This window comes from Heloderma suspectum, chromosome 4, assembly GCF_057233095.1.
Source record: "Heloderma suspectum isolate Gila_16-S chromosome 4, 16-S_ref, whole genome shotgun sequence".
Taxonomy (NCBI): Eukaryota; Metazoa; Chordata; class Lepidosauria; order Squamata; family Helodermatidae; genus Heloderma; species Heloderma suspectum.
Genome location: NC_139461.1, coordinates 38614893 through 38743472, shown reverse-complemented (window position 1 = coordinate 38743472; position 128580 = coordinate 38614893). Strand labels below are relative to the sequence as shown.

Sequence of the window (128580 nt, the reverse complement as noted above, 5' to 3'; positions counted from 1 at the left end):
TTGTGTGCTGTTTGGTTTTAATTTTTGTAAACCACCCAGAGAGCTTCAGCTATTGGGTGGTATAGAAATGAGATACATACATACATACATACATACATACGTACATACATTTGTATAATAATAATAATATGAAAACTCCAAAATGCCCCAGTGAGCTTCCAAGACTTTTGAAATGCTGAGAGTATAGAAATAAGAACATAATACATCTCATTGTCTTTAGAGAGAATTTCCAGATTCACACTGAACATCACATATGGGAACTTGCAATCCCCTGGCATTTATGATTTGGTCATCAGTACCAGCTGTGATTTTCCAGATGCATTCGGACACATGCTTAACAAAAAGTTGTGTTATTGACAAATGGATCAGTATCTGAATTTGAGAGTGTATCCCAGAGTGGAAGGCAAAATGAAGACTGTATTTACAAGTTGCATTTATGTGCACTTAGGCACCAAATGAAATAATTCAGCACAGACTTCAAGGTTTACTTCAGGATACCTGTTAGCAGTTACACAGATGTTTACCCTTAGTTCAGAATTTTGACTCTGACAAGAACGTAAGAGGTGTGACATTATTATAATTTGATAACTTCTGTGACTTGTGGGAAATTAACCTATGACTTCATCAGTGCTTAATGAGAAAGTTTGATTACCTGTCTTTTCAGAACCATCTCTTGTCAACCAAGAGATTATCTACTATTAACACCTCCTCTTGATAATGAGGTGGATCAGTCCCACCTCTCTGCCCCCACAGCCATGTCACTGGATTAGATTCCAACTAACTCGTTGCACAGCACCAGAAATATAAATGCAAGACAATCCAGCTTGCTACGAACAGGAAGGCAGCAGTGGAACAGTTTATGAAGAATTTCAGCACAATCCTATCTCTCCTGGGCAGGGAAGGATGCTCCTAAACTGCCTTACCCCGGTGAAGCCCGCTGCTGCAACCGTTGGAAAAATTGTCAGCATAGTTAAACCCTTCCACCAGTGGGATGCCACCACTTTTGGAACCACAACTGCACCAGCAAAAGAGGGGAAGCTGAATAGAGCTGGAGGTGTGATGCAGAAGGAGGAGCTCATAGTATTATGAGAAACCATGTCCAGAATAAGATGAAAGCACCTCCTTTTTTAGCCTTCATATAGATTCTATATCAGGGGTAGGCAACCTTTTTGGGCTGTGGGCACATTTGGCAAATTGAGAAACTATCCTGGGCACCATCACAAAGTCGCTGCCATGGGAGGCATGGCAAAGACAAGTAACATGCCCCAAAGACTGAGTACAAGGCAGAGGTGGGGTCTGAGCCCCAATACACTAAACGACACCTTTAAACCCACAGTTTTCAGCACCAACAGATACCTATTTCACAGCAATCCCAGCTGCTGGCAAGAAAGTGTGTTAATAAAAAAAAATTAAACAGTGGGAGGGGTACTCCACGGGCACCATGTTGCCTACCCCTGCACTATGTTATAGAGGAACAAAGGAAACAAAAAACATGGAGCTCTTCCAGAACACGAATCCTAGAAGTACAAAGTTTTGTCTCATAGGTTCCCTTGGAGTAACACTTTCAATAACTGGTGTTGATGTTGTTTGTACTCAGAAGGCAGTAAAGGCCTTTGTTACATTACAAGTAATTTTAGAAATACCCAAGCATATGTGGAACCACATTATTCGTTCTACTATTTATTTGGATGACATGCTAATTTATTTACTACAAAGGCATCATTCATTCTAAGAAGTTAACTCATTTTCCTGCCTTTCCCAAATCTAATATGCTATAAATCAAGACAAATTGATAATTGTGTTGAGTTGAGTTGAAACATTTTTCCCCAGTATAACTGAAAACATACAATTTGAGGAAGTTTGATCCTTTACACCTAGAAGTTTTAAAACATTGCCACTGAAGTCCTATCCACACTTAACTGAGAGTGTGCCCCATTGAACATAGTGGGGTATACTTCTAAATTATATTGATTCTATCAAATTGCTATACACAAAACCGGAGAGGCTTAAAACAGTTTTTTTTTTTATTTGTCCTTTCCTGGTGGGTTGTGATGCTGCTATGCTTTCCATGTCACTACTGTTCTTCCTTATTATTATTATTCATGATTACTTTTCATTCTGACTTCGTGCAGTGGTAACTGATGTCTCAGTTGCTTGCCTGTGTTGCTGGGTTGTTTAAAGTGGTGAGTTTACATGCTGTTATTTTTTGATGTAAATGTACATTTAAGAGGACTTTATTTTTTATTTTTTTAAGAACACAGTGAGTCTTACTTCTGCATAAACACACTTATGATTGTGCTGTAACATTTTGAGTCAGTGGCATGACAACTGACTTGACATTTTTATCACCATACCATTATCTTGATTTGCATTGAATTAATATATAATCTCAGAGATGAAGGGATGCATGCAGCTGAGGCAATGACTGCCTGAGTCAAGCACTCTGACTCTCACTATGATAGTAGCAGGATGCCTGTATTTTTACAATAAAATAGCAAGTGCAAGGTGGGGATATCCCAGGGAGCCCTGCAAGCCCGAGAACGAGATCTAGACACTGTCCCAATCAGTGGGGCTGAAGTATCAAACCATGCTTCTGTAATCATTACTCTTAAAATCTATGGCCGACAGCACACTACAGCCACCTGGAGATTCAGTCCCCTCATACTGCTGAGACCGGAGATAGCAGACAAAATCAGCTGGAGTTTTATTTTAAAACAAAAATCTCAAGGGCAGTATCCTAGGCCACAACATCGGGATGCTATGAAGGCAGTCATTCAGGGGACATGTATTAGTGAGCTGGCCCCCTTCAAGGAAAAGAATAATGAAAAGCAGAAATAGCTACAAACAGCAATAACAGATCTAGAATAAGACATAAAGGAGGAAGCACCAAGAAAATATGGAAGAAACTATTCGAAAAATGAATGTAATTGGAAGCCTTAGAAACCCACAAGCCCACATGGGACATGTGGGTGGCTGCAGGGGGGAGGAGAGGTCCTGGAAGTTGCATTGAATTTATTTGTCTGTGGCACAAAGGCCATTACAAAATATGATACTATATAAAATACAGCAATACAAAAAACCAGTAAAAGGAAACCAAACTGTAACACACATTTACAAAAGGTTCTATAACAGATCATCTCACGTACAATCCACTCTAGACATCTTTTAAAAATTGTGACGGATTTTCTGTGTTGCTACTGCAAAAGTAGCAACCTTATTTGTGATAAAAATTACTATAGTCTGCCAACAAGTCACAGATAATGTCAGCTGGAGGCCATTCAGCTCTTATTTTCAAAAGATCCCCCAGAAAGTGAGCTCTAGGTACCTTATTCAGGGGGAAATATAACAGGTAATGCACTACATCTTCTACTTCCCCAGTGCCACAGATACACAACCGCTGTGCAGCCGGGATCCCTTTATACTTTCCCTCCAAATACGCTGAGGGCACTGTTTGTAAACAGAGGACAGTAAACACCTTTCTAAGGACAACAAAAGTCAACTCCTCAAGGTACTGTTGAAAGAGTACTGAGGACTGGGAATTCCTGTCGCATCAGCAGAAAACCGCTCGCACAATGTTGGATCCAACCCTTTGCCTACATTTGCACTGAATGTGCTTCCACTTAGCATCCTTGCTAGGGGGTCCATTTATTCCCCTAAGTATCGTATGACCTCACCATGTGTGTTACTGTGCTGGCTAAATGAATGCTTGCAGTCCCTGCTCTAATTTGGGAGCAAAGTACCACGCTGATCAGATGCATATCAATGTAAATCCATTTCCCTACTGACTTGTGGAATCAAACTGTGATACTTTCCAGTCTGGAATCAGGTTGTGCAATCAGGTTTGTACTTTCAGATGGCAGGAAGAGGAAGGAATGAACATGGTGGTGACAAAGCTGGGTGGAAGGGGGACTAGCACCATAATGAATGAGGGCATTAGTTTTCTTCCTCAACTGTAACTTGGGATTAATAGTGACCTACATCCTCACAGAATTGTAATGGCAACAAGAACAAAACAGAAACAAAACAAAGAACAGTCTTGTGATACCATAAAAACGACTACATTTATTATGGCGAAAGCTTTCATGGACTACAGTCCTCTTTATCAGTTACATTGGATGAATTGGACTCTAGTCAACGAAAGCCTAAGTCTTTAAGGTGCCACATGACTCTTGTTTTTGCAGCAACAGACTAATGAACTGCTAACCCTTTGAGAACAGGATTGCTGTGACAGTCAAACACAATATAAATTGTAAATATTATGGGGTTTTTTTGGTAGATTTAAAGTTTCTGTATACTATATAGTATATAACTTGAAGTAGTTTACTAGTAAATATGTATCCAGCTTTCAGGTATGCCATCTCTTGTTGTTTTCTGCCCACTTTGCAAGCTGGTAGTGTAAGCTTTCATGTAAAGCTATGCTGAAGGGCACCACCACTACAGTTGCCAGCTGACAACTCAGATCAAGTCTCCCCATTTAGAAGCTCCAAAGTGCAGTGAATGAGCCACACTGCACTTCTTAACCCATTGGTCCACCAATCTCCATATCCAACTGCAGTAGTAAGCAGGCCTTTAGTTTTGCTTGACAACAGTGAAGAGAATATGGGCAAAATAACTGGTAGAGTAGTGGGCCAGGTGGAGCAATGGCCCCATCTTCTCTTGCTGCTCCATTTTTTAAAGGTACAGGCACAGTCTCTGGGTTGGCCACAGTCAACCCTACCCATCATATCATTCTTCTGCACATTTTGTCCGTGCTGCCACAAGACTAAGGCCAACTGCGCTCAGGAATTCCACATCGCTTTCCTCATGAGTTCAGGGTGGAAACCCTCTCTTTTTAATGTTACTTGTTTTCAATTATTTACTGATGGCTTACTGTGAAGTTGTACAAGCATAAGACAATTGCATAATTTGATCCGCAGAAGGCAAGAACTCAACGTGCAATTAGTTTCCTGCTGGCACATAGACAAACATCTTTTAAAACTGAATAGTTGCATGCGGTGTGATTTATTAAGTAACAACATGAAACCCCCTCTGCTTGCAGTAAATTTTCCTGAATTTTTTCATGTTGTTATACATTAAAGCTGGGTACACACTCTGCTAGCTATCTTTGGGCTATGCTCATGTGGCTGATCCCCCCACCCCCCAACTTGAGATATTTCCACACCAGCAATTTCCTCAAGAATTGACAGCATTTGTTTATTTATTAACTATATTTATACAGCTACCCCATAACAAGTTCTCTGGGCGACTCTCAAAAGAAATATAGCATTAAAATACAATATAAAATGATAGACACTATTAAAACTAAAACATAATTAAAAGAGCAATCCTATGGTCCCTGGGAGAGTGTCCCAGGGACCATAGGATATACCATATTTCACCTCCCAAGGCCATAGACACAGCTATGACCTCGGGAGGGGAAATCCAAGTGAGGATTCCTCACTCCCATTCCCCCAGTCACTGTAACAGGCACTGCAGCAGCAGCTTCTCTTCCACAGATTCAACAGCAGCCTCAGAAGAGGGAGGGTGAAAAGGGAGTATTCCAGCGGGCAGGGGGACAAGGGAGGAGGAGACATGGATCCGCAAGATCCACAAGTCCGTAGTTCAGCTCCAGGTGACCAACTTGCTGCTCCCCTTATTGGAGCAAGTTGGTTGCTTGGAGCTATCTGTCCTTCCTTACCTCCACAGGCACCAATGTGTCCCCAGACACTTTTCTTGGCGCCTGCCAAAGTGCCCAACTCCTCCTACTTTTTAAAAAATTAACACGTTTTCTTACCAGCAGCTGGATTGCTGTGAAATAGGTTTCTGTTAGTGCTGAAAACTGTGGGTTCATAACATCGCCATTTCACAGGACACAGATTAGTGTGTTCATTTTAGTAGCTGCTCAGACGTGTATAAGAGTAGATTTCTGGGTTAATAAATTGAATGGAATTTTCTTAGAGTTATTTGTGAGTATGAATGTGTGGAAATATCCCCTCCACAAAATCCTTTCACTTACACCTGAGTCCTTAATATATTTACTAAAAGTAAAGCCCACTTTATTCAAGGGAACTTGCATCCAAGCAAATGTATTAAAGGGAATGTTACTTGCAGCACAATCCTATATTTGTCTACTCAGATGTAGCTCTATCGAGTTCAATGGGGCTTACTCGCAGGTAATTGGCTTAGGATTGCAGCCCTAATCTTATTGCCCAAGAATGTCTGTATTAACAAAGGTTCAACTCAAACACACGGCATATTTGAGACTCCATTCGACTAGCCATTCACTGCAGATCATATTTGAGGAATTAGGTAGGTAGAATAGAATGTCCTTCCAGGCATGTGCTGCTTTGAAAATTTAGTCTGCTATGTCATTTGAAACCCTGTTTGGCCACACTTGAAAAGGAAGCTAAATCCCACAGCTGTTGTGTCTGCCTTAATATTCTTTAAGAATGGACTTCACCAGGATTGAAAATGGAATTTCAGAAGCTGTATCCTTTGCATGAATTCATTCATCACAACTTTTTTAACAAATAAAAATAAAGCTGAATGATTCGTCGCCTATCAAAACTAGGATCACGGGCTACCAACCTCAGGCTGTTCCAATATCTAAACTTAGGGGGTGTTGATGAAATGGAGATCCAAACTATTTGTCTCTGCTGCAATTTAAACTATCCACATACTTCCCGTTATTGCCTTGAGCATAGATGGAAAGCAGCAGCAGTGTTTACGCAACCACCACCCAGCTTTGGACTACAGAGGTTTCACACTTTCGCTGAGATGTTTAATTTCTATGGGTGGGGTGGGGGGAGATAGGCTGGCATCAAATCTGCGTGGAAATATACTGACGTTCGGATCTGGAAGTCCTTTCCCCTAAAGCAGGGGTGCACAACCTTTTTGGACCTGAAGTTATCTGCCAGGGATCACACACGTGCACACACAGAGATGCATGTACACATATATACACATACACGGACACACAGTCACATGCTCTCACTTATTCATGCTCAGACACATATACACTCACACTCATTCACACACTCAAGACACTCTCTCAGACACATGCACACACTCCTTCCCCCCACACATACACACAGGGCCTAACGTGTGGGTATTCTTGCTAGTTATTCAGCAGTGAGGGAAGTGTACTCCACACCTTTTCAGAGGCCCTTCATCTATCCTTAGTTGATATGCAATATGATTGAACTCTGGCATTTGTTAAGTTCAGCGTCCATTTCTCTATGTGTTCCCCCACCACAGGCATGTTTCCTCTTCTTTGGGGAGGCACCATCTATATGGTACTCAGAAGAAGAGAAGATAGAACTGTGCAATGTCAAGAAAACCACAAAATAAATAGAGCAACTATGGGTGAATAGGTTCCAAGGTGCATTGATAATATGAGAACATTCACATTGTCTAGGGTAAAAAGTCCAGGTTTACAGTGATACAATACATTTAAACTAATAGATTATATAGAAATGTACACTAATAGTTCTTCTTGAGTATGGAGATAGGAGTTTTTCCACCTGAGGTGAGAGCACAGGCTAATTAATATTATCTACTATCGGTTCAAGGACTGTAGTAACAGTCCCTTAAACTATGCCTCAAGAGCAAATCTCTGATAATATCTGTCAAATAAAAAAGACTCTTGGCAATCTTTTACATTTTTGAGCTACATTTTTGAAGAAAAATCTTGACAGCTGCTAAAACAGAAATGAGAAAGGCCCAGGTATATTTATGTTCAATGAGACCCAATTATAGTTAATCTTAAATCTGCCGTTTGGTTATATAAGGAAGTCTAATCATAGCTATGAAAATTACCTCTCAGAAATTGAAAGATTCCCTTTTAGAAGAATGTTTACATTATATACCTACCAATTAATGCCATCATGCGTATTAGATGGTAGATTCAGGAATACTCTTTGTGAGAAGTCATTGCATTTGTGGGAGCTAAATAGACAAAGATCTCCCTCATTATCTGTTTGACTACCATACTGTAAAAAAAAAAAAAGTATTACACAAGCATGATAGTACCTGTATTGTTAAGATGGACAGGTCAAACAACATTTTACAGTGTTAAAACCTAAGGGTCAAGGGTGGGAATGCTGGGAGTTGTAGGACTTTTGTCTGTCTAAACATGGATAGGATTGTGCCCTAAATGTTCCAAAGGTTATTACACAAATAATAAAAATTCATTTCTAAATTGTGGGTTGACTGATTTCCTCAACTAGATGCACTGGCCCAGTTTTCTCTTGTGGGAACACTGGTTAGTATCCAATGTTAGTGCTACATAGAGTAGACCGATTTAAATGAATGGGACCTAACTTAGTCATGACTTATGTAACTGACTAAGGCAGCACTGTTTAAGACCCTTCTGCTCAATTGCCCTCCACTCCCTGGAATGCTGATGCGACACAGAAATGGGTTGAAGAGTCACAGCTTTATTAAGCTTTACAACAGGAAGAGCTGCAACAAGCAACAACATGTAACTGGCTAAGAGCAGACACCCAGTTTGCAGCTGATGAAAGCCTCCACCAGCCTTTTGTAGGGCAATCCTATGGCAGCTCAGGGTCCCATGACTGATATTATCCTACACAGGCCTTTCCCTGCCAACCCACCTTGAAGGCGGGCCAAGGGATCCCTAGGTATTCCACCCTCACCTACCCTGCTGGGCAGTGTTCAATGGGGTAAACATTAAGGTGATGGTGTCCCACCCCCAGACTTCTATTCTCTTTTGAGCTAGCCAGCAATGAGAGTTAATGGTTGATGAATACACCTCCCTGCTCCAGGCCCCTCCAGGAGCTCACCAGGGTGTGCTAACTAACCTCACAGGGTGCCCATGCTACTTGCCTGCTGTGACCAAATCAAGCCAAATTAATCTCGCTACCATGAGATCCAGTGGATCCAAAGGTTCACCAATGCACAACTGGGGACACCCAAAAAGTTCCTACTCAGCCCCTGAAGGCAGCTGGCTAATCCCAAACTGTCACCCAGGGTGGGAGGGATGGTGCTGCGCTGGTCCTAAAGGAGGCTGAGCAGAGGGCAGGGCTAGCCTTAAGAGGCAAATAGTCTAGCTGCTTAATTGGATTTTGGCCTACACATGGGACGAACCCTCAGACGGCATGTGAGATGAACCCACCAGGCTGGTGCGGCTCATTCTGCCCTAAACACCAGGAGACACATATGCCCAACTGAAGAGGCAGGTGAGTGTCGTTCTAGAGGCCCAGAACCTAGAAGGAACGTTCTGGGTGCCTCCAAGACAGAGATGAGAGCTTTAAGGGGCAATCCTATCCATGTTTAGGCAGAAAAAAGTTCTACAACTCCAAGCCTTCCCCAGCCAACCACGGCTGAGGAATGCTGGGAGTTTGCAGGACTTTTTTCTGTCTAGGATTTCACCCTAAACTGCAATATGCTGTGTGTGTCTCTGTATTTTTAGAATTCTTGGCCTCACCCTCTTTGCCTTAGGCCCTGCTCACCACTGGAATGCAGCCACCAAGAGCTTCTCCTAACTGGAATTCAGCCCTCAGGCTGAAAGAGGTTCCCCACCCCTGCTCTGAGGCCTGAGGCTGTGGCCCCATCAACTTACCATTTTGAATCTTTGCTTCTGCCTGTATACACCATGATCTTTTCCCTTGCACCTGCTGCATACCCTGAATTCCTTCCCAATCTTGTGTTTGTCCTGGCTTCCCCAGACTGGATTCTGCTGCTTAACTCCCTAGTCCTGATCCAGTAAACATCCTTTACTTGTCATGGAATCAAGTATTCTTTGCTTCCTATGATTTTATGCATTGCCAGATGCTCTCCACCATGTGGCATCTGCTGCATTTATTGGCAGATAAGGGAAATGGTATTAGTGTATCTGAGATACATAGGTAAGTTTGTTACATATGTTGGTTAGATGTGATCGGATTATTTCCTGCATAATATATCATGATATCTAGAAATATTATTGTGAAAAAAACAGCCCTTATTTAAAACACACACACACAAGCACAGGTTACTATGAAGTCATCATAGACTTACCAGCCACCATTCTACCAAACCTTATGACATCACCAGAATTCCCAAGACAAATCAACTTTCTATTCTAACAACTAGAGTTCTAGAAAGTAAGAGACTGCAGCATCTTGTCTGTATAGCTGCTTGCAGAAGGTATGACATTTTTAAAGCTAGCTAGCTATTTTGAAAATTAAGTATAAGCCACCATTTGTAACTGCAATTTTCCCTTTTCTAAGTATATACACAGTGCAAAATATACAGCCTTTCAGGGTGCAATCCTATGCATATTTAGACAGAAAAACGTCCTACAGCTTCCAGCATTCCCCAGTCAGCCATGCTTATTGATGTTGATGCTTGCTTTCCAGAGCTGCAGATGGGACCTGGTTGTACATAATGGCTACCACCATGCACCAAACGTTAAGCATGTTTCAGTTCCATTGACTTCAATGGGAGAAGTAAACATCACTTCTAAGGTGCAATCTTATGCATGTTTAGACAGAAAAAAGTCTTACAACTCCCAGCGTTCCCCAGCCAGTCATGCGGGCTAGGGAATGCTGGGAGTTGTAGACTTTTCTCTGTATAAACATGCATAGGATTGTGCCTTAAGTGTATTATGTGTAGCTTTTAATAAGATAAATATCAATAAAGTGTCTACAACATGGCAGATCAGCTTCCTTCCTATTAGTCAAATGAGGTGTGAATGAGGCTACAAACCTATACACACTTCCCTGGGGTTATTGAACTCAATGGGGTTATTGAACTCAATGGGGCTTACTTCTGAGGAGACATGTATAAGGTTGCACTGTAAACCAGTAAGGAGCCCGGAAAGTAAGTGAATAAGAAGCTGGTAAATACCAGAATATAACTAAGAAAAATTGACTTACAGATCTAATAATGCTGCTTGTGCTTTCTGTAATTTTTGTTTTTCCATCAAACATTCCATTACACGTACAGAATCACTTTGTCTGTATGTAAGTTATCAATCCCCTTCATGGATCATTGCCTTGTTGTGGTGAAGGGGCTTGCGTAACTCAGTGAAGCCATAAGCTATGCCATGCAGGGCCACCCAAGACGGACAGGTCATAGCGGAGAGTTCTGACAAAATGTGGTCCACGGGAGAAGGAAATGGCAACCCACTCCAGTATTCTTGCCAAGAAAACCCCATGGAACGTATCACAAGGCTAAAAGATATGACGCCGGAAGATGAGCCCCTCAGGTCAGAAGGTGTCCAATATACTACTGGGGAAGAGCAGAGGATATTTCCAAGTAGTGCCAGAAAGAGTGAAGCGGCTGGGCCAAAGCCAAAAGGACACTCAGCTGTGGATGTGTCTGGTGGTGAAAAGAAAATCCGATGCTGTAAAGAACAATATTGTTTAGGAACCTGGAATGTAAGATCAATGAATCAAGGTAAGCAGGATGTGGTCAAACATGAGATGGCAAGATTGAACATCGACATCTTGGGAATCAGCAAACTAAAATGGACAAGCATGGGTGAATTTAATTCAGGTGACCATTATATCTACTACTGTGGGCAAGAATCCCTTAGAAGAAATGGAGTAGCACTCATAGTCAATAAAAGGGTGGGAAAAGCAGTACTGGGGTACAATCTCAAAAACGATAGAATGATCTCAGTACGAATCCAAGGCAAACCATTCAACATCACAGTAATTCAAGTCTACGCCCCAACCACTGATGCCGAAGAAGCTGAGGTTGATCAGTTCTATGAAGACCTACAACACCTTCTAGAACTAACACCAAAAAAAGATGTCCTCTTCATCATAGGGGATTGGAATGCTAAAGTAGGAAGTCAAGAAATCACAGGGATAACAGGCAAGCATGGCCTTGGTGTACAAAATGAAGCAGGACAAAGGCTAATAGAGTTTTGCCAAGAGAACACACTGATCATAGCAAACACTCTTTTCCAACAGCACAAGAGGCGACTCTACACATGGACATTACCAGATGGTCAATATCGAAATCGGATTGATTATGTCCTTTGCAGCCAAAGATGGAGAAGCTCTATACAGACAGTAAAAAGAAGACCTGGAGCTGACTGTGGCTCAGATCATGAGCTTCTTATTGCAAAATTTCAGCTTAAATTGAAGAACGTAGGGAAAACCACTAAACCATTCAGATATGACATAAATCATATCCCTTATGAATATGCAGTGGAGGTGAGGAATAGATTTCAGGGATTAGACCTGATAGACAGAGTGCCTGAGGAACTATGGATGGAGGTCCGTAACATTGTTCAGGAGGCAGCAACGAAATCCATCCCAAAGAAAAAGAAATGCAAGAAAGCCAAGTGGCTGTCCGATGAGGCTTTACAAGTAGCTGAGGAAAGAAGGGAAGTGAAAAGCAAGGGAGAAAGGGGAAGATATACCCAACTGAATGCAGAGTTCCAGAGAACAGCAAGGAGAGACAAGAAGGCCTTCTTAAATGAACAATGCAAAGAAATCGAAGAAAACAATAGAATGGGAAAGACTAGAGATCTCTTCAAGAAAATCGGAGATATCAAGGGAACGTTTTGTGCAAAGATGGGCATGATGAGGGAGAAAGAAGGCAGGGACCTAACAGAAGCAGATGAGATTAAGAAGAGGTGGCAAGAATACATAGAAGAACTATACAGGAAAGATCTTAATGTCCCTGATAGCCATGATCGTGCGGTCACTGAACTTGAGCCGGACATCCTCGAGAGTGAAGTCAAGTGGGCCTTAGGAAGCATTACTAACAACAAAGCTAGCAGAGATGACAGTATTCCAGCTGAGCTATTTAAGATCCTAAAAGATGATGCTGTTAAAGTGCTGCACTCAATATGCCAACACATTTGGAACACTCAACAGTGGCCACAAAACTGGAAAAGGTCAGTTTACATTCCAATTCCAAAGAAGGGCAATGCCAAAGAGTGTTTAAACTACCGTACAATTGCGCTCATTTCACATGCCAGCAAGGTTATGCTCAAAATCCTACAAGCTAGGCTTCAGCAGTATGTGAACCAAGAACTACCGGAAGTACAAGCTGGGTTTCAAAGAGGCAGAGGAACTAGAGATCAAATCGCCAACATTTGCTGGATCATGGAGAAAGCAAGAGAATTCCAGAAAAATGTCTATTTCTGCTTCATTGACTATGCTAAAGCCTTTCACTGTGTGGATCACAACAAACTCTGGCAAATTCTTCAAGTGATGGGAGTACCAGACCACCTTACCTGTCTCCTGAGAAACCTGTACGAGGGTCAAGAAGCAACAGTAAGAACCGGACATGGAACAACTGATTGGTTCAAAATTGGGAAAGGAGTACGACAAGGCTGTATATTGTCGCCCTGCTTATTTAATTTATATGCAGAGTATATCATGAGAAACGCCGGGTTGGATGAATCACAGGTCAGAATTAAGATCAACAACCTCAGATATGCAGACGATACCACCCTAATGGCAGAAAGCGACGAGGATCTAAAGAGCCTCTTGTTGAGGGTGAAAGTGGAGAGTGTAAAAGCTGGTTTGAAACTCAACATTAAAAAAACTAAGATCATGGCATCTGGCCCCATCACTTCCTTGCATAGAGAAGGGGAAGAAATGGAAGCAGTGACAGATTTTATTTTCTTGGCCTCCAAGATCACCGCAGACGGTGACTGTAGCCATGAAATTAAAAGACGCTTGCTCCTTTGGAGGAAAGCTACGGCAAACCTAGACAGCATAGTAAGAAGCAGAGACATCACCTTGCCGACAAAGGTCCATATAATCAAAGCTATGGTTTTCCCAGTAGCAACATATGGCTGTGAGAGCTGGACTATAAGGAAGGCTGAGCACCGAAGAACTGATGCTTTCAAACTGTGGTGCTGGAGAAGACTCTTACAAATCCCCTGGACTGCAAGGAGGTCAAATCAGTCCATCTTAAAGGAAATCAACCCTGACTGCTCATTGGAAGGACAGACACTGAAGCTGAAGCTCAAATATTTTGGCCAGCTAATGCGAAGAGAGAACTCCCTGGAAAAGACCCTGATGCTGGGAAAGATTGAAGGCAAAAGGAGAAGGGGACGGCAGAGGATGAGATGGCTAGATATCATCACCGAAGCAATGAATATGAACTTGAGCACGCTCCGGGAGAGAGCGCAGGAAAGGAAGGCCTGGCATGCTATGGTCCATGGGGTCATGAAGAGTCGGACACGACTTAACGACTGAACAACAACAAGCAGCTATCAGTGTCTACACAACAGTTTATATTCTTCCCCTATGCCTTTAACAGAAGTTACACACAGAAATTAAGAAGAGATCCCGCCCTTCCTCTATATACCTAGGAAAGCTTCAGCTGCTAAATTTCTATGCATCAGGCTGCCATTAAAGGCAGAAGAGCAGAGTCAGGGGGAAAAAGGGTGGCAAACCTATCTGTAGGAAGAGAACTTATACAGAATGCACAGAAACCTTCTGAAGTAGATTAGGCACATTTTGTTCCATAGAAGTATCCATAGTCACCAATTACTGTTTAAAACTTCTGAAGTCAGTTGCAATGGGTCTAATCTCCCTTTGATTGCACATGGTCAGTCAGTGTTTAGGATTTTTAGATTAAGATGATGATGCGGGTTATTTGTTATGCCTCAGTCGTGACCCATTGGAGTCAGGAAATGACATTTGCTCTGGAGTCAGAAATGACATACATTCCAAAATCCATATTAGTGTACTACCTGTATTAAGACTGCCTAATAAATATAACATTCAGCTGTTACTCAGACATGTTTCCAAAACGGGGAATCCAATATTTTTCCCTTTCTCATTCCTAGTGACCTGAGGGGCAGCTCCAGGTCCAACCTTGTAATCATTACATCACCTGCAGAGCCTAATTTGAATGTCTGCAGACCCCTCCTCCCACATCAAGTCAGCTTTTCCCCCCATTCCAAACATCCCCTTCCACACACCCCACCCCTACCACCAAACTTGCTTTTTGTAATATCTTGCCTGAATAAGAGGAGATCTCAAAAGCTTGCATATTTTTGGTGATCTTTTGGTTGGCATAATAAATATATTACACTAATATGGATTTTGGCATTTTTCTTACGGTCAACATGGCTAGCTTTGTTTGTTTTTCCTTATATATAAGCTTTGTATTTGTCAAATTCCTTAAAAACTGCTACATCCGGGGATTAGATATAGGGGGTAACCAACCAACATTTTGCTTGGTTAATACCAGGTTTCATTTATGCTTAAGTGTCTGGCAGATTGCCATATTTGGGGGCCAAGAAGAATTTTCCATTCCATCGGATTGGCCAGTGCTTTCCTCAGCAGCATCAAGCATGGTGTGCCTGCAGGAGGTATCTCAAACTACTTGCTCAGTAAGAGATTTCCTGCAGAGCACTTGTTATCTGTGGCACAGTGCGGTCATAGTTTCAGATGAATCTGTGAGATCTTGTGTTTGGAGAGTCCTGCCTTGTTGCAGAGTGTTAGGCTAGAACTGGGGAGACTTGGGTTAAAAACTTCACATAGCTATGACCTTGGGTGACCTTGGGCCAGTTACTCTTAACCTAAGGTACCTCCTAGGATTGTTGTGAGGTTAAAATTGATGGGGGCCACCTGTGCACTTTTGAGGGAGAGTGGGATAAAAATGTAAGGTAAATAAATAGATGGTCTTTGGTATCTTCCAAATCTAAATTCTACAATTAAGGAGCTTTCATCTGCATCATCGTCGTCATCATCCTGAAAATAGGTCCCATGGTAACTATCATGGGAATGACCTTTTGAGTATAAATGTAGTTGAGTAGACAGTATGTAGACTTTTATTCACTCATGACAATTTCTTTGAATTGCTAGCAAAGGTCTAAAAATAAACCAAGTGGTAATTGGCATTAATATGTAACATTTGATGTACAAGTGGACAAACCACAAGATATTACAGCTCTGAAAAATATGCATGTAAGTATTTCAAAGAAGATTAGTCACTGAGGGCAGAATCCAACGGGGTGCTTACGCTCTCACAGATTCCCTTCCACAAGTGGTGGGCCCTGCTGATTCCATGGCACAAGTGTGACCCACCGCTTATGCAAGAGAGATTACCACTTCCTAGAGGAAGCCCTGAAACAAGCAGAAATGCTCGTTTCTGGAAGCAAGCAGGTCGGTGGAGCTCCCTTATGTGAGCTCCACTGACCTGCCTTCTTCCAGCAATGAGCATCTCCGCTCGTTTTGGGTTGCCCCGGAAGCACTAAATCAACACTGCACAAGCAGAGAGGCTGCTTGCGCAGTGAAATTGGTGGGGTGCAAGAGAATCTGCAGGGGCGTAAGCACCCCATTTGATTCTGCCCTGAGTGTCATTAAGTGTCATTACCGCACAGCTCAGTCCTGGGCTCAGTGCTCTTCAACATTTTTATTAATGACTTGGATGAGGAGGTGCAGGGGATGCTGATCATATTTGCAGATGACACAAAATTGGGCAGGATAGCTAATACCTTGGAAGACAGAAACAAAATTCAAAGTGATCTTGATAGACTGGAGCGCTGGGCAGAAAACAACAGAATGACATTTAATGGGGATAAATGCCAAGTTCTGCATTTAGGAAAAAGAAACCAAATGAACAGTTACAAGATGTCGGATACATGGCTCAACAACACTACAAGTGAGAAGGATCTTGGAATTGTTGTTGATCACAAGCTGAATGTGAGCCAACAATGTGATGTGGCTGCAAAAAAGGCAAATGCTATTTGGGGCTGCATTGATAGAAGCATAGCTTCCAAATCCCGGAAAGTACTTGTTCTCCTCTACTCAGCACTGGTTAGGCCTCATCTAGAGTACTGTATCCAGTTCTGGGCACCACACTTTAAGAAGGATGCAGACAAACTGGAGAGGGTTCAGAGGAGGGCAACAAAGATGATCAGGGGACTGGAAGCAAAGCCCTATGAAGAGAGACTGAAAGAACTGTGCATGTTTAGCCATGAGAAGAGAAGACTGAGGGGAGATATGATAGTGCTCTTCAAGTACTTGAAAGGCTGTCACAGAGAGGAAGGCCAGGATCTCTTCTCGATCATCCCAGAGTGCAGGACACAGAATATGGGCTCAAGGGACAGGAAGCCAGATTCTGGCTGAACATCAGGAGAAACTTCCTGACTGTTAGAGCAGTACGACAATGGAGCCAATTACCTAGGGAGGTGGTGGGCTCTCCCACACTTGGAGGCATTCAAGATGAAGCTAGACAGCCATCTGTATGGGATGCTTTGACATGGATTCCTGCATTGAGCAAGGGGTTGGACTTGATAGTCTTGTAGGCCCCTTCCAACCCTACTATGATTCTAAGACATTGCAGTACCAATCAAACAAGGATATTCTTAGACTTGGATATTACTACACCTACATTCAGAATTCCCTCATGGTACTGTGCCCTATTCTAGTGATTCCCAGATTATGGGGGATGAGCAGGGCCAGGATCAAGGGCAGACATGGTCAGGCACCTGCTGAACAGTCACACTTCAGCAGAGGCCCATTCACAACAGCCCTGTAGACTTGCTCCTCCTGTTCACCACTACAACCTGCTTGTTCACCCACCTCTCACTCTGGCCCAGACAATGGTGGTGGTGAGTTGGAGAAGCAGTAGATACCACTGCCTGCTTATTTATTTTATTTTATTTCTTTAAAACATTTCTATCCTGCCCTATATCATTAAGATCTCAGGGCAGCGTACAGATAAAATCAATGTAAACAGTATAAAACAATAAATAATTTAAACACCTAAAAACATATTAAACTATTAAACAAGCTAAAAGCAGTTAAAATCTAAAACAGTTAAAACAATGTGCTAGGAAATGCAATCTAGCCCTCAAAGGCTTTGGTAAAAATCCATGTTTTTACTTGGCGCCAAAACGAGACCAATGTCTGTGCCAATCGGGCCTCCAAGGGGAGGGCATTCCACAACCGGGGTGCCACAGCACAGAAGGCCTTCTCCCACGTCCCACCATAGTGTATGTCTCATACCGGTGGGACACAGAGGAGGGCCCCTCCAACAGATCTCAATTCTCAGGAAGGCATATAAAGGGAGAGGTGTTCCCTCAAATATCAAGGCCCCAAGCCACTTAGGGCTTTAAATGTCATCACCAAAACCTTGAATTCTGACCGGAAGTGTTTTGGCAGCCAGTGCAATTCCTTTAAAACCAGTGTTATTTGGATTTTATGGTGTGTTCCGGTCAGCAGTCTAGCTGCTGCATTTTGCACTAGCTGCAACTTCCGAGTCATCTTCAAGGGCAGCCCCACGTAAAGTGCATTGCAGTAGTCTAATTGGGAAGTTACCAGTGCATGTACTACTGTGGCTAGGTTATCCCTGTCCAGGAAAGGCCGTAGCTGGTGGATCAGCCAAAGCTGGGCCAAAGGACTCCGGGCCACGGCGTCCTCCTGGGGCTCCAGTGACAGGGATGGATCTGGGAGCAGTCCCAAGCTACACACCTGCTCCTTCAGGGGGCATGCAACCCTATCCAGGACAGGTCGCTTACCCAATTCCCGGACTCAGGAACCACCAATCCACAGAGCTTCCATCTTGTCAAGATTTAGCTTCAGTTTATTGGCCCTCATCCAGTCCATTATAGCGTCCAGGCACTGGTCCAGTACCTTCACCGCCTCAGCCGACAAGGAGAAATAGAGCTGAGTATCATCAGCATACTGGTGACACCCCACCCCAAAACTCCTAATGACCTCGCCCAACGGCTTCATATAGATGTTGAACAGCATGGGGGATAGAATAGAACTCTGTGGCACCCCACAGCTTAAAAGCCATGAGGTAGAACAGGAATCCCCCAATACCACTCCTTGGAATCAGCCCTGCAGGTAGGAGCAGAACCACTGTAGCACAGGGCCCCCAACTCCCATCCCGCAGAGCCAGTCCAGTAAGACACCATGATCAATGTTGTCAAAAGCCGCTGAGAGATCCAGGAAGATCAACAGGGTAGCACTCCCCCTATCTTTCACCTGGAGTAGGCTGTCAGTCAGAGCAACCAAGGCCGTTCCAGTGCCGTACCCTGGCCTGAACCAGACTGAAATGGGTCCAGATAATCAGTGTCCTCCAAGAACACCTGAAGCTGCCCAGCCACCACACGCTCAAGCACCTTGCCCAAAAAGGGGATATTGGCAATGGGGCCATAGTTTTCACACACCTCTGGGTCCAGGGAGGGCCTTTTCAGGAGAGGGTGCATTACAGCCTCTTTCAAGGCAGCGGGAACCACCCCCTGACAGAATGAAGCATTTACCGCTCCCTGGACCCACGCAGCAAATCCACCCCTGCTAGACAGTATTAGCCAAGATGGGCAAGGGTCAAGCTTACATGTGGTGGGCTGGCCTGATTCAAGCATCTTGTCCACATCATGAGGCTGCAACAACTGAAACTGATCCCAGGAAACACAACCAGATGGAACAGTGCTTGCTCACTGACTCTCTGCCTATCAAGGAAGCAAGTTGTAGCAATGATGAAAAAGAGAGCAGTCCTCTCAGAAATTTCAGTGGCACAATACGTGCATACAGGAGAACTCAAAATATTCCTGCAAGAGTTTCCAGAATTCTTATGAACCATAAAGATTGATTGACCTGCAATATAATTGTTCTCCTGCCAAATTAGGTTGTAAACAACTAAATGTGCTGCATTGCATTTATACAGCTGCTGTAACAAACTACCGCATTTTACTTGGTTTTATAAAGTGTCGTGCGCATAATTAACAATACATAAGTAACAAATTGTAGGACTTGCTGAACTCAGCGGGACTATTTCTGAGTAATAGGACTGGGCTGTAAAGCACTTGCAGATGAAGTGTTTAGTAGGTGATAGGTGCTCTGAATGAAATGATAATTCATCCACAACCCACATTGGGATTTGGGTATGCTGATCACACCTAGTATCCTTGGAATAGTCTAATTTATTGCAGAGTTAAATTTACTTATCTTTTTCTGTGCTGCCACTATGTATTTGGGGAGCATGTTACCTTTTCCACTACCAGGGCAATTAGCTGCCTGAGGAAGAGTAGGAAATTTCCTGTTCCCCCATCTTCAGGTCAAGGTGTATCATGACCAAGGTAAGATGACCATATGCCCTACTTCAGAGGACAGCCCTCTGAAGGTGTCCTCTGTTTGAAAGGCTGCCCTATACAGGTTTAAAGGTAAAACACCCAAGAAGGAAGAGCAGGGCCCTTGAAGTGGCCCATCAAGAGTGAGCACCTGGACAGCAGACGGAGCAGGCACACAGGTCGCCTGGTCACAGTCTTCCCCACTATACTGAGATTTATTTGTTTAAATTACAATAATACTTTCTAAATTTGCATATATGCATATAAATTAGCATATGCAAGTTTTATATACACATGTGTATTCCCTTTTGTGCTCTTTTTTGACATGGCATAAGTGGCCGCCCTAACCCAAGGCCAGCCAAGTTATTTTTTTTTTAATTGTTTATTTATTTATTTATTTATTTTTATTTATTTCATTTCTATACCGCCCAATAGCCGAAGCTCTCTGGGCGGTTCACAAAAACTAAAACCAAACAACACACAATAAAACAATTTAAAATATATACAACATTAAAACCACAATATAACAATACAACCACAATAAAACCTAGCAGCAGTGCAGGAGTTTAAAATACAGATTTAAAACAGCAAAAATAAAAATTTAGAAAGCTAAAATGCCTGGGAAAATAAAAAGGTCTTCACCTGGCGCCGAAAGGAGTACAATGTAGGCGCCAGGCGAACCTCACTAGGGAGCTCATTCCAGAGCCGGGGTGCCACAACAGAAAAAGCCCTCCTCCTAGTAGCCACCCGCCTCACTTCCTTTGGCAGGGGCTCACGGAGAAGGGCCGCTGATGATGATCTTAAGGTCCGGGCAGGCACATATGGGAGGAGGCGATCCTTCAGGTAACCTGGCCCCAAGCCGTTAAGGGCTTTGAATGTTAACACCAGCACTTTGAATCGGGCCCGGATTTTGGCAGAAGATTAGGCAAGTGCCTCTGCCCTTCCCTGGCAGTGCAATAACAATGATAGTGGATGAAATAACTAACGATCTGCTGCCATTCCACAACACTCTGGCCTGGTTCACACATAACAACAACCCAGAGTAAGGATTATCATGGGTTGTTGTTGAAACACTGGTTGTCGTTACATGTGAATCCCGCACTATGGTTTAACTATGGATTGTTAACCACAAAAAAAAGAGTCCACCACCCAAAACCAAACCATGGGCTCTCTTCCTGGGTTGTTTGTGCTTCATAACCCATAGTTAAACCATAGTGCAGGGTTTGCACATAACAACAAACCAAGATTCCACAACCACCCATACTCAACTCATACTCTGAGTTGTCATTACATGCAACCTAGGTCACAGAATCAGCTTCTTGAAGCAGCTGCCTCAGTCTGCCTAATGGTAGAGTCCCCTCCCCCCATTTTATTACATTTGACTTTAGTTTGAGTATTAGATAATGCCTGCTTTCTGCCCTTTGATCTTGGTGTTTATAATTATGTCTTCTTACAGTTAATTACCACAATTTAGGGAGCAATACTATGGCTGCTAGTCAGTGGCTAGATGGCCATAGGGTACATCAGTTTCCAGGAACCAACCTCAGAGCCCACGCTCCAAGATCAGTTCCCTGAGAACCAACCTTCCTAGCAGGCATCTCGGAACAGCCCTGCGCTCCGCACTCAGAAGAGGAACATGGAGCAGCAAAAACAGGGTGTTCCAGGGGGCGTTCCGGGTAGGGAAGGTGGAAATGCAGGTACGATGCAACCTATGTGTCGTCCGGTGGCTGCTTCTCCCGCTCTGCCTTCCCACAGCTAGACAGCTGAAATCGGCTGTCTAGCCGCAAATGCAGGGTGCCTGAAGCGCGGAGGGGACGATCCCCTCCGTGCTTCTCCTGCCCTGTTTGTGAAGAATATTGCCCAAGTTTGGAGGCAGCTGCCTATCCCAGTGGAATTGCTCCCTTAGAAACGGACCTTGGACCTTTATTGGCAAGTCCCTTGTTATGGCTATTGTTACATAATTCTTTCCTTTTGTTTGTGAAGAATATTGCCCGTAGTTGTTCTCTCTCTGACGCTATATTCACACCTGGCATTGAGAGAGAGTCTTCTTGGTGGCTTACCCCGAGGTTGCTGGCACTGCTAGTCCTTCTCTGCTAAATATGTCAATGTGTGAATGAATTCCACGCAGTATATTGCTTGCACTACTGAATTTGAAGGGTATACCGATTTCCAGGCTCCTAATTACAGAAGAAAGAAATCCACAAATGGACTTGTATACAGTCAATGCACCAAGCCATCCCTAGCGGCCCTCACCCCACATGGTGACCGATTCACAGGGGACACCTTCTTCATCAGACCTGGCTTGCTCCCCCCTCCGCCCGGCACTGTTGTTGCTCTTCCCCCTTATTCTGGCTTCCCAACAACCCTGCAAGGTGGGCTAGGGGAAGAGATAGTGGCTGGCTAGGTGGGAGGGAGTATTATGGAAAACCAGCTCAGCATTACTGCCTTATCTAAGACAACTCCACACCCCAAAAGGAAACTATTTAAAATGACCATTCCAAGCTCTGCATGATGAATTTATTCAGGGCAGGAGAAAAGGCACTTTTAATACCCACTGAAATCCTAACTGTCAAGCCTTTCTCCTGCGTGGCTAAGAAGGGGGACTCCCCCATTCACCCTGGGAAGAAAAAAGCCCATCAATCCGATGAGCAAAAGGAAGAAGCAGACAGTGGAGTCGATGGGAGGGGGAGGTTCAAAGTAAATGCATTGAAGTTGCTGCTACTCTAAGTAGACTTACAATGCACTCCTTTGCATGCCTACTCAGAAGCAAGCCATACAGATTTCAATGGCACTTACTCCCAGGAAAGGAAAGCCTTACAGCCAATGAGTTTACTCAGAAGTAGGCATTGCTGTGTTCAAAGGGATCTCGGAGCCCATAGCGGAAAGGGAGACAGGCAGAAATGGTCACTGGAATTCTGGTCAGTGACCTGCCCCGCCTTCCCACCAATTTGTTGTCGTGACAATGTTATTCAGCACCACCCAGCAACACCCCCTAACACACAAAGTGCTAAAGGGGAATTACACGGGGGGGATGCAAGCACAGAAAATGCCAGGTTTTCCTCGTTCTCAGATAACACAGGGAGAGGGAAGGAAAGTTGTGAGATAACAGCAGGAGAGCAGCAGCGTCATCTAAAGCTCGTGTGAAAACCAAGGATTAAAGAAGAACGATCCTGCTAAAAAAAAAACTCAGGTGTGAAGAGAGCCTGAGTATCGCCCTGGCAATGTAATATGCAAAGCACTGGCTATTAAGGCTGCAATTTTATATCCACTTACCGGGGAGTAAGTCCCATTGAATTCAATGGGACATACCTCTTGAGTAGACGGGCACAGAATTACAATGTAAAGGACTTTTCTTGATCTGCATTCAAAAACTGATGATGAGAAAGCAACAGCTACAGTTCGGTATTTTTCTTTTCTTTTTGTACCATCCCTCTTCACAACCCACCCACTTTTCTGGCTCTGTGGAGCTAGGGACAGCTGTAGCTGCTCCTTAGAGGGGGAGGGGGCAGTGTTCTTTCAGTGACCCCTACCTATCCCTTAATTCTATACGAGTTCGTGTGCACACACAATTGAGCTGTGGGGAAGTGAAAGCACTCCGGGCATGATTAGAGACAGTCTACTCTGCATAGAAAGAACACCAATAAGAACTTTTAAACTAAACACTGGTGCCTGATTTTTGCCCCCTCCCCCACCTCCCAATCCCTTTTTCTTTTGTGTTGTGTCTTTTAGATTGTAAGCCTGGGACAGAGATGGTCTTATTATTAATCTTTGCAAGCCACTCTTGCAGCTGTTTTTTGGCTGAAGAGTGGGGTAAAAATGTTGTAAATAAATAATATAGTTAGGGGTCTTCTACATCCTGGCCCATGTGATCAAAGTTCTGACCACTCGACAGCCCACTGTGAACAATTTGCTCAGCACTTTGCTGATAAAATTGCTCAGATCCGTTCTGACTTGGATGCTGTAGTTGATGCTGATCCTGTGGCTGTCACTTTGGCTCCTGCTTGTTCAGTGTTGATGGATTCTTTTCAATTTGTGCAGCCTGAGGATGTGGACAGGATCCTTGGAGTGGTGAGAGCCACCACATGTATGCCTTGCCCCTCCTGGCTTATTAAAGGGGCCAGAGGAGGACTGGCTGAGTGGACAACGGGAGTGGTTAATGCCTCTTTGGAAAAAGGTATTGTACCGGAAGGTCAGCAGGACAGCAGTTCGAGACCCGAGTGCTGCATGACGGAGTGAGCTCCCGGCTTCAGTCCCAGCTCCTGCCAACCTAGCAGTTCGAAAGCAAGAAATTGCAAGTAGATAAATAGGTACTGCTTCGGCGGGAAAGGTAACAACATTCCGTGCACCTCGGTGTTCAGTCATGCCGGCCACATGACCACGGAAGCGTCTTCGGACAGCGCTGGCTCTTCGGCTTAGAAATGGAGATGAGCACCACACCCTAGAGTCAGACACGACTGGTTGGGGACACCTTTACCTTTTTATTGTTCCATTATGCTTAAAAGAGGCAGTTGTGAGACCTCTGTTGAAGAAGCCTTCCCTGAATCCCACCATACTAGATAACTATCGTCCAGTCTCTAACGTACCATTTTGGGGCAAGGTATTAGAGCGTATGGTGGCCTCCCAGCTCCAGGGGTTCCTGGATGAAATGGATTATCTTGATCCATTTCAATCTGGTTTCAGGCCTGGGTATGGGACGGAGACCGCTTTGGTCGCCTTGGTGGATTACCTACTCCGAGAACTGGACAGGGGGAGTGTGTCCCTGTTAGTTCTGCTGGACCTCTCAGCGGCATTTGATACCATCGACCATGGTATTCTTCTGGGACGCCTCCCTGGGATGGGACTTGGGGGTACTGTTTTACTGTGGCTGCATTCCTTCCTAGGGGGGCGAACTCAGAAGGTGGTGTTGGGGGATGTCTGTTCGACTCCGTGGCTGTTAGCTTGTGGGGTCCCTCAGGGTTCTGTTCTGTCCCCCATGCTATTTAATATCTACATGAAACCGCTGGGAGAGGTTGTCCGGAGTTTTGGAGTTCGGTGCCACCAATATGCTGATGACGCCCAGTTCTACTACTCCTTTCCACCAGATTCCAAGGAAGCTGTTTCTGTCCTTAACCAGTATTTGGCATCAGTAATGGACTGGATGAGGGAGAACAAATTGAAACTTAATCCAGACAAGGCAGAGGTGCTCTTGGTAAGTCAAAAGGCAGATCAGGGAATAGGGATTCAGCCTGTGTTGGATGGGGTTACACTCCCCCTGAAGACTCAGGTTCGCAGTTTGGGGGTATGCCTGGATTCAGCCCTAAGCCTGGATGCTCAGGTTTCAGTGGTGGCCGGGACTGCTTTTGCACAGTTAAAACTAGAGCGCCAACTGCGCCCGTTCCTGGAGATGTCTGATCTGGCCACGGAGACACATGCCTTAGTTACATCCCATTTGGATTACTGCAATGTGCTCTACCTGGGGCTGCCTATGAAGAGTGCTCGGAAACTGTAGTTGGTCCAAAGAGCTGCTGCCAGACTGTTGACTGGGGCTGGTTATAGGGAGATACAACTCCCTTGTTAAAACAGCTTCACTGCCTTCCAGTCTGTTTCTGGGCACAATTCAAAGTGCTGGCTATGACCTATAAAGCCCTAAACAGCTCTGGTCAAGGTTATCTGAAAGACCGTATCCTCCCTTATAATCCTGCCCGTGTCCTGAGATCTTCTGGGGAGGCCCTTCTCTCAGTCCCACCACTCTCACTGGCTCGTTTGGTGGGAACCCAGGAGAAGGCTTTCTCAGTGGCTGCCCCCTTCCCAGGGAGGGTAGAATGGCTCCCTCTTTGATGTGTTTCCGGAGGCAGGCTAAAACATTCTTGTCCAGCAGGCCTTTGGGACATAGTTGGAACCTGAGGGTAATCTGCTAAAATGCTGTTTTAATGTTTCAATATAATTTTAATTGTATTGTGTAATTTATATTTTAACTTTTGTATATTTTCAAATGTTTTCATTGTATATGTTTTAATTTTTGTAAACAGCCTTGTGTCCCAGTACTGGGAAAAAGACGGGGTATAAATAAATATAATAGTAATAGCAACAACAACAACATCACAAAGTTTTTAGCAAGCTTCCAGATTCCCCAGAACTCCTCTTCAGACTGGGTAAACAAACAAAAACAAAAAATTGAGGGGGGGGTAGAATAAATTGGGCTTGATACAAAAGCCCCACAGTCTGCAATTTGTAACGGTCTTAATATGTAGCACAGAAGACATTACACAAATTTACAGCACAATCCTATCCATGTTTAGTCAGAAGTAAGCCAGCCTGTGTTCAATAGAGCTTAAACTAGCGGGGGGGGGGGGGGGAGGGGCGGAGGAGAAAGAATACTGGGAGGGTAGATTCTGGCCGATTCTGGCCTTTATGAAGTATGTGTAGTGAAGGAGATGGTTGATCATGTGTGTGTTTTTATTTAATTTTTTTACAATAAGGTAAATGATAATAATCACACCAATATGCAGTAGGAAAAAGCCTACTTCAGTTACAAAATATCTGATTGATCATGTTTTATGGCATTGTCTGAGATAAAAGGATGAGATGGAATTTCCCCTCCACAAGTGGAATGTTGGTTGTTGTGCTTTTATCTGCAAGGGCTTTCAAGACAGGAATCTTTAGAGTTCAGTGCTAGTGATTCTGTGGAGGTTTTTATGAGTTACCAGAATTTATGACCAACTGTAACGGAGAGGTGGCAACGTTTTAGCCAGTGGGTGGCAGTAATAGGGTCTTTCTTTTCTGTGCTTGCTTCACCATTAAGCCCAGAAGGAGAGAAGAAAGACTGTGGTATGGGGAAGAGGAAGAGCATAGGAAGGCGAGGGAAGGAGCGACTGAGAGGAGGGTGGCCAAACTAGCTGGAGAAGAGGAAGTCAGAGGCTGCAGTTGGCAAGCAGCGAGAGAGCAGTGCTGGCTCCAGGTCTTTGAGGGCCCTTGAGCAACACACCTTCAATGGGCCCCCTCCCTCAGTAAGTCTCCTCTCTCACCAGCATTGTCAGCAGCTACTATTGCGTCTCATCCTCTTTCTCAGCATTGCTACCACTTGCTTGCTTGGCAGGCAGAAAGCCAGGGAGCAAACGGGAAGTGGCATCTACTACTTCTCCTTTTCGCCACCACTGTTTTCTGGGCCAGAGTGAGAACAAGCAGTGATGAAGAGGAGGAGCAAGCCCTGGCAGCTCTTTTCAGTGGGCTTGCTGGGATGTGGGCCCTTGGCAGATGCCCAGCCATATCTCCCCTTGATGCCAGCCCTGTGTGAGAGGGAGCAAAGAGGCAGGTGGAGGGAAGCTCAAAAAGCAAAAACAGAGGGAGGTGAGAGAGAAGAAAAATGCATCAGCAGCAGCAGAGACCAAGAAAAGAGCATGCCTTGAAGGAAAAGCCAGACAGGAGCGCCGACACCAGCTTTACAAGGAGAAAGGGGCTAACAAAGTACTCTACAGGGGACTGTACCCTGCATATGCTTACCCATATCCAAGACTGAAAGGGGAAAATGGGGTCAAGTTGGAGAGGAACCAACTTAGGATCCCCTGTTAAGCCCAGCAAACTCAGAGCCAAGAGCCAATGGGTTCGGCCGAAGATTTCCCTTGCTCAGCTGCTACCTGGGGTTCTTCTCAACTTAAGGGATGCTCTCCTTACCTTGAGGGACAGTCTTATCTGAAGGATTGAGCCTTATTAGATGTACATCCCTAATGTAACTAGTGGTGGCTAACAATAAAAGTGTTGTGTTAACAGAAAATTTGGCTTACAGTCTAATTATTGGGATAGAATCCATGGAGAGTTGGGGGTTTCAGGTGCCCTTTACCTTGAGAGCTTCTAATTTCCATGAAAGATCTGCATCTGACAAAGGGAAAACAATGAACATTAAAGATAACATAGCTGATGTTACCCTGAAAGTTAATCTGGTAAATCTGAGACTGAACACTAAAAAGCTTCTCTCACTTATGAAAATAGTCATAATTTGTGTGCTGTTTTGGCTAGAAGTGAGTCACACTTCTGAATATTCTTGCTTTCATTACTTAAGGAATACAGTCAGAAAAATGGGATTTTGACTTGGGTGCACATTCTCAGTTCAGTCAACTTCTAGTATAATGCAGTTCAAGCATTTTATTAATTGACATCAGCGCAGAATTTTAGTACTGAGTTATTGATGTAAGCTGTTGTGGAAAAGTTGTGCAGCATGTTAGTTGTTCTGGTGAAGCATAAATAGTCTTAAAAGAAAATAAATTAAAAGCAATGTGTGACACTTCAGGCTTCACAATTGATCCAGTCATATGACAGTAGTAACATTAAAAAATTCCACAATATCATATGCTTATTTATGAGAATCAATAGCTGGGATGTTGGATTTCCATACTTTCTAGTCCATTTGTTATAGGAAAGCAGCAAGGTTGCTGAAATCTGATGTTTGGCTTCATGTTATACTTTAGGTTAGCATCCTTAACAAAAACAAAATGAGACTTTCATTGCAAATGACAATACTTTGTTAATTTGTGTGTGTGTGTGGGGGGAACATTATGGCAACATCACAATTTACATGGCTTGAGATTCATCAAAATGATGTGCACAGATGGTGGGGAGATGACATTGAGTTTACTGAGGCTCTGTGATGATGAAGTATCAGGCCTATAGGTGCTTTGTGAAGTATTGCATGTTTTGGGAAATCTATTTTGAAAGGGTTGCTTAAATCCATGTCACATAGAAGAATAAATAATGGAACTTTCATAGGCAGGGATTCAAGAAGGAACAAAAGAGAAAAATGAAGGACTGCCATAAACGCTACTCTTTTTCAGTGCTTCTGAATTTTAAAGTATATTTTTACCAGCTCTCCTTGTCACATTTCTTTTCATTTCAATTTGAAAAATTCCAGTTCTGATCTTCACAGATTTGCTGTACATACATGCTTCTCTCAGAGCTGGTGGGCTGCTGTTTGAGTCAGGGGAAAATGCTAAATGTGAGGGAAGGAAGGACCCTGAGGTATCACAAAATCATTAGCATTGGGAATTTCAGCTCCCCACACATATATTCCAAGAACTGAGACTGCTACTGAGATTGCTGTATGGTTAGATATGCACAAACCCAGCATAAGGGGAAAGTGAGGGGATAGCTAGTGGAGGAGGAAGACGATGGCTAGGATGAGGGATATTTCAGTCTTTATCCAAATCAACAGATGTAAAAAAATATGACTTCTGGGGTGAGTGGAAGGATACTCTGTCTCCCTATATTTAATTAATTTGGAATATTTATATACAGCTTTTCAACTAAAAGCTCTCAAAGCAGTTTACATAGTAGACTGATTTTGGATAGTTGGGGAGATGTGCTTGTGCAGGATGTGTGCTAACTAGGACCTCCAGGAATTTTGGAATCATTTTCCAACAAATCAAGTATGGCCTTGGTCGGTGTTGCAGATCTATAGTGTACTTCCAGGGAACCATGCTTCATTAAAAGCCTGTCCATGTTAGAAAATCCAGATGGGACACAGAAAATGTCCAAATATTCCAGTGATCAATTACATGCAATATGAACTCGATCTTGTGTAAACTACAAACTGTAGTCTTAAAAAATTAAGTGAAAAGTATGACTATGCCCCTCACTGACAGAAGCCAAAAGCTACCTGCACAAAGTGCCCGAGAGCTGTCTGTACCCCCTAGTGAAAAGGGAACCCTGTTCAGGTAGCTTTCAGCCCAATAACTGTCTGTACCGTACCCTTCACTCAGAAGGGTCAAAAGCTGCCTGTGCAGGTTGCCCAAGAACTGTCTGTCTCTCAAAACCATCTGGACAGGAAGTTCAAGAGCTGTGACTATGCCCCTTGCACCAAAAACAACTAGTCTGAATCAACAAGAGTGACTCAACAGGTCTTCCAAAAAAAAAAAAAGGCAAGATAGGGACTTTAATTCTATGGCAGCATGGCACTAATGCTACCTGCTTGTCCCTCACTCTGACCTAAAACAGCTGAGTTTTATTTATTATTAATACTTATATGCCACTTAATATAATAGTCAGAGGCTAGACAGCCATAGGATAAGTTGGTTCCCAGGAACTGACCCCCACCCCCTCCCACGCCACCTCATAGGCAGCGTGGATTGGCCCCGTGCTCCACTCTCGTAAGAGCAGTGTGGAGTGGTGAAAATGGGCGTTCCCAGGGGCGGGGCAGGGCGGAGAGGTTGGAAGTGCTGGTAAGGCACATCCTATGTGTCATCTGGCTGCATCTTCCTGCGCTCTGAGGTCCCACGGCTAGACAGCCGAAATCGGCTATCTAGCCGCGAAAGCAGGGCAGGAGGAGCGAGGAGGAGATCCGCTCCTCACCACTCCTCCCGCTCTGCCCTGGATAGGCGGTCGCCTCCAGGGTCAGAGGCAACGGTCAATCCACATAGGATTGCTCCATAAGTGATTTACATACAATTTTTTAAAAATCACTGTTAAAATACACTGTTAATAAACAATGACAATGACAAGAAAAATAAAAAAACAATGAAAATAAAATAAAATGCATCAGCTTTATGATAATCTGTTACAGAGAAAGCTTTCATAAACAAGTACATTGTCAGGAAGCGCTTAAAACACACATTTTCTGCCTCCCAAACTACATTGGGGGGGGGGGTGTTACAGAAGGTGGGTACTATTTCAGAGAAATTCCACTAAGAACTCATTATTATTTTCAAAGGGGGCTTTTGCAGCAAAAATTACAAAGAGCCTTGTGGCACCTTAAAGATTAACCAGTATATCCTGGGATAAGCTTTGGTGGACACTGTTCACTTCATCAGATGCATCAGAGAGCCGGTGTGGTGTAGGGGTTAGTGTTGGACTGGGGAGACCAATCTTCAAGTCCCCACTCTACCGTGAAGCTCACTGGATGACTTTAGGCCAGTCACTGACTCTTGACCTAACCTACCTCACAGGGTTGTTGTGAAGATAAAATGGAGAGGAAGAGGAGTATCATGTATGTCACCTTGGGCTCCCTGGAGGAAAAAGTGGGATATCAATGTGATGGCCACCAATTTGCATGGCTTTAAAAGGGGACTGGACAAATTCATGGAGATGGCTATCCATGGCTGCTAGTCCTGATGGCTAAATGCTACCCCTAGTATCAGAGGCAGTATGCTTATGTGTGCCAGTTGCTGGGAAACTTGGGCAGGAAGGTTCTGTTGTGCTCATGTCCTGCTTGTGGGTTTCCTCACCTGTGGGCAGCTGGTTGGCCACTGTGTGAACACAATGCTGAATGAGCCGAACCCTTCCAGTGATCCAAGATGGCTCTTAGGTTCTTGGCTTTCTTTAGCCAGGATCCTTTGCTTTTACTCAGGTTCCCCAAGATGCTAAGTGAATGTAATGAATGCAGTCCCCGCTTCTGAGACAGGAAAAGGCCAACAAAAGCTTGCTTCCACCTCACAACTGAACGCAGACTTTGGAGTCTCGTACTACAGCTGGAGGAAACGAACCTGTGGCTCCCGCCGCTTGTTCGCTCTGTGGTTCTTCCGTCCACCCTTTCTGTCACTTCTGAATGGCGCACCTACAGCCCTGCTCTTCGCGACAGAGAGGTACGGGGGGCAGAGCCGCGGAAGGCGGGGCCGGGAGAAGCCGCGGCTGCTAAATCCCCCGTTTCAGCCGCGTCCGAATCGTGAGGCGCTCATGCTGGAGGAGACGGGGCCTTGGTCCGGCCCGCCAGCGCTCTACTTATGGTCTCCTGAATGCAACCAGCAAGGTCCGATTCACGCCCGCCGCGCTCTCGAGCTCGGCTGGGGGAAGCGTCCCGGCTTCCACGCCTCCTCTCCCACCCATCGCCGGGGCAGGGGAGGAGCAGCCGCCGCCCTTCCCCCGCACCAGCCGCCGCCGAGCGAGCGAGCCGGCCCGACTCCGCCCCCGCGTGACTCCTGTCACGTGCGCGCGCTGCCCCGCAGTGCCTGCCGGTCTCCCTCCCCTTCTGCTTCTTCGCCTCCCTCCTCCTCCGCCGCCGGGATTCCGTCCTCCCGACCCCTGGCGAGGGCCGCGTCCATCCTCCGCCGCCAGCTGCGCGTCCGGAGGTAGGTCGGTCGATGGGCAGGGCCGGCTTCAGCGGGGCGGCATCTCGCTCGCTCGGCGGCGGCAGGGGGCTTTCTGTCGCTCAGACAGAGACCGCGCCTCAGCCTTCGGCCACCTCTGGAGTAAGGAAGCGGAAGGGCAACACCCGCCCGCGGCCGGCGGGGAGGGCAGAGGCTGCTTGGCTGGCGCCTGGCCGCTGCCTGGACACGGCCCTGCTGTTGACATTCGTATGGTAGTGCAGCCTTCCCCAGCCTGGTGCCCTCCAGAGGTGTTGGACTGCAGCTCCCGGCACCTCCGCCAATGGAGGGCACCAGGAGGGATCAGCCTTCTCCAGTCTTTCCTCCAGTGGTGTCGTACTTCAGCTCCCATCTGCCCCAGCTAGCATTGCCCAGGGCCTGGAGTGCTGGGAGTCGTCGTCCAAAACATCTGGAGGGCAGCTAGGTTGGGGAAGGCTGTGAGCAGATGACTAGATGACCCAGTGTCCCAATGGTGGACTCAGTTTCGCTATGAAGAAAAAAGTCTCTCATCTAGTGTTAGGAGTTTCTTAATGCCTGTCACTGTAAGGCAGGAGTGGGGAGCATCAGACCCTGGGGCCAAATCTCACCCCCCTAGAGTCCCAATCTGGCCTTTTGAAGTTCCCCAGATGGCAACACCCCCTTCCCTGTCCCCACCCTTTTCCCTGAACCACTGACCATTTGGTGCTTCCCAGCTGTTGTGCAGGGCTTTCTCTGTTTTGAAAGGTTGAAAGGCCTCTCCTGAGCCTTCATTACTGGCAGTAAGAGCTTTAACTTACAGTGTGCTGGGATTTGGGGGGATTTCGGCCCCACCCCTTTTGCCTTCAGCCCCACCCACCGCTGGAATGCAGACCCCAAGAGCTTCTTAGAAATTGAAAGTTTTCCCCCACCCCTGCTGTAAGGACTGCTTCACATGTTGCACAACTTCAGTAAGGACTGGGGTTAGTTTAGGAAGAAATGTGCATGTAAGTATTCATGTCTGATCATGTTTATGGGTTTTTTGCTGCATGTACTGCACTCCAGGACACATTGATTGGACACAGCTTCCTTTCATGTGTATGCTGCATGGATTGCATGCTGTTCTCTAAACAAAATTACTTCTATCTGGGAACTCCCAAGCATGTCAAGGTGGCCTTTTTAGCTACCTGAAGTTGAGCAATGAGCTGTCACAGCATTCATAGGTACAACAAAGACAGAATGGCTTGGTTATACCACAGTTTGGAAGATTGCTGCAGGCTCATATGCTCCATCTGATTTCCTTCTCTATTTCCTGCTTTCCTTTAAGCATAGTTTAAAGTGACATCCAAATCAGGCAAACTATGACTAGTTCTAACTAGACTTTGAAAGCATTGTTTGGTGAATTGGAACATGACGTCTGAACTGTACTGCAGAATTTGCTCTTTCCCCTACACTGTGCCAGATAAATGAATGGAAAGGGGTTAGCAGCAGCTCTACATGAGTCCAAGGCTTGTAGGAAGATCCAGTGCAAGCCCTCAAACCCTCCTGCAAACTTATTCGGGTTGCTCATAACTCCAGTAATTAAGACAACAGGGGAATCAACATGGGTTGTGTTCACACTACAAATGTATTCATTTGCACCAGTTTAAACATTATTATGCCTTCATCTTGCAAAATAATCCTGGTTTTTGGAGTTGAAGTGTTCTGTAACAGAGATCCCTGCCCTACCCCCTATTACAGAATTACAGTTCCTTAGGGCGCAATCCTATCTGGATAGTCGCCAGCCTCGGAAATTGGAGGCTGCCGCTATCCTGTGCAGGGCAGCTGGAGCACGGAGGGGATTTTCTCCTCTGTGTGCTGGCCGCCCTGCATTTTTGCCTAGATGGGTGATTCCATCAGTTTAGGAGTGGCTTTGGGGAGGGGGAAGGGAAGGTGCATAAATCATCTTCCTCAGTCTCCTCCCTCCTCAGTCTCCTCCTTCCTCCTGGGGGTTGGACTCGATGGCCTTGTAGGCTCCTTCCAACCCTACTATTCTATGATTCTGTGATTCTCCCCTCCCCACCCCTGGGACCACTCCCTTTTCCCCATCTCCACGTTCCATTTCTGAGCACAGAGACATAGCTGGCACAGCGAGAACCACGCCAATTACAAGGGGGAGAGGAGTGTGGTTTCTGGGAACTTAGGTTGGAGCCCTGACTCCAAGCTTGGTTCCCAGAAACTGAAAAATCCTATGGCCTTCTAGACAGTGTCTAGTGGCCATAGGAATGCCCCCTTAGGAAAGTGAAATGATAAACTAGTTTAATTCTGTAGTGTAAATATGTCTTCAGCTCTGCATGTTCTTCTGATTGGTATGGAGGCAAAGAAAAGTCACTCCCTGGCTGAATAAAAGCATACAGAAAAACAAAATCTGGTGCCTCTGGTTCAAGTGCTTGCTGGTAGTTATGTTTTTTTGTGGTCTTTACAACTCTGCCGAAAGAGTTGCTAGCAAATGCCAGGAATTGCATAGTTCTTTATTGTCATATAAAGCCACATTAAACAATGTTAGTTATGTATTCTGAATGAGTCTTGCTCTTTTCTTCACCCCCCCCCCCTGCAGTGTTTCACCTCTATCTTCCAAAATCATCAGCATCACAGCAAAGTGACAAAAATGACAGAGTTCTGGCTGATTTCTGCTCCTGGGGAGAAGACGTGTCAGCAGACATGGGAGAAGTTGTGTGCTGCAACTATAAAAAATAACAACCTCTCCATGAATGCTAAATTTAATATTCCGGATTTAAAGGTATATATAAGAGCTTTTATTCCATTCAAAAATGTTTGGCTTTGTTGTTCAAACTTTGTTTTGTACCTTAAATTTAGGGGGGTGGGAGTAATGTTTCAGACATGCCACACTTATTTTGCTAAAGACTATCAGACCAGTGCTATGAATATTAAAGGGAATAATTAGAAGTCCCTTCTCTAACTTGTGAACTTGTGGAGTGCAAGCTCCTGTTTTCCACAGCAGGAACTAGAACTATCTACTATGGGCACAATCCTATGCATGTTTAGACAGAAAAAAGTCCTACAACTCTGTCCAGGAAATGCTACAAGTTGTAGGACTCTTTTCTCCTAAACATGTGTAGGATTGCGCCCTAAAGGGCTGCTTCACTTTTTTTTTTAAAAAATCCATTTTGTAGTAATTTTATTGTTTAGCCATAAGCCATAGCAAAAACATAAGGAATGTTCAGAGTTGAGCAACACATTTAACTCTCAGTTTCTTGGTTGCCAGCACAAAAAATTCCATAGTATTAGATATTATCTTAGTTGGTTCTCTGGATGTAGTATAACAAGCTTATGTAAAGCATACATGTGATACAAAATTGAATGTCCTGAAAAGGCTAGAGATTCAACTTTTATTCCTTTTTTAACTTCATTTGCACTCTGTTTACATCTTACGAAAGCCAAGGTCTCTGCAGCATGGTAAAAGCAAAATGAGTTCTTCACTCCTATGTTGCATAGGGACATGTTACATAGGAAACTGCCTTATAGTGGTTCAGATCATTGTTCCACTAGCTCAGTATTGTCTACACTGACTGGCAGCAGCTCTCTAGGACTTCAGACAGGCATCTTTCCCAGTCCCGCCTGGAAGTACCAGAGATCGAACCTCTGACCTTTTTCACACAAAGCAATCCTTCCCATGTGGCTTACATATGGTAGACTGATTTCTTAATGTGTGATATTAAACCTTTAGAAGTGCAGATAGATTATAAATAAAATTGTCTTTAAATTGCATTGCATGACAATGTTTTGGTGGGTATCTTTTTGAAGAGAAAAACCATTCTTAGGCTGCCATCCTGTGTACACTTATTTGGAAGTAAAGCCCATTGTACTGGGTGTGGAATGGAACTTGCTTGTGTTTAAAAATGCATAGGACTGTGCCATTAGTCTAGTTCCCTCTTGCAGTTTTATGCTTTTTGTATTTTTATCTAAAATAATTCTTATCCTCTTTAGGTTGGCACCCTTGATGTTTTAGTTGGCTTGTCTGATGAGCTGGCTAAACTGGATTCATTTGTGGAAGGGTAACTATTTCTTTGTTTGTTTATTCATTCATTCATTCATTTCATTTCTCTACTGCCCAATAGCCGAAGCTCTCTTCTGCTATTGAGCGGTATATCAACTGCTTCTACTGTTGATATTAATATCCATCCAATATCTGAATAATCATGTCTTCTGTATGGTTGCAATATAAAAGTCTAAGTATTATCTGCTAAATGTCTATAGTTCATTGGTTAACTAATTTAGGGCGCAATCCTATGCATGTTTAGTCGGAGAAAAGGCCTACAACTCCCAGCATTCCCCAACCTTAGAGAACAATCCTATGGTCCCTGGGAGAGTGTCCCAGGGACCATAGGATTGTTTGGAGTACTCCTTCCAAGGCTGTAGACACTGCTGTGACCTCAGGAGCGGGACTCTGAGTTCCGATCCCCTGCCCCCTCACAGTCGCAGCAAAAAGAACTGCGCTGGATGTTTCCCAAAGTTCAGCCTCAAAGGGAAAGAAAAGAGGGTGTTCTAGTGGGCAGAGAGGGGAGTGGAGAGGCAAGGATATGACAAATCCCATGGCCTCTCCATCCCCTGCCCATCCCTCGCCAATGCACCCTCTCTAGATGGGCTCAGAGGCCCATCTAAAGGGGAAAAAATTGAAAGGCTAGACAGCCGAAAATCACCTCTATTGCTCCTCCAACCCTGCTGGCAGCGGTCAGGTCAGATACTATATGTTGTGCACCTCCCCTGATGGGTTCCATTATTCCTGGTTTAGCTATATATTATTTCATTATTTATTTATTCCAGAGTAGTAAATGATGGATTGCACTATCTAAATTTTTGAATGGCTGTGTTTAGATACAGACAGATTTGGAATTTGACCTAATATAGGAAGCAGTGACAAGGTTGCATGAATGGATTAAATGTGGTAAAACCCAAGAGCAATGCCCAACCTTTAGAAAGGACATGCACATTTCCTGGGATAAAGGGCAGATCTTAATAACAAAGCACAATGAATTTTATGCACGGCAATTTGGACAGTATAGCAGCAAACAATTGGTTATCAGTCTGACAAAGTTCAAGTTACTGTGATGCAAACTGTTTAATATAGCTCTTTGAGTTCTGTTTAATATAGCTCTTTGAGCTACCTGTGTTTACTCTAGGGAAAGAATGGTACATAGGGTCTGCTTTCTTCATCTTAACTTTTCTCTTTTCTGGTCTTCAGTGTTGTCAAGAAGGTGGCACAGTATATGGCTGATGTGCTGGAAGACACTAGAGATAAGGTTCAGGAAAACCTTCTGGCCAATGGAGGTAAATGTTAACTTTATGTATGGAGTGTCTGGATGTTAAGGGGTTGAGCATAGATGTAGAAAATCTATAAGTATTTATAGTCTCTAAAGAAAGCTTGTGCCTCCTCTAGGTATAGTAATGCCTTCACCACCTTGTTTATAATTTTTATATGCAATCAATATACTGTATTCTCCCTAGTTTATGTTAAGAGCAAGTTTTTTCATGTACACTATTTAAAACATCCTTGAAATATGTAATTCTCCTTGCATAGAAAAGGAATTCAATTGTTTATAATAAAACTGGTCTAGTCTCCTAAATCTCTGCTCCTGTGGTATTGTAAAGAAGAAGAAAAAACCTATCAGTTCACAAACCTGTGAATTTTTAAAAAACCCTCTATTAGAATATTAATTCAATTTTTTCCTCACACTCCTTTAAAAAGGGGGGGAGTGGGGGGAGTGAAAGTATGCACATAGATGAATTTGTAAGCATAGGAGGGTATTCCTGAACATCAATAAATATAGGTAAAGATGTACAAAACTGATGGAAGTGTAAAAACTTTCACAATTTACCAAAGTAACTTCTAAAAGGTAGGGGCCCCAAAACCATGCATATCATAGCAGGCCAAAAGAAGTGTTAGGTTGTCTCAAAGTAGTTTTTTATTCTTAATTGCCACCTGTAACTTACCCCATCAATTTGAGAATCACCTATTATAGTTAAGTGATCCAAAGCAATAGACAGCAGGGCTCCTGTTTCTTTAAAATTATGCAGAAAGAAAAATTTTGGTGGGGGCAGCTTCTCCCATCCCTTCAGCAATGACATGATAAAAAACAACTTTCAGAATTCCACCTTCTGAACAGTGATAAAGGTTAATAGGAGCCCTGTCCAATCTTGCTTTTAATCTATTCTAATTATGCGTATGTACAAAAGTTCAGTGTGAGGAGAAACATCCAAAATACCATACCCTTTAATGTGGTTGCCTTGCACTTGCTTCCAAACTTTGTTGTTCTAAATATAGCCTTTTTTGGATTTTTAAAGACTAATGCATTTGTAAAATCTCCAAAGTCTTTGCTTGGTGTGCTGCAATAAATGACAAGTAACATAGCAAAGGTTGCTGCTTGCATTACCAAGCCCAATATTTAACTTTTTTGTTTGCAGTTGATTTGGTCACCTACATAACAAGGTTCCAGTGGGATATGGCAAAATATCCAATCAAGCAGTCTCTGAAGAATATTTCAGAAATAATTGCCAAGGTAAGATAATGTTTTTAAAAGAGTCATGAATAGGGATGTCGTGAGTGCCTGACTTAGTTTGGGAGGCCGGCGAAATCACTCATGCCCGGCCCCTGCTTGCCGAACTCCAGGGTACTGACAGGCCTGGCCAACGAGTGCCCTGGAGCTCAGCGAGCGGCTGGGAACAGCTTGGACTTGGCTACCTGGTCAGCTGACCTTGACAGCTGCCCAGGCAGCAGCAGGAAGAGGTGCGGGGCACCTCTTCCGCTGGCTGTCTCCTGCTTGTGAGCAAGAGACAGCTAGTGGCTTGTGTGCCCCACGTCTCCTGCTGCTGCTGCCATTGGGCAGCTGCCTTTGACAGCCGCCCAGGCAGCCACAGGAAGTAGCGGCACCCAGTCACAGGCACCCTCCTGGATGCTCCCCACACTCACCCCAGCCCCTTCCGGCTACAGCCAGCCATTTTGCCACTTTTTAAAAACAAAAATAAGGGAGCTAAAAGAAACTGCACATATTTAAATATGCGCATTTTTAAGCTCCCTTTTTCATAAGGAAAAAAGGCGGCAAAATGGTGGGTGCTCATTGGACAGGCCCAGGGTTGGTGCAGGTGACTCATAGAGCACCTGAGGTCTCGAGCTCAGGTCTGGGGTGGGGGGTGAGCAGGAGCGGTGCTTCAGTGGGGCGTCTGGAGAACCCAGGCAAGAGAGGTTTTGCACATCCCTAGTCATGAAGCTTATGTTCTAATCCTTGATTAAATTGACAGTTTGATTTTGTATTGCACATGCTATGTACTGTGAAGTGGTAAAAGGGTCTCTATGTGTAACTGGGCCCATTAACAACTTGGGTACCACATTAAGGCTGCAATCCTATATACGCTTCCATTGAGCTCAGTGAGACTTACTTCTGAGTTGACATGCGTAGGCTTGCTCTGTAAGGTTCACACTGTACATACAAGTTCCATTCAGGGTTTTTTTTTCTCAAGGAAGATGATGCATACATTTTATCTGATTAAATATGCATACTTTTGCTTTTCTGTGTTCCTTATGAATGTTACCTAGGTGTCGTGTCTTAATTTTTAGAGATCTCTTTCTTCCTTTTTCATCGTTATTTAGTTGTGCAGGATTAAAATACAGTATTGGCCACTGGTGGTAGGAATTGCACTATTAAGATTTCCTACATAGTTTCTACTGAAATGAATCTATTCTTATCCTTTAAATCTGCATCTAGCAAACTTGTTTGCTACTGAATGTATCAATTTTGGAAGGGTGAGAGATATCAATACTGAATGCACATTAAAGGTAAATACCTCCCTTCTATTAGTTTTAGATATATTACACTTGAGGCCAGCAACAGAGGTCAGCATGGTGGGGCACCTGCCAGTGGCCTTAGGGCTTAGAAGGGCCCGCTGCTGCCTGTCAGTTCGCTGCTAACCCTGCTGACCTGCTGCCACCCATTGGTCTCTGTTGGCTTTGTAGCAAAGTCCTGCTCTTAACATTGGGCTCCCAACAGAGCCAGGCTCAAGGTTGCGCCTGCCCAGCACACAACTAGTGCAGACTAGCTGCTCACAGATGCAAGCAACATGGTGGTGGTGGAGGAAGCACTTGAATGCTAGCTGCCCATCTAGCCCAAGCTGCTACTGCACCATGCACATCAGCTGCTGCCACCACCCACACAAGGAAGCAAGGCAGTGGCTCACACCAAAACATTAGCATCCTTCGTGGGCAATACTAATAGCACAATCCTACAGATCCTCAGAAACAAGCCCCATTGAATTCTTTGAGATTTGAGGGGAAGGGATGAAGGGGAAGGTCCAGTGGGCCCACCAATATCTTCATGTCGGGCCCACAAAAAACCTGAAGCCGGTCCTGATTATACTCCAGGGGACGAAGCATTGTCTCCCCACTTAATCTGTTCCTCTCCTCCCACTTACCTTTCTTTGTCCACCTGGAAGATCCCTTAATGGTTACTCTGTATAGGAAACGTCTCACTTGTATTCACACTTAGTTCTCAGTGACAGTTCTCACAGCACTGTTAATGTCTAAATGGAATGTTGATTCTTTGAGGGCGCAATCCTAAGTATGCTTAGACAGAAAAAAGTCCTACAACTCCCAGCATGGCTGGCTGAGGGATGCTGAGAGTGGAAGGACTTTTTTCGGTCTAAACATGCATAGGATTGCGCCTGAAGAAATGCATGTTTGAATTCTATGCTGCCTCCTGTCTTTACAAGAACTATTTATATGGCGAAAAGTAAACAGTTGAAATACGCTTCTGGCTTTATCCTCCATGAGGCATTGGGTCACATCAGTTAGATTGCCAGGCTCTAGGGACAGGGTCTTCTCAGTATTTGGCCCCCTACATTGTAGAATTCTCTCCCAAGGGATGTGTGTTTGGTATTTAATAGGCTTTGAAAATCCACCTGTTTCAAATGGCTTTTAATTGATGTGTTACTGGCCATCCAGATGTTTTATTGCTGTGTCTCTGGAAGTGGTTTTTTTTTTTTCATTCTGGCTAAACTATATTTTACTGTGGTGGTATTCGTTTTGGGCGCTTACATTTTAGAAGTTTTGTTTACAATATTCTTTTACTTTTTTCATTTTTATACTTACATTTTGTTTATATGTAGAGTTGGTCCAGAAAGGTGGCATATAAATATTTAAATAAAACAAAAATAAAAGAAGGTGCTCGCCTAAATTATTCATTTCTACCACCACTGAATAATATAACCCGTTACAGTGGCTTGTAAAACCGTGGTGATCTGTGTACATTAGCAAAAGCCTAACTGATCTTATTAATTGTACTTGAATGGATGACGCTAAGGTCCCACAGGAATCTGTGGGAGAAATTTACAAAGCTGCAGTTGGAAAGACTGAGGTTGAGCAGAGTAAAGTCCTCTTCCCTGACATGCCCTCACCAGAGTCACCAGTGTTTGGGAAAAGGCAGATTTTGTCACCACCTCACTTGTGTCCCTGATTGCAGATTCTAAGTTGGAAACATTTCAGTTATGGAGGAAAGTAAATTAGCTTGTCATACTGACAAAAGTTTTGTTAGTTGCTGACACCACTTACCATAATTCAGGTGATTAAAATGGTCTCATTACCAATAACTCTTTCTGTGGTGTAGTAACTTCATTTTAGTCCCTGTGAGATTTTTCTGAACCAAGTTTATGTGGTCAGTACTTACTTCTTGGACATTGGATGTGATTTTTTCTTTGTCAAAGGATTTTTGAAACACTAAAGAATAGGGTTGATAGTTAATCAGGCTTATTTTTAATGCTTTTGGCTTAAAAAAAAAAAAAGAACAGAACTTAAAGAGCTTTTGTGGGGCACAAAAGCATTCAGTGGTTTCTGTATCGGCATATAATGATTAACCACACAGATCAATGAAAGCATTGAACTGGTATTTTTAGGGATTGAAAAATTGCCTCTTGCCAACACTAAGAAAGAAATAAAACATGGAAAGTTCTGTTAGCAGACTAACCTCTCATCAGTCTTGCATGCTGTAGATAGATAGATAGATAGATAGATAGATATTGAATATTTGAAGCGGCTTATTTAGTATTGACCACAAATATTCAGGGAAATGAATGCAACCTGGCAGAAAGATGGCCTAGAAATCCAGAAGTGTTCGCTATCTGCCTAGTACACCACAGGGCAACAGCAGATGGACAGCACAAATACAGTTTGTAAACCAAGGACTGGATGCAGTCCGTGGGCCACCAGTTTGCCATTGGGCTACTCTGTGCTCTAGAGCAGCCTTCCCAAACCAAGTGCCTTCCAGATGTGTTGGACTACAACCACCATTATGCTGAGTGGGGATGATGAGAGTTATAGTCCAACATATCTGGAGGACACTGCTCTATAGTTTCCCAGCTGCATAGAGATAAATTCAGTGGTGCGCCTGCTGTGGCTTCTCATCAGGGTCAGGGGGGACCCTTTCCCCTATTTTGAGAAGCCAAGTTTGCATAGTGCTAATTAGCTGGCCCTTTTCTCAGTCAGGAAGCCATAATGGAAATCATGGGGAGTGGGAGTGATATGTGTGTGCATGTGGGTGTGTTTTGCTGTTCTTAAATAATCAAGAATTGGATCATAGACTTTTATTGTTAAAATACAGGAAGAGTTATGCTGAGAGGAACCTTTTCAGAAATCCCAGTAGTCTAGGCAAGATGCCAGCTGCACTGAGAAATCCCCAGTGGATGACTTTGAATGGCTATTCTCTAGCAGCAGAGGCTGCCTTGGTGTCTAGCTGCAAAAAATATTGCAATATCTAGCTGCAAGAAGGAGGTCTAAGGAAGGGGTTTCTCTTCCTGAGGCAATGATGTATGAGTATGTTTCTCTGCCAAGTGACTCATCCTCCTTCATCAGAACTCTGTAAAGATTATTACCTGTAACATGAAGAGTTATGGTGAATACTTCCCATGTTACGGAACTGAATTCTTCATCCCTGCTTCAGATTTTCATGCCTGCTGCTGAAATTGCTGTAGCTTCAAAACTTAAAAGAGCCCTTCAGCATTTGATTCATCCTATATAAATAACTTGTTATTTTATACTGTAACTGCTGTGTTGCAGTCTATACACAAAACTGGTGCAGTGTAGTGCTTAAGAGTGGGAACGATGAACCAGGAAGTCACTAGTTAGCCCACCTGGGGTTACAGTCTGGCCCTCCAGGGTTCCCCTGATGGCCAAGGCCCCTTCCTCTCCCTCCCCCTTTCTTTCTCAACCACCAGTCATCTGGTGGGTTCTCAGCTTTTGTGCAGTTTTTTCCCCTTTCTAAAAGGTTGAAATGTCTCTCCTAAAGCTTAGTTAAGGGGCCGCAGTGGCTTAGTGGTTAAGATGCTGAACTGCAGACTGGAAGGTCGGCAGGACAGCAGTTCGAGACCCGAGTGCCACGTGACGGAGTGAGCTCCCGTCTTCAGTCCCAGCTTCTGCCAACCTAGCAGTTCGAAAGCAAGAAATTGCAAGTAGATAAATAGGTACCGCCTCGGCGGGAAAGGTAGCAGCGTTCCGCGCACCTCGGTGTTCAGTCATGCCGGCCACATGACCACGGAAGCGTCTTCGGACAGCGCTGGCTCTTCGGCTTAGAAACGGGGATGAGCACCGCACCCTAGAGTTGGACACGACTGGTTGGGGACACCTTTACCTTTACCTTTTTAAAGCTTAGTTACTGGCAGGAAGAGTTTTATAGCCAAAGCTAAAATCTGCTGGTGATTTGATGCCACCCTTTGCCTTTGACCCCACCCACCACTGGAATGCAGCCCCCGAGAGCTTCTTCAAAATGGACTATGCCCCTTTGGCTGTAACAGGTTCAGCACCCCTGCACTTGGTGGCCCTCAGCAAGCCACAGTTTCCTGAGCTGCTGCTGTACATGTGCAATATGGGAGTAATAATACTGCGCCACCTTACAGGGCTGTTGAAAATAATTGCTGAAATAATGAATGTGAATTCCTTTGAACACAGTACATGAATACTGGAACGCAATATATAAATACTACTGATATTACACAAATACAGGATTGTTATCATAATAGTCTACACATAAAATAACAAATTCTTTTGAGTTCTCCTAGCGGCTGTGAGTATTTTCTGTGTTTCAGTCTGGGAAATTTTGGGGAGTATTTTGGCCTATCAACATTGTTTCTGCTCTGGTAATAGTGACTGGATTGTAGCATTCTTTAGATGGTCATAGTTCTCAAAATGTGCTCTGTGGACCAATAGTTTTCTGAGAGCACTATTCAGGTGGTACGTGGAAAGGTTGTGGAACAGTTCAGAACATCTGTACTTGGCCCCGCACTTGACTGATATTTTTTTCGATGGAGGTCAAAGCCATTTTGACCAGGGCCAGATGATCAAACAAGTTAACAAGACTCTGGTAGAGGGCCCATGATTTTCATCGCTGATGCAGCCTACTATTTCTTCTCCTAACTATTTACAAGTTAAAGGGGCTCTTCTCAGTGGCCTGCCCTAAGGCCCATAATTTTCATAATATGGCACTGATTTTGACAATAACGAGAGTGATGAAGGAAAAAGATTATTTTTCTTTATACTTAAACTAGAAGCAAAACACGCTTCTTTTCTAAATTGATATCTCTCTGCTACATTACATACATAGCTTTTATTGGTTGCATTTTGTCTGCTGTGCATGTGTGGTTTTCATTGGAGGTACTTTGTCAGCTAGCCTGTGTTCATTAAACACAATTCATCTAGCCTACAAGTATTTTCTAAATTGCTCACGATCTGTCAGCTGTGTGTTAGTAAGGGTTTCATTGCATGGAGTTAACCATGAAAGAGGGCAAAGTTTGTTTCCATACGGAACATGATACAAATACATAAGAACATAAGAAGATCCGTGCTGAATCAGACCAAGGGCCCATCTAGTCCAGCATTCTGTTCACACAGTGCCCAACCAGCTGTTGACCAGGAACCCATAAGCAGGGCATAAGCACAACAGCACCCTCCCACCCATGTTCCCCAGCAACTGGTACACATAGGCTCACTGCCTCTGGTACTGGAAGTAGCACATAACCATCAGGACTAGTAGCCATTGATAGCCTTTTCCTCCAGGAATTTGTCCAGCCCCCTTTTAAAGCCATCCAAATTGGTGGCCATCACTACTTCCTGTGGTAGCGAGTTCTATAGTTTAACTATGCGCTGTATGAAAGACTTCCTTTTATCTGTCCTGAATCTCCAACCAATCAGCTTCATGGGATGATCCCGGGTTCTAGTATTTTGAGAGAGGGAGAAAAATGTCTCCCTATCCACATTCTCCACACCATGCATAATTTTGTACACCTCTGTCATGTGTCTCCTTACCCTCCTTTTTCCCCAAGTGAATACAAATTTGTAGTTGTTAATTTGGGGGGGGCAGGGGGAGAGAAATTTTAAGGATCTAAACAATTGTAATTACGTTTATAGCCATGCCTATCCCACCCTGCAGTTGTGCCATTGCTTGTAGCCTCTGAGCTCATATTTCTATCATCATTGGAAAATATTGGCTGTACCAGAATCCAGTGCGCTTTCAAAATGCTAACCTTTGTCAGTGTTAGTAAGTAGGATAGTAGTCAGTCGCCCAAAAAATGAATCTCTGGTTGAAAATAGGAGATTTGAAAAAGAAATCAACACTTAATTGCGCTAAAGCTGACAACCATTACACCCGTCTTCAGATCTTTTCTCACAAAAGCAGCCACACCCTTGGCATTATAAAGGCAAGACTACACTTATTAAAATATGAGTTATGTATTTGCTTTGATTTGTAGAACAAAAATAAGTTTCTTAGGGAGCAATCCTACCGGGATAGGTGGCCGCTTCTGAACTTGGAGGCGACCGCCTATCCAATGCAGAGCAGAAAAAGCGTGGAGGGGATTGTCCCCTCTGCATTTCAACCACCCTGCATTTGCAGCTAAACAGCTGATTTTGGCTGTCTAGCTGTGGGAAGTTGAAGCGTGGGAAGCAGCAGCTGGACGACGCGTTGGCTGTATCGTACCAGTTTTCCGACTTCCCCAGCATGCCCCCAGGAACGCCCCGTTTTCGCCGCTCTGTGTTTCTCTTGCTGACTAGCGGCCATCGGATTGCGCCTTTAAGTAGCCTGTTGAGATTCCTAACAATTTTCAAGTAGTCCATGAAACAGAGTTTGAGAATTGCTGCTCTATAAGCAACAGGAGAAGGAATTATTGGAATGGGCAACATTTTGTTGTTATGGTACAAACAGATAATCTTTTTTGTGCACCTCCTGCTGGAATATTGTGAAATCTAATTTGTGTTTCAATTTAAGTTCCTAGTCCTCATGTTCCTGGAAATTTTAGAATGTGAAAGCAGAAATTCAGAAGATGAAGTGAACTATATGCTAGCTAAATTTCAAGTTCTAGGGGAAATTATTTGTTCTGTGTGACTCTAATGTCATTTGTTTCCTGTACCAAAGAAATATTGAAAATAAAATATATTAAGGGTGTAATCCTATGCATGTTTAGACAGAAAAAGGCCCATGGCTGACTGGGGAATGCTAGGAGTTGTAAGACTTGTTTCTGTCTAAACATACATAGGATCACACCCTTCCTTAATATGAAGGAGTTAGTTTATTTATATAAAAATTTGTATCCAGCCCCTTTGTCCCAGAAATGGGATCTCAAGGGCAGCTAACAATCAAAATAAAACAGTATAAAACCAGCTGGAACAAACCACATGTGGATAAAATCAAAGAAATCCAATAGCAACAAAATCTTACAGAAACAAAACTAAATGGTAACTCAATAAAATCCCAGTGAAAAGAACATTTTTACCTTCTTATGAAAGACAGGGAGAGAGGGGCTCAACTGGATTTCCTGAAGCAGAACGTTTCAGGGCCTGGGTTCTGTCCTGGAGAAGGCCCTCTGCCACATGCCTACCCACCTTGCCCTGTTAGGGGTGGGACTTTGAGAACGACCTCCCCTGATCATCACACAGTGATCATATGGAAAGAAGTGGTCTTTTAGACATCCTGATCCCAAACCATTTAGGGTTTTAAAGGTTCACACAAGCATTCTGAAACATATTGGGAGCCTGTGTAGAGGGTACAAAATTGGTGTTAAATTGTTTCAGGCCCTGGCTTATGTGAGCAACCTAGTTAACTGCATTCTGTATGAAGTTTCTTAGCACTGTCCAAAGCAGCAGCACATAGCAATCCTGTGTCCTGTGCTTATTGAACCTCCTCTTCTCCTCCAGCCTGTCCATCTGTACTAACTGTAGCTACAACTAGCCCTGTGTCCAGCACTTGTATTCCACAGTAACGAAGAGAGAAAAATAAAGCAACCCTTTCCCCGCCCCACCAGCCACCCCAGTGTGTTTTTCACCTAGAGCTGTGCAGATGAGTGGGCATAGCTGCTAATCAGCAGAAGGATGTGAGGCTGTTCCCTTCAGCTGCAGGGTGACTGGCAACTGTGCTTGCTAGGAAGGAACTGATCTAGCTCCTGTGGATTAACTGCCTAAATAAATCATCACCTCTAATCAATGGTACCATTGTGCTGTGGAAAGACACTGAAAAAAATAGATTAGAGGGGAAGATAAAATGCCATTTGTGGATAGTACAGTTACGGCCTTCCCTGGGTGTGGGTAGTACAGTTACGGCCTTCCCTGGGTGTGGGTAGTACAGTTACGGCCTTCCCTGGGTGGTCACGATGGCCTACTGATCGCCTTTCTTATCCTTGGCCACTTCTCAGTTCTTGGCAGTAATTCCCCAGATGATTCACAGCCTCAGAACAATAAGTATATGGACAAGAACATTTCTGTCGCATGAATAAATACTATTTTTTTTCTGGGTTCAGCTATGTTCCCATTTCCTCTGTTTCAGAAAACTCTTGGGAGTTACCTTTCTCTTTCACCATAAGTGCTATTTACTTGTGCAGCATTTCATTAACTACACTAGATCAGGGGTGCACAAGCTTTTGGGTCCCTAGGGCTGCATTGGGCAGTGCCGGGGGCTGCACGTGTGCACCCATAAGCTCACAAATACACTTGCCAGCCTGGGGTTGGAAGATAAAGGAAGGGTTTCTCTTGCTAGCACTAGCGAAGAAACCCCTTCCTTATATCAGATCTCTCAGCAGAGATCAGAGATAAAGAAGGGCTTCCCTTGAAGGCAGTAGCAAGGGAACCCTGAGGCGGTGCTGCTGCAATTTTTTTTGGTGGTGTCAGATTCAGGGATCTGGCAGGCCACATATGGGCTGCACCTTTTGCACCCCTTTACTAGATGTTCAAGGCAGTCAGACATGATTCCTTGAAGTAAGCTATTGCACTTCTTCAAGTTAAAGATCTGAGAATTCATAGTTTTCACAAAGCATCCAAAGCAAGTGATACCAGCACATCTGCTGTATGCTTTTAAGCTTTTCTTGAAAAATGATGAGGAAGCTAGGTCCAACATTGGGTGACATCCAGTTGTGTTCATCCACCCCTCAAATTGCCTCAGCTGGTAGAGTGGATTCCCCTTGCAGCCCCAAATCTGCTTTGACTGGTCAAGGGGGTGGTCAGGAGAAGATTTTGGGCATAGGTGGTGGGCTGCAGGGGAGAAGAGAGGACAGGGAAGTTCTGTTGCACAAGTGGACTTCTGCTTGTGCAACATTGGATGTAGCCTATATTACTTTTCATATCATTCCATTGAAGCAGCACATTGGAAAGATGACTCCAGAAGTGAAAGTCCACCTGGGTTTTCCCAGAAAGGTCCATGGCTAGGCCTTGTTAGAATTTCCAAAAGCTTGTATTTGATGAAAACTATGGTCAGGAGCCAGAAAATGATAGAAGTAATTCTGGGAGCCCAAGGAGGGATGCTAGGTTCCTTTTTGTTCGATAGCAGTCCCCCAAGTTGTTTTGAAACTGAAGAGAGTTTCAAAAACTGTTTGATAGGATGTGGAGGTTAACTGTTCAAAGGCCTCCACACTGGGCATGTGGAGACCTTTGGGTGAGATTGAGATACGTCATGGTTCAATTATCGTACTGCCAAAATGTAACTTACGCTAAACTGGGCTCTATAAGCTACAGGAAGAACTAGTTTATTGCTTCTGAAAGTAATTTTCAGTAGAGACTGATCTTTAAAAAAGTTAATAAAACAAGAAAGCTCTAGGGCAAAGTACTTCCTACTTTAATTACAGCTTTTTCAAACTCAATTTAATAATATGGCCTAGTTCACTTCTAAAAACATGGTTAAGTGATAAAGATCTCATCTATTAGTCTGTGCTTTATCTCATTTTCTTATGTCTATTAATAAAGAACTCTGCAGCTAACTGTAGTCTTTATAGGAAAATCTAATTCAGTTTATCAGTACTTCTAAAACACTTGATACTGCTTTGTTTCTGTATTTTGTTTTTAAAGGGAGTGACTCAGATTGACAATGATCTAAAGGCGAGGGCATCAGCATACAATAGCCTGAAAGGAACCCTTCAGAACCTGGAAAGGAAGAATGCGTGAGTTGCCTCGGGTGGTCCATAATGCAATCTAAGATCAGTCTGATCAGTGGGATATTTTCAGTATGACTTCTGATCTGTGAAATAATACATTTGTCATGCAGGAAGCAGCAGGCTACTTCACCTTTGAATTCAAGCACAAAAACTCATGGTTTGGATGGAGGGGGAATACCAAACAAGACTTTTTCCTCTGGCCAAGATCCAAAGAAATGTACCCAAGGGAGCTTTGGACATGTACATTTTAAAGAATAGCCACATAGCAGCAGACCACATGTGAAACTTGAGAAAGGAGTCCGTGGAAGCAAAAAAATCCTGCTAAGTGTTATCCACGCCTTATGGGCCTGCCTAAGTCCACATCTTAGCCTATACACAAAGGTAGCCTTCTCTTAGGAAAGTAGTAAGACAACACTTCTTTAAATGTTGTCTTTGCTTTATAGATAGAGGCATCTACCCTTTTAAAATAAGATTCCCCCAAACTATTAGTTTGGTAGAATCACAGAGTTGGAAGGCACCTCAAAGGCCATCTAATCCAAACCCCTGCCAATTCTGGAAATCCACCACTACAGCATCCCTGATAGGTAGCCATCCAGCCACTCCAGCTTAAAAACCTGTAATGTAGGAGAGTCCACCACCTTGTGAGGCATTCAGTTCTGCTGCCGAACAGCTTGTACCATCAGGAAGTTCTTCTTAATGTGTAAATCCTTTTTCTTGCCATTTGGATTCATTGGTTTGGGCCCTTCCCTCTGGAGCAACAGGAAACACATTTGCTCCATCATCTACATGACATGTATTTGAAGATGGCTATCATATCACCTTTTAATGATCTCTTCTCCAGGCAAAACATACCCTAGTGTGGTGTAGCGGTTAGAGTGTTGGATTGGGACTTGGGAGATTTGGGTTCTAGTCCACATTCAGCCATGACATTCACTGGATGACTTTGGGCCAGTCAGTGACTCTCAACCTAATCTACCTCACAGGGTTGTTGGGATAAAATTGAGAGAAGGATCATGTAAGCCACCTTGGGTTTCTTGGAGGAAAAAAGGCAGGATATAGATGTAATAATAAATAAAACTCTTTCAACCTTTCCCCATAAGACTTAATCTCCAGCCCTCTCACCATCTTTGTTGCCTTCCTCTGGACACATTCCAATTTGTTCAAAGGCAGTAACTTTTAATTAAAAGATTAAGAAGAAAAAAGAAGCCTGCCTCCCTAAAATCAAAGATTTTATTTATTTTGATTGATTTATTATATATCTATACCGCCCAATAGCAGAAGCTCTCTATATGTGCTCTTTTTGTAACATCTTGCTTGATGAAGAGATCTGGGGATCTCAAAATCTTGCACGTTTCTTGAGAACTTTGAGTTGACTTACTAAAGATACTATACTATACGAGTTTCACAAATTATATGTGTATCTCTCATCTAAAACTGCACAACTGTCTCTTGAAATTTTGGATGGTGGTATACATAAATTGTGTAAATAGCAAATTGTCACCATCATTTGGAAAGGTAACTAAATCTTGATAGATAAAGTAAATGTAACTAAATCTTGATAGATCTACTATAAATTTGTATTGATCAGCTGAGTATTACTTTGCAGTCCCAAAATTTTTGCACAAACCCACATTTGTATCAATGTTACCTTCCCAAAGCAAATCTGAGCTACAGAAGATTGCCTCTTGTATATATCAATTACTTCAGGAAGACTTTAGAAAATTTAGCTATTCACCACCAAAAGTAACATCATTCATACTAAATTTAAGTCTAGAGTTTTACACTTACTTCCTGATTTTCTTGTTCTTTGACAGGGGGAGTTTGCTAACGAGAAGTCTGGCTGAAATTGTAAAGAAAGATGATTTTGTACTTGATTCTGAATACTTGATTACGTTGTTAGTGGTTGTACCAAAGTAAGTCAAGCTCCTGATCTCCAAAATTGGATTCACAGAAATATAAATAAAGGAATGAGAAGGAATCTAACATGAGGGAGAAAGTTCTTACAGCATTATTTGTTCATTGAAACTGATATGTTAGGATTGAATTGTCACATATGCTAATGAAAGGCATAGGTGAGAATGTGCAATCACTGCTAAAAGTTGCAGCTTTGATTTTACCATGGGTGAGTTTGCATGACACGACAACCCACTCTGCGAAATAAGCTACACAGTGTGGGTTGTTGTTGGAACAACCCACAGGGGGTGTTCGGAGGATCGCAGGGGAAAAAGAAGCCATTGTGGCTTCTCCCCCTTCCCCTGTGCATCCCATTGTTTACATAATTACCTGCGCTGCAGCACAGGTTGGCGAGTTACGTTAATGTGGTGGGGTGAGGGTGGCTTCGTACCCACCCTGCAACCCCTACTGCACATCATGGGTTGTAGGGTGGGTACAAAGCCACTCCTGCCGCACTGCGCACCAGGTTAACATGACACGCCAACCCGCACTGCAGCGTGAGTAATTACGTAAACATAGGGGCAGGGGAAGAAGCCATGATGGCATATTTCCCCCCCAGTGATTGTCCAAACCCAGACACAGTGAGTCTGACAGACGATCAGGTTTATCGTGGGTTTCCCCCCATCCTTCTCCCTCAGTCATCCAGCTGGCTCTGACATGTATCCCAGGGGATTTGTCAGGAGAACCCATCTTGTCTGCTGCCAATTCCTCCTCTGGGGAATCCATACTGATTCCTGCAGGGCAGCTTGTTTTAGGGATTGTTGTACCCATGATGGATTGGTGTGTCGTCCAAACCCAGCATTGCCAACCCATCATGGGTTGCAGCCATCAGCAAGCACAACATGATGGGTTGTCATGTCGTGCAGACCCAGATAGTATCTCCGTTTCAGCAAAGTCAGTTTGGAATTAGTCATTCATTGTTCCTCATGTAAGTGGAAGCATTCCTACTAGTGCAGCAAGATCTGCCCACTTAAAATGAAGTCAGCCGAGTGTGATTTTTCCCCCTCAAGCTTTAAGAAATTCTTATTGATTTGCAGTAGCTTATTTAAGTGCTAGCTTGTAAATTAGATTTAGCAAAGTAAGTTGACACTTTGCTTCTTAGGACTTCATTTATCTTCTTTGCCCTAACTCTCCACACCTTACCCTGCAATCTTAGAAGAGTATTAGCAGCCCTAATAAACCAGACTGTTTTCTTTATAATAATGTTGTAATCAAAGGAAATTGTATTGAGGATCCAGAATTGCTGGAAGAATGCCAATGTCCCTTTGAAAGTTGTTAGTTTTTAAAAAAAAAAAAAACTGGAAAGTTCTGCTAAAAGAAACATTCCCTTTGAAAAAGGAGGACATTTTAAGGTTGTAAGAAAGCTGAGCAGAAATGAAATAGCAAGAATTGGTTCACACATAACACTAACCATGGTTTATTTAACCCATATTTGTTGCCCTACCCATGGTTTGTCAGGCAGACTATCAAAGCAACTGTAGTTTGGTTTCTCAGTCCCTGAGATTTTTTGTACTGCTCCTGCCTGCCACCTCTGTAGCCTAACAAACAACCCACAGTTCTGGGTTTGCACATGATGACAACCCATGGTTTAAACAACACAGAGTCCAGAACCCAGGAACAAACCATGGGTTCCCTTTCTGGGTTGTTTGTGATTAACAAACTATGGTTTGTTAGTATGGCTGCATTAACACATTATGACAACTCTGAATTCAACAACCATGGCTTAGAGTTATGTGTGAACCAGTCCAGTGTTCAGTGTTGAGTTTAGCTTCTTACATAATTAGATGTACGGAATGTTCTAGATAAAGTTCTATACCACTCTTCCAAAAGCTAAGGATGATAAGAACTGTTAAACAGAATATAACTTTTTGTTTCTGTATGATTTAAATACTAAATTGCACCCCATGAGTGGTTTACCCTAGTTATTGAATGCCAGTTCAAACAGGAAAGTGCTTTAGGAAGATATTTGGACTTCTAGTGCAAATTTATGCATTTTTACTTAAGAGTAAATGCCATTGAACTCAGGGGGACTTATTTCAAAGTAGGTGTGCATAGAATTGCTGTAAGGAAAGATGGGCATTTCGAGTTTGAGCTTTAATACAGAAGCTATTATGTATCTCATGAAAACCAGCTGTTTTTTCCTCAACAGTAAAACCAAAGTACAAAACCACAATAGGTACAATTCTGTAGGAACAACTTCCGTGAAAGTCCAGGATCAGTAGTATGGTCTAAAAAAGGGGTGGACAACTTGTGGCCCTCTTGATGGACTGTAATTCCCATCATCCTTCACCTTTGGTTATTCTGGCTAGGGCTGATGCAGTCCAATAACATCTGAAGGGCCACAAGTTGTCCACTCCTGATCTAAAAGCTGTAATTGAGAACTTAATCCACCTACTGTAAGTCTTCAGTGGTATGTACATTTCCTTAGGAGTAAGTCCCTTGAATTCAGTGGGAATTATTACTGAATTAAAATGAATAGGATGGTTCTGTAAAACTGTTCTCTAACTACACATTTGACTCACAGCTGTGTGTGTGATAGGCGGTCTGTTTGGAAGCATACGTGCTGAAAGGCATAGAGGTTAAGCACATCTGGAAAACATTTGTATGTCTGAAAAGAGTTCATCTGTGCAAGTTTTCTCTTCCTAATCTTCTGGTTGGAGTGAGTCATTCCTAGAGATGCTGAAGTGTAGCTGATCTCTGAGAAGCCAAAAATAAATGAATAAACATGCAGTATCCTGTGTGTACATAGGGGCTTTTCATGCACTCATTCCTTCATCAGCTCCTTTTACAGGTCCCTGAACAGTAGGGACCTGCCACAGCAACATCTGATGCAGTGTGATGATCTGTAGGTGGAAAGGAAAATGGGCAGCTTCTCTGTGCACACCTGGGAATACTTGGAGCATGCACCAGAGGGCTCTTTGGATGCTGTCCTGGTAGTGAATAGTCATGCAGATACTAGTGTTGTTACAGTGGTGAAAGGAACTTTGTGCCTCTCCCCCAGGTTTAAGGCAGTAAATTATAACTTTTCTCTTTTTAGGATAAGTTATAATGATTGGATGAAGCAGTATGAAACCTTGACGGATATGATTGTCCCACGATCCAGCAAGTAAGTTTTATTTCAGTTTTCATATCCCTTTTAACATGTTAATAAAATTAGAAATAGACTGGGTTACAAACCAAAACAAAATGAAATAGGGAAAACAAGTTTTAAGGACTCAGCTTGTCCAACACTTCAAATATTTTCTTTCTCTCTCTCTCTCTCTCTGAAAACCAGTTCTCTTTTAGAATTTCTCCCTCCTCCCTGCTACATGGCTTTGGGTCTGATCATTCTACCCAAGCTGTATCTCTATACAATGAGTAAAAGTGCTACCCTATATACAAATATACTTGAGTGTAGGGAAATTGTAATGTGTGGCATGGCCCTTAGTTCTCTGTTGGTGTGGAGAGTGGTCTACAAGTTGGGCTTACCTCCTCCCATCAGCTCAAGTAGCAAGAAAGGCATGTGATCAGTTTTTTGTAACTTCTTCATCGCTTCCTATTCCATGATTAGCTTCTTCCCCAATTATTTCCTGCCTAAGCTCAAGAGCACACACGGTTTTCTTCTCTCACTTAGAGAAGCATTCTTCTAGCCTTAAAATGTCCATTCCAACCTGCCTTATCCTAATTCCTTCTCTTGTTTTCCTTTCTTATCCCTCGGAGCCTTGTTTTTTCTCTATCTCTCAACACGCCCCCCCCCACACCTCTTTTTACGGTTCCATTTTCTTCCTTCTGATCCTTCAAGGCTCCCTCAAGGAACAGCTCAGGGGGCAACGCTGTAGGCATGACAACAGTGTATGCAAGGTCTTTTCTGTTCCGGAAAAGACTAAGAAACTGTTTGCTTCTGTATATGGAAAGTGTGGTTTGGTCTCCTCTTGACTCATAAAGTGAGGCTTTGCCGTGATGTTGTCCTGTTTAACATATGAGGCTGATGCATCAGGTAGGGTATAGACGTGAGGGTTAGTCTGACTGCATTGAGCTCCAGCCAGTGGATGTGGTATCTGGATTCCTGAGGGGACCTTGTGCCTTGGGCTACATGACCCATGGAGTGGGGACCTCATCCTCAGAGACTAGCATCTTTAGTGATCAGGACCTTGGGTGGGTCCCTTGAGGTGTGGGATAGGTTGCTGGGACTCAGCCAGCATCTGAATGACTGTCTTGAGTGTTTTCATCAGTGGCACAGTGCAGTGTCATGCTGAAAGGGGTCTAAGTCCCACAGGCGAGGTCTCAGATGAAGTTGTGACCAGAGAACAATGTTCATGCAAGAGGTCATGAAGTCCGGAATGTGAGGTACAGTCATCAGATCTGTCCTGAAGTGGGCTAGGAAAAATCGGAAGACTATGTCATCTTTTGGACTCGCTCTTGGGATAAGAATATATGACCTGTGTGGGTGTCTGTTGTGGCCCCCACATACTGCATCTGGAGAGATGGCTGGAGGTGGCCCCTCTGATGACTGATCACAGTTCTAGAGCCACTCTGGAAGGACAGTATAGTAAGGTGCCCAAAGTGCCCACATCAGATTGAGGATTTGGTGCATTACCTCTTGAAATGTCCCTTGTTTCGTGGCATTAGAGGTACATTTATACCCTCAGATCTCACACTGTAGAAGCAGTGTGTTGCCTGTTGTCAAACTGGGATGTAGTGAGCACCTATAGAGTATCAGTGTTTCCATTATCAGCAAATAAAATCAGAGCCTGGGGCCAAGGGCCACACTGAATCATAAATATTTTCCCCTTTTTCAATTACCTGTTCTTTCCGATGTTATACTCCTTTGTCATGGCCTTTGGCTTGTGCAACAAACGTTGATAATGAATAAATAAATATGTGTTTCACTTCTTATACCCATCTCCTTTCACTTACTAAGCAGATAAAATCAGTGGAACTACTAAAAGCTGTTAACGGTGTTGCAAATTGAAATTAACTTAGTGTCATTGTCATGGACTGGCAGTGCTCTGTTCCATGAGTGGAAGGGAAAATAGGGAAAATAATATGCCCCCGCTCATTTTGCCCTTCCATTCCTGTGGCCTTTCCTGCTGCCATCAGGTGGAAATCTTTATTTCTCTGGCTGCTTCCATCAAACCAGGCTTAAAATTTTCTAGGTCTTGCAAGTACTTTAGGTAGCGTGGGGGTGGGCTGTTAGACAAGGGATGAGTAACCCAACAACAATGACAGAGAGAGAGAGAGAGACTACTAAGTTTCAAATAATAAAGTTTAAATTTTACTGAAGAAAAATATCAATAGGAAAAAGTTTTAAAATCTGAATACACACACCACAAAAAAGCCCACCTGATCAGTAGGGTAATAGAACAACCAGGGGTAAAAGTATCCAGCTAACCTAACTAGACCATGTCCTAATTTTATCCAGGTTCCTTATCCTTACTGTCATTGGTCCAGTTCCAGACTCTGACTTTTTCTTTACTCTAGGACTCTGGGCTTCTTTCCTTTCTCCTCTCTCCGTCTCTGTGTTCCTCCGCCTAGCTTTTATCACTAAAATTAGTTTTTTCTCTCTTCCCCATTCCAACAATCAGGAGGGTAGTTTCTTGTTCATATCCACAATTTCTGTTTCCTGAGTTTAATTTTTTTTCTCTTTTCTCGCTTTTTGTTGAACGTCCAGCTCACTGAGAAAAACATCCTGACTACTATATTCTAACTAAGCTTTTGAGTTCTAACATATTAACCTTTTGGCTGAAACTGACTAGCACACACAAACAAGGTTTAGGACACAATCCTATCTTGATAGTGTAGCAGCCATATCGGGGGTCAGATTAAGTAGCCTCATGCAGTCTCATGCTTCATGTTCTTGCTGAGCTCTTTCTCCTTTGAATATATTGTTGTAAGCTGAGGAGACACAGGAATTCCTTATCTTGTCAAAGGTCATACAATTGTATATCTTGTTCTCTGCTGTTCTCTTCTGTTCTCTCCTTATCATGGCTACCCTATAACCCAGTTCTTGTATTATAAACAATAGTGCTAAGAGAAGAAATGTTGAGGATTGCAACCCCATGCGGGAGGGAGAGGAGGAGCCATTTCATATATGTCACAATGTCTATAAAACCAATGTGCTAATGTAAATCGGGGCTTCTGGCTCTTTGGAAATGATTCCAGCCTTAAGCCCGCGCGTTAAATAAAGAATCTCTTTTTCCTTCACTCCGTGGTCTCTCTGACTCTGGGTTCTGCAACATAAATGGTGCCGTGACTCGGATGTGGCAGGCTCTGAGCCAGACAGGTGGCAGTTGCCTGCTCTTGATCGCCGCACCGGGAAGACGAGCTCGGCGCATGCCTCCCTTTCTTGGCGCCACCGACCTTTTTGTCGAGTGAATGGGAGAAAGCCTGCACCGGGATCGCCCAAACGGCAGCGAGCGGCAAGAGAACCTTGAGAAGCGGAGGAAGGAACTTGAGCCCTGCCTGTATCGCAGCTGCAATTGAGTTGAAACCCACATTGGAAGCCTTCAGGAGAAAGGCAAGTATATGGGAAAAAGAGGGCCCCGCCTTTAGGGAGAAAGGCCACTGGGCAGAAAAAAAGAGGGCCCCGCCTTATGAAGAAGGTCAGTGTTGGTGGTATACGTATACAAAAGAACCTACTCCTTGCGGGTAGAAGGGGGGCCTGATCACACCCCCGAGTGGGCGCCAGTACCCAGCACGCCAGTACTCAGTAGGAAGCTGAGGAAGCTGGGGAAGCCGTTTTCCGCTCTGGTAAAAAGTGGGAAAAGTGGGTGGCAGGGACATATGGATGTAGTGGAGAGATTGATGATTGTGTGAGTGGCTACTGCGGTTTCTGACGCATACCGTTGACCGTCCGGGTGCCCAGGCCAGTAGCAAAGTGCGTGGTGTGAAAAATCCTCTTGTGTCGGCCAGTGAGACCCCTTACTCACTGACCAATTCCCATTCCCTAATTGTGTCTGTCTTCAATTTAGGAGGGAGGCTATGGGTGGTGGGGGAAGCAAACCTTGCACCCCCTTGAGATGTATGTCAAACAAAGAAGGAAAAAGGTTTTTTTAAAAAGATTCAGAATAGAAAGAGAAAACAGCAAAAAGCTCAAGGTCGAGCTGAGAGGAAAAAAAAACAAGATCTGAGGCTGTTAATTAGAAAAATGTTGCAGGACAGTCTGGCTTTTAACAAAGCGTGGGAGCGTGAGAGTGTAAGGCCGAAGAAGTAGCTGTTAGCCTAGCGCGCCGAGAGGGGGGGGGGGGCAGGAAAATTGCCCACAACGTTCTGAGTTGTGCAACATCATCACCTCGCCTAATTGAGATAAAATCCCTAAAAAATGGAAACTGAAAATGAAGACCCAGAAGATGAAGGCAAAATAGAAAATAAAGGTGAAGAATCAGCCCCCAGAGCACAGGCTAGACCCCTCTTCGAGTGAAAAGTGTGCCATAAGACTGTCCCAAAGCAGAATGAAGCGGAAAGACCATGTTGAAGATCTCTGTCAAGGTAACCGTGTTTAGCTTTGAACTGTGTTAGAATTGCATAGAGCCTGTAGCTACTGGCCATCAGCTATATGATTTCTGAAGAGCGTAACCATTAAGCTTTTGCCGTGGGATTCCCTGCAATGAAGAAATCTCACTGATTTGAGTGTCCAGTGTTACACTGCCTAAGTGTGTGTGCTAAAGAGACCGAGAAACCAGACAGCATGTTCCTGGCCAAGCCAAAATCACGCTACTTCCATGCTCCTGAAAGCTGCAATAAACTGTGTAAGCTGGGAGACCCAACCTGATTGAGAAGAAAAGAAGATATTGGAGCAACTGTCTTAAAAAACAATGAGATCTGTGTAGCTGGCTGGCTGACGCTGTCAGTGATGTTACAACTTTAAATTAAGACTGTTTTCCTGTTTGAGACCCCAGCGAAGAAAGCTGACCAGAGTTATTTGTTGCCCCTGCCAAAGCAAAGATTTGGCTGCCCTGTACCTCATCCTGTCCTGTTTTAAGCTTGGGATTTACAAATACAAACAAACTGAGAAGCTTGCCTTTGAAGTCCTGCAAATCACCCCACCGCCTCCACGAAGATTAATGGCTGCCTGAAAAATGCAAGTATAAGGCGATGCCCATCACCCCCCAGCGTCCTGAGTTTCAGCACTCAGTGTTTCAGTGCTTTCGTGTAGCAGGTTAGAAAAAAAAAAAAAAAGACTAAGTTTTTAAAATGTCTGTGAGAGAACCTGACAGAAGTAAAATAAAATTTACAGAGGAGTTGCCCAAGTTAAAGTGTCATGGCTAGAGAGCTGAGCTGTGCCGCTCTGTTTAGACAGAGGCCTTGCTAAAAAGTTAAAGGCCCTTGTCTGTCAGAAGGGGTGTAGGGCCACACTTTCCCTTTTTAAACTAATGCAAAAGTGGAGAGCCTTTGCTGGAAACATCGCATCTTCATTGCCCAGAGCCGTCTCTGTTTGCTTCCATCAATGTCTGGGCTTTTTAGAGACACTCTGCACATGGACTAAAATTTTAAATTGTCAAAGACTTGCCATGGACAGTGCTATGAAGCTTTTGATAAACTTGAACTCTCATCGCTGTGGACCGTGTGTCTGTGTTTGTAGTCAGCTCAGTGTACAGCAGGCTGAGTTTGATCTATAACTTTTAGATTTCCTTCTGCTAAAACTCATGCAGCATAGAGTTGCTGATGCAAAAATGGTGACCTAGAACTCTTTGCATGCGTGGGTATGTCCGTCCCTTAATTTTAATGGGCCCTGAGCTTTCAGCCAGAAGAGCAGTATAATTGCTGGATCTGCTCCATCATGCCTTACCATGCAAAAAGTGTTTTCCATTCATTGTGTTAAATTGCAGAAAAAGTTTGTTGTGTATATTTTATGATTTCTTAAATATCATGAAATATATGTGATATTTGCAAATTAGTGTTAGTTGCAACTCCAAATAATACTAAGTGTGGTTCCCGATGGATAACAAGGAGAAAAGACAGAGGCAAGTAGAAAAGAAGCGTGGCCATAGTTGCCCCCAGGGTAAATTAAAAGCAGCTGATTGTGCCTGGAGCTTATTACCTGGGGTAAAGTAGCCACAATAATGTAATAGTTCTTTAAGATAAAGAAAATGTAACTAGAAGGAGAAGAAGAGCCTATCCCAAATGTGTGTCATTGAGACTAGTGTAAGGCAGAAAGGTTTAAGTAAGTGAGTTTAACTTGAAAAAGACAAATAAAGGGACAAGGCTGGTGCATGGAGCAGAAAGTTTTGTGTAAAAAGTTTGAAACATGATCTGCAATACAGGCAGATCAGCAAAGAAAAAGAAAGCAAAAGAAAGAGAAAAAATTTGTCTTCCCATACTAATAAATAAAAGTGTTATCAAGCACTTTGGGAAGCGAAATTGTTTACAGGAAGCTGTGCCTGAGAACCAAACACTTCTAGCCTATGCTGAAAATGCTTGCTAGTGTTGTGCTGCCTCATGGGTAACATGTATAGTATAAAAACCCATTTAGCCCAATAGCTCGTGGTTTAGAGAAGCTGTCTGATCCAACAATTAAGTACGCCTGTGTGCTGTAAGTTACCCAATAAAGTCTCCTTGTAAATAAATCTCCCCCTCGCTGGAATCCCAAAACACAAGTTGGGCTAGAGCGCCTCACCCAGTATCAAACCCTGCTGTTAAAAGCCATAAAGGCAGGTATAAAGAAGTCAATTAATATGACCAAAGTGTTTAAAGTGCTGCAAGGTGCCACCGAGGCCCCAGAGCGTACTTGGAGCGTCTTTCAGATGCCTATCGCCAGTACACCTCCCTCGACCCAGAGGCCCAAGAAGACGTAAACGAAAAAAGAAAAGAAGAAGACCCGGCAGAGGCAGAAGATTCTTAAAAAAGAACCAGTGTGCCCAGTGTGGACAAGATGGACATTAGTGGCATGAATGCCCAAATAAAATAAATCAAATACACAAAGGAAAAAAACAAAGGGGCCAGAATGGGCGAAGAGGGAGACAGCTTGAGAAGGGCCGTGACATTGACTGTGAGGGGCCGTGACATTGACTTCATAATTGACACTGGAGAAGCATCAAAAGCAATCAAACGTTAGCCTTAAACAAGAAGTCCAAACACTGAGCGAAGTTCTTCAAGCCCAGCGTCGCTTTGTCTTAGAAAATAAGCCCCCAATTCCCATCACAGAAGTTCATCCTTTCCAACCAAGAGTTAAAGTATGAGTTAAAGAGGGAAAAATAACCCTTTGACTCCCAGATGGAGAGGACTGAAAACTGTCATACTTTCCACCCCTGCAGCTATGAAAGCAGCTGGAGTTAAACCCTAGATACATTGGACACGAGTCAAGAGAGCGAGAGGGGGAAAGTAGACTATAAACAGAAATCCTGAAAATCCTTTAAAAATCATTCTGAAAAAGCAGTAAGAAGACTCAGGCTAGACCTTACTGTGGACACACTGGGAGACTGTCCCCCTGCGTATGGTCAGACCTGCAACTGGAGAATTGAAGAAGGGGACTAGACCCTACTGCAGCTTGCCAGGTGAATAGCTGCCCAGCGTACGGTCAGATCCCAAAGAAGATCAAACATGCGTATTGTAGTGTTGTAGTGTTAGTAGTGTTGCATTGTGTTTCCTTAATAAGGTGCAAAAGGGGGGTCTGCCCCTGGAAAAAAAAGTTTGTCCCAGTGATTTGCTGATAATTACTGGCTCCACCTGGCTAACATCACGAAAATAAAACATTTTTGTTTGCCAAGAGGTATACCTGCAAACAGGCTTATTAGCTCTTGCCTAATACCTGTCTGTAGACATCCTGGGAACATTCAAAAAGATACCATGTTAAGAGTTTATGGTGTAAGTTTAACTTATTCCCAAAATGCTAATTGGGGCGTAGTTGCAAAGATCCTACCCCCTACAGAGTTCACTCTATGCACCCCCATCGTTGCTGAAACAAATGCTACGTGTGCACGAATGCTTAATTGTCAAAAATTTTCCAGAAAATATAAAGCTATCCCTGGCCCCCTTCCACTGTAATAAAATTCAAAACATATCTTTTAATAATGCCCACATACTTTTGCCTCATGGATGGTTTTAGACATGTAGTTCCCGCACTTGGTCATTCATTCCTGCCAACTTGTCTAATAACCACCCATGTTGCCTCAGCCGCCAATTGAACTGGTGCCAATTGTTCCCCTGTAGCCCGAGAAAATCCGTCAACGGCAGCCTCGAGCACTCCAACTAACTAAAAATTGTAATAGTCATGTGCAGTTATATTCTGACTCAGAAAAATTGGCCTTAACAATGTCACTAGTTGGGGTTCCAGGTTTAGCCTTGGCTAATAGTCTAGAGATCAACCGGTTAGCTTGCAGCTTAGCCAAAAGCATAAATGCCACCTCACAAGCATTGTCATTGTTAAATAAAGAGTTGCGTGATCTAAGAGGTGCAGTTCTAGAAAATAAAGCTGGTATAGATTACCTCTTCCTTCTTCATCATTTAAGTTGTGAGACACACCAAAAGCTCTGTTGTTTTAACTTAACTGATAATGGCAATGCTGTAGATGAACAGATCAACAAGCTGCACAATATAGTAGCTAACAAAACAATAAGACAAAACAATTAGCTAAATTAGTTAACCCCTTGGCTTCCAGATCTTAGCTAGCTTGAAAGCATTGTTCATCCTAATTCTACCAGTGTTGTTCATAAAGTTCTGTTATGTCTCTGCGTTCCTTGTCTTATGAGCTGTTTAACCAATCTGTTTTATGTCTCAGCTAGTAAAACTGCTGCCCTCTATGCTCTAATAGCCCAACAAAAGGCTAAGTAATATGTATGTCACAAAAAGCTTTGTATGGTTATCAAAAATGCTATAATTGTAATGAAATTATGCATTTAAGGGGGGAATGTAGCAGCCATATCGGGGGTCAGACTAAGTAGCCTCATGCAGTCTCATGCTTCATGTTCTTGCTGAGCTCTTTCTCCTTTGAATATATTGTTGTAAGCTGAGGAGACACAGGAATTCCTTATCTTGTCAAAGGTCATACAATTGTATATCTTGTTCTCTGCTGTTCTCTTCTGTTCTCTCCTTATCATGGCTACCCTATAACCCAGTTCTTGTATTATAAACAATAGTGCTAAGAGAAGAAATGTTGAGGATTGCAACCCCATGCGGGAGGGAGAGGAGGAGCCATTTCATATATGTCACAATGTCTATAAAACCAATGTGCTAATGTAAATCGGGGCTTCTGGCTCTTTGGAAATGATTCCAGCCTTAAGCCCGCGCATTAAATAAAGAATCTCTTTTTCCTTCACTCCGTGGTCTCTCTGACTCTGGGTTCTGCAGCAATAGTAGCCTCCGAAGTCGGAGGCTTCCACATATCCAGTGCAGGGTGGGCGGGGCACAGAGGCGATCCCTGCCTCCATGCTCTGGGCACCCTGCATTTTCCCTAGGTGGATGATTTCTAGACACAGCTTCAGCGAGAGGGAGGGAAGGAGGCCAGGACACACATAGGAAGCTGCATAAAGCAGCTTCCATTGTCTCCTCCCCTCCCTGCCCCTGGGACGGCCTCCTTTTTGCCTTCTCCATGCTCCATTTCCCCACGCAGAGATGTAGTGGTGTGGAGAGAACCACACCGGCTACAAGGGGGCAGGGAGCATGGTTTCTGGGCTCTGAGGTCGGAGCCTAGAAACCAAAATATCCTATCTCCTCTAGACGCTGTCTAGGGGATATAGAATTGTTCCCTTAACTGTATAATATCCTAAACCCAAACTAAATACAAAAATGGAGTATAGTTCTGTTCCTTCACAGTCATTTTCTGAGAGAACATTTAAATTACACGTTTCTGATTTAGTGTAGCTAGCTGTTGCTATGAAGGGCAAAGCTTTGAATGTGAAATGTAACCTGAATACTCCTTCTGCCAAGGATGGTAAAGGTGAGCTGCAATTACTCCTCTGTAATAGAGGTACACTGTCTGTAAGCCTAACATTGTAAACTAGCAGTACATGATGCACAAGCTGCTAAACTGATCTTGCTAGTCTTGAGTTACATCTACAGTTTTTATTGCAGTATGACAGTTCCATTGTTGCTTTTTAGCCTGTGATCTCTGGTATTTTGTCTTTGCAGTGTTCTTTCTGAGGACCAGGATAGTTATCTCTGTAATGTCACCTTGTTCAGGAAGGCAGTGGATGAGTTCAGACACAAAGCCAGAGAAAACAAGTAAGTGGTTCTCCCGTTTGTTTTGCTGCTGCTTAGTAGTTCTACAGCAACCTCAAATTTCCTACTCCTCTTCAATGCAGGTTTATGGTCCGTGACTTTCAGTATAATGAAGAAGAGATGAAGGCAGACAAAGAAGAAATGAACAGGCTGTCTACTGATAAGAAGAAACAGTTTGTAAGTCAAATGAACCTGTATAGTAAATACCATGATAATTCAAACCACGAAATGGTTCTTCCTTCCCTGCCTTTGCTTTTAGGGTTTGTGTGTAAAAAATATATAAAATATTTTGTGATATAAGAACCATTGTACCACCTGCAGAGTGACCAAAACAATTGTAGTTTGAGCTACACTTTCTAGGTGGAATTACTCAGCTCCTATTTTGCTTCAGTTTTCTCTTGCAAGGGGAATTGTGTTCGACTTGTGAAAAGTAGAACAAATGATACAAGGAGGGACTTACAGAGCAGGATAAGAAAGGAGATGGTTAGAGAACACCTACCTGTGCTGAGTGTGTTTAAGTCCCAAAAGCCAGATGAATTTCACCCCAGGGTGCTGAAGGAGCTTGTGGATGTTATTTCGGAGCCACTATCTATAAACTTTGAGAATTCTTGGAGAACAGGTGAGGTGCTGGAAGACTGGAGACAGGCAAATGTCCCTGTCTTCAAAAAGTGGGGAAAGGCAGATTAAAAAACGTGAAGACCAGGCATCCTGACATATCAGGTAGAATTCCAGAACAGCTTATTAAGTGGTTGGTCTGTGAGCATCAGAATGTAATGCATTGATTAGTAGGAGCCAGCATGGGTTTATGAAGAATAAGTAATACCAGGCCAACCTTCCTTTTTGATATAGTCTGATAAATCACAGGAGTGCTAGGGACATAGTATATCGTGATCTCAGCAAGGCATTTGACAAGGTTTCTATATCCTTGTTCACAAGTTGGTAAAATGTGGGCTGGAGATTACTACTACAAGGTAGATCTACAGCTGGTTGAATAACTGTACCTGTACCATTCATTAATGGCTCTGTGTCAAACTGAAGAGAAGTCCTGAGTGGAGTGCCAGAGGGCTTCGTCCTTCTAGGCCTTTTGTTTCTCAACATTTCGATAAATTACTTGAATGAGGATACTGAGGAGGTGCTTACCAAATCTGCAGATGGCACAAAGCTGGGAGGGATAGCCAACACCATGGAAGACAGAATCAGGGTTCAAAATTACCTTGATAGGCCTGACCACTGGGCTGAAACCAAGAAGATAAATTCAGCGAAGATAAATGTAAATGTCAAATCCTGCATTTAGGTACAAAAAATAAAAGACACAAATATTGGATGGGGGAAACCTGGCTTGGCAGCCATAACTGTGAAAAGGATCCAAAGGAGCAATCCTATACATGTTTAGACAGAAAAAAGTTCTATAACTCCCAGGATTCCCCAGGAAGTAGAAAAAAGTAGAACTTTTTTCTGTCTAAACATATATAGGATTGCGCCCTAAGTGTCTTAGTAGATCACAACCTGAACGTGAGCCCAGAGTGCGATGCAGCTGCTAAAAAGCAAATGCAATCTTAGGCTGCATTAACAGAAGCACAGTGTCCAGGTCATGATAAGTAATAGTTACACTCTATTCTGTGCTGGTCAGGAGGCATTTGGAGTACTGTGTCCAATTCTGGGTGCTCCATTTTAAGAGTGAGAACATTGATAAGCTGAAATGTGTCCAGAGGAAGGTGACCGGAATGGTGAGGGCTCTGGAAACCAAGTCCTATGAAGAACAGTTAAAAGATCTGGGTATGCTTAGCCTGGAGAAGGGAAGATTAAGGAGGACATGATAGCAGTCTTCAAATATCTGAAGAGCCATCATGCAGAACATGGAGCAGACTTGTTTTTGGTTACTCCAAGGGGCAGGACCAGTGGGTGGAAATTGCAGGGAAGCAGATTTCAGCTAAACATTAGGTGAAACGTCCTAAGGATAAGAACTGTTCCTCAGTGAAACAGATGCCTCGTGAGATGTTGGGTTCTCCTTAGCTGAAGGTGTTAAGCAGAGGCAGAATGGCCATCTGTCAGGCTTGCTGTAGTTCAGGAATGCACAGCCTACAGTCTGTGGGCCACATGCAGCCCTCGGGCACTCCTGGTACTGCCTGCGGAGCGTGGAGACCCTGGCAGGGTTCGGACGATCAGTGGGGAAAAGAAGCCACTGTAGCTTCTTTTCTCTTCCCCCTGTGTGCTGCTCACGTGCCCGCCATTTCCTTGCTTAGCTTTGCCGCAGCGGAAGTGGTTTCAAACCACCCTGTAACCCCTACAACAAGCCGTGGGTTGCGAGGTGGTTTCAAAACTGCTCCCACCACGCAACTCATTGGGTTCGGACGACACACCAACCCATGCCACAGCGAGGGTAATCGGGGAAATGGTGGATGTGCAAGCGGCACACGCGGAGTGGGGAAAGAAGCCACTGTGGCTTGTTTTCCCCGCTGACCATCCGAACCCAGGCCCTGTCTACGTTTGATCAGCTGGATTGTGCGGGGTAGGGACATGCTGTTCTAGCACTGCTACTAGGACAGCAATCTCCCTGGAGACTGGGAGAAGCTGTCACCTCTCCAACCCCCAGTGACCCTGGCTACAGGCATTGATTTTCTGCCACTCGTAGTGGCACAGGAAGAGCAATCTCGCTGGAGATTGCTGGGGGTTGGGGGAGGCGAAAGCCACTCTGGACCCCCAGCAGTTCTCTCAGCAGGCAGGGAGGTTAGGTTTAAATCTGCACACCCCACTTCTGCACACTGTGGTGTATGTGTGTCTGGGAGGGAGCACCGTGTGGAGAGGAAAGAGTGTGTGTGTGTGTGTGTGTGTATGCGCGCGCCTGCGCACGTGCGCGCACACACACATGCACATATCTGGCCCTGCATCCAACACTAGATGTGGTCCTCTGGGGCAAAAGGGTTGTGCATCCCTGCTGTAGTTGCATCCTGCACTGAAGATCCTGCATTGAGCAGGGGGTAGATGATCTCCAAATTCTCTTCCAACTCTATGGTTCTATAAAATGTTATTTAATCTTCCTGATGATATTGGGTTATGCCACTACCCTAGAAATCTCTGTAGAGACTATGGTCTGCATTGCATTGATAAGGCCCCTGTGCTGCCTCCATGGAAGAGGGATTTGGTCTGCAGTTCCTTCCTACACACAGGCCCTAAATGCTTCTGTGCGTGCACAAGGCATCCATGATGTCCAATGGTTCTGAACACACTGTGTGTTCTTTTCATGCTGGAGTTTGGCCCTATATGTCCAGATAACTTGTGTTAACAAGACAGAGTTTGGTACCAGTAAGAGTTTGCTCTGTTTTCTTCTGTCTGTGTTTGCCAAAAATGTCATGAGCCTTTTAAAGACCTAAAAAGTTGGGCCCTGGGTACCTGCCTTCTCAGAGTCCCCCTGCCTTTAGGTAGCTGTTGGCTTTCTGTTTTCCTTGAGAGACTTAATTTTTTGTTTTACTATTCTATTGTTTACTTTTGATACTTCTGCTATTTTATGGTTTTATGTCAGCTGTTTTAGGTATGATATTGTGGGAAGGTGGGAATAAATGCTAAAAATAATAAGAATGATGCTTAAAAGCTTAGCTTGAGCAGTAAAAAATGGTTCAGTAATAAATCTGATCATGACATACTTTGGCCCATTCTATTTGGCAAATGTGTTAATATTGCCTTACACAAAACAGATTTTAATATACAGGAAGTCTTCTGATGCTTGAGATGAGCTTTTCCTATCCAATTACAGGGGCCTCTAGTCCGGTGGCTGAAAGTGAATTTCAGTGAAGCTTTCATTGCGTGGATTCATGTGAAAGCCCTAAGAGTCTTTGTTGAATCTGTTCTAAGGTATTTTTCTGCATAGATAAGAGTTAATTGCCCCTTCCCTTCAAGAACCACAAGTGTTCTATATACTCAGTTTGATAGCTATATTTTCTTTATAGCCACCAGGATTCTCTGAATTAAATGGATATCTTAATAAAGAACTTCATAAATCTCATGCATGTGAATAGGAATGAGATCAAAATTTACAAAGATAATCGCACAAGCAAAGAACTTTAGTATTATTTGTCTTTTGAGACATATGAAGCCATCAGAGACCTACATTAAAGGCGAAATTGTGTAGTTCTAGTTTTACCAAGGCAATTTCATCACCCAGTGTTACATCTGAACCAGTCCTTAAAGTACCTAAATAGCTGTTAACATTGCTAGGAACACTTTACAGCATTCCTAAAAAAAAAAAGGCAAGTAGAAACACTTCCACAGCTGTCTCAGCTTTTCTCCACCTTGGCAGGAATTGTTTTCCAGAGGAGGTTTAATATAGGCTAGGTATAGTATGTATTTACTTAGTAACTGTCGTGTGGAATACTGTTTATTGCTTGGTGGAAACAGATGACTGGGAATCACACTGTAGCTGCTTGAGAATTTACCATATGGTAGCAATAAACTCGCAGAAATATGTTTGCTATACTGCCATGAAGCAGTAAGTCTAGTATTTCTTTGCCATCCATTCCAGTAGATTTGTGAGCCAGATTTCTTAATGGATTACAGTAGTAGGCAATTACTGATAACTGTCTTTAGGTTATAGTTGCATGTGGTAAAATTTTATGTAGTTATCATGTAGTTCCCAGTTGTCTCTTTCCACTCTACAAAAAGCACTGCAATACAGTGACATGTTTTTAAAAAATGGTCTACTGATTCAAAGTCTACTGATTCAATTGGCTTAGTTGTCAAAGCCCTTCTAACATCATTTATCAAATGGGAATTGCTTGTTGCTGCTCCAAGAGCAAGAGGCAACAGGGCATGTAAAAGGACTTGGAAGGGAAATGCTGTGACAGTTTTACGACAATTATTTCTCAAACAGCAATGCAAGAAACATGATCCCAAAACTTTTAAATAAGTGATCCAAGAAATTACCCTTTCAGATAGAATGGAAAGAAATTACCCTTTCAGATAGAATGGAAAGAAAAACACCCTTAAATCTTTAAGTGGAAAGGGTGAGCAGATACTTATGCAGAAGCTTAAATAAATACTTTATCCCACCTTCAGGTATGGTTTGCCAGTTAACTTCCAGGCTATGCTCCTTCAACCCAACAAGAGAACAATGAAGAAATTGAGAGAGGTTCTCTATGATTTATACAAACACCTTGACAGCAGTGCAGCCGCAATCATCGATGTGAGTAATTCATATCTTTATGATGTCCCACTGGCAATGCAGATTTTTCTGACACCCAAATAGAAGCAGTCTGCCTCCAGCCACATCTTCCAGTATGAAAGGTGGTGTGGATTGGAAGGTTCATAAGATTCCCTAGGTACTGGTGAAGTAGAAACAGGGTTCATAGGTTGTCTTGATGCCTGTTACAAGGAATGCCCCCAAACTCCCTACTACAACATCATAACCTGTTTCAGTGGAAGAGTTAGGATAGTTCATCTCCCCGAGAGCACTATTTAGCCGCAAGATACTCCATTGGTAACGTCAGGGGATGATCCACTCTGCTCTGCAGTAGATTTGCTTTCCACTGCAATCTCAACAGAATGGCAGTTTGTATAAGCCAATGGGGCTGGTTGAGACTCCCATTAAATCCTGAGATTTCCAGCTATCACTTCTTTACGAAGTGAACTTTCTGTATTGCATAGATGTCAAGGAAATCTTGAAAGAGGGGTTGTAGTGTGCAGGTATGTTTCTTTGTTTCTCACTACAGCTTTGAAGGGCTACTTCATGTGTTATGGAATTAGCCACAGATCCCTGCATTGTACACCCTAAGGGATGTACATCGTTTTCACCATGTGCACACTGGGGAGGCATAGGCATGTAATAATGTTACAGGGTAACACAGTGTGCCTACTAAACTATTATGTGTTAAGTATGTTCTAGTGACTTGTCCAGTCTCTTATATCCAAACAGTTATGGTCTATTCACTCAATGTATTCCTTCTCTTGCCCAATGGACTTTTCCCATGCCCTTCCATCACAAAGTAAGTGGAGCAATACATACCCCAGTGGTACATTTCTCTGTGGCTGCAATCCAAAGTAGTAGTATATGTAGAGAGACATACTTGGAGTCACAGTTTTGTTCAGCAAAGATGAGTTTATTACATGCCTGGAACCTTAAGCGGAGATCTGCAGTAAAATACAAAACTGACTCTTCTTAAAATTGACTGCTTTCACTGTAAAGCATGGATTTTAGGAAGTTTGTTTAAAAAGTAGTATTAGAACCACTACAATGGTTAAATTTAGCTTTTGATGCTCTGTAGCTGCTACAGACACTTTTTTTTGTTTAAAAAAACCCCTCTTTTTAAATTTCAGGGTGGTGGCAGGAGGGGATGGGGGGGGTCACATTGATATTATTGTTTATTATACTTCCATACTGCCCCATAGCCAAAGCTCTCTGGGTGGTTTACAAAGAACATTAGAAATACAATATGCAAAATTTATAAACAAAAAACACACAGTATACACAGAGACAACATATCTAAAACCAACTCTGAGCAATCAGCTGAACCATAAAACAAATTCAGGATTAATTAAAACTCATCACATGCTGCCTAATGCCTGGGAAAAGAGAAAAGTCTTGATCTGGCACTGAAAAGATAACTTTGGCACCAGGCAGGCCTCATTGGGGAAATCATTCCATAATTGGTGGGCCCCCACCAAGAAGGCCCTCTCCCTTGTTGTTGTCTTCCAAGCTTCCCTCGGAATAGGCACCCAGAGGAGGACCTTAGATTGTTGAGCATAGTGTTCGAGCCAGGAGAGGCACTCTGTCAGGTATTGTGCTCCCGAGCCATGTAAGGCTTTATAGGTTAAAACCAGTACCTGGAATCAGGCTTGGAAACATACAGGCAGCCAATGCAAGCGGGCCAGAGTTGGTCTTATATGTTCAGACCTTCTTGTCTACATTATTAAACTGGCCGCCGTATTTTGCACAAGCTGCAGCTTCTGAACCGTCTTCAGAGGAAGCCCCACATAGAGCGCATTGCAGTAATCTAATTGGAGGTTACCAGAGCATAGACAACTGAAGCCAGGTTATCACTGTCGAGATAGGGATGTAGCTGGGCCACCAACCAAAGTTGATAGAAGGCACTCTATGCCACTGAGGCCACCTGAGCCTCAATTGACAGGGATGGTTCTAGGAGAACCCTGAAGCTACGAACCTGCTCCTTCAGGGGGAATGCAAACCTGTTGCTCACCCCTGGTTTACAAAATCTGGCAGCAGCTCTCCACAGTTTCATACCCTAGTCTTTCTCAGCCCAATCTGGAGATGCAAGAGATCGAACTTGAGACCTTCTACATGCAAAGCATGGGGTCTACCACCGAAATATGGCCTTTCTCCAATACCACCAGTACCCTTTCCCTTTTGTTTGTGTTAAGGCTGAAATTTACAGTTTACTAGAAAGATAACATTCAGATTGATTTGAACTTGGAAGCTTATGGCCATCCAATGCAGTGCGGGAGGAATGGTGGATGCAGTCTTCACCTCTGCGGTCCTCTTGTTCTGCATTTTGGCTAGATGAGCTTTTTTGCCCTTCTAGCTGGGGCTCTGCTGAATGGGAGGGAAGAAGGCTGGAGATGTTTGGGGATACAGCGTAAGCTGGCCTCCCCAGTCTCCTCCCCTCCCTGGCCACAGGCAAGCCCCTTTTCCCTCCTCTCCAGGGTTTCTGGCATGGTTCTCTCTGCAGCACCTGCGAGGAGGAGGGGGAGGGGTGGTCGGATTCCTGGCTCCAGTCCAGGAATCCAAGCTATCCTATGGCCCCCAGTCTTTGTCTAGGGGCCATAGGATTGCTCTCCTCATTGCACATTTTTAAAAGAATGATGTGACCATCAGTCCTCCTGATAGAGAAATTCTATTGTTAATATTTGTTTTTGTTTTCTTAAATTTTGGCTTTACAGGCAACTATGGATATTCCTGGTTTGAACCTCAGTCAGCAGGAATATTACCCCTATGTGTACTACAAGATAGACTGTAACTTGCTCGAATTCAAGTAGATTATTTCTGACCCTGACCATCCTCTCATTGTGTTGGTGTACAAGCAGAAAAGGTTGAAGAATGATGATGCTCCTCCTAACTCTTGTAAACCTGTGCTTGCTTCTTTCTCCCTTTGCATTGGAGAATGATCCCCACAGTGGCCCCATCTCTTGACATGTTCTTTTTAAAGAGAAATGTAAGTATTGCTTTTAAATGATCAGGTCTGTAAATGTATATTGGGAGAATCAGAGTGTATTTATAAATAGTCCTTTATTTAAAATGCTAAAGAAAGAAAGGTCATTCCGCTTTCATACCATGGTCTGTCTGTATCAATTCCATTGACAATTCTCCAAGAAGAACTTGTTTACAAAGGGAGATCATGGGGAAAAACCTATGCCATTTTGTTCACTGTGTTTAATAGATATATTGTAAACATTGTTATTGAATTGTGATGTTAAATATGTGGAGACTGATATTCAGTCGGTGCTTTCTGAATGTTTTAAATTTAAGCACTGGAAACATTCACAGGAGAAAATAAAAGCACCTGTACAACTGTATTTCCTGCTTGTGTCTCTCTGATATAACGTTGTCAAAAGCTGTAAAGGGGTAAGATTCATATGCCAGGTATTAAGCAATCGGGGTTGTGTTGATCATAAACCTGTGGGTGAATCTCCAACTATTTCTTTGGAAACAACAGCTTGACATGGGGGCAGAAACCAGTCCATATGAGTACCTTCAATTAAAGTGTCCAAAAAAATAGTTAAACTTGTTGTGTCCTTGTAAAAGCCTGTTAAATCCTACCATGTACTCTGAGTGCATTTTGTTTATTACATTTTGTGAAAAATAATTTTACGCTATTTACTGGTCAGATTAGATTCTTTATGTTGTCATATCCATGTAATTGGGGCTACAGTTTTGTTTCTGGAGCACCAGAGGGCGCCCTTGTGCCATTTTCAAATACGTATTATGGTTAGGGATGTACGAAAGTCACTTACCTTTCCGCGGATTATGTTGATGGGGGGAGGAGGCGTTCCGTCCTCGAATCCTCGACGGGGGGGGGGGAGGCGATCTGTTCCTCCCCCCTGGAATCCTCCACGGCCGGCTGTGCTCCGCAGCAGCTCTGCGGAGCAGCCGGCCAGGCCCAGCCAGGCCAGAGCTGTCCGCAGCCGGATTTCCTGCCGCGGAGGGCTCTGGGAAAAAAAACAAAAAACCTGCGTACGCAAATGGCGGCGGCTATGGCCGCCACCATTTGCGTTCCTTATTTTTGGCCTTCTTAATCTACATAAATATTTACGTAGGCTAAAACGGCAAATCAAAAAAGGATGCAAATAGCACCCGCTACGCTATTTCCGTTCCCCTTTATTTTCGCTGGCATAGTCTACGTAAGTATTTACAAAGACTAATACAGCCAAAAATAAGGAACGCAAATGCCGCCATTTGCGTATGCAGGTTTGTTTGTTTTTAAACTCAGCCATGATAGGCTACGTAAATCTTTACGTAGCCTATCACGTCGTTGTTGTTTGTTTTTTTTTAAACCCAGCCATGATAGGCTACGTAAATCTTTACGTAGCCTATCATGTCGTTTTTTGGGTTTTTTTACACAAGACTGCAAATGGCGGCGGCGGCGGCAGCTGGTCGGAAGACCAGCCACCGCAGCTGCCGCCGCTGAAGCCACCGCTGGCCAGAAGATGCGCCCCAGGTAAGTCTCGTCCCGCGGGGGATCCGCAGGGGGGCAGGGGGGTGGCAGGCCGTTCCGCCACGGAGTTCGGGGGGCCGAATGCACTGGCATTCGGCCTCACCAACATCCGTGGCGTAATGCTCTGCCATCCCTAATTATGGTAAATATTGCAGCAGGTATAGTGAAATATTAAAAAGAAAACTTCAGAGGGAACTTCTGTGATTGGTAAGTGGTTTTCTTACAGAAGTGTTAGAAGAATAGCGTGATATTTTATTAAATTAGGCCAGAAACAAGCCTGATTTCAGTTAGTTTGTCCAGTAGCATCTATACCTTGCTTTTATATCATACTACTTCTACCTTGTGCTACAGTAGACGTTGGTGGGTCAAAGGCTAATGTTAACATGATGTTCAGTTGAATTAGTATTTGAGAGAATGATACAACAGTTGATGCTTTTTGAAATGTGTTGCAAAATGTCAGGACCAGACTTCCAGAAATCTCCATTGTTAAAAGACAATCCTATTGCCTAAGCATATTCTGATGGTCGCACAACACAGTCTTGAGTTACTTTAAAGTTACAAATTTATTCTGAACACAAGGCCTTTCTACTTGATGTCTAACACTGTACATGTTGTATAATACTATCTTAAAAGAGGCTTTTGTTCTGAAAGATGTCTTTAAAAAAAAAAAAGGATCAGTGTTAATAGACTTGTTAGTCCCACAGTGCCAGTGAATAGAACCAACTGATGCTTAAAATGCTGGAAGTAAGCTTTGAAGATACACAATATATCTTTAGGAGTGGGTGTCCAGGAAAAAAGTGGATGGTGTTGCTTTTGCAGGCTGATGTTAACCCAATTAAGTAAAGCAAGATGGTTTGAAGCAAGAATTATTATGAACAGTCTGGCCCTGTTGGTGGGTTCAGGTTACGATGGACAAATTGTTCCAAAACCAGAATGAAATAATTCAGCAAGATGTAAAAATACACAGCAAAAACCACCAGTCCAGCTAAACTGAAAAGCATATTTCACTTCCTGTAATATTCAGGCCTCACAGACTTTTAAATAGAGCAAATAGATATAGCAAAAGCCTATTTAATGACATGTTCCCTCTTGGAGAAGACTGGGTAGCAAGAACATTCAAACACCTGTCTGGAATTTCCCCATAAGACTCATCCTTTCCACTCTTCTCATTTTTTCACCCTCTGCCAGTACACAAGAAAACCCAAAGGCCTCTCTGGAAGGCAGGTGATTCTTCTGCCACAAGTTCTTGCCTCCTTCTCCCTGCTCACTGGCCTGCCTCTTAGCCTTGTTCTGCCAGTAGCAGAGCAGAGTTGTAAGGGAAGCAAAACAGTCACTAGAAGAGACAGTTGTTGCATTTTGGTTGTGACAGTGGAAGAGTCTGGAAGCTGCTTCCAACTCAGTATCGCTCTACTTTTATTTTAGACTTGGAACTCCGGTATTACTAAACTGAGAGAAGTGGCAGACTACCACTATTAAGCACCTTTCTGCTTTTGCTGATCTTTATATGATTCCTCATTGTAGTAGATTGGCCAGCTTTTAGCATTCCACCTGGATGTAATAGCCCACATTTGCAAAAGTTGTATTCCGGCTTCTCCCTCACAACAACTTGGTAGTTCTACTTTTGTGGTTACCAAAATATCCAGAATTTTAAGAGGTTACCATTCAATTATATTCTGTGCTGGGGTTTGGGGGGTAGGGGAGTCTTGGTCTGGGAAGCCAGCATGCGACAGCAGCAGTTCCATCCCTAGCAGAGTCAGACGATTTCTCTCATGTATAGTTTTTTCCTCTGGCCCCAATCTTTGTTACTGTAACCCATGAGCTGTCACCTACACAAATACACCTGATTCATGTTGCAACCTTTGCTTGCCTAAACCATCTCTCCATCCTAAAACATTTCTTCTCCTGGTCAGGTTGCCATTGGCTTCTCCATCACTAATTCATGTTAGTTCTGTGGGTAGTTAGAAGCTTCTTGCATGTCTGTATAGCAACTGCAAACGTTCTCATTACTTCACTCAAACAACACTGTTGAGTTGCAAGGCAACCCTGTTTGTTGGACATCCAGAGCACAGATCAGCCTTCCCCAACCTGGTGCCCTCCAGATGTTTTAGATTTCACCTCCCATCAGCCCCAGCCAGCATGACCAGTGGTCAGAAATGCTGAGAGTTGTAGTCCCAAAAATCTGGAGGGCACCAGCTTAGGAGAGGCTGTTGTAGATTGAGACCAGGGCTCCCTATCTATCTGAGGTGCACTCAGTGTTGGGTTGGCAGGCAATCTGTCACTCTTTCCTTTTGCTGCCAGACACAAATAGCACAACATAGTGCAGGAAACTGTTTCTGCATCTTGCGCTTCTGCCATCAAAGTTAATTCAACAATATTCAGCTTCACATGCAGTGCAAAAGTGAATCCAAAATATCACTGATGTCATTCTCTTTACTGTAACCAGATATTTGGGTATGTTAATTGGATTCAGGGTTTGGGAAGTGAGGAGAGTTATTATGTAGGACACTTAAGCCCCCTGAGTAAAGACAGAACCTGCACTGAGATTTAAGATGTGCTATTAAGGAGCTTAGATGTTAAAATTGCTAGAGGGAAATCAGTGTGGGGGACTCCATTTAGAAGACCACAAAAATAATCCTTGAAGTAAACCCCTATTTCCGTCTTTTTATATCTTGTGACTAAATAATATGGAATAATAAGCGTACCAGGGAGCTCTGGTATGCTTTTCCTGGATGAAAGTGCTTCTCAAGGCTTCTTAATTGGGAGGAAGTCATTTTACTCTTCTTTCCCTCTAGAGCTTGATGCCATTCTCTTTTCTCTTCTCTTGGTTTTGTTTTTGTCTGTTCTCTTCCCCTCCCCTCGCCTTGCACCACACACCTCTCAAAAAAACTTCCACTGTAGCAGAGATTGCTGTTTAGAATGATTCCTAGTTACTAAGCAACAACTGCTTCCGCGCAGCCTGGCTTTCATGTGCTGACAGAGGAGAATGCTCTCATCAAGTAATAAAAGTCTCCTCAGAGTCTGCAGTGCCTAATCGAGCTACGTTGTTCCAAACTGAAATGGGTGATTATCTTTATCATCTGTAGTCAATGTCTATTTCTAATATTTTCAGAATTTATATGCTGCCTTCTTGCAAGTGCCTTAGGGCTACCGGAAATGATAAAATATAGAGAACAATAATACAAACTAAATGCAGTACATAAAAATTGGAGGGGGGGGGGGAAGCTGACAATGAAACATTTCTGATTCAAAGGGGGAAACTCGATAACAAAAGCAGAGAGATGCCATTCATATGCTGTTTTCCAAATTTCATCAGTAAAACTAGGCAAATACAGTACACTGGCCTGTACTGGATTAGTTATTTTGTCAAATGTGAATTTTATGAGTATAGCCTTCATCCATGTCACCTATGGCACATGATTACAAACGGTTTTTTATGTTCAGTTGAAGCAATTGTCATAACCATCTTTTCTACAAAATATTGCAGTGCTGGCTTACATGCTGTCAGGATAATTAAGCTTTTGTGTGTTCCTTTTGTCTGTTTACACTGGCTGTATTAACTCTGAAAATTTCCAGTAACCCCCAGAACACAACATAAAGCTTTTTCACTTAAATTTCACTTTTCCATGCTGGAAATTAACATGCAGGATGTAGGACTGAATATTGGGTTAGATCCAACACTGGTCATCTGCTAGCAGAACAGGTTTCTCCTCTCTAGTATCCTGTGACCCTCCAGAACAGATTTGAGGGGCTTCTATAGGGCTGCAAGGGGAAGGAGAGGGCGAGGAAGGAGAGGGTGGGGAACTCCCATTGTGCCACAGAAGTCCACCTGCGTGAAGTTGGATCCAACCCATGTTAGCTGTCCCTATAATAGTAAACTATGTGAACCACAGTATCATGTCTGGTGATGTAGGGTTGTGAATTCCCGGTTAATGTGCTATACATAAAGTATGTTGTACTAAACCAAGGAAAAATGAACGTGTTTCATTATTCTGCTTTTTTTTTTTATTTGTGAGCTCTTCTATTCAGAGAGTATTCCCTGCACTACACTGCATATCTCAAGTGTCCCTCTATGGGAGGAAACCTGCCTGCATTTGTTTCATTTCTGAAACTTTTTTGCCTTACTTAAGTGAATCGCATCACTGGCTTTACAAAGTTCTTCCTGCTCCTACCCCATAGTTTCCTGTCTTTCAAATGCTTGGAAGATCACCTGAGACTTTGCCAAGAGGTGGCATATTCTTCACACACATGGAATGGTTACATAGGTCTGCTCACCTGTCTTTGCATCAGATGCCAAAGACTTTATGGAATGTTTATATAACAGTTATGTCAAATGTTTCCAGAAAAGTTGCAGATTGTAGATAAGAATATAAGATCTGTGCTGGATGAGACCAAAGGCCTATCTAGTCCAGCGTTCTGTTCTGTCAGTGGTCAGCCAGCTAGTTGCCTAGGGGAAGCCCACAAGTAGGACATGAGTGCAGTAGCACTCTCCTACTTGTGTTCCCAAGCGACTGGTATACAAAGGCATACTGCATCCAGTGCAGAATATATAGCTATCATGACTAGTAGCCTCCAATAGACTTATTATCCATGATATTGTATATATAGATAAATTGTAAATGTAGATGTTTATAGTATATGTTATACCATTTAGGTCTTCTGACGGGGGAAAATGCAAGCCTCAGTTCACCTGATGTTGAAGAAAGACTGGATTTTCTTGTGAACAAAGAGGGTTTTTTCCTGTAACACATTTAGAAACAAATGTACAAATTCAAACTTCAGGTTAGAATGTAAATTTATCCAAGAGTTTATGTATGAACCTGGTTTAACTGAGTAAAAGGGAACAATCCTATGGCCCCTGGGCAAACATCCCAGGGACCATAGGATTCCTTGAAAAGCCTTTCTGAGGTCAGAGACAGTGCTCTGACCTCAGAAGGGGGGGTCGGAGATTGGCCGCTTGACCACTCATCCTCACAGGCAGCATGGAAAGAACTGCACTTGCTCAGAAACTCAACTTCAGAGAAGAGGGTATAGGGGGTGCTCCAGTGGGCAGGGAAGGGAGAAGACTGGAGAAGCCAGAATATGAGCTATCCTGAGGCCTCTCCAGCCTCCTTCCCTCCCCCTTTGAAGCAAAAAAGCCCATCTAGCAAAAAATGCAGGACAGATAGGTGAACATCGCTTCCGCTGCTCCTCCCACCCTGCACTGGATTATCAGAAACCTCCAAGTTCAGGGGTATCAGATCATTGAGGGCTAAATCAATAGGATTGTGCCCTAAGATTATTTAGAACAGGAATGGGGAATGTCCTCCAGATGTTATTGGACTGCAACACCCATCATCCTTACCTTTAGCTGTGCAGGCTAGGGCTGATGGGAGTTGCAGTCCAGCAATGTCTAGAGGGCCACACATTCCTCACCCCTAATTTAGAACACAAGAGGAACCCAGGCCAAAGGACCATCTACTTCAACATCCTGCTTCCCACCGAGGCCTGGCAGATGCTGGGCATGGAAGGCAACACCCCTCCCACACTGTTGTTTCCCACCAAATGGCATTCCAAGGCATACTCCTCCTGAATCTGGAGGCCCCATATAGCCAGCATGGCCAATAGTTGCCGCTAAATCTATCCTCCATGGATTTGTCTAATCCAGCCTTCCCCGAACCTGGTGCTGTCCAGATCTGTTGGACTCCAACTCCATTCTCAGCCAGCATGGCCAATGGCACACATGCCTAGTCAGTCTTCTCCAGCCTGGTGCCCCTCAATGTATTGGGCTAGAACCCCAAGGATTCCTGACCAATGGCCATGTTGGCTGGGAATGATGGGAGTTTCAGTCCCACATATCTGGAGAGCACCAGATGCTGGCCTAATCCCTCATTAAAGCCATCCAAATCACAATTATACACTGGGTCTGTTTGTACGTCACACTAAGCTACCATGGATTTATTAACCTGCAGGGCTTAACAGCACGTATTGACCACCATTTTGAATATACAATCCAAAGCACGCAAACTCAGGCAGTGTGGGTTATGCGAAGGTTAAACAGCCCTTGTATAACCCTAGAACAACCCATTGTCTATAGTCTGTGTGTATTTTCTATATGTTGCTTTCCAGGACCTTGGCCAGAGGATCTTCCCAGCCTTGCTACCTGAGATCCTTTGCCTGAAGGTACCACAAATGGACCTCGTTCTTTAATGCATTCAAAGCATCTGCTTCACCACTGAGCAATGGCCCCTCCCGAACGTTTCCTAAGTTATTAGCCCCAGTTCCTCCTCAAGCAGGACTGTCAGATTCAAGACTACATTCCAGGTAGATGGATTGTGTTGCCTTCTGGAGAGGGGTGAGCCTTCCATAATGTGGTATCCTCTGGGTGTTTTGGACAGCAAATCCCATCAGCCCCAGCCAGCATGGCCGGTGGTCAGGATTCTGGGAGATGTGGTGTAAAACATTAAGGGGCACCAGGTTGGAGAAGACTGACTTAGCAAGTGTGCTTAGGATTGCAGCTTCAGGCTATTATGCTATGCATGCTTACTTGGAAATAAATACGATTGAACAAAGTGCATAGCATCAGGCTATACGTTGAAACATGGCTGGAGGAAGCACCAAAACACGTTCACTTGCCTGCAGCCCACAGATGTTTGAAAAGCCTCCCAACCCCTTGACTCGGCTGCTCAGGAGAGTAGAGCTGAGGTGGTATTAAGGATTGTGTAAATGAGTATCATTATCATAACTTTAATTTGTATGCTGCTTTTCCATGCAATGTGCCCAAAGCAGCTCACAACACAAGAACAGCAATACAAAAAGAATGCATTTCAATATATCAATTGCATGGAGGGTAAGGCTATTCATGGCTACTCGTCCTGATGGCTCTATGCTACCTCCAGTACCAGAGGCAGTAAGCCTATGTACGCCAGTTGCTGGGGAACATGGGCGGGAGGGTTCTGTTGCACTCATGTCCTGCTTGTGGGTTTCCTGTGGGCATCTAATGCTGGACTAGCTGGACCCTTGGTCTGATCCAGCAGGTCTCTTCTTATGTTCTTCCAACAAATGGAATTAAAAGGCCTGAGAAAACTAAAAGGTCTTTGCCTGACCCCAAAATGACATCAGTATAGGTGTCAGGCAAGCTCCTCTGGGGAGAGCCTTGCACAGTCTGGATGCCATCACTAAGAAGAAAGATAACAAGGAATACTTTTAAGGCAGATACTATAGATATATCCTCTTATAACCTTAACTCATTCTTCTATGTACAAGTTCATTCTAAATAGTCACCTGTAATAAGTAGCAGTTTCTTCACTGTAACTGATGTAAGTATTTAATGTAATATTATGCACTTTATTTAACAAATCTGGGGCTTCTTCAAAACTCACTATGACACCTATTGCCAACACTTCATAGCAACAACAATGAAAATACTAACGGGAAGTAGTTACTCCAGATTAGAGATCCATGCTTTTAATACCAAGTTATAGCTCTCAGCTTTCAAATATCAAACGGTGGTATCCCATTAACTCTGTAGTGCTCTTCTTTTCTTTCAGTGTCTTACCCAAACAATATTTATTTATTTATTTATTCATTCATTCATTCATTCATTCATTTCATTTCTATACCGCCCAATAGCCGAAGCTCTCTGGGCGGTTCACAAAAATTAAAACCAAACAACACACAATAAAACAATTTAAAATATATACAACATTAAAACCACAATATAACAATACAACCACAATAAAACCTAGCAGCAGTACAGGAATTTAAAATACAGATTTAAAACAGCAAAGATAAAAATTTAGAAAGCTAAAATGCCTGGGAAAATAAAAAGGTCTTCACCTGGCGCCGAAAGGAGTACAATGTAGGCGCCAGGCGAACCTCACTAGGGAGCTCATTCCAGAGCCGGGGTGCCACAACAGAAAAAGCCCTCCTCCTAGTAGCCACCCGCCTCACTTCCTTTGGCAGGGGCTCACGGAGAAGGGCCACTGATGATGATCTTAAGGTCCGGGCAGGCACATATGGGAGGAGGCGATCCTTCGGGTAACCTGGCCCCAAGCCGTTAAGGGCTTTGAATGTTAACACCAGCACTTTGAATCGGGCCCGGAAATGGACTGGCAGCCAGTGCAGCTGGAAAAGTACTGGCGTAATATGAGCTCGCAGGCCAGTCCCTGTTAACAATCTTGCTGCCCTATTTTGGACCAGCTGAAGTTTCCGGACCGTTTTCAAAGGCAGCCCCACGTATAACGCATTGCAGTAATCCAGACGAGAAGTTATCAGAGCATGGATAACTAGCTAGGCTATCTCTGTCCAGATAAGGGCGTAGTTGGTATACCAGCCTAAGCAGATAAAAAGTGCTCCGTGCCACTTGAGTTCACCTGTGCCTCAAGTGACAGTTCTGGATCCAAGAGCACCCCCAAACTACGAACGTGATCCTTTAGGGGGAGGGCAACCCCCTCCAGAACAGGTTGAATATCACCTAGCCGGGCAGACGAACCACCCACTAACAGTACCTCCGTCTTGTCTGGATTGAGTTTCAGTTTATTAGCCCTCATCCAGTCTATTACCGTGCCCAGGCACTGGTTCAGAACAGCCACTGCCTCACCTGGTTTTGATGAGAAAGAGAGGTAGAGCTGGGTGTCATCCGCATATTGATGGCACCTCAGCCCACACCTCCGGATAACCTCCCCCAGCGGTTTCATGTAGATGTTAAACAGCATGGGGGATAAAATAGAGCCCTGTGGAACCCCATGGCACAATTGCCATGGCACAGAGCAATAATCCCCCAGCACCACCTTCTGGAATCGGCCATCCAAGTAGGAGCGGAACCACTGTAGTGCAGTGCCTCCAACTCCCAACCCAGACAACCTATCCAGAAGGATACCATGGTCGATGGTATCGAAAGCCGCTGAGAGGTCCAGGAGAATCAACAGGGTCGCACTCCCCCTGTCCCTCTCCCGGCAGAGGTCATCCCACAGGGCAACCAAGGCAGTTTCCGTTCCAAAACCAGGCCTGAAGCCTGATTGAAATGGATCTAGATCATCCGTTTCATTCAACAGTGCCTGGAGCTGTCCTACAACCACCCGCTCAAGCACCTTGCCCAGGAAGGGGATGTTGGCCACTGGCCTATAATTGTTAACATCCTCTGGGTCCAGGTTAGGCTTTTTCAGGAGTGGTCTAATTACTGCCTCTTTTAAAGTAGCAGGCACCACTCCCTCTCTGAAGGAGGAATTTACAACCTCCTGGACCCAGCCGGACAACCCCTCCTTGTTTGATTTAATAAGCCATGAAGGGCAAGGGTCAAGCACACAAGTGGTCGATCGGACTTGGCCAAGCACCTTGTCCGCATCCTCAGGCCTCAGTAACTGAAACTCATCCAATAAAACTGGACCAGACGGTGCTCTGAACGCCTCTACCAATGGAACTGCATTAATGGTGGTGTCCAATTCATGATGAATCTGAGCGACTTTATCCTCAAAGTGCCGCGCAAACTTGTCACAGCGTGCTACCGAGGGTTCCACCGTCTCTCTCCCTGGCCCAGAATGTAACAGGCCGCGAACCACTCGGAAAAGCTCCACTGGACGACACTGAGAAGATGCAATGCTGGTGGAAAAGAACTGTCTCTTTGCCACCCTCACCGCCACAGAGTAGGCTCGATAGTGGGCTCTTACCTGTGTTCGGTCAGACTCAGCACAAGTTTTCCTTCACCTGCGTTCTAGCCGTCTCCCCTCTTGCTTCATTGTCCTTAGCTCAGGTGTATACCAAGGAGCTGGACGGGCTCTGCTCAGAGGGAGAGGGCGCTTGGGCGCGATCATGTCAACCGCCCGAGTCATCTCTGCATTCCACAGAGCGACCTGGGCTTCGACAGGAGCACCAGCCATACCAGCAGGAAAATCCCCCAGAGCCCTCTGGAATCCATCGGAATCCATTAATCTCCGGGGGCGGACCATTTTAATAGGTCCCCCACCCTTGCAGAGGGGAAAGGCCGCCAGAAGTCTAAACCTCAGCAGGAAGTGATCTGACCATGACAAAGGAACAGATGTTAATTCCTCCACTTTCAGATCACCATCCACCTGCCCAGTCGAGAAAACCAGATCAAGCGTGTGTCCTTTTATATGCGTTGGGCCGATGACATGTTGGGACAGCCCCATGGTTGTCATGGCGGCCATGAAGTCCTGAGCCGCCCCGGATACAGCAGCCTTGGCATGGAAGTTGAGATCCCCCAGGACCATCATCCTGGGGGTCCTCAACACCAAGTTCGAGACCACCTCTGTCAGCTCAGGCAGGGAGTCTGATGGGCAGCAGGGTGGGCGGTACACCAACAGAATCCCTAATCTGTCCCGGGTACCCAACACAAGGTACAAACAATAGAAGCACGATTGTGGGGTAAATGATTCTGCAAGAATCCACCCAGATCAGAATTTATTTTTTGCTGACATAAACCAGAAGTGTTTTTGTATCTGGAGTTGTAGGTCAGTCCCATCTCTGGCCTTCCTGTCAGACATGGAGTTCAAGTTACAGCATTAAATGTTTTAATAGCAGCACATGCTAACTGAAGACTAAGGGCCAAAATAGGTGTGCCAGTAAGCATGTTTGGAAGCACGTCAGGTTTTTCTTAGATTAATAAGTGTGTGTGTGTGTGTGTGTGTGTTTTCATCTGGACTACAGCACATGAAGGGCAACTAAAATGATCAAGGAGCTGGAGCATCTCCCCTATGAGGGAAGGGTACAACAGCTGGGATTGTTTAGCTTGGGAAAAAGGAGGGTAGGGGGAGACATGATAGAGGTGTACAGAATTATGCCTGGTGTGGAGAATGTGGATAGGGAGACATTTTTCTCCCTCTCTCAAAATACTAGAACCCAAGATCATCCCATGAAGCTGATTGGTGGGAGACTCAAGACAGATAAAAGGAAGTACTTCTTCACACAGCACATAGTTAAACTATGGAATTGGCTATCACAAGATGTAGTGATGGCCACCAACTTGGATGGCTTTAAAAGAGGGTTAGACAAATTCCTGGAGGAAAAGTCTATCAGTGGCTACTAGGCTATGTGCTACCTCCAGTACCAGAGGTGGCATGCCTGCGTACACCAGTTGCTGGGGAACATGGGTGGGAGGGTGCTGTTGCACTCGTGTCCTGCTTGTGGTTTCCCGGTTGACAGCTGGTTGGGCACTGTGAACAGAATGCTAGACTAGATGGACCCTTGGTTTGATCCAGCAGTGCTCTTCTTATGTTCTTAGGTTCTTATGAGAAGGGTCATATAACCCTTCTTTCCCCAACTGCAATTCTAACAAAAACTCCCCCACCACCACTGTGCTGCTTTCAGCCATGGAAAGCTCCCACCATGGACACCAGTTGGAGTTTCATTTTCCTGGGGCTACCAGCAGTGTATGTGCATGTGTCTGCGGTATTTTAATTTGGTTTGTGGCAGGGGAGGGATGAGTTAAATCCCCCATCTCTGGCTGTTGTGGTCCCAATGAAATCCCACCCCACTCTCCAGCACCATCATTGCTTTTTTTAACTGATATGTTCTCAAGTAACACATTTACCATGTCACATTTAGTTTAGTCCTAATTATAGAATACTGTCCCTATGAAGATCCACCAGGCTCCCTCTTTCCATTTTTGGATACCTCCCCCCCACCCCAAGCTTTTAAAATCTAGTTGATCTGCTGCTTTAACGAATGCTATGGTCTCTGGCAATTGCTATTTGTATTGATTTTATATGCGCTTCTTAATTGTATTTTATACTTGATCTTTTTTATAGAATAGTGGGACAAAAATAAATAATAAATCATGGGCATTTATACTGTTAAATTCCATAAATAGACAAACAATAGAATTTAATGCACTATGCAGAAAATACAGAATATATTTCATGTTCATGGAGTATATTTCATGTTCATGAAAGCTATGCTTGATAAAGTAAATATTGTATACATCTCAATTTTTCACAGAATGTTTATTTGTTTAAGAATGGTTGATTATTCAACCAGTGGCTTCAACATTTCTCTAAATGTTACATCTGTAATTCCGCCTTCAAACTGGCTTCATTTCTACAAAATAAGTTGCAAAAAGTCTATCCCACTTCCTCCCCCTCCTGACATGCTGACTGTATTTTCTTACAGGAAATAGCATTTTAGTTGTTATCCCTCACTGATGTAAGGAGCAATACTAAATCGTATTCTGGGAAAGGTGAATGAGGATTACAGTGTCATGTTCTGATACTGATGTAAAACCTATTCACTGACGTTCTCATGAGTCAGTTCAGTGAGTGGAAGGTTATTTTATGTAATAACAGTATAGTCCATTTTCTCTGTTTCACACTATCGCCCAAACACACAGCCACTGCTCAGCAACCAGTGAGTCAGGGATGTGTACACGATGGAAATGGGTTATATCTCAAAACACTGCAGATGTAATTCAGATCCGTTGCAGAGCAACTTTTGTTTCCAAGGGTGTGTTTCCAGGCTGTCGGCTTCACTTTGTTTGCAACTTTGTTGTGATGTTTCCCCAATCGCTGTCTCCTTTTCCAGTTTCCACAGTGCTTAAAGTCAGGGCTGATCTTTGCTCTAGCCTGGGGCTCTGTGCTATTTCAACTGAGCTCTAATTGAATTGTTTTCTTGAAGGATGGGTGGAGTCTGGGTTGGGTCTGATTACCTCATCAGTGTTCCCCCCTCCTTGCCGTGTTTCCAGGACAACTGAAGAAGCTAATGGAGGAGTACCAGATTTTTAAAAAGGAATCAGCTTTGCTGTGAACAGAGGCTTTCCCCCTCTCCCCACCTTTCTCCTTTCCCCTGAAAGTCCAGATGCACCTGCATTTCAGGAACAAGCCTCACGGAGCACAATGGGAGTTACTTCCAAGCAGACACACATATGCTTGTGCTGGGAAAGGGGACACACACAAAGAGGGCAACTAGCCCCCATTTTTAACCCAGAGAACCTCATTGACCACAATGGGAATTACCTCTGACAAGACAGTAATGGGTTTGTTGTGGGAAAGAGAGCGAAACCAGCCCCCATTTTAGTGCACAGGATCTCTATATGGAAGCTGTGAATGAATTACGTCCTAAGGCAATGGACCAAAGCCTCGAGATTGTGCTTAATCACATTTAAGGAATTGGGCTTAAAAGTGTGCCATTTCAACTGAGGGGGAATCTCCATAAGTTCTGATGTAGACATTCAAAGGCAAACCTTATTCAGCACAATGGGAGTTACTTCTGAGGAGATGCTACTGGGTTTGTTGTGGGAAAGAGAGTGGTAAATGGAATCCAGCCCCCATTGTAACCCGAAGGAGAGCTATAAGGAGCTGCAAAGTACTTTCTCCCTAAGGCAATTCATCAGGCCTCGCTTGGTTGCTTAAGGTTGCATTTAAGGAATTGGGCTTTAATGTGTGCCATTTCAATTGAGGGGGAATCTCAGCCTCATCCACAGCAATGGGAGTTACTTCTGAGGAGACACTAATGGGTTTGTTGTGGGAAAGAGACCGAAAGCAGCCCCCATTTTAATGCACAGGATCTCTATATGGAAGCTGTGCATGAGTTACATCCTAAGGCAATGGACCAAAGACTCAAGATCTCGCTGAATCACATTTAAGGAACTGGGCTTTGATATGTGCAGCGTCAGTTGAAGGGCTTCTCTGTTATTTCTGTGGTCATTGAGAGGGCAAGCTTCATTCAGCACAATGGGAGACACACACACACCCTGGCTGGGGTCATGGGCTGTGTTCCAGTGCTTACTTTCAATTATGTTTTAAAAGTTGGTCCCTCAGCATCCTGCTCCAAAATGGCAATGAAACTTCCAGAAAACAGGGAGGGAAAGGGTTGGGTCACTGAGGTCAGAGTGACACACCCACAAAGCCTGGGCTACACACCCCATGGGCAGGACTATGATACTGGACCCAGTGCAATTGTGGAAACAGGTCAGTAATGGAGCCATGGTAAGCTGGAAAAGTCGGACTATAAGCAGTCTCAGAAGAAGCGGTTGTTCAGAGATAAAATGTGGGGCTGGTGCTGAATGGCCACGACGTCATGGAAACACAGAGACCTCACTGTGCAGTGAGGTTGGGGTAAATCACTGGTGGAAACTAGGGATGTACGAAAGTCACTTACCTTTTCGCAGGGCTGCTTCGCGGTGGGGGGGAGGTGCTTTGCTTCTCCCCCCAAAGTTCAGGCGAGGGGGGGGAGGCGCCCCGCCTCGCCCAGCCGAAATTCAGGCCGGGGAGAAGCGCCCCGTCTCCCCGGCCGCGAAACAAAAAGAAAAAAAAAACCAAAAACCCGTGATAGGCTACGTAACGATTAACGTAGCCTATCACGGCTAGATTTCCAAAGTCAGCCGTGATAGGCTACGTAAATCGTTACGTAGCCTATCACGGGTGACTTTGAAAAAAAAAAAGTGCGTACGCAAATGGCGCCATTTGCATTCCTTATTTGGTCCCGGTAGTCTACGTAAAGATTTACATAGACTACATTTACGTAGACTACAGCATACGCCATTTGCATATGCGCTTTTTTTTTTTTTTCAAAGTCACCCGTGATAGGCTACGTAACGATTTACGTAGCCTATCACGGCTGACTTTGGAAATCTAGCCGTGATAGGCTACGTTAATCGTTACGTAGCCTATCACGGGTTTGGGGTTTTTTTTTACACTTTACTTTGTAATGGCAGCGGTGGCAGCCGGTCGAAAGACCGGCTGCCGCCCCCGCCCCCAACGAAAGGCCGACGAACCGCCGCCGGGACCCGCCGCCGGGAAGTCCCATCCGGGGGGGGTGGGGGGGCGGAGAATTTCACCGCCGATTTCGGGGGGCCGAATGTGTTGGCGCTTGGCCCCCTGAAGATCTGGGGAGAAATTCTCCACCATCCCCAGTGGAAACACAGCCCCAAATCCCAAGATGTATTCTTTCTTTGCTAACAACTGATCACATCAACATTTTAAACTGGGTTGTTGTTCAGTCGTTCAGTCGTGTCCGACTCTTCGTGACCCCATGGACCATAGCACGTCAGGTCTTCCTGTCCTGCACTCTCTCCCGGAGCGTGCTCAAGTCCATATTCATTGCATCAGTGATGCTGTGCTCTCTAGCCATCTCATCCTCTGCCGTCCCCTTCTCCTTTTGCCTTCAGTCTTTCCCAGCATCAGGGTGTTTTCCAGGGAGTTTTCTCTTCGCATTAGGTGGCCAAAATATTTGAGCTTCAGCTTCAGTATCTGTCCTTCCAATGAGCACTCACTACAAAATGCTGCAGTGTGAAGTAATCTCTGTTCCAGGTTCCAGACACTCCATTCCTTTCTCTTTCCCCCAGTTTTCTGTGCTGTTTCCCCATGCTGCAATAGTCAGGCAGTATTTCATTCCTCAAGCTGCTTTGGGAGGATGGGGTTACCACCTGTGGGTTTTTTCCCCTAAATACTTTTTCTACTTTTGCAAACTTTGGGGATCCCCTACACTTGCTGATACCTCCTTCTTGTGTGTGGATGGTGCTGATTTAGCTATGTAAGGACCAGCACGCAAAGAACTGAAATCTCTATTAGTATATGATATGATGAAGATGATTTAGCAAAAACCAAACACCTTCCTTTGCAATTCCATAACAGAAGCTGTGGACAGTGCTGGAGACTGGAAAAGAGTGGTTCTCAGAGGTTTTTAGGGTTTTTTGAATTATAAAACCAGAGGCTCTTGTTTTCTGAACAGTTGCCAAAACTGTTTAAACTTTTTGTTTTCAAATCCATAACACTGAAATGTGTTACAACTGGGGAAAGAGAAAGAAATGAAATGATAAAACACATTGCCGATTAAAATGTGCTGAAGTTATAAACATTATAATTACAAATTAAGAAATGCTAATTTTAACCTGCACTAATTAGGTGGATGCTTATATTTGTGATATAAATATAATTTATATGGTCTGCGTCCATTTTGGTCCACATGCTACAATCATACTCAACTAGACATAGGACCAACTAGATAGGTGAAGCTGAGGGTCTCAATGTGTGGATGAGATGGTGGTGGAGGACCTTAGCTCTGCAAGGCACTGGGGAGCATTTTGGGACAGGACAGGCCTGTACAAACAGGACGGACTCCATTTGAACGAAAATGGAGCCAGACTGCTGCCACTTAACATCAAAAAGGTGGCAGAGCAGCTTTTAAACTGTATCCTGGGGGAAAGCCAACAAGAGGTGGGAAGCATCTGGTTCAGGTTGCATCTTGCTTAGGGGATGAAGGTGAAAACCTTTCTGATTGCCCAAACAGGGATGCGATAGAAATAGACCATGAGCATACAGTAGCACATGATAGCCAGTCAAACAGGCTAAACATCCCTCAGCAGAGCATTCTACAACTTCGGCCCCACCACCAAGAATGCCCTCTCTCTCATTCCATCCCCTCTCACCACAGATGGTGGGGGCACCTGAAGATAAGATCAGGCTGATGTGGAGGCAAGCAATCCTTGGGGTACGCTGGTCCTAAGCCATGCAGATAGTTAAAAGTCAGTGGCAGCACTTTGAATTGTGCCCCGAAACAGACCAGCAGCCAGTGCTGCTGTTTAAGCACTGTTAATCCCAACACCCAGTCCCAGTTAACAGCCTAGCAGTTTGGACTAACTGCAGTTTCTGAACAATCTTCAAAAACATACTGGACATGCTCAATAGCGAATAGGTTCTGGCTATAGCAGGGCCAGCAGAAGACCTCCTCTGCCGCTGCCACCACTGCCAGGGGGTGCAGCTCACCACCCTCCCCCTTCCTGGTTTCCCCACAATTCCTTGCTCTGAGGGATCCATCCTGAGAGCGAAGCATCGGCAAGAAGGTGGCCCTGGAGACCATCTGTGTCATGGCAGAGGAGGTCTCCAGGGCCACCTCCCTGCCAAAGCCTTGTTCTCAGGAAGGACCCCTCAGACCGAAACAATTGGGGTGGGCGGGCTCTATGGAGAGCCTGCCCACCTGATCCCTCACTCTAAGGGCTCGTCAGAGCAAGGCATTGGATGGACAGCACTCTGGAGAGCTGCCCTGGGTGCTGTCTTTCTGTGGCCTTTGCTGCAGCAGGGGAACGGCTGATACAGCTCTTCAGAGCAGCCTCTCACCTATGCCTTGTTCAGAGTGAGGGATAGGGTGGGTGGCAGCAGCTGCTCTGGAAATCTGCAATGGCAGCTTTCTGGCTACAACATTTGCTGCAGTAGGAGAGTGGCCAGTGGGGTTCTCCAGAGCAGATGCCCACATAGACCTCACTTTGAGAGGCATAGGGCAGTGGCTGCATCAGGACCCATGATCCTTCCAGTGGCAGGGTGCATGGGATCCCCCGCCCTCCCAGACCTGCTGCCTGAGGTGAGGGATTCATCCCACTTCATGCGAGGGCTGTTTTTGGAGAAGCTGAAAAAATAATGAACAGGTGACAGACATCTCGCTGTCACTAGGGCTCCTGTCAGTTTACAAAGGAAAAAACAAGCAGTTATTGAACAAAGTACTATTTACATTGATGTGGGTGGCAGCCAGACTAAAGACGACAGCAGTTTGGAAGTGAGATCAACCAGTTTCACTCTCCCTTTGGACTAACAGCTTATGGTCTGTTGTGCTGATGGAAAAGTTAACTAAGCACATTTGGAGCTCAAACTATACCCAAGTACAAATACTTTTTATGATGCATGGCACCCACTTATTGACTATTCAGATATAAATAAATATGAATAAGAATGAGTATGTCTGCCTGATACTCATGGTACTTTATGGAAAGACCTACTAAGGAAGCAATCCTGTGTCCCCCAGACAGCATCTGAGGGGTAATGGGATTGTTCAGTTTCTGGGCTCTGACTTCAAAGCCCAGAAACCACACTCTCCTCCCCGTCATAGCCAGTGCAGTTCTGGCTATGTTTCTGTGCTTGGAAACAGAGTATGAGGATGGGAAAAGTGGGTGTTCTCAGGGGTGGGGACAGGGGCAGAGGCCATATGACATTTCCTATGGCCGCCCCAGCCTCCTCCCCTCCCATCTGAAGTGCTGCTGCTAAATGGGTGAAATCACCCATCTAGCAGAAATGCAGGGTGGCTGGAGAGCAGAGGTGAAATTGCCTCTGCGCTCCAGCCGCCCTGCACTGGATAATCAGCAGCCTCTGAATTCAGAGGCTGCTGACTATTTTCATAGGATTGTGCCCTAAATTAATGGATGAATTCCTTTTTTCTGTGATTTTATGTGTTAGCTGCAACAGCTGATAGCTCTCCTCAGATTGACTTGGTTGTATTGTTGATTGTTTAATTATTGTGTTATGATGTTTGTTCTGAAAACTTCTCAAATAAATACTTTTTAAGAACCAGCCCCACATACAGTGTATTTCATCAACATAGTCTGGAGGTTACCAGAGCACGGATAATTGTGCCCAGGCTAAAATATAATATCTTGTGAGGAAGAATTGAGGTAAAGGTATTTTCAACTATAAGAACATAAGAAGAGCCATGCTGGATCAGACCAAGGGTTCATCTAGTCCAGCATTCTGTTCACACAGTGTCCAACCAGCTGCACATGGGAAACCCACAAGCAGGACATGAGTGCAACAGCCCCCTCCTGTCCATGTTCCCCAGCAACTGGAGTACATAGGCATACTGCCTCTGGTACTGGAGGTAGCATTGAGCCATCAGGACTAGTCACCATTGATAGCCTTCTCCTCCAGGAATTTGTCTAACCCCCTTTTAAAGCCATCCAAATTGGTGGCCATCACTACATCTTGTCGTAGCGAATTCCATAGTTTAACGCTGTGTGAAGACATGCTTCCTTTTATCTGTCCTGAATCTCCCACCAATCAGCTTCATAGGATGACCCTGGGTTCTAGTATTATGAGAGAGGGAGAAAAGCTCTCCTTATCCATATTCTCCCCACCATGCATAATTCTGTACACCTCTATCATGTCTCCCCCTACCCTCCTTTTTTCCAAGCTAAACAATCCCAGCTATTGTAACCTTCCCTCATGGGGGAGATGCTCCAGCCCCTTAATAATTTTAGTTGCCCTTTTCTGCACTTTTTCCAGCTCTACAATATCCTTTTTTTATGTGTGGAGACCAGAACTGTCCACAGTATGCCAAGTGTAGTTGCACCATAGATTTGTAAAAGGGCAATATGAAATTGGCAGTGTTATTCTCCATTCCTTTTCAATTATGCCTAACATGGAGTTTGCCTTTTTTATAGCGGCCACACACTGGGTTGACATTTTCATCCAGCTGTCCATCACAACCCCAAGATCTCTTTCTTGGTCAGTCACCCATCAGGTTATACTTGAAGCTGGGATTTTTTGCCCCGGTGTGCATCACTTCACATTTGCTTAAATTGAACCGCATTTGCCATTCTCCCAATTTTGGAAAGGTCCTTTTGGAGTTCATCATAATCCCTTTTTGTTTTAACCACCCTAAATAATGTGGTGTCATCTGCAAAATTGGCCACTTCACTGCTCACTCCTAATTCCAGATCATTTTTGAACAAGTGGAAAAGCATTGGTCCTAATACACTTTCCTGTGGGACTCCACTATATACTTCCCTCCATTGAAAGAATTTACCATTTATTCCTTTCTGCTTTTTGTTGTTTAACCAGTTACTGGTCCATAAGGGGGCCTCTCCTCTTATTCCATGACTGCTAAGTTTGCTCAGGAATCTTTGGTGAGGGACTTTGTCAAAAACCTTTTGGAAGTCCAAGTAAACAATGTCTAGTAGATCACCCCTGTCTACATGTCTATTGACACTCTCAAAGAACTCTAAAAGGTGAGTGAGACAGGACTTACATTTGCGGAAGCCATGTAGATTCTTTTTCAGCAGGGCTTGTCGTTCTGTATGGTTACTAATTTGATCTTTAATAATGCCTTCAACCAATTTACCCAGAACAGATGTTAAGCTAACCAGCCTGTAATTTCCAGGATCCCCCTTGGATCCCTTTTTGAAAATTGGTGTTACATTGGCCATCTTCCAATCCTCTGCTACAGAGGCTGATCTTAGGGACATGTTGCATATTTTGGTTAGAAGATCATTTCATATTTGATTTCATATTTGAGTTCTTTAAGAACTCTAGGATGGATGCCAGCTGGGCCTGGTGATTTATTTGCTTTCAATTTATCAATAAGGTTGAGAACTTCATCTTTTGTCACCATTTGTCACAGTTCCTCAGACTCCCTTCCTGAAATCATCAGTTCAGGCACAGTTATCTGTCCTATATCTTCTGCAGTGAAGAAGGATGAAAAGAATTCATTCAGCTTCTCCGCAATCTCCTTGTCTTCCGTTAGTACTCCTTTAACTCCATTGTCATCCAACAGTCCAACTGCTTCCCTAGCTGATTTCCTGCTTCTGATATATTTAAAGAGTTCTTTTCCGTTGGCCTTGATATTGTTAGTGACACGCTCTTAAAAAAATTTTTTTTGCATCTCTTATTGTCTGCTTGCTTTGCCTTTGTGCAAGCTTGTGTTCCCTTTTATTTTCCTCACTTGGGCAAGACTTCCATTTAGTCTAGTCTGCTTGACACTATGCCCTCTTTGACATACAGAGCAACACCTCCCCCAGTACACTCTTCCCTGTCCTTTCTGTAGAGTTTATATCCAGAGATGACCATATCCCACTGGTTCACTCCGTTCCACCAGGTTTAATTAATGCCCACTATATCCAGGTTCTCCTTTAAAACCAAGCACTCCCACTCTCGCAGTTTGGCTCAGAGGCTTCTAGCATTTGCACAGAAACACTTATACACGGTGTCTCTCCCCAGATGTCTCTGGTGTGTGCATCTTTTACTATGGCACTCTTTGATTGGCTATCACGGTCTACCATATACTCATGGCCTATTTCCTCCCCTTCTGCATTTGGGCAATCGAAAACATTTTCATCTTCATCCTTGATTTAAACCGAATTGGATGCTTCCTAGCTTCTGTCGGCTTTCTCCCGGGGTTTAGTTTAAAAGCTGCTCTGCCACCTTTTTTATGTTCAGCACCAGCAGTCTGGTTCCATTTTGGTTCAAGTGGAGCCCATCCTTCTTGTACAGGCCTGGCTTATCCCAAAATGTTCCCCAATACCTAACAAATCTGAACGCCTCCTCCCTGCACCACCCTTGCATCCACACATTGAGACTCCTGAGCTTCACCTGTCTAGCTGGCCCTGTGCATGGAACAGGTAGCATTTCTGAGAAAGCTACTTTGGTGGTCCTGGCTTTCAGCCTCCTACCTAGCAACCTAAATTTGGCTTCCAGGACTTCATGACTACATTTCCCCACATCACTGGTGCCAACATGGACCATGACAACTGACTCTTCCCTGGCACTATCTACTATGCTATCTAGATGGCATGTGATATCCACAACCTTCGCACCAGGCAGGCAACTATAGGAAGAAGCCAATTATCTGTGAGGTCTCTGTAAAATAAATGCTCATGGATCTGGTGTTCTAGCTTTTCTTTTACCCCGTTGGATCAGCCAGAATATGAAAATAGAAGCCCACTGTACATATATACTAACAGATTATATTTACTAACATCCTACAGAGTTGTGTGGTCTCTATGATTCTCAAAATATGAGAGTTTGACTAGACAAGTTTCCCTTACAAAAACAGAACCGAATAATTTCAGCTACAAAAATAACATAAGCTAGGTACCAAGCAACTATGTCCTAGGCTCTCTTCACACCTGAGTTTTTTTTTTAGCAGGATCGTTCTTCTTTCATCACTGGTTTTCATGGCAGCTTTAGATGACGCTGCTGCTCTCCTGCTGTTATCTCAGAACTTTCCTTCCCTCTCCCTGTGTTATCTGAGAACGAGGAAAACCTGGCATTTTCTGTGCTTGCATTCCCCCCCCCCCCGTAATTCCCCTTTAGCACTTTGTGTGTTAAGGGGTGTTGCTGGGTGGTGCTGAATAACATTGTCACGACAACAAATTGGTGGGAAGGCGGGGCAGGTCACTGACCAGAATTCCAGTGACCATTTCTGCCTGTCTCCCTTTCCGCTATGGGCTCCGAGATCCCTTTGAACACAGCAATGCCTACTTCTGAGTAAACTCATTGGCTGTAAGGCTTTCCTTTCCTGGGAGTAAGTGCCATTGAAATCTGTGTGGCTTGCTTCTGAGTAGGCATGCAAAGGAGTGCATTGTAAGTCTACTTAGAGTAGCAGCAACTTCAATGCATTTACTTTGAACCTCCCCCTCCCATCGACTCCACTGTCTGCTTCTTCTCCCTTTTGCTCATCAGATTGATGGGCTTTTTTCCTCCCAGGGTGAATGCGGGAGTCTCCCTTCTCAGCCACGCAGGAGAAAGGCTTGACAGCTAGGATTTCAGTGGGTATTAAAAGTGCCGTTTCTCCTGCCCTGAATAAATTCATCATGCAGAACTTGGAATGGTCATTTTTAATAGTTTCCTTTTGGGGTGTGGAGTTGTTTTAGATAAGGTAGTAATGCTGAGCTGGTTTTCCATAATACTCCCTCCCACCTAGCCAGCCACTATCTCTTCTCCTAGCCCACCTTGCAGGGTTGTTGGGAAGCCAGAATAAGGGAGAAGAGCAACAACAGTGCCAGGCAGGCGGCGGGGGAGCAAGCCAGGTCTAATGAAGAAGGTGTCCCCTGTGAAGCGGTCACCATGCAGGGTGGGGGCCGCTAGGGATGGCTTGGTGCATTGACTGTATACAAGTCCATTTGTGGATTTCTTACTTCTGTAGTTAGGAGCCTGGAAATCGGTATAGCCTTCAAATTCAGTAGTACAAGCAATATACTGCATGGAATTCATTCACACATTGACATATTTAGCAAAGAAGGACTAGCAGCACCAGCAACCTCGGGGTAAGCCACCAAGAAGACTCTCTCTCCCTCGAAGATTCTCTCTCCCTCGGAAGAAGGAAGGGATCAGCTCCCATAGCCTGCTATCCAGATCACTAGAACTGCTTCCGACTTCCCTCCTGCTGTAGAGGACTGGAGGGATGGGACAAAGCCATCAATCATGTTACAGGAACCAATGATCAGAGGAGGGGTATGGAGCCAGCAGCCCCCTTCTGTCCTGATTGTTCCGTGCAGCTCGGCCCAGCCATGAAAAGATATAATGTCGGAGGGACGCGCTATGGGAGATGCTTGTATACAGCGCCAGTCTAAATCCCGGAAAGGATCGGGAATCAAAAGGAACAGTTTGCAGTGGAATAAAATGACAAGGTGAAGAGAGCCTTAGATGTGTTGCCTAGCCTCTGATTGTTTTTACACATAACACTGAAAACATCCTTAAATCTTTCTCATGCTGTTCATGTGCATGAGTGGATACTGCTAGTGTGTGACAGACAGAAGAGGGTAAATTTCAAATCAATGTACGTTCTAGCCAAAGTTTTTCACTGGCATTACAGACTGGGAAACACACAAAGTGTTATGGTGTTTCAATACTGTGCATTCCTGAAAGGTGACAGGAGCTGGGGAGCCATTTTGGGATGAGGGTGAAAATGATTTTGATTGCCCAAACTGGGATAGGGTAGAAATAAGCAGCAAACATACAGTATGATGTGATAGTGGAGGTGGATGATATATGGAGGGCTCTGGATAGGGGTGAATGCTCCTTCCTTGTTCTCCTCGACCTCTCAGCGGCTTTTGATACCGTTGACCACAGTGTCCTCCTGGACCGCCTGGAGGGGTTGGGCAGTGGAGACATCGTATTGTGGTGGTTCCGGTCCTTCCTCTCCGGCAGGTACCAGAGGGTAGCACTGGGAGAGGAGGTTTCGGACCCGTGGCCACTCACTTGTGGGGTGCCACAGGGTTCCGTCCTCTCCCCGATGCTATTTAACATCTATGTGAAGCCGCTGGGGGCTATCATCAGGAGGTTTGGGGTGAGGTGTCATCAATATGCGGATGACACGCAGCTCTACCTCTCGTTCAAATCTTCACCAAGGTTGGCCGAAGAATCCTTGTCCAAAGGACTGGAGACAGTGAGTGGCTGGATGGGGAGGAATAAGCTGAAGCTGAACCCTGACAAGACCGAGGTACTTTTGGTGGGAGACAAGAGGCTGGGGGATGTTGACCTGGTGTTGAATGGGGTACGGCTACCCTTGAAAGACCAGGTCCACAGCCTGGGGGTCATTTTGGACTCCCAGCTGTCCAGGGAGGCTCAGGTGTCAGCTGTGAGCCGGACAGCGCTGTATCAACTCCATCTGATACGGCGGCTGCACCCCTTCCTTCCCGACCTTCTGCTCCCATCGGTAGTACATGCCCTGGTCTCCTCTCGTTTAGATTACTATAATGCGCTGTACATGGGGTTTCCCTTGAAGACGGTACGAAAGCTGCAGCTGGTACAGAACGTGGCGGCTTGCCTGATTAAAGGCAGCTGCTGGCGAGATCACATCACTCCAGTGCTGAAGGAGTTGCATTGGTTACCAGTTGTTTTCCAGCCCAAATTCAAGGAGGTGGTTTTGACCTTTAAAACCCTATATGGTTCCAGCCCAGCCTATCTTAAGGAGCGCCTCCAGCAGCACCAGACAGGGTGCTTAACAAGATCAGCCTCGGATGGCCTTCTCTCTGTCCCATCAGCCAGGACAGCTAGACTGTGGGGATGAGGGAGAGGGTCTTTTCTGTGGTGGCCCCCATTCTGTGGAACTCCCTCCCTAGGGAACTCCGCCATGCCCCCTCTTTAATGAGCTTCCACCGTGCATTAAAAACATGGTTGTTCAGGCAGGCATTTGGGGTGGATTAGGGTATTTTAGAAAACGTTTTTAGTGTAGAATTTTACTGTTTTAAACTGTTTTATTATATGCTGTCCATCGCCCAGAGTGGCTGGGTGACCAGCCAGATGGGCGATTAATAAATGTAATAAATAAACAAATAAATAAATAATAGCCAGTGAATATTACTGATTACTGGGGAATAAGGCTCATTGAATTCAGTGGGATGAATTCAGTTGGAGTAAACATGCCTAGGGTTGGGCTGCACAGCTACAGTCCTAAGGCCTGGAAAACCAGGGTTCTTAATAGTGTGGAGCGCCTCTATGGATATAGATGGTCCTCTTCAGACTGACACGCTACACAAGTACAGGGTGATGAAAATGCATGAGGTGGTGTGTTGGTGTGTGGTGGGGCAGGGCAGGGCAGGGTTAGAGCGCTCCTTCTCCTCATGCATTCATTCAAAACGCATTCTGAATGCCCAAATAAGGCTTTATTAAGGCATGAATCCATTGAATCCTCTGCTTGCAGGCATTTGATGGCATATAATTTTTGTTTTGTTTTTGAACATGTCCTGGTATTTTTATTATTAATTGTTTTTAACTTATTTCAAACTGTTTTAAATTTTTGAATGGTAAAGGTTTTATATTGTTTTATCATGTTGTGAACCACCTAGAGAGCTTTGGCTATTGGGTGGTATAGAAATGTAATGGACAAATGAATGATGACTTGAATCCAGTAGGGACTTACTTCTGAATTAAAAAGCTGCTTAAGCACATGCTGCACATTATAGGAGAAAAATGTAATAACTACCCAATCCTCTCCATATTTACTCAGGAACTATCTCCATTGAATTCAATAAAACTTACTCCCAAGTAAATGAGAACAAAATTACAAACTTAGTTACATTAGGGTGCTGAGAGAGGAAACCGTGCTGATTTAAACCTATTTCTTTCATGATCTGAATGAACCAAGGAGAGCTTTGGCGATTAGCCAAGGTCTTATTATGTTCTTAGAGAATTCTTCCCTTACAGTGCCAGGCACTAACCTATTAATTATAATTAACTAATTCATCAGCACTAATTAGACAATGAAACACCCATGGGTTTGGGAGCAGAACATGTTCCAGTCTTAGCACCAAACTGTTGAACATTATGTCACCTCTTCTTTCTCCCAGCCTTTCTGTTGACAAGAAGAAGACGATCTCACTTCTATATTTATATAAATTCTGCAAAGCCTTTATTCCACAGCCCACTGCCGAGAGCAATTTTCGCAATTCCTGGGAAAACTTTTTAAAAAAAGCAAAGATAGCTGTGCTGGTCCATGAGAAGAAGAAAAAAACCTGCGTGTTTCGCCCAAGGCAAGAGACAAGTCGGAGTTACAGCTGGACTTTATTTTTAGAGATGGAGATCAACCAGTTGCTTCGCTCTCTCCAAATGCATTGCTACATGCAATCTGACACCTGCAACGCTTCCCACCCGCTCATTCATTCATTCATTCATTCAGCCCGCAATCTTCATTTTGAGACTATCTAACCCGCAGACCTCATGGCCGCAACTGGCCAAACGTTTGAACTTCTCTGTTTCTTCCCTCACCCGTTGCTTTTTGCTCATCAGCTAGCCTGATGAAGAATTCCGGAGAACTCGAAAGCTTGCACATTCTTCTGCGGAAATTCTGGTTGGCCCTAATAAAGGTATTGCCCGACTGTGGCTTCGGGAGAGATACAGGAGGATGGAAACAGAGAAGAGGACAAAAGCTTGGTAGCTGACAGGAAAGGAGGGGAGGAATGCAGTTAACGAGGGGAGATATTTTTAAGAGCAGGAGGAAAGGGAGGGAGCGGAACGAGGGAGAGGCCCGAAGGGGCGCTGGGGGCCGAAAGGGGGACGCCCGCGAGGCGCGGGGGCGGGGACGGTGGAGGAGGCGGGCAGCAGAGGGCGGGGCGGCGCCGCTCCCCACGCCTGGCCGGAGGCTGGGCGCGGGAGGAGGCGGGTGCTGCCGCTCTCGCCGTGCCGCTGGCCGCGGTGCTAGCGCTGAGGGGCGAGAGGGCGGGAAAGGCGGGCCGCGGCGCGATGGGCTGCGGCGGGAGCCGCGCCGACGCCATCGAGCCGCGCTACTACGAGAGCTGGACGCGGGAGACCGAGTCCACCTGGCTGACCAACACCGACGCCGAGCCCCAGCCGCCGCCGCCGCCGCCGCTTCCCGCCGTCGGCCCGGAGAGCGGCAGCGCCGAGCCTGGCCTGAGGAATGCCGGTGAGTGGAGCCCGCGCTCTGGCGGGAAACGCGAGGCGGGCGGCCGGGCCCTTCCCGCCAACCCGCGCCCGCTGCGACTGGCCGGGGCGCCCTGTGAGGGGGAAACGGGCCGGCGCCCCGTCCCCTTTCGCCTCAGCCGAGCCGCGAAGCCAGAGCTCGGCGAGGAAGCCGTGTCGCTAGCCAACAGGTCACGACCGCGCCAGCCCTGCCGGAAATATTTCAAGCGAATAGCGTCACGAACTAAGTTTTGTAGTCCACACGCTCTCCGGGTCGACATTGCTTTAATGCGTTCCTATTATCTCCTTGAGCGCCTCCAGCAGCACCAGACAGGCCGCTTAACAAGATCAGCCTCGGATGGCCTCCTCTCTGTCCCATCAGCCAGGACAGCTAGACTGGTGGGGACGAGGGAGAGGGCCTTCTCTGTGGTGGCCCCCGCTCTGTGGAACTCCCTCCCTAGGGAACTCCGCCATGCCCCCTCTTTAATGAGCTTCCGTCGTGCATTAAAAACGTGGCTGTTCAGGCAGGCATTTGGGGTGGGTTAGGGTATTTAAAAAAAAAATTATGGTAGAATTTTATTGTTTTAAATTGTTTTATGGTGTGTTGTACATCGCCCAGAGTGGCTGGGTGACCAGCCAGATGGGCGATTAATAAATTTAATAAATAAAATAAATAAAAATAAATTGAGAGTAGGGCCTTCTTCTGCCGCCGCCGGTGTGGCGGCTTAGGCAGCCAGACCTCGGATTCCCTCTCAGGGCCATTCTTGTTTTCTGGGATTTGTGATATCCATCAGCACATGACTTATTTTAGAGGCAGGAGGGTTAAACGGTCTCCCCCACCCCCAACTTAAAATGTGTGCATAGTGAAATATTACATGTCTTGTGGGCAGCGTATACATCTAACTTACATGGCACCACTCTTGTGGCACTTGGGGGCCTCAGGCCTTGTCAGTAACTGTTCAAAAAGCAAGGATGTACGTTACTGGGGTGAAACTATAGAAGAGCAGGGAGTGGGAAGAAAAAGAAAGGCTCATCAATATTCTACGAGCCAGGTTGGTGCTGAAAATAAAACTGGCATTGGAATAGGAAAAAGATGGATTGTGAGTTCAGTTTCGTATGCACTGCATTCCGTTTTGCTGGTTTGTGTGACATAGTAAGTGGCAAAGGATTTAAAATGTCACACTTGAGAGAAGGTTACAGAAGAAGCAGGGCTTCATGTATTTGGATAACCAACCTGCCCGAGCTAGTCTGTGCTATGATTCTGCAAATTCAGGACTGTGCTTTCATCAAGCTAGCGACTCATAGGGGTTGCTCATAGAGCAAGGAACCGACATTAGCATATATCTCAAGTATAAACACTTGAACAACTCAGTTGTATGGTCTCTACCCAGTTAAGATGGATGCAACTGTGCTTTTGCTTGCACAGGCACGGTCTAGCCCTGTACTTGGCCAGCAGCACCACCCCACCTCAGCAGCAAACATTAAATACTGGAATTGGAAAACACTACAGCTGCAGAATGCAGAGCAACTATACAGCTTCTGCACCAATTATGACATACCACCGTTAACTTCCTTAGCAGCAGCAGCATAGTAAAGATTCAGTGGCGATGCCTCAACATCTCTGCAGGATTGGTAGAACTCACCCTGTCCCCATCTTCTCTAAATTATGGCCAGTTAGAGCCTCATGGATTTGGAATGGAAGAATCCCCTGTGTTTTCAGCCCTGCAGCTACAGGCCAGTGGTTTGAGGTATCAGGGTTCAAATGTTGTTACTTGTAGATAGCATAACTTTTTTGTTTCAGCTAACACCACCAGGCATAATTTTTAATCTAATTAAAAGCAGGCACATATGATTATCCAAATAACTGAAATTTTATAATAGAAACATTTGGGAATTGAAGGAGAAAAGGACATCTAAGAGACACTAATAGAGTAAGGTCAAAGCAAACAAACCTGGCCTTCATGATCTAGTAGTTGGTGAAATTGTATTAGACCCTAATAGAGCTCCGAGTAGTTTTATTAGGGCATGCTGGTGATCTGACCATATGGTGAAACCACTTACCATGCAAATTCAACCAGGGGGATTAAGCCCTCAAAAGAGTTTTGTGAATTGGCTCTTTGAAATAATTGTGCTTAGGATCACAGTCCGGTGTTTTTTGCGTGGTGGGGTGGGGTGGGATTATTCCAAAATGCTAATAAACATCTCTATAAACTGAGAAAATATCCTTTGTTGTCACCAACTAGGACCAAATTATACATTACATGGGAGATCTGTGATTGGAACTCCCTATGGATTTGGGTTTTTTTACAGAAATAAAGGTGTAGGGGGTGGCCAATTCACTCGCAGCAACAGTGTGGGGAGGGAATATTTAACGGGGTAGGTAACTTGGCGCATTCCATATGTTTTGGACTACAAATCCCATCAGCCCCAGCCAGTATGGCCAGTAGTCAGTGATTATGGGAGTTATAGTCCAAAACAAATGGAAGGCACCAGGTTGCCTATGCCTTAACCCAGGAGTAGGCAACCTTTATGGGTACATTTGGCAATATGAAAAACTGTCCTAGGCACCACCACAAAATGGCTGGCATGGGAGCATGGCAAAGGACAAGAAACCTGCCCAAAAGTCTGAGTACAAGCAGAGGTGAGGACTGAGCCCTAACGCACTAAACAACTCCTTTGAACCCACAGTTTTCAGTATCAACAGAAACCTATTTCACAGCAATCCCAGCTGCCAGTAAGAAAATGTTTTTTGTTTTTAAGTGCGAGGGTAGGGAACCTTGGTGGGTGTCAAGAAAAGTGTCTGAGTTGCCTACCCCTGCCTTAACCCTCATGCCATCTCCCAAAGCTGTTTAATCTTGTTTAACATCTCCTGAGCTGCTGCTGCTGCAAATGGGCAGCCACCCTCCTCCCACACCTACATTTCAGTAATGCATAACATGTTTGGCCCTTAACCTGCACTCAGAATGAACCCATAATTTTTATTTTCTCAATATTGCCGTTTTGCTTTGATATCTAAGTTGTGTACCACCTGTGGATTTTTTAAATCTAATTCTAAGTAGATAGGATTGCTCTGTTAGTAAACAGTGGTCAGGATTCAGCAAAAGTTAACTATTTGTAACTGCTAAAGTCTTTGGTGGAATACAGTTAAACCATATATTTAAAATCAAAGTAACATACAAATGCTGGACTTCTATGAGATCTTGCCTAATATTAATTTCCTTTGTTCATTCCTCATCTTTCTTCTTCTCCCCCATGCGGTTTTTTTCTTCCTCATATCTTCTTTGTTCCTATTTTTAACATTGACTCCCTTTTTATTTGAATTTTCAAATTGCCACAAAAGGTCAAGATTTTAGCCATGCCTTTTGATACAGTAAACGGAGAAGAACAATTATAGCTACAAAAAGGAGTTTGAAATACAGAAACTGTAAGAAAACTGATCTTCTCAGCAGGAAAATAGAAGTAAATATACTCAATAACAAATCCCACATTTAAATCCACAGTGGAGGTTTTCACTGTATGAAACAATGTAATTTGGTGAAGGAAAAATTCCAAAATGAGGTATAATAATATATCAGTCATCTGGGGTGTGTGGTATGGAAAGGCAAAGACTTTAAGGGTGCAATCCTATGGGGATAGTCGGCCGCCTCCAAACTCGGAGGCAGCTGATTATCCAATGCAGGGTGGGCGGAACGCAGAGGGGATCTTCTCTGCTCTCTGGCTGCCTTGCATTTGCAGCTAGATGGCCGATTTCAGCTGTCTAGCCAGGGGGCCTTGGAGCAGGGGGAGGAGGGAGGCCACATGGTGCATAGGAAGCATCATAACAGTGCTTCTGCGGTCCCTTTCCCTCCCTGCCCCAAGGAACGCCCCCTTTTCGGCTGCTCCGCACTGCTTTTCCAAGTGCAGAGCTGGGGCGATCCATGCCCCCTACAAGTCAGTGGGGGAAGGCACAGGGAGTCGGATATCTGGGATCTGAGCTCGGAACACTGGCTCTGAGCTTGGTTCCAGAAACCAAAAAATCCTATGACTGTCTAGACTCTGTTTAGCAGCCATAGGATTGCACCCTAAATGACCAAGATGGAATAAAATCAGTTCAAAGAATAAAAGATCAACAAGGGTGCTATGCAAGGGTGCCTTGTGAGTGGTCTTCAAAAAGGGGAGAAAAAAGCAATTTAGCAGTAGCTCAATTCATATTTCCTAAAAGCTTCCATTGAAAGAGAGCATGTAGCATAAAATCCTCCTTTCACAAGCTTTTAAAACTGGCAAAAACTGGTATAGTTATTTCAAAAGCAACCTTGTTAGTCCAGTTGCTTCATTAGCTTCATTTGGGGTAGTAAGCAGAAAGATTGGAAGTTTTGTTGTCAGTTGGATAGTTTTTCACAGGGTAAGGATTCTTAATCTCTGGTGTTCAAAGCCTTTCTAGACTGTTACTTAGTTAATACCATATGACAATGTATGAGATTAATATACTTTTCCTGAAAGAACTCTTTCATTTTAGGAATATCATATTTTTCTCAGTGCTCAAACCACATTTTTTAATGAATATGCTTTTTTCTCTCTCTTGCTATTCGAATACTGTTTCTAGTGCTGCATGGAATGTGATTCAATAAGTGTTATAGACACGTATGTATGGAGTGCTATACACTGTACATAACTGGTGACATAAGTCCCTGTTGCGCATGCTACATTTTGTGATATTTTTCTTTTTTCATCTTCTGCTCTTAAGAAAAAAAATGTCTCTGTTGGCTGTGCACTTCCTTGCACTGCTACCGCAGCACTGGAATGCTCATCCAGCAGCTAGCTTAGAGAAAAGAGTAAGAAAGGCTGAAGTGCTATCCCCATCACCTACACCGCCTCATTATTTTAGGACAGGGGCAAGCAGACTTCAGCCTTGTAAGATCTATTTTGTTTTTCGCTAGAATGCTCTACCAACCAGAGCCAGGCATCAAATGGTGGCCCAGGAAGTGGAATAAATTATCTACTGCATCCCACACACTGGGATATAAGCAAATCTCCATGTCATTTACAGGAGATCAGGGATTCTAACATAGCACTCCTTAACTGTCCAGCAGAACTGAACAAAGACCTGGTCAAGAACAATGAATTAGTACTCCTGTTTTATACATGGGGAACATTCAGGTGGAGAGATAAGCAATTAGTAAGGAAATAAATAGTACAAAGCCAGCTTTGGCAGATACGTTTTTATTGCAGTTTTATTTGCTTGTTAAAGTACTGGGAGCTGGAACTCCTTGAAGATCTACTGGAAATCACCCAGAGATCTACCAGCAGATCCTGATCTACCTTCTGCCCACCCCTATTTTAGAAACCTTTACTGGATTTTTAAAAGGGCTATTGCTGACTGAAGCACTCATCCATCTTCATTTACATGCTTGAGGAATTGAACCACCATAATCATCATCTCACTTAGCTACTGTTTAGCCAGAATCCTATAACTGGGTGTTAACTTCTTATTAATATGTGTTTAAAACTGAATGCCAATAACTATCTCAATAGTCACAAGTGGACATGTCTTCCTTATGCACCTTAATAGGGCACATGTGGACTCATCATGCATTTTTAAAAACTCACAGGGTTGGATCCAGACTACACTGGATCAACTGTGCTGGCAAAAGTGGACTTCTCCACTCCCTCCTTCCCATAGCAGCCCCTCCAGCCCCCTGAAAAATGCTACACTGAGTCAGGAGACCCTGCTGAATGGGATGAGCTGTGCTTTGGGGAGGAGGGGATCCCCAAAAATGAGGTGGAGGGACCTTCCATGAGTGGAGCCATTCCTCTCATAGAAGATCCCTTCCTCTTGCGAAAGACAGATCCTGGATCCAACCCAGCATGCTTTGCACGCCCATTTCCACATACATACATGAGGAGCCACTGCAGACAATAGCTTTGTATGTAATATATCCTCCTAGCATTTTACCCCACATCCAGCATCAGTTCCAGTGCTAAGGGAGGATTCTGAAGATTCTCCTTCCTTGCCCCTGGATTAGGAGTAGTCATATATGAGCTCTGTCTCTGGTTGGGGGCTGGGGGGGGGGAGAAGTGTCTCTATGTGGCATTCAATTAGGCTTGGTGTTGTTGCACCTCTGTTGCTGCTGATATACAGGTCTCAGTGGCTCAGCCTGGTATTAGCCACAGAGGCCAGTGTTGCTGAACACTTGCCTAGAGCTGACAGTCTCCCACCATCGCTAGGTCATATGATTTGTTCTTATGTTTTTTTATGTTGATTTGACATGTGTTTGAAGAATGCTACATTTACTTCGCCCAGCCCTCTAGATCACATGTGGAAGAAGACCTATCTAGATGCGAACATCATGTGTTCTTATTTTCACTTTTAGCAGAAATGGGACTGCTAGAATTATCTCCCCCCACACCCCACCCCATTCCTGGCATTTCTATTTGCTTAGTAATTTAGCACATACAAGAAGGGTAAAATTGAAATCTACCTTTAAGGCAGTCCTTCCATATTCTGTTTTATGGAGGATTAGGGTATATATCTTTGCTGGGTTCCCCCCTCCCCCCCACTGCCTCTTTGCATTGACATTTGTTGACAAATCTGATATCACCTGACAGGATTTTTATTTGCTGATTTTTAAATGGGTATGTGTGAAATATTTAAGACACTATCTGTAAATCTTAATTGGATTTTAGTCTCGATGCAATATGTACAAACAAAAAGATGGAAATATTAGAGGCAATATCCGGTCTCATGTGAGTTAACCATCATTGGTTATGACTTGCAGTATCACTTTTAAATCCAAGCAGTGTTCTTTACCATTCCCTGGCTGACAGTCTGGACTGAGGCAGGGCTCAGCTTTGGGCAGAAAAACAGTTTTCTTATTTCAGAGGGAGCAGCATAAAGTGGTTGGCTGAATATATTGAGCAATCAGTATCATCTACTGTCTGCTTCTGCAGCTGCTCTCTGTCACCTGGCACAAAGTAATAATGCCTCTGATGTCTCCAAAAGCATATATGTAACCAAGAAACAAAACAAACAATTTTTGAAAGCCCCACTCTGCATGGTATATTACCTTTAATGACTGCTTTGTTTGGTTCTGTATATCAGATTTGAATCAATAGCTATCTTTAATTTAGCCTGATAAAACATTGTGAGAAGTGCACAAATTGGTAGATGGATACTTGTTCACTGTAATGGCTGACCCCAAGATTCATATTGGTGGTAGCATCAGTAATCATAATGTTTGGTATTGGGCCAGTAAAACATGACATGTACAAAATGATTCTTAGGTTACAGTGTAGATGGTCGTATGGGGAGTTTGGTTAATTGGTCCATGCTACTTCAGCGACACTGCTACAGGAGAAGCATAACCTGCTTATACTGTTGGTATTTCTAATACATTTTGAGCAACATTCCTTTGGCATAATGGGCTATAATTTCAACAGTATACCACTGCATTTTGCTTCCACTGATCACACATTTTTAAAAAAATTATTTTATTTCCAAAATGTGGATCTGCAAGGGTCTGTGGATTAGGGTACTAATCCCATACTGACATAAGAACAAAGCAACAATTATTTCTGAATTCCCCTTTCCCAAATTACATTGGGGTGATGGAAGATTAAGAGTGTTTTGCTGTATATGGCTTTAGGAGGAATCAGAGATATCCTGCTTGATTCCTTTTCTAATGCCAGCAGGCTATAGGCATGTGAGGATCTCTGCATATTTATCTGCAGAACAAATTATTGATGCTGGATTTGGGTAGTGGGCCTGAATTCAAAAGGTTGCCCTCCATATTCACTAGCAACTTCAGAATGAAAGATCCATGTGCATATGCCCCTCACTCACTTCAAACATTAATGCAGAGTAACTTCACATTCCCCTCTTTCTGCCTGGTTAGGGTTAGAATGGTGGGCAACTATAAACATTTACAACTTAGAGGCTGCAGGGCTCTAGATAAAATCCTAGTCTGCTGCTGAATAAGGATAAAAGCTTTAAATCCAGAGCTGAAATGTTATGGGGAATGTCCTGGAGTACACAGAGTCTTGTGGAACAGCTCATTGTAGGGAACATTATTCTGATTTAATCTGAATATGGGAAACGTTAGGATATGTGAAATAAAGTTAACTTACAAATGTAAGTTGGAAAGGCTGTGGTGGGAAAGGAGCTCACCAACAGATTTTTTTTTTCCCTACCTATGCAATTTGGGCTTGCTGCAGCAGTGGCCCCAACCTACTTTTCATGCTGTGTCATATTGCCAGAGATGAAAATAACCAGAAGTAGAAATAACAAAATGAGGGAAGAAAACCCAGAGTTGGTGGAGATCCTTTTGGAGGGCAACAGACATCAGCAGGCAGCTGAGGTAAGATAAAAAAAAACACATTGCAGCTTCAGCATTCAAGTAGAGACCCCTCTTTAAATGATACAGTGGGATTTCTCCAAACTCGGAACCTTTATAACGTCATAGAAGCGACCTTGGAGATCACCTATGTCCTTTCCCCACACTCCTGTTTTCTGCAGTTAAGAACATAAGAAGAGCCATGCTGGATTAGACCAAAGGCTTACCTTTGTTCAGCATTCTTTTCCCACAGTGGCCAACCAGATGCCTCTGGGAAGCTTACAAGCAGGTCATGAGTGCAATAGCACCCTTCCACTAATGTTCCCCGGCAACTGGTAATACTAGAGGGAACATATAGCCATCATGACTAGTAGCCATTATCCTCCATGATTTTTTCTAATCCCCTTTAAAAGCTGTCCAATTTAGTGGCCATCGTTACATCTTGTAGTAACAAAGTTTTACTGGATGCTGTGTGAAGAAGTACTTTCTTTTATCTGTCCTGAAATTCCCACCATTCAACTTAATTGGATGAACCCAGGTTCTAGTATTATGAGATTGGTAGTTATGCAGGGCTGGCCCAAGGCATTTTGCTTTTTGAGGCAGAGAACAAGGTGGCGCCCCCTCCCATTCCATGTCAAAATGCTGACTGGGATGGCATTTGAATGTTTCTTCAACATTGGTAATGGGACAGCATCCTCAACTATTCCTGAAGGCAGCAGGCTAGCTAGCATAGGGGGCAAAGGCTAGGCTGCATTGACCCAGCCCTCTCCTCCAACACCTTAATTTTTGTGAACCGTCCCGAGTACTTTAGCTCTTGGACAGTATAGAAATGTAATAAATAAATAAACACCTTGCTGCCACCTCCCAGAATCTGCTGCTTGAGTGCTTCACTCTGCCTAATGGTAGCCAGTCTTGTGGTTATGACATCAGTACTCCACTTCATACCATGCATAATTTTGTAGACCTCTATCATATTCCCCCTTATTTGCTTTTTTTCTAAGCTAAAGAAGCCCAAACTCCTTTCCTCATAGGGGACTTGCTCCAGCCCTTTGATCATTTTGGTTGCCCTTTTCTGCACCCTTTTCAGCTCTACAATATCAGTTTTGTGGTATGGTGACCAGACCTGTATAAAGTATTCCAAGTATGGTCACACCATAGATTTCTATAAAGGTATTATGATATTGGCAGTTTTATTTTCTATTCCTTTCCTAATGATCCCCAGCATGCAATTTGCCTTTTTCACAGCAGCAACAAACTGGGTTCATGTCTTCATTGAGCTATCCCCCACAACCCCAAGATCCCATTCCTGGTCAGTCACCACCAGCTCAGACACCATCAACATATATGTGAAGGGATTTTTGCCCCAATGTGCATCGCTTTACCCTTGCTTATATTGAACCCCATTTGATATTTTAATGCCTATTCCCGCAGTTTGTAGATACCCTTTTCGAGCTCATCTCTGCGCCATTTTGTTTTAACCACCGTAAATAATTTGGTGTCATCAGCGAACTTGGCCAGCTCATTGCCCACTCCTAAGTCCAGGTCATTTATAAAGAAATTAAAAAACAAGTGGTCCCAATACACATCCCTGTGGAACCCCACTGTTTACATCCCTCCATTGTGATAATTTACCATGTATTCATACTCTGCTTTCTGTTCTTTAACCAGTTACTGATCCATAAAAGGACCTCTCCTCTTATTCCATGACTGCTAAGTTTGCTTAGGAGTCTTAGGTGAGAGACATTGTCAAAAGCCTTTTGGACATCCAAGTAAAGAAGTTCTTCCAGATCAAGCGATCCACATGCTTGCTAATTCCCTCAAAGGACTCTAAATGGTTAGTGAGGCAGGACTTACCTTTGTAGACGCCATGTCGATGCTTCTTCAGAAGGACTCGCCCTATTTTACATTTGATAATTTTATCTTTAATAATGCTTTCAACCAGTCTGCCCACAACAGATATTAAGTTTACTGGGCTATTATTTCCTGAAGCCCCCTGGATCCTTAAAAAAAAAAAAATTAGCACTGCATTGGCCACTTTGCAGTCCTCTGGTACAGAGGGTGATATTAGGGACATGTTACATACTTTTGTGAGTTCACATTTCATTTCTTTAAGAACTCTTGGATGGATACCATGCGGACCCAGCAATTTGTTTGTTTTCAGTTTGTCATTAAGTTCTTGAATTTATTTATTTATTTATTTATTAAATTTATTAATCGCCCATCTGGCTGGTCACCCAGCCACTCTGGGTGATTTACAGACTATATAATAAAACAGTTTAAAACAATAAAATTCTACAATAAAAACATTTTCTACAATACTGTAACCCACCCCAAATGCCTGCCTGAACAGCCATGTTTTTAATATACGGCGGAAGCTCATTAAAGAGGGGGCATGGCGGAGTTCCCTAGGGAGGGAGTTCCACAGAGTGGGGACCACCACAGAAAAGACCCTCTCCCTCATCCCCACCAGTCTAGCTGTCCTGGCTGATGGGACAGAGAGAAGGCCATCCGAGGCTGATCTTGTTAAGCAGCCTGTCTGGTGTTGCTGGAGGCGCTCCTTAAGATAGGCTGGGCTGGAACCATATAGGGTTTTAAAGGTCAAAACCACCTCCTTGAATTTGGCCCGGAAAACAACTGGTAACCAATGCAACTCCTTCAGCACTGGAGTGATGTGATCTCGCCAGCAGCTGCCTTTAATCAGGCAAGCCGCCGCGTTCTGTACCAGCTGCAGCTTAGAGCACATTACAGTAGTCTAAACGAGAGGAGACCAGGCATGTACTACTGATGGGAGCAGATGGTCAGGAAGGAAGGGGCGCAGCTGCCGTATCAGATGGAGTTGATACAGCGCTGTCCAGCTCACAGCTGACGCCTGAGCCTCCATGGACAGCTGGGAGTCCAAAATGACCCCCAGGCTGCGGACCTGGTCTTTCAAGGGTAGCCATACCCCATTCAACACCAGGTCAACATCCCCCAACTTCCTCTTGTCTCCCACCAAAAGTACCTCGATCTTGTCAGGGTTCAGCTTCAGCTTATTCCTCCCCATCCAGCCACTCACCGTCTCCAGACCTTTGGACAGGGATTCTACGGCCAACCTTGGTGAAGATTTGAACAAGAGGTAGAGCTGCGTGTCATCCACATATTGATGACACCGCACCCCAAACCTCCTGATGATAGCCCCCAGCGGCTTCACATAGATGTTAAATAGCATCGGGGAGAGGATGGAACCCTGTGGCACCCCACAAGTGAGTGGCCTGAACAAGGCCTGAGGGCCAAATTGGCTCCTGACAAGCACATCAGAGGGTGGGGAGGTGCATACCAACAGTGGGGGTTGGGCACAGTCTGCAGTGGGCAGGCCAAAGCTGCCATGCCCACATTCCCCCATGCCTCTCCACACCCCTCTGCTCGCTCACACATACAGAAGAATCCTTAAGGCACCCACTGAGTTGTGTGCCTGCTTCACTCTCCCCTCACCTCAGGGGAGGTAACGGAGAAATGAAGTTGATTGAGTCATTCAAACTATCAGCAGTAGGTGCTCTCCTGCCTTTTCTTCCTTCTCTGAGTTGGAAGGGTTTAAGGATGGGGGGCAGGGATATATGGTCATGGCCTATTTCTAGGGATGTACAGAATTTGTAAGGGCTGCGGTGGCTTAGTGGTTAAGACGCTGAACTGCCAACCGGAATGTCGGCAGGACAGCAGTTTGAGACCCGAGTGCCGCGTGACGGAGTGAGCTCCCGTCTTCAGTCCCAGCTCCTGCCAACCTAGCAGTTCGAAAGCAAGAAATTGCAAGTAGATAAATAGGCACCGCTTCGGCGGGAAAGGTAACAGCATTCCGTGCACCTCGATGTTCAGTCATGCCGGCCACATGACCACGGAAGCGTCTTCGGACAGCGCTGGCTCTTCGGCTTAGAAATGGAGATGAGCACCACACCCTAGAGTCGGACACAACTGGTTGGGGACACCTTTACCTTTACCCTTACAGATTTTGTAAAATATGTTCCATCTGCGTTTCACAGATTATCAGGTGCCTTTCATTCTGTCATCCGCTCATCGATGGAATTGGATTTTTTTTCCAATTTCTCAAATTTGCCCAAATTCACACTTGCAAAAATGTGCAATTCCCCCCCAAATGCGCATTTTCATGGTTTAGCCTATCAGAGAAATGTTTATTTTCAGCTTGTGTTTTTCTGTCGTATGTATTTTTCTACAAGTAAATTTGTGTAAAATTCTGGATAGTAAGAACAACCAGTCCACAAGTCTGTGGAATCCATGCAACTCAGTGTATTGGCCCCAGGAGCATAACCAAGTAAGTCACCTGTAGTGTTAGAGGGGCCTAGAGATCCCCTAGAGATCTAGCTTGCTTAAGTTCATTATTAGTGCAATTCCCTTGCTAGTAAGCCTCTGAGCATGTCAAAGGGCCAATAGCACGGCCTAGCACATTCCATACTAATGAGTAGAGTATCTAATTAAGATGTGCCTGGGAAGTGAAGTTTGTTTACCTTAAAGCTACAGGTGGCTGTGCTGAGAACCAAGTGCTGTTAGTCTATGCTGGGAATGAACGCTAGGGGGCACTTGCTTCTGTTATGCTGCCTTACTGCTAATATGTATTGTATAAAACCCATTGTACCCCATGGCTCTGGGTTCAGAGAAGCTGTCTGATCCAACCATTGGGTACGCCTGTGTGCTGTAAGTTACTCAATAAAGTACTCCTTTATCAGTAAACCTGGATCTGATTTATGACTATCTTGGCACCTCTAAATTAAGAGGTCGAAGCCCACAGCTGGGGCAATACACTTGGGAAAAGCCAGTCTGCTGTGGAATCTGGAGTCGAATTAATAGAAATCCGAACTCATTTGATTGCATTGTGGATTTCTCTGACATCCCTACCTATTTCTACTAGATCCTCATTTGGAAGGACCTTCCTGTCCTGCGCTCTCTCCCAGAGTGTGCTCAAGTTCATATTCATTGCATCGGTGATGCTATCTAGCCATCTCATCCTCTGCCGTCCCCTTCTCCTTTTGCCTTCAGTCTTTCCCAGCATCAGGGCCTTTTCCAGGGAGTTTTCTCTTCGCATTAGGTGGCCAAAATATTTGAGCTTCAGCTTCAGTATCTTTCTTTCCAATGAGCACTCAGGGTTGATTTCCTTTAGGACTGACTGATCTGACCTCCTTGCAGTCCAGGGAACTCGTAAGAGTCTTCTCCAGCACCACAGTTCGAAAGCATCAATTCTTCGGCGCTCAGCCTTCCTTACAGTCCAGCTCTCACAGCCATACATTACTACTGGGAAAACCATAGCTTTGATTAGACAGACCTTTGTCGGCAAGGTGATGTCTCTGCTTCTTACTATGCTGTCTAGGTGTGCCATAGCTTTCCTCCCAAGGAGCAAGTGTCTTTTAATTTCATGGCTACAGTCACCGTCTGCGGTGATATTGGAGCCCAAGAAAGTAAAATCTGTCACTGCTTCCATTTCTTCCCCTTCCATATGCCAGGAAGTGATGGGGCCAGATGCCATGATCTTAGTTTTTTTAATGTTGAGCTTCAAACCAGCTTTTGCACTCTCCTCTTTCACCCTCAACGAGAGGCTCTTTAGATCCTCTTCGCTTTCTGCCATTAGGGTGGTATCGTCTGCATATCGCAGGTTGTTGATAATTCTCCCGGCAATATTAATTCTGACCTGTGATTCATCCAACCCGGCGTTTCTCATGATGTACTCTGCATATAAGTTAAATAAGCAGGGCGACAATATGCAGCCTTGTCGTACTCCTTTCCCAATTTTGAACAACTCGGTTGTTCCATGTCTGGTTCTTACTGTGTTGCTTCTTGACCCTCGTACAGGTTTCTCAGGAGACAGGTAAGGTGGTCTGGTACTCCCATCACCTGAAGAATTTGCCACAGTTTGTTGTGATCCACACAATCAAAGGCTTTAGCGTAGTCAATGAAGCAGAAATAAACGTTTTTCTGGAATTCTCTTGCTTTCTCCATGATCCAGCGAACGTTGGCGATTTGATCTCTAGTTCCTCTGCCTCTTCGAAACCCAGCTTGTACTTCCGGTAGTTCTCGGTTCGCATACTGCTGAAGCCTAGCCTGTAGGATTTTGAGCATAACCTTGCTGGCATGTGAAATGAGCGCAATTGTGCGGTAGTTTGAACACTCTTTGGCATTGCCCTTCTTTGGAATTGGAATGTAAACTGACCTTTCCCAGTCTTGTGGCCACTGTTGAGTGTTCCAGATTTGTTGGCATATTGAATGCAGCACTTTAACAGTATCATCTTTTAGGATTTTAAATAGCTCAGCTGGAATACTGTCATCTCCACTAGCTTTGTTGTTACTAATGCTTCCTAAGGCCCACTTGACTTCACTCTCTACGATGTCCGGCTCAAGTTCAGTGACTGCACGATCATGGCTATCAGGGACATTAAGATATTTCCTGTGTAGTTCTTCTGTGTATTCTTGCCACCTCTTCTTAATCTCATCTGCTTCTGTTAGGTCCCTGCCTTCTTTGTCCTTTATCATGCCCGTCTTTGCACAAAACGTTCCCTTGAGATCTCCAATTTTCTCGAAGAGATCTCTAGTCTTTCCCATTCTGTTGTTTTCCTCGATTTCTTTGCATTGTTCATTTAAGAAGGCCTTCTTGTCTCTCCTTGCTATTCTCTGGAACTCTGCATTCAGTTGGATATATCTTCCCCTTTCTCCCTTGCTTTTCGCTTCCCTTCTTTCTTCAGCTACTTGTAAAGCCTCATCAAACAGCCACTTGGCTTTCTTGCATTTCTTATTCGTTGGGATGGATTTCGTTGCTGCCTCCTGAACAATGTTACGGACCTCCGTCCATAGTTCCTCAGGCACTCTGTCTATCAGGTCTAATCCCTTAAATCTATTTGTCACCTCCACTGCATATTCATAAGGGATATGATTGAGGTCATACCTGAATGGTTTAGTGGTTTTCCCTACCACTAAATTAAATTAAAGTTCTTCAATTTAAGCCGAAATTTTGCAACAAGAAGCTCATGATCTGAGCCACAGTCAGCTCCAGGTCTTGTTTTTACTGACTGTATAGAGCTTCTCCATCTTTGGCTGCAAAGGACATAATCAATCTGATTTCGATATTGACCATCTGGTGATGTCCATGTGTAGAGTCGTCTCTCGTGCTGTTGGAAAAGAGTGTTTGCTATGATCAGCGTATTCTCTTGGCAAAACTCTATTAGCTTTTGTCCTGCTTCATTTTGTACACCAAGGCCATGACTGCCTGTTATCCCGGTGATTTCTTGATTTCCCACTTTAGCATTCCAATCCCCTATGATGAAGAGGACATCTTTTTTTGGTGTTAGTTCTAGAAGGTGTTGTAGGTCTTCGTAGAACTGATCAACCTCAGCTTCTTCGGCATCAGTGGTTGGGGCATAGACTTGAATTACTGTGATGTTGAATGGTTTGCCTTGGATTCGTACTGAGATCATTCTATCGTTTTTAAGATTGTACCCCAGTACTGCTTTTCCCACCCTTTTGTTGACTATGAGTGCTACTCCATTTCTTCTAAGGGATTCTTGCCCACAGTAGTAGATATGATGGTCACCTGAATTAAATTCGCCCATGCTTGTCCATTTTAGTTCGCTGATTCCCAAGATGTTGATGTTCAATCTTGCCATCTCATGTTTGACCACCTCCAGCTTACCTTGATTCATTGATCTGACATTCCAGGTTCATAGAATCATAGAATCATAGAATAGTAGGGTTGGAAGGGGCCTACAAGGCCATCGAGTCCAACCCCCTGCTCAATATTTAGGTTCCTAAACAATATTGTTCTTTACAGCATCGGATTTTCTTTTCACCACCAGACACATCCACAGCTGAGTGTCCTTTCAGCTTTGGCCCAGCCGCTTCACTCTTTCTGGCGCTACTTGGAAATACCCTCTGCTGTTCCCCAGTAGTATATTGGACACCTTCTGACCTGAGGGGCTCATCTTCCGGCGTCATCTCTTTTAGCCTTGTGCTACGTTCCATGGGGTTTTCTTGGCAAGAATACTGGAGTGGGTTGCCATTTCCTTCTCCAGTGGACCACATTTTGTCAGAACTCTCTGCCATGACCTGTCCATCTTGGGTGGCCCTGCATGGCATAGCTTATGGCTTCACTGAGTTACGCAAGCCCCTTCGCCACAACAAGGCAGTGATCCATGAAGGGGCCTTTCACCTAGACTTTCACCTAGGAATCTGTTTAAAACCTGCTCTGCCATCTTTCTGTTGAGTTCTTGCTCAAAGAGCAAAGGCATTCAAGGTGGTCTTTATTTTCTAATATACTTTTCAGATAGGGTGAAAAGAGGTGTCTTCAGTGGATGCTGGTAATTTGCCATGAGGCCTCCTGTTGGACTCAGATTAGAACCATCATATCAAGTGCTATAAACAGTTCTGGCTACATAGAATCATAGAATAGCAGACTTGGAAGGGGCCTACAAGGCTATCGAGTCCAACCCCCTGCTCAATGCAGGAATCTAAGTCAAAGCATCCCTGACAGATGGCTGTCCAGCTTCGTCTTGACTGCCTCCAGTGGGGGAGAGCCCACTACCTCCCTAGGTCATTGGTTCCATTGTTGTATTGCTCTAACAGTCAGGACGTTTTTCCTGATGTTCAGCCGGAATCTGGCTTCCTGTCACTTGAGCCCATTATTCCGTGTCCTGCACTCTGGGATGATCGAGAAGAGATCCTGGCCTTCCTCTCTGTGACAACCTTTCAAGTACTTGAAGAGCGCTACCATATCTCCCCTCATTGTTAAACATGCTGTTCAAGGGCCCACGTTTTTCATTCGTTCACCAAACTTTACTGTGTTCAATTTGATTTGCAAAGCTTCATTTCTGAATGAAGACATAGTTTACATTCTTTATTCCTACTGGCTGGATGTCTTCTTACTAAGAACTTGGGAGCTAATGGTACCTGCCTGGTTGCTTGCTAGCAGAAGAAAGTTTTATGCATGAAACATATGGAAACATAAAAGCTGTTTGAGATAATATAGAATATGGTATAACATGGCCTGGATGCTGCTGTACATCTCTAATTTAGCTGCCTATCACACATGAATAATAGTGGCCAAGGCTGTGTTTCCTCGAAAACGGAAGGGTGAAGCAAAAAGCGGAATACTGGATTTTTCGTGGAATCGGCATGGCTCCGTGCAGGGATCCACAAAGCAGTGCACCGCAGCGTTATAAGTCGCTGACAGAAATTTACTTCTGGGTGGGGTGGGGGGATTGGAAGTGAAAATCAGACTGGCAGGGGCTGCTCAACCAATAAGAGAGGCTCCCCGCTCCAGCTCTACTCCCCTTTCTCCTGCCCCCTGAAGCTCTGGATAGGCAATGATGCAAACGATCGAAGCTGGTATTAATTACTCCTGTAAAGCTAAACAGCAGAGAAATGCAGCTTTGGAAATAGCACTTCACAGCTATTAGGGGAGTTACTATGCCTTTCACCTGATGAATACATGATGTATCTTGGGTCTGCTTAGTGTTTTTGGCTTAATGGCAATCTCAGTAAATTTGAGAACAAGCCTCATTGACCACAACAGGAGTTACATCTAGTAGACTTCTCCGACCTGTGCCTGATTCCACCTATTTTTTTCCTTTCCCTCTAAAAACCAGGCTTCCGCATTAGCAGGCATCCCTGAATAAATATGCTATCCCGTGATAGCGCAAATGCGTGACAGTGCAATTTTGGGAACAAGCTTCATTGACCGCAGTGGGACTTAGCACATTAGTTCAGGGGTTCTTGCTATCGTGTGATAGCGCAAATGCGTGAGTGTTATTTCAAGATAGAGTTATACAATGAAAGTGAGATACTGACATAAGGGGTATGCATATTCCTGGAGAAATGCTCAAAAGTGTTATAATGAGATAGCGGGGGGGAGGGGAAGAAGTGTGCAGGAGACTGGGGCTTTTTTTTGCTATCATATGATAGTGATGCTTTCTAACTGCGTAACTGAGAATTCTGTGGTAACTACCTCTGGAGCTTCGATCTGGCCGGGAACTTATAGATGTACACCCCACGGTGCTTTTAGTAGTGTAAGCCTTACCCGCTGATGGAGTAACAACTTTAAATGTACAGTTCCCAGTCCACAGGAGGCTGCTGGTGAATGTGGAACGCTTACTTCAGGTTCGCAATGTCACACTAAAGCACTGCTTCAATGTAATCGTTTACTTATTAAAAAAAAAAAAAGAACTCTAGTTGCCAGCCAGGAAATGGCATCAGGGAGCACAGGTGGGGAAAACATTGGGGAAACACCCCTTGACTGGGGTCACAGTGAAAGGCACACCTCTGGGCAGGGCTAACATACTGTAGTAAATGCGGAGGGTTGGTGTATACCACAACAGAAGCACAGACAAGCTGAATTAAGAAAAAGAATCGGACTACAAGCAGTCTTGGGAAATCCGTTTTTTCCATGATAAGCTCCATTGTGGCTGCTGGATGGCCATGACGTGATGTATCCCTAACGACCTCCACATGCAGCCAGTTCAGAGTAAATCGTCCATAGAAACAGGCCCCTGATCTTTTTTTAATCAAGGAGAGGTCTGATGTATCAGTTGCAGTTGCTAAAAAGCATTCTTCAACCACCTAACCATTCAGAACTTCTTTCTATTGGAGCAAGAAACTCTGGATTCAAAAGAGTGATTTTGTATCTCTTTTGTGGGGCTCAGACCTCATATCTGCTTTATACTCAGGCTCTTGGTTAATAGTCTTTTAGCTTCACAAGTCTGTCTCTCTGTGAAATGTGTGTTTGTGACTAGTCGCACTCACCGCAGCAGCTGGTTTATGAATGAACATCCCCTCCAGGGCAGCCATTACGTGATGGTGCCTATGATACTTTCTCAAAATTCAGAATGTGCCCACTGGCCCAAAAATGCTGGGGACCCATGCCCTATGGTAATGTTTGCATGTACAACAGTTAAACCCATTCTGTGAAACTGAGTAGTTTTGCTGAACTGAAAAACGTGAACAGTTGAACTTTGAACTGCAAGATATGTAAAAGCGTAAATGTTTTGGTTTCCAGCATGCATTTTTTGTGTTTTTAGGGATTTTGGAGGATAGTAAATCAACTCAGACATGTATCGTAAAGTCCTCAGCTTCAAGTGGAATAGCTAGTGCTGAAACAAGAACTCACTGTGGTACGCAATGTGCAAAACTGGCAGTTCTTACCACTGGGACTTCAACACAGAAGCAACAGAATGGCTTTAGAACCGCAGAGGTAGGTGATCTGTGTTACTCTGACTGCACACTAGGTATCCCACTGAAGATAGGCTCAATCCAGTTTAGCTTCTTGAAAATAAAGAGAAAATATTTCCAGTCCAGCCACAGTGCTATTGGGTTAATAAGCTATACCTTATTGAACACAAAACTGGCATTTCCTTTTTACAGTCACCATGAATACATTTCTCATATAGGAAGACTCATGACAAAATGAGAATTGTTTGGAATAATGGCATGTGTTGAATATAATTGTTTTAACTTTTGTTGCACTCATGGCCTGCTTGTGGGTTTCCCACAGGCAGCTGGTTGGCCACTGTGTGAACAGAATGCTTGACTAAATGGACCCTTGGTCTTCTTATGTTCGTAATTAATGACATAAAAACAGATCTACTGTGTATATTATTACTGCTTTACTGGAGTGACTAGTCTTTAGTAGGCCAGTCATAGACTAGTTTGGGCAGCATTCTCATTGTGTAGATGCTATGTACAGTGGGAGAGGGAGATTGTGTCTTCCTCTACCCCTTTCTATGAGATGTTTCTGTCTCACCTTTAAGCCTGCCAAGCATCTACACATGGCTGTAACATAGGGTCTACATCAGGGGTTGGGAGGTTTCAAATGTTGGACTGCAACTCCCATCATCCCTCACCATGGGCTATGCTGGCCAGGACTGATGGGAGTTGTAGTCCAACAACATCTGAAGGGCCTCAAGTTGGCCATCCCTTGGTCTACATTCATAAAATCCAACTAGAGCATCTGTAGAGGAAAACTCATGACTAATCCAATTAAGTACAAACTGAAGTTCATGTTAAGACCTACTCTGTGGTGGCAAAGCGGATATGTGCTCCAGCACTGAAGAGAGGGTGTGTACATCCAATAAGATACAACAGTGTGTCACTGAGCTATCAAAGAGCAATAGCAATAATAGTAAACCTCCTGACTTTGGCTTGAGACTTATATCAGATGTGCTATTGAGGTGAAGCTGACAAGTGTTTCAGCCTTTACCTTGAGGCTGGGTTTCATCTTCCACTAGTGTTGCTCAACATGGGCAGCTTCCAATCACTTAAAAAGATCAGATTCAGTGTGGTACAGGAATGAGGGAGAGGATTGTGCAAAAAGAAAGCTAAGTAAGGGTGCCTTCATTTGAGACATGGAAAAAACTAGAGAAGGGAATGTGAGCAATTTGTTTCTGCTTCTCACACATCCAGATCATTTGCAAAGGGAGGAAATAGGTGTCCTTTTTGTGAGTAGAATGTATCCCTTTCTGTGAGGGACATTTTTCCTATTAATAAGAACATAAGCCCTGCTGGATCAGACCAAGGGTCCATCCAGTGCAGCATTTTGTTCACACAGTAGCCAACCAGCTACTGTGGTTGTGGAAACCCACAGGCAGGACATGAGTGAAACAGCAGCCCCACCCATGTTCCCCAGCAACCGGTGAACATAGGCTTACTGCCTCTGATATTAGAGGTAACATAGAGGCAACAGGACTAGTAGCCATTGATAGCCTTCTCCTCCAGGAATTTGACTAACCCTCTTTTAAGGTCATCCAAATTAGTGGCCATCACTACATCTTCTTGTAGCGAATTCCATAGTTTGACTGTGTGCTGTGTGAAGAAGTACTTAATTGTATCTGTCCTGAATCTCCCACCAGTCACCTTCATGGGATGATCCCGGGTTCTCATTTTATGAGAGAATATTATGCACCTGACCTGGAAGTGTGAGAGGAGGGAGTGCAAGTCACTAAGATGGTAGTATGCTGTAACAAAGGAGGATATACTATGACTCATAAACCACATGGGGCTCTTAGGCAGTGGGACCTGAGATTACTACAAGTTGATTCTGATTAACAGAGAAATTCTCATTCACAGAAGCACTCACACCTCTGAGAGATCATGCATTTTATCGTCCTCTCTTTTGGCCATGATAGGTGACTGGCTGGTTTTCTCAAATAGTGCAGAATCCACCTTTGCTGTTAAGGAGGAAAGAATCAAACCATGCAGATTTTCTTCCTTTCCACTGGCCCAAATATCCTTCATGATCAAGTTTTCTCAGGCTCAGAGAAATATAGTTTTTTCTCTCTCCTTACTAGGGAGGTTGCAGTAGTCAAGATCACTTAACACTGATTAATTGCCCTTAACACACTTGACCCACCTTTTTATATTGTCAGAGTACTAACCCCATTGCTACTGGGTGCGATTCTGAATGTCACTTTGTTCTGAACCGTTATTCTGGATTGACTAAAATCTGGATTATACAATATGTTTGTCCTGTGAAAGGTAGAGGAGTCCAGGTCGGGACGATGTCATGCAGGCAGGAAGTGAGGTTGATTCTTACACACACACACACACACACACACACACAACATTTCTTCCCTGAAAATTGCCCCCCCTTACTATTTGCCCCTGAAGTTGCCATTGCAGCACCTTGTATAAATTCCTATCATGTACCCAAAGACATATTTTTTCTAAATTGAAAAGCCCCCAATGTATTAGCATTTCCTAGCTGGAAGGTCCTCCAACTCCTTGATCATTTTGATTGCCCTTTTTCTGCAATTTTTCCAGCTCCACAATATCCTTTTTGAGATGGAGTGACCAGAGCTGTACAGAGAATTCCAAAAGTAGTGATACCATAGATTTATATCAAGGCATTATGGTGCTGCCTGTTTTATGTTTGATGCCTTTCCTAATAATCCCCAGCATGAAGATCACTACAAGAGATATTGGTTTGTTAAGACTTTGGGGCACAGGGATAAAGTATTTGTTAAGTTTGTTTGCTCTTATATTATAAAATTATTTTATTAGTATTTGGTTTTCTTACTGTTATTCTTTCTTGTTTCCTTGTTTGTTTAGGAGATTTACTTGTATAAAACATATTCTAAGCATTAAACTAATTTATTTTAAACTCTTTTTAAACAGGCTAAATGGGACAACAAGAAAAAAGTCACAAAAGATATCACTATTAATGCCACCAAAACAATCAGGCAAATTAATAGCAACAGAAGAATGACAAAGAACTGTGTCAATTAAAAGAAAAAAAAGGAGAGAGTGAATGAACTCTGCAATATTTTGCTGCACTTTAACTGATTACTTAATGTGAAGATCTCAAGGTGTTTTAGTTTTATGCTGAATGTGGTGGCCAGCTACTGCTGCGTGCCTTTGGAAAAAACTATTGACTGTCTTAACTCTTCACTTCTGCCACCACTGGATGCTTGGACACTTCTTGTTCTGTATTGCCTTTGGGAGAGGCTGGGCCAGCAATTAGCACATACTGGTTTGCTTTTTTACATTGTCACTTAAGTAATTTCATATAAATAAAAATGTAAATCAAAATATTTCATAAACACTCAAAACAACCCCTTAGAAATTGCATCTATGACAGCTCCTTTTAGGTACACCAAGGCTGAGAGATCATCCAGTCATTCTGTAGCTGCCATTTTAATTCAATTTGCATATCAAATATTTAACATCCCAGTCTTAAATATTTTCACAGCTATTACTGTGTACAGAGTGGCACGTTCTGTTATTTACCACAGCAGCATGATCGGTGAGTAATGTAATAGCAGTCTGATTTGTTATACCATATGATAGTCCCACAATTATTATACATAACTTGCTACTGCATAACGTCTTGGATGTCCAAGGTTTGTATCAGCATAGATAATTCTGTGGTAGCTGAAAGGCACCTAAGGTTATTGTAGTCATGTTTGCCCACTTCTGTACCCTATGGGAGCTTTGCACTGCACTGTTACCGCTGGCAATGATGCCTGCTCTTTCTTTAGTGGGATCAGTCCACTCAGCTGATATAATATTGGCTTATAGGAGACGCACAACTCAACCAGTCATTAGGATATACACAACTTATTTGTTCATATAAGAGGTTACATTGGTGCGTCTTCTCACCAGTATCTTTTGATAATACAAACTCTAATTGAAAGTGAAAATTGAGCGGTACCCATTTATTTAATCTTGATGAAAAGCATGCTGCTATATACAGAACTGTGTCTAATGCATAATGTGCTTTCACTTGGAAGGACTTATGGGAACTAATGTGTAAGGAGATCATTACAGAGGGTGCTATGGATAATTTCAATCGGAACAAGTGAATTTTAGGGCCAAGAAACACATATTAGGCCTGGAGGAGGAGTGGGGCTAATCCTTTCCACCGTGCTGCTTTTCCAGTTTAAATCATGCCCCTTCCTACTTGCAACAGTAAAAAAATACAGGTACCTGTATTTTTATTATTTCTACTGTGGAGCTAATATTATTTCTACTGTGGAGCTAATAGCAGGGAACAGGAGTTAGGGTTGGAAAACAGCATAGGCAAAAGGGTGAAATAGTCCCTCCCTTAAAACTAGAATGTCACACAGTTGCTTAAAAAGAAGACAATAAATCAATCTCATACCTCTTTTATCACTTTTGTGAGTCTTTGTAAGGTGAAGATCTTTGTATACATTTGCTATTGAAGTCTCTAAACTTTAAAACAGCAGAGCTGTTTTAAAGAGAACTAAATTATGCAATTAGTAATATGAAGAGTACAACCTCTTTTTTTAAAAGGGTTTTTGGTCTGTAAATTAATAAAATTTTAATTGTAGGAAAATTTAAATGAACATGTTAGTAGTGTTCAGTGTCAAAAGTGAATAACTTTTTTAAATCAATTTTTTATTGTGAATTTTAACCAAACAAAAAACATTAAAAACATTAAAAACCCATACAAATAAAAATATAACAACATATTCTAATATCCTCAGTTTCAAATATTACAATATTATAAGAAGAAAAAAAGAAGAAAAACTAGGTTACACATAAACTTCAATGAAAGCAGACCAGAGATCCAAATATAAGTCAATTTGCAAGTTATGCCTGTATACCACTCTTTCAAATGTTGCTAGTGTTGTTAAGTCTTCAGTCCACTGCGCATTGAATATAGGCGGAAGGGGACGGCAGAGGATGAGATGGCTAGATAGCATCACGGATGCAATGAATATGAACTTGAGCGCGCTCCGGGAGAGAGCGCAGGACAGGAAGGCCTGGCGTGCTATGGTCCATGGGGTCACGAAGAGTCGGACACGACTGAACGACTGAACAACAACAACAATCATAATATCAGTCTTTCAGCAACCACAAGGGCACGAAAGATCCATTTACGCTGACCATGTGTCACATTCCAAAAAACAGGTAAGTAATTTAAGAGAATGTTTACATCAGTAAATATAAAAGAGCTTTCCAATACAAAATTTATCCATATAATAATTCCCTACCAAAAGGAGGCAACTATTGAGCATTTCCAAAACATATGAATAAGGGAAGCATTGGCTACATTACACCTCTAACAATTGGCTAAATTTGACAAACCTTTATTAAAGAGCTGTTGGGGTGTCCAATAGAGCCGAAGCAAAAGTTTTTGCTAACTAAGACGTAACTGAAGATCCATAGAGATATCCGATACAGATGCCAAAATGGGGGTCCATTGATTGAACCATATAGGACATTCCAATTCCCTATTCCATTCCTGCTGCAAACCACATGTATCATATTTGTTCATTGATAGTAAGTATTTAGAACCATGAATCGTAGGTTGATATATCTGGTCAGTTTCAATAAGTGTGTCCAGTAACGAAGGAGACTCCGAAGCAGTAAAAGCAGCAGGACCAAATCTAGATACTAACAAATGTTTCAATTGCAAGTACTGCCATTCCGCTGTAGAAGACAACCCAAATCTATCTTGCAAAGATTTAAATAGCAAAAACTCATCATCAACACCCACTAATTGATCCAGGGTAAAGATCCTTTTATCTGTCCAGGTCCACAACATTTTCTTTCCATTTCTTAAATCTGGATTTCCCCATGAAGTCAATTTGGCATGGGAAAATGGATCAAAGTGCAATTGGTGTGACATTATATGCCACACATCTCTGACTGCCATAATTGTGGGAGGAGCTCTGTCTGCCTTAATGTACTGAGAACCTAATGCCATCCATTTAAAGAGAGGCTCCAGACAAGAAGATTCCAACACTGACGAAGGTGGAAAATAAAATCTGAGTGGAAAAGACCAAAATTTGGTACATGTCAGCAAATAAGCCTGATGGTGTGTAGCTAGATATGGAAAACCGAACCCACCTTCATTAACTGGAAGCTGCATCCTTTTCAAAAATATTCTTGGTGGAAAGGAACCCCAAAAGAATTTACAAAACAAAGCATTACATTTTTTAAAATATTTGCCAGGTATAAATATAGGGATCCCATGTATAACATAAATAATCCGAGGTATAGTATTCATCTTAAGTGTATTAACCTTACCCCATGAACTCAACTTTACAGATATTTATAGATATCTATCTATATTTCACAAAATAGCATTAATCAACTTATTTAAATTTAAACTAATCATTTGAGATATATCTCTAGGGATAATTATTCTCAAGTAAGTAATAGACTCTGGGCACCATCGAAATTGCCAATTGGCTAATTGTTGTTCAGTTGTTCAGTCGTGTCCGGCTCCTCGTGACCCCATGGACCATAGCACGCCAGGCCTTCCTGTCCTCCGCTCTCTCCCGGAGTGTGCTCAAGTTCATATTCATTGCATCAGTGATGCTATCTAGCCATCTCATCCTCTGCCGTCCCCTTCTCCTTTTGCCTTCAACCTTTCCCAGCATCAGAGTCTTTTCCAGTGAGTTTTCTCTTCACATTAGGTGGCCAAAATATTTGCGCTTCAACTTCAGTATCTGCCCTTCCAATGAGCACTCAGGGTTGATTTCCTTTAGGATTAACTGATTTGACCTCCTTGCAGTCCAGGGAACTCATAAGAGTCTTCTCCAGCACCGCAGTTCGAAAGCATCAATTCTTCGGCGCTCAGCCTTCCTTATAGTCCAGCTCTCACAGCCATACATTACTACTGGGAAAACCATAGCTTTGATTATATGGACCTTTGTCGGCAAGGTGATATCTCTGCTTCTTACTATGCTGTCTAGGTTTGCCATAGCTCTCCTCCCAAGGAGCAAGCGTCTTTTAATTTCATGGCTACAGTCACCGTCTGCGGTGATCATGGAGCCCAAGAAAGTAAAATCTGTCACTGCTTCCATTTCTTCCCCTTCCATATGCCAGGAAGTGATGGGGCCAGATGCCATGATCTTAGTTTTTTTAATGTTGAGTTTCAAACCAGCTTTTGCACTCTCCACTTTCACCCTCAACAAGAGGCTGTTTAGATCCTCTTCGCTTTCTGCCATTAGGGTGGTATCGTCTGCGTATCTGAGGTTGTTGATAATTCTCCTGGCAATCTTAATTCCGACCTCTGATTCATCCAACCCGGTGTTTCTCATGATGTACTCTGCATATAAGTTAAATAAGCAGGGCGACAATATGCAGCCTTGTCGTACTCCTTTCCCAATTTTGAACCAATCGGTTGTTCCATGTCTGGTTCTGACTGTTGCTTCTTGACCCTCGTACAGGTTTCTCAGGAGACAGGTAAGGTGGTCTGGTACTCCCATCTCTTTCAGAATTTGCCACAGTTTGTTGTGATCCACACAATCAAAGGCTTTAGCGTAGTCAATGAAGCAGAAATAGACATTTTTCTGGAATTCCCTTGCTTTCTCCATGATGCAGCGAATGTTGGCGATTTGATCTCTAGTTCCTCTGCCTCTTCGAAACCCAGCTTGTACTTCTGGTAGTTCTCAGTTCACATACAGCTGAAGCCTAGCTTGTAGGATTTTGAGCATAACCTTGCTAGCATGTGAAATGAGCACAATTGTACGGTAGTTTGAACACTCTTTGGCATTGCCCTTCTTTGGAATTGGAATGTAAACTGACCTTTTCCAGTCTTGTGGCCATTGTTGAGTGTTCCAGATTTGTTGGCATATTGAATGCAGCACTTTATCAGCATCATCTTTTAGGATTTTAAATAGCTCAGCTGGAATACTGTCATCTCCACTAGCTTTGTTGTTAGTAATGCTTCCTAAGGCCCACTTGACTTCACTCTCGAGGATGTCCGGCTCAAGGTCAGTGACCGCACGATCATGGCTATCAGGGACATTAATATCTTTCCTTTATAGTTCT

At 44.0% G+C, this 128580-nt stretch overlaps 2 protein-coding genes and 1 long non-coding RNA gene across 4 annotated transcripts; 2 read left to right on the top strand and 1 right to left on the bottom strand.

Moving 5' to 3' along the window:
- Positions 1 to 30486: 30486 nt before the first annotated feature.
- On the top strand, positions 30487 to 74883 carry ATP6V1C1 (ATPase H+ transporting V1 subunit C1). Of its 2 annotated transcripts, XM_084848974.1 has the most exons (13): positions 30487 to 32019; positions 34586 to 34768; positions 35977 to 36044; positions 37232 to 37317; positions 38452 to 38546; positions 49349 to 49440; positions 51249 to 51347; positions 54425 to 54493; positions 64432 to 64524; positions 64605 to 64698; positions 68273 to 68370; positions 69571 to 69697; positions 72409 to 74883. In XM_084848974.1, exons 2-13 carry the CDS (start codon positions 34637 to 34639, stop codon positions 72502 to 72504), a joined length of 1149 nt encoding a protein of 382 aa, XP_084705100.1. In that variant the 5' UTR covers positions 30487 to 32019; positions 34586 to 34636; the 3' UTR covers positions 72505 to 74883. The 2 variants fall into 2 exon arrangements, with proteins under 2 accessions (XP_084705100.1, XP_084705102.1); XM_084848976.1 differs by lacking the exon at positions 51249 to 51347 and having other exon boundaries at positions 31937 to 32019.
- On the bottom strand, positions 49718 to 65780 carry LOC146346715 (uncharacterized). The gene is made up of 4 exons (XR_014790022.1): positions 65662 to 65780; positions 65021 to 65180; positions 53910 to 54084; positions 49718 to 53634 (listed from the first exon to the last, which is right to left on the bottom strand). It is a non-coding gene; the product is annotated as an uncharacterized LOC146346715 (long non-coding RNA).
- A 25890-nt stretch (positions 74884 to 100773) lies between the features above and the next one.
- BAALC (BAALC binder of MAP3K1 and KLF4) lies at positions 100774 to 125300 on the top strand. The gene is made up of 3 exons (XM_084847997.1): positions 100774 to 101009; positions 120357 to 120529; positions 123448 to 125300. Exons 1-3 carry the CDS (start codon positions 100829 to 100831, stop codon positions 123556 to 123558), a joined length of 465 nt encoding a protein of 154 aa, XP_084704123.1. The 5' UTR covers positions 100774 to 100828; the 3' UTR covers positions 123559 to 125300.
- Positions 125301 to 128580: the final 3280 nt, after the last annotated feature.

Coding starts and splice junctions, on each gene's coding strand:
- ATP6V1C1 (XM_084848974.1), top strand. CDS start 34,637: ATGACAGAGTTCTGGCTGATTTCTGCTCCTGGGGAGAAGACGTGTCAG. Junction 36,045..37,231: donor CTGGATTCATTTGTGGAAGG/GTAACTATTTCT, acceptor TCTGGTCTTCAG/TGTTGTCAAGAAGGTGGCAC. Junction 38,547..49,348: donor TTTCAGAAATAATTGCCAAG/GTAAGATAATGT, acceptor TTGTTTTTAAAG/GGAGTGACTCAGATTGACAA.
- BAALC (XM_084847997.1), top strand. CDS start 100,829: ATGGGCTGCGGCGGGAGCCGCGCCGACGCCATCGAGCCGCGCTACTAC. Junction 101,010..120,356: donor GCCTGGCCTGAGGAATGCCG/GTGAGTGGAGCC, acceptor TTGTGTTTTTAG/GGATTTTGGAGGATAGTAAA. Junction 120,530..123,447: donor ATGGCTTTAGAACCGCAGAG/GTAGGTGATCTG, acceptor CTTTTTAAACAG/GCTAAATGGGACAACAAGAA.